This window comes from Podarcis vaucheri, assembly GCF_965113315.1.
Source record: "Podarcis vaucheri genome assembly, chromosome: 7".
NCBI lineage: Eukaryota > Metazoa > Chordata > Lepidosauria > Squamata > Lacertidae > Podarcis > Podarcis vaucheri.
The window spans coordinates 92080470-92202365 of record NC_138765.1 but is presented as its reverse complement, the minus strand read 5'-3'; the positions used below and the strand labels follow the sequence as shown (position 1 = coordinate 92202365).

Sequence of the window (121896 nt, the reverse complement as noted above, 5' to 3'; positions counted from 1 at the left end):
ACTCTTGTGATTTCCAGAAACTGGTATTCAGAGGCATACGGTTTCAAAATATGGCTGTAGAACATAGACCTATTTTCCAGGGTTAGTCCCAGATTTATAGAAGCCATCCCATTTCTGATTTGATCCCAGAATGTCCCACTTTTCCTTAAAGGTAAAGGTAAAGGTACCCCTGCCCGAACGGGCCAGTCTTGACAGACTCTGGGGTTTGTGCGCCCATCTCACATCTATTGGCCGGGGGCCAGCGCTGTCCGGAGACACTTCCGGGTCACGTGGCCAGTGTGACAACGCTGCTCTGGCGAGCCAGAGCCGCACACGGAACGCCGTTTACCTTCCCGCTGGTAAGCGGTACCTATTTATCTACTTGCCCCCGGGGGTGCTTTCGAACTGCTAGGTTGGCAGGCGCTGGGACCGAGCAGCGGGAGCGCACCCCGCCGCGGGGATTCGAACCGCCGACCTTTCGATCGGCAAGCCCTAGGCGCTGAGGCTTTAGCCCACAGCGCCACCCGCGTCCCTCACTTTTCCTTAGGACGTCCCTATTTTCATCAGAGAAATGTTGGAGGGTGTGGAGTTATGCGAACCCCGAACCAAGGAGATAAATAACTATACAACCAGGGCTTTTTTTCAGCTGGAACTCACTGGAACTCAGTTCTGACATCTCTCAGGTGGGCTCCATTGTCATTATAAGAGAATGAAGGAAGGGACCCCAAGGATCATCATGGCCAACCCCTTCTGAGGTAGCTCATTTCACCGTCAAACAGCTCCTACCCTTGGAAAGTTCTTGTAATTTGAGCCCATTGGCTTGGGTCCTTCCTATATATATAATATTCGATACACACAAAGACCAGGTCAGATCTGTGCTTAATAGATAACTACTTTCCACCCATTTGGTGGTTTGGGAGTGTGCAGCGTATTATTGCTGAGCTGAAACAGGGTCTTCGTTGCCAAGGCTGACACCCACTTTTTGCAACACTTTGTTGTAGTGAAATTGCCAGAGTGCCACGAGGAAATGCCCTCAATGTTTTTTGGCAGCACAGTGACACCAATTTACATGAAGACATGCTTGTTCCTCAGTGATGCCCACAAAGGCAGATCTGATGACTATACAGCTATGGCACCATCATTATCCCTGGCTGACTGGGTTTATGTAGCCTTTAAAATGGTGTGAAGTCAGAGCTGCAGATAAATACAGGGGATTTCAGGGGACCAGATGCATCTGGGTGAGAAAAGAGGAGCATTTTGGAATTTTACACGGGATGCAAACATGTGCGACTTTCATGTTGTACCTGCTCCTACATTCCAGGATGCTTTCAGTGGAAGATATTGGATAAAGGCAAGAACATATTTTATTTCCAAAAAAGACATACAAAAAAAGTGTGGAATCATAAAATAATACAAAATGCTATCTCAGGACACTCACCAAACCCAACTTAACCCATATTAACACCAACCAACCACACCCTTCTGAAGACTGTGTGGGATTTTAAAGGCATAGCACCCTTTGTCATACCTACTTCTCGCTTTGCTAAATGAAACAAATCACAATGCTACCCTGCATCTACGGATGCACTAAGCCTTGACCAGACTCTCTCAGAAGGTTGGTCTTGCAGACAGTCCCAAAATGCAATCAAACTTTACTCTGGAAGATGTCATCATTTACTGTGTCATCCTCTTTGTCAAGGACTGGTAAGTAGCCACCTTCACGGGGCAAACACCAGCACCAACCAGCACCAGTGAGGTCCAGAGAGGCAAAGTCGAAGTCAGTCATGTCTAGTGCCTTGAAATCCACAGTGTCCAGCCTGTAGTGAATCTCGTTGAGCTTTTGCCAGTATAACCAGGCCATCACCAAACCTACTGCCTGCAAGAAAAGATGGAGACAAAATTACTTGTTAACATGTGTGCTTTAAAATGCAATTATGACAGGGTACCGTATTTTTTGCTCCATTGGACGCACCGGACCATAGGAGGGGGAGAACAGGGAAATTTTTTTTTCTTGTTCTCCCCCTCTAAAACAAGGTGTGTTCAAGGTACATTCACCAGAGCTTGTGGGGCTGGCGGTGGGGGGGAAGCGCTGCTTTCCCCCACCGCCAGCCTCAAAGATCCCTGAAGCCTTTGGAGCGCAGCGCCCCGCTGCCCTGCAGAGGTTTGCGCACAGCCGTCCCCAAGCTAGTGCAGCGAGACGGAGCCCTCCCTCCCACTGTTCTGGCTTGGGAACAGCCTTGCTAGCTTCTGCAGGACAGCGGGGTGAAGGCACCGTCCCCAAGCTAGAGCAGCGAGACGGAGCGCTCCGCAGTGCTCCATCTTCCTGTTCTGGCTTTGGGCTTAGCGGCGCAGCCTGCATTCGCTCTATAGGACACACACACACATTTCCCCTTAATTTTTGGAGGGGGAAATGTGCGTCCTATAGAACGAAAAATACGGTATGTATGTGTACAGCTGGGGTTTCCCTAATACAACAGTGTGAGTATGCGTAACCCAAGCAAAGCTGCTTTGATAGAAGAACCTGCAGGGAAAGTTCACAGCAAGTAAGAATACTTGTGTTTACCTTCCATGGTCCAGCACAGCAGCCAACGTGCAAAAGGCAATGGGTCCATTTGGGCACTCTTGGAAGCTAACCTTATTAGCAGCAGAGGTACCTTTAGTCTGTCCTTGCAAAAAAGCTAATGCAATTCTACGCTGCATCAGCAGAAGTCAAATGTCCAGGTCAAGGGAAGTCATAAAGGTAAAGGACCCCTGACAGTTAAGTCCAGTCACAAACGACTGGGGTTGTGGAGCTCATCTTGCTTTACTGGCCGAGGGAGCTGACGTTTGTCCACAGACAGTTTTTCCAGGTCATGTGGCCAGCATGACTAAGCTGCTTCTGGTGAAACCAGAGCAGCGCACGGAAACAGCGTTTACCTTCCCGCTGGAGTGGTACCTATTTTTCTACTTGCATTTTGATGTGCTTTCGAACTGCTAGGTTGGCAGGAGCAGGGACCGAGCAATGGGAGCTCACCCCGTCGCGGGGATTCGAACCGCCGGCCTTCCGATCAGCAAGCCCTAGGCTCAGTGGTTTAGACCACAGTGCCACCTGTGTCCCTAGGGAAGTCATAGTCCCACTCTATTCTGCCTTGGTCAGACCGCACCTGGAATACTGTGTCCAATTCTGGGCACCACAATCTAAGAAGGATGTTGACAAGCTGGAACGTGTGCAGAGGAGGGCAACCAAGATGAGGAGGAACAGTTAAGGACTTTAAAAGTACAAACTTGAAGGCCTGGTACAAGGGAGTGTGGTGTGATGCCCTTACAGAAAAAATGACTCTCAAATTAAGAATGGCAAGAAGAACAAAGGAAGATACCTTTGTGGGAGAATTGTGGATCTTCATTTCGTTCACAATTTCTCCAGAAAACCAGAGATCAGTTTTGTTTATACTAGCTTGTAGATCCCTTAATACCATGTTTTATAGATGTGTAGTGTTATTAGTTGTGATGTATGTGTGGGAATGTAGGTTTTCATAATGTATTTTTTGGGGGGTCTTTGGTTTATTTTATTTAAATAAGGATCCTGCGCAGTGGAAGCTCGTTTTCAAAAAGATTGCTCATATTGCTTAATCACCCTAAAACTTAGAGAAGCCCGATATATAATATTAGATTGAGAAAGAACTCCCTTTATAGCCTCTGGCAAGAACAGCCCAGTTTATGATTCAGTCTGTTAACCGTCCCTCTGACGTGGTAGTGCACACATCCCAGCTCCCTGAGCAGTGAGAGGTCCAAAGGAAGCACCATGAAGGCTGTGCAGCACAAGCCTGCTTGTATTTACTCAGCAGTAAGTCCCAATGCATTTAATGTAAAACTAGGGGGTTGTGCAACTAGCACAAGCCGGAATGAGCCTGGTGGGTGGCATTCTGGCTTACACGTCAACTTTAAACCATTGGGTTATGAAGCTGGCTTGTTCAACTAAGTGCAGCTTGTAATAAATGAAAATCTCTGGTTTGTATGAAGTAACAAGCCCGATTCTATGAAAGCAAAACTAACTTCTGTTGAACACTTTCCCCAAGGAGTAGGGGTATGGAAGCTCAAGACTTGCTTGGGTTTGTAACAGCTAACAGACGTAGCATTTAACCATGGTTTACTATTACAGTGGTACCTCGGGATGCGAACGGGATCTGTTCTGGAGCCCCATTCGCATCCTGAAGCGAATGCAACCTGCATCCGCATGTTGCCCTTTCAGTGTGATGTCATTTTGAGTGTTTGCGCATGCACGTGCAGCGAAACCTGGAAGTAACGCGCTCCATTACTTCTGGGTCTCTGTAGAGCGCAACCTGAAAATACTTAACTTGAAGCACATTTATCCCCAGGTATGACTGTACATGCGAATGCAACTACTTGCTTCACTGGGATTTACTTCTATGACATCACATCAATGGGCTGCTGACATCACTTTGATGGACAGTTCTGCGGGCACAGTGGATCCCTGCACTCAGCAGAATTCAACACCCTCGCTTCCCATCAGCTAATGAGCAGAGAGAGCACAAATTCTGCTTGCTTCAGAGGTGCACACAGTCACTCCTGTGGGGAACTAGTGCCTATGGTCTATTCCTGCAGAAAGCTGTTCAAATCTGCTTGGTTTGGCTGTGAGCATCTGGCTGGACTGATCCCACCCGTCCATCAGCTAATCGATGAGGAGTTCAATCCTGCTTGGTCACTAGCTCCCTTCACCCCCGCTAGCCAACTTTGACAGGTAGGTGGACTCGCCCACCTCTCAAATCTTGCCCGCCTGTCAACGTTGGCCCAGGTGCAGGGGGCAGGTAATTAAATATCTGGCCCATTGGGGTCTAGAAGGTTTCCCATCCCTGTACTACAGTATACTGCCTGAATAACTGTAATAACTACACAAGGTATAATCCTGCCCAGCCTTCACCATGTGATCCCACGTTGAGTTGCAACAATTTAAAAATACAGTATTAAAATTAGGTAAAACTAAATGAGTAATCGTGCAATGCTATGCATAGGAGCCAACTCCTAGAGGCCAAGGAGTCTTTGCTCCCCCCCCATAAAATATTTGAGGGGGTCACTCTCCCCCCCCCAAAGTTGATGGGCACTGCCATTCAAATGGTGTGCATGCACTGCATCATGTGACTGATTATGCAGGGCGGGGCTTACCCCTCATGCTATGCATGTATAAAAAGGTAAAGGGACCCCTGACCATTAGGTCCAGTCATGGCCGACTCTGGGGTTGCAGCGCTCATCTTGTTTTATTGGCTGAGGGAGCCAGCGTACAGCTTCCAGGTCATGTGGCCAGCATGACTAAGCTTCTGGCGAACCAGAGCAGTTCCAAGCATAATAGGAGGATGCAGACTCCTGAAAACAGGTAGGTTCCTATTATGTGGGCCGCTATTCATAACGTAGACAACCGTCTGGAGAAGCGCTGACAGAGCCTGAGATTCCAGCAACTGCCAGATCACCCTAAAAAGCTATAAACTGGGCCTTTGTTATTTCAGATCAAGAGAGAGCTCAATATGGTATATTGTGAGCAGGAAAATGTATTCATTAGTGACAAGCGCTACTTCTTCATTCTCAAAGTGGGCTTATTTATAACTTTCCACCTGATATCTCCCTTGATAACAGTCCCAATGCAGCAATTGCAAGCAATATACTATAACAGAGAATGTGTTCTGTTCTTCAAAAAATAATCAGGTAGAAGCTGTTAGCTAGGAAACAGATGCTGATGATAAATAATGATTGTAAGAGCATTAATCAGCACCATCCTGTGTGCACTAGGAACAGCAGGCATTCAGGAAAAATCAGAGAAGTTGCTTGATTTGCATTAACTCCTTGATCACTCCAGTGACAGCTTATTTGCAGGAAAACAGCTTGAACCAAATTCAATGAAACTATGGCATACAGCAGACACGTCTCTTCTCCCTCCCCCAGATATATTGTTTAAGAGTCACTGCCACCCATTATATGTGTGCTCATAATTTTAGCCCATAAAAATTTAGCTCATAATTTTATGGTTCTGAGATCAGACAGGTTGTGTGCATGTCTGCATGTGCTTTAAAAATCTGCAGTGCCCCTTTGATTGGACAATCTTAGCCAGGGAAAAAATCAGTAAGTGTTTGCATCAGTCTATCATACTGCCCTCAAGTCTCTTAAAAGTCTCCTGTATCTCTAGGTAATGACGGTTTTTTGATGCCACCAGCTGTGCTGAAGAGCAGCTGTGATGAAGTTGTTTGGCTCAACTTCATTCAGCTTTTCAACCTAGTGAGGTTCACATAAAAGGCACCAACTATTTCTACTTGCAAAGGGTAGTTGGGGATTTTCTGGTAATTGTCCCTGGAAAATCACCCTGCCTGGTTTTCTTTTCTTTTCTTTTGCCTTAAAAACCTTTGAAAATTGCCCTAAGTTGCACTGCTGCCATAATAAACATACCCCAAACTAAAACCAATCCCTGCAGCCTCTCATTCTTATAAAATACTGCTATACTTATAAGCCGTTCCAACTCTAAACCTCCGTGGGTAGCACCAGCAATCTGGATATTATTGTTGGTTGTACTCTGTGTATGTTGCCTTGGCAGGATCTTTGTTTTGAAAGATGGGATATAAAGAAACAAGCATCTGCATGAAAACCTCTACTTGCAACATAATTTTGGAGTCATGGATGATGACATTGTATTGCTAGCACATCTATTTGCATACCTGCTGTTCTCCTAAGAAATTATTTCTGGTGTGGTAGGTCTTTGGAATCAGTAAGTTTGGTGCTGTGCTGAATTACCCAACAGGCAGACCACACATATTCTTAGGGATCCAGCAAAGCAAAAAAATGAGAAAATTGTGAAATAATTTGACATATTACAAATAAAGCAGCTAAGTATGAAGTAATCACCATGGGGAAAATCTGATTTTCTTCATTCTTTCTCTATCTTATAATCTTACTTTGATCTTTTTGTTTGTTATATGGTGATGGGATTTTATATGTTTGGTGGTTTGTTTGTTATTTAAAAATTGTAATAAATATCTTTAAAAAAAAAAAGAAAATCTGATTTTCTTATACTCCACACTCCTCCCACATTTTCGGTCCTCTTTTTATTACTAATATCCACCTAAACCAGGAGACATTAACAAAATAATGCAAGAAAAATGGATCCTATCATGTGCTGCACATGACATGCATGCATGCACATTTCAGCACACATGTAAACCTTTCATTTCAAAAAATAATTTTGTTGTTGTTTAGTATTGGTTTTATTTTTAATTACATACAGGGGTGGGGCACCACAATCTTTTCTGTGCTTTGGACCTCTAAAGGTCTTTATAGAGATTCAGGGCAGATAAAACAAAGTCCTCATGAAGTGCATAGCTAAATGATGGAACTTGCTTCCACAGAGAGCCGTGATGGCCACCAACCTCAATGTCTTTAAAAGATGATTAGACAAATTCACGGAGGAGGAGAGCTTTTGGTGGCTAATAGCAATGATGGCTCTGCTCTGCCTTCATAGCTGGAGGCAGCAATGTTCCTGAATACCAGCTGATTGAAACCGCAGGCAGGCAGGGAGAGAGAGAGAGAGAGAGAGCTCTTGCCTTCCAATCCTGCTTGGGGCATCTGGTTGGCTACTCTTGAGAACAGGACGTTGGGCTAGGTGGGCCTGATCCAGCAGGCCCTTCTTAAGTTCTTATTTCTCAATTTGGCCCTGGCTTGGCGAGATGCTTTCACGCAACAGTCAGTTTTCAGATTAATACCATAGACGGCTCCCAGACAGGATGGTCACTGGTGAAGACAGATTTGTGCAATGCATACAAGCTCAATTTGCTAGCTCAGAAGTACAGTGGTACCTTGGGTTACAGACGCCTCAGGTTACAGACTCCGCTAACCCAGAAATAGTACCTCAGGTTAAGAACTTTGCTTCAGGATGAGAACAGAAATCGCGTGGCGGCAGCGGGAGGCCCCATTAGCTAAAGTGGTGCTTCAGGTTAAGAACAGTTTCAGGTTAAGAAGGGACCTCCGGAACGAATTAAGTTCTTAACCCGAGGTACCACTGTATCTGCGTGTAACAGTGTTGGGTTTTTTGTTTTTTTAGCATAGCAATTCTCAAGGGTTTGAGTTGCCTAACTTTAGACTGAATAAAATAATTTGAATTAAATCAAATGAAGCTGTGACTGATGGACACACACCGACTGCTAATTTGCTCCAGGTGCTGTAAGTACAGCTAGAAATTAGCATTTGGCTAGAAAACACAACTGTGTCTATAATGTGACCACCCATCTACGTGGAGATGTCACAGCAGAGGAGAAACACCCACAGTGTGGTCTAAACAGGTGCATGCAAAATTGTAGTTTCTGCTTGAGGCATGTTATGTGCTCTCCATGAACAGCGAGAAAATTCTGCTTCCCTACTCAGGCTCTTCTTGAGTCGTAATCTGGCCCTGGGCTGGTGGGATACTTTCAAGCAACAGCCTGTTGACAGATTAATGCCATTGACTCTCATGGCTCAATTTAGCTACATTTGATTTCTAAAGGGCTCTCACTGATGTTTCTTCAGAGCTTCTGAACTGTCACTTTCTTGAAAATTAGATTTATACCAATGGCGATTAGTGTCAATATGAAGAGAACTAAGTGACAAGAGCAATATTTATTAAGTTAAGCTGAACAATTTCTGTTTTGTGTTGGCTTTGTTGTGTATAAACAATACTAATGACTTTCTTTAGTGCTAATCGATCTGGTAAACAGCCTTGTAAACTGAAATGGGTGAAGAGAAGAGTTTATATGAAGTGCTCTATCAATTAGACAACACTGTCTCTGTTAATTGCAAAGGAACATATAGAAGTCAGGAGATGGGCTGAACAATTAACTGCGGACAGGCATACCTACTTAACTATGAATTAACAGGTGAATGTTTTCACTGACAAATCCATTTACACCTGGGAGAAGCTGGGACGCACTCTTATGATAGTCACTGAATTCTTTGTGACAGTTCAAGTCAAAAAAATGGCATCTGGTTTTACATTACCCAGTTAAGAATAAACAATGGTGTGTCAAGATGAGAGCTCTTAAAGGTACCATGTGCTCCTCTGGTCCTATCTTGTAAAGTATATGTGTGAGACAAGTGCAGTAGTGCTGTGAACTGGGCTTGTGTGTTGCAGGACATAGCCATAAGGACAGAATCAGGATCAGGCCCATGACCCACCTAGTCCAGCATCCTGTTCTCACAGGGGCCAACCAGATGCCCGTGGAAGACCAGGGAGCAGAACGTGAGCAGAAGACCACTCTCCCCTCCTGCGGGTTTCAGCAACTGGCATTTGGAATCATTGCTGTCTCCAACTGTGGAGGCAGAGCAGAGCCATTGTGGCTGAATTTATCCTATCCTCTTTTAAAGCCATCCAAGTTGGTGGCCATCCCTGTGTCCTTGAGGAGCAAGTTTCATAGTCTGACTAAGTGCTGCATGAAGAAGTCCTTTTGTTTATATGTCCCAAATCTCCCAATTGTCCTAAATCTTCCAACATTCAGCTACACTGGATGTCCATGAGTTTGAGTGTTATGAGAGGGAGAAATAACTTCTCTCTGTCTACTTTCTCCATGCCAGACACCATTTTATAAACTTTTATCCTGTTGTATCCTTTCTATCAAAATGATACAAGGGAGCCATTATTGCCTGTGGTGTGCAATACATCACACTGCTGTCTCTGGTCAAACACTGGTGACAATGGTGATAAAAAATGTGGTTTGGTGGGCCCAATCCAGCCCATTGGCTGTAGGTTCACCACCACTATTTTAAGCTGTATGCAGTTGTGCACATCACAGCCTAGGACCCTCGTACCTATGGGACCGCCTCACCCAGTATGCCCCATGGAGGACCTTAAGGTCCATAAACAGCAACACCCTAGTGGTCCTGGGCCCTAAGGAAGTTAGATTAGCCTCAACCAGAGCCAGGGCCTTTTCAACACTGGCTCCGGCCTGGTGGAACGCTCTGCCTCATGAGACCAGGACCCTGCAGGATCTGATTTCTTTCCGCAGGGCCTGTAAGAGAGAGTTGTTCCACCTGGCCTTTTGGCTTGGAATCAATTTGATTCCCTACCCCTCTTTCTTTTTTCCTTTCTCCTCCTGTGAAGAGGCTGCATTTTAATGTTTTAATGTTGTATTTTAATCTTGCTTTTTAAGTTGTATTTTAATCAGCTTGCTTTTATTATTGGTTGTTAGCTGCCCTGAGCCCGGTCTTGGCTAATAATAATAAAATAATAAATAATACTGTAAATTAATTTTATTATTTTATTATTATTATTACCGAAGACATAAAACTGAAAATAAGGCAAGCTGCTGGTTTTTTTTTTTTAAATATAACTGTCTTCTCCCCTTCATCCCTCTGCTCCACTGGTGGTAGCACCATGGGAAGTGCACCAAGGGACTGGAGAAGGTTAGGGGGAAACTCGTAGGCAAGCTGTTTCTCTTCTCTTCTCTTCTCTCTCCTACACTGTCCCCCACGATGGGGAAGCTCCAGGGGCCATCATAAGGCTCAAATACTGGCTTGTAGCTGTGGATTCTTACCAAAAGAGAACCATCTCCCTTGCAAAAAATTATGAAGGATGCCAGCATAATGGATGGGATCAGTTTGAGAGCAACCAGTAGAGTAACACTTGCAATTCAACAGACCGCTGTGGGGAACAAACACTGTCCCCCTGGTTTTCACCTCCCTAAGCACCTACCCAGTCTGCCCAGTTTGGATGAATGTTACCCAGCAAGATGAACACTCTCCTTCACTTCCTCTAATTTTAGGGATGGATATTGATGACTTGGAGAGAACACAGAGAAAAGCTTTTAAAACATTTTCTTCTTTTTTTTTTGGTTTTGCTAACATTTATACAGTCAAAGTGCACCGAGTCTTGTGATGTGTGAAGACCAAAAGGCCAGAAATTGTTTTTACTGTCCTATAATATTAATAAAGCATCCAGAATATGCTTTTCTCTAAAGCCATGCAGATTCTGGCTAATGCAGTGAAGGTTATTATTACTGCATCTGAATCATCTACTTAACAAAACTATATTGACATTTGAAGGAGGAGAGCTCAAGTTTGTTTACCTTGGCAAAACCATCACTAACAATTTTTTTGCTTAGTGTGAATAATGTGTTTATTGAAGCAATGGACAGTTTTCGGTTTTATGGGGTGCTAAAGAGCATTCATTTCCTTCTTTTAAAACACTTTGTTTTTGTAAATGATATGCTAAGTGCCTCCCTGTCACTTAGCAACCTTCCCTGATTTTCAGAAAGTCTTCTTTGAGGATTATAAATGGATGTTAATCAGCTGGGGGGTTGGGGGGTTGCTATGGCTGGAGAGGACTTTGTGTGCTTCGAGGAAGAGAGACATTTCACCTGCTTACGTTAAAGGGAACAGAAGCAGTGAGTGGGAGGAGGATGGCATTCCCCTGCCTGGGCAGCCCCACAGGGGCCGAAAGACCCCCAACTCCTCTTCTCATTGAAACCTTTCTGCTCCAGCTGGTCTTTGAAAGAATTCTGTCACTATGAATCAGTGCCTGGATCTTCTTTCCCCCTCTGCTCTCGCAGTCCCTTTTCCTTTTGTGGAAGTCCGAGCAGGGACTGCCCAGCACTGGCATATGTACCCTGTCCTGGAGACTCCTTCTGGCTGAAGAGTGGGATAGAAATAATTCAAAAAGTAGTAATTAAGGGGCTTGTGTGGTACTGCCCTGCACTCCACCAACTAGGTTATGCTATCCAATGCGGCCAGGGAGTGGCCTCACTGATTAGCTTTCAGAAAAAAGCCAGCTAGTATTATGCCTTCCATTTCAAACCAGAGCTCAATGCCAGTGCAGTCCATGGCTCTGTTCCCGAACTGCTCAGTGCTTGGAGTTCCACCAGCTAGGCTGGAGCCCTGGCTTGCCTCAGCACTCTAGTCAGCCAACCTGCAAGCACCAATCCTGGTGCACCCAGCTGTGCCTTTTACCAACTGCAGTTGCTTCAACAGTTGTGGCCATTCCTGGACTGGAAAACCTGGCCACAGTAGTTCATTGGTTACTTCAAGCTTGGATTACTGCAATGCACTCTGTGGGGCTTCCCTTGTGCTTGGCTCGGAAGTTGCAGTTAGTGCAGAATGCTGCAGCATGATTGCAGCCCTGTTTAGGGAAGCTTTTAATGTTTAATAGGTTAATGTTTAATGTTTAATAGGAAGCCGCCCAGAGTGGCTGGGGAAACCCAGCCAGATGGGCGGGGTATAAATAATAAATTATTATTATTAAGCATAGAACAACTGTGCTCAGAAATCTCCGCTGGTTTCTGATTTGCTACTGGGCCAAGTTCAGGTCGTTACTGTTAGTATAAAGCCTTTAACAACTTGGGACCAGTTTACCTACAAGATCACCTTACTTCATATGCACCCATTCACTGCTTTGATCAGCAGAACTGTCTCTGTTCCTGGTGTCAATTTGTAAGAACTCCCTTCCTGATTATGTCAGCCAGGCACTTCACTGTACTACCAAAAACATTTTTGTTTAGACAAGCCTACCCAGAAGCTTAGAAAGTTCGTGCGAGTGTTAGTCAGTAATTTTAACTTTTTGAACATTTTAAATTATTGTTGTTAATTTTTCTTATTGACAATTTTATTGTTTTATCATTTTTTGTAAACTGCTTTGTGCTTGTGGTTGTTTTTAGTCATCAAGCGGTGTATAAATGGAGACCACTCCCCATGCTTGCTCTTCAACTTTTGCATGTGGAAACAGCCTAAGCTTCCACTCCCTTCTGATCCAACGATCTGCCTTGGATCCTGATCGCTGCCTGGCTTGGATTGTGCATCCCAAATGTGAGCTTCTGAATCTTCTCTCCTGCTAGAACATGAACCTGCCTTTGGCTCTGTTAGCATGAGGTTGACTCTGGCTATTCAGCCTAAGTCTCCAACCAGGCTACCTGAAGACTGAGCCCTTGGAAGGCTGGCATCCAATGAATTCACAACTGTAGATGCTCAAAAACAGCCTTCCACAAGCTGGTGCCCTCCAGATTAGGCTGCATCTCCCATCAGATCTACTCAGCACGGTGTGGACTGATGAGAATTCCCATCCAAGACAACTGAAGAAGTTAGAGAAAGCTGCTCAACAAACTCACGGAGTATTTGCAACACAATACAAACCTCTGCTCAACTGGCTTAATATTTATTCGGCACACTTATACCCCACTTTTCCCTTCAAGGAGCTCAAGATGGCACACACACTTCCCTCCTCTCAATTTTATCCTCATAACAACCCTGTGAAATAGATCAGGCTGAGAGACAGTGACTAGCTCAAGGTCATCCGGTGAGCTTCATGGCTGAGCAGGGATTTGAACCCTGGTCTCCCAGGTCCTATTCTGACACTCTAACCACTATGCCACAACTGGCTCTTTAGGATAGTTAACAACACACATTATGTGCCTGCTTGTCACCAACATCATCATTCTTCATCAGTGTGAAGAGCCTGCAGCCTCTGACTCTCGTGTCCCAGTCCCTGTTGGATACAAAGGTCATGGCACTAGAATCATAGAGTTGGAGGGAACTTCCGGTCGGTGCCAGCGCTTAATGGCGGTCCTACCTCCGAGCTCCGGAGAAGGACTGCTCCGCAAGTTCGGGTCTTACCCGCTACGGCGAGCGGGGGACCCTTAAAATCTCAGGCGCTGAAGCCTGAGAACAAGGAGATTCGGTGGGCACCTTTGCGCCCCCCGGTACTGCGAAAGAGCCTTTTTAAAGGCTACGGAGCGGCATCGGGAGTGAGCGCGGTGCTGAGAGTCGTCACCCAGCCTGCGGAGTGAAGCCGCGTCGCCATAAGCGGAGAGCGCCGATTCCTTCCTGAAAAGAAAATTTGGACTGAATTCCCGTGAGTAGGAATTGAATACAATTGGGACCCTTCTAATCTTGAAAATTGGACTAAAAGCGGGGAGGTTAAATCAAGGAAGTCTCCCTCCCCCCGACTGCATGAAAGTGAAAGCAACGGAACTTTTAATCTGCATCCGTTGAAACTTGCTTTTATATAACTAAACCGGACACTCAGACCTTAGATCTCCCCTCTAGCTAGCAGGGCAGAGGGGAGGTGAAGGAGACTTTAGTTACTGCACGACCTATCTACAGTAAAAATCCTCTGCTGTCTCAGCTAACAAAGTACGAAACGGTCTGCCTTTTGGGACAATAAGACACTGAACTGACTTTCTCCTGTAAAAAGGGATATTGTGATACAAAGTTTATACAGTGCCTGGCTACAGTATATCACAAGAGGAAACAGTATTTACGGGGAAACTGTGGCAATTTGCAGCTATAAGCCTCCAGTTATACTTGCTTTAACTGTGGTAAAAAACTTTTTTCCTCACATCCTTTGTTTTCGAACTTGGACATTTCATTCCTGGCCATTTTGATTTGCTCCCCCTAGAGGGTAAAGTAAAATTTGGCATAGCTTGGGACAGTGGAATTTTCCAACGGGGAACAGCTTCTGTGGGAAACGACCTTGACATGAGTGGCTCACAAGAAGAGATAGTTACAAGAGCCAAGACCAAGCAACAACAACAACAACAGCTGCAGCAACAGACAAAGAAAAGAGGCTCAATTTCAGGCGTAACTACCGGATCTGCAGGAACAACAGGACAAGAAAAAGGGACGGCTGTCTCTATGGATGCTGTGACAGAAGCCCTGCTTAAAATAAATCAATCTTTGGAGTCTCTGACAAAACAGACTTCAGAAAATTCACAAAAATTAACAGAAATATCAGTAAGACTAAACCAGAATACAGAATCAATAAATAAATTGGTGGAGGAAAATGCTACTACGCGTAAAATTGCTGAAGATGCCAAAGTTACTGCTGAAGGAACACAAGAGAAATTAGAGCCGATTGCTAAGAAGGTTTATGAACACGACGCAACTTTGGCCTTGTGGGAGCTACAGAGAAAAGAGAGAAACTTAAAATTAAGACTGATTCCAGAGAATGAAAGAGACAACCTCGCGGAATATCTGACACGGGAGTTTGTTGACTGCTGGGATCTTGAAGAAGACGAATTCAAGATTACAACAGCTTTCAGACTGGGCAAAAAGCAGGACAGAAAGACTCCGAGAGATTGCCTGATTACATTTAGATCCAAGGACGAAAGAGATAAAATATTAGGACTACACTTTGAAAAGGCCTTGCAAATTGGAAATTCGGCTATACAGATCTTTAAAGATATTCCAAAATATATTCTGGATTTAAGAAACTTCTACAAGGATTTGGCTCTTCTGCTGAAGAAAAACTGTATCCGTTTCAGGTGGGAATTCCCACAAGGACTGTCATTTGACTACAGGGGAAAGAAGGTGAAGATAAAGACTATTCAAGACAAGGACAAATTTCTGGCAAGAAATCAGGAGGACCTACAGAAGGGGACAGTGGACGTACTTGCAGAACAGAGGAGAGCACTAGACATTTTGAATCTCTCCTTTGGACAAAAACCACCACCATCAGAAGAAGAGCAACAACTTGGAGCTGTTGGAGGAGCCTTAGAAAAATAACAAGATGGCTCTGCAATTCCTTAGTTGGAATTGTAATGGACTTAATGGGCCTCTGAAGAGAAAACAAGTGTTTCATATTCTGAACAGAGAACAACTGGACTTGATATGTTTACAAGAAACTCACATAACTAGAGCCCATAGAAGACTACTTATAAATAAAAGACTAGGACAAGAATTTATCGCATCAGATAAAGTTAAGAAAAGAGGAGTTGTAATATATGTGAAAGAGAAATGGGCCCCAAAAATGATATTTAAAGATGAACAAGGGAGATATCTGGCAGTGGAGATACAAGTACAAGGAGAAAAACTTTTAGTTGTGGGAATCTATGCACCAAATGAAGGTAAATCTGACTTCTTTAAGAGACTTCATGAAACTTTGATGGACTATCTGGATTACAATATGATAATTATGGGAGACATGAATGGTGTGGTCTCCACTAACATGGACAAGGCACAAAGACTAACAGTTAGCAAGGAAGGAAGACTTCCTAAGACTTTTTTCGAAATGACGGAAAACATGGACTTGATAGATATATGGAGAACAAGGAACCCTCTGGAGAGAGAGGGAACCTTTTTCTCTCAAGCAATGATGACCTGGACCAGAATCGATCAAATTTGGATTACTAGTGGCATGGCTCCAAAGGTTAAGAAGGTGGAAATCTGCCCAAAAACTTGCTCCGACCATAATGCCGTGAAGATGGAGATGAAACTTACAACAACTGGTCAATTCAGATGGAGAATGAATGACACCCTCTTCCGAGACAAGGAGATCCTTATGAAGGCCCAAAAAACTTTAAAAGACTATTTTGAAATAAATTTGAGGACCGACGTGGAAAAGAGAGTGATCTGGGACGCAAGTAAAGCAGTGATGAGAGGCTTCTTGATTCAACAAAATTCAATAAAGAGTAAAAAACAAAATGAGAAAAAAGAAAAGATTTTGGAAAAGATAAAGGAAGGAGAGAAAAAATTAAGAACAAAACCAAAGTCCCAGGAAATTTTAAGAGAGATTAAGGTATATCAAATACAATACATGGAACTGATGAACCAAGAGATTGAATGGAAGATAAAACAAATGAAACAAAAGACATTTGAATCAGCAAATAAATGTGGCAAACTTCTGGCATGGCAATTGAAGAAAAGGCAGAAATTGAATACGGTTACAAGCCTAGAAGTGGATGGAAAGAATATATCCAAACCTAACGAAATTAGAAACTGTTTTTTGAGTTATTTTAAAAAGCTATATACTCAAGGTTCGCAAAATGAAGAAGATATAGATAAATTCCTTGATAAATATGGATTACAAAAAATCTCTCATCAAAGCAAGATGGATCTGAACCAGAGAATAACAGAACAAGAGATAGAGGCTGCCATTCAGAACATGCAACTGGGCAAATCTCCAGGACCAGATGGACTGACTTCTAGATATTACAAATCGTTGAAGGAATGGTTGACTCAACCATTAAAAGAAGTGTGTAATGAGATCCTTGAGGGAAAGAAGGCACCTGAATCGTGGAAAGAAGCATATATTTCACTCATACCAAAAACAGAGACTGAAAAGACTCAACTGAAGAACTACCGCCCAATATCATTACTTAATGTGGATTATAAAATTTTTGCAGACATTTTGGCAAAAAGATTTAAAAGAGTGTTGATGGAAAGGATTCATAAGAACCAAGCAGGCTTTCTCCCTAAAAGACACCTGGCAGACAATGTAAGGAATGTAATAGACATTTTGGAAAAACTAGAGGTGAACATAAACACTAAAGCAGTATTGATTTTTGTGGATGCGGAGAAAGCCTTTGATAACATTTCTTGGAGCTTTATGATGAAGAACCTTCATGGGATGGGGGTGGGTCAAGGTTTTGAGAATGGTATGGCTGCAGTATATTCTGAACAAAAGGCTAAATTGATTGTAAACAATGTAGTAACCGAGGAACTTAAGATAGAAAAAGGAACACGACAGGGGTGCCCAATTTCCCCATTACTCTTTATTTCTGTCCTGGAGGTGTTGCTGAATATGATAAGGAACGACCAGCAGGTTGAAGGAGTGCAGGTCGGAGCTAAACATTATAAGTTAAGAGCGTTTGCAGATGACTTAGTACTGACTTTACAAGAGCCAATCACTAGTACGAAAAGGGTTTTAGAAATAATACAACAGTTTGGCCAGGTAGCTGGATTCAAGTTGAATAAACAAAAAACCAAAGTTTTAGGAAAAAACTTAACAGATATGGAAAAGGAGAAATTCCAAGAAGAGACAGGGTTGACAGTGGTTAAGAAGGTGAAATACCTAGGGGTTTATTTGACATCTAAAAATGTGAATTTGTATAAGGACAATTATGAAAAATGTTGGTCAGAAATCAAAAAAGATCTAGATATATGGTCAAACTTGAAATTGTCAATGTTAGGCCGAATTGCTGTGATCAAAATGAATGTATTGCCTAGAATGCTATTTTTGTTTCAGACCTTGCAGATTCTTGACAAGATGGAATGTTTCAAGAGGTGGCAGAGAGATATTTCGAAATTTGTCTGGCAGGGCAAAAAGCCCAGAATTAAATTTAAAATATTGACAGATGTAAAAGAAAGAGGGGGGTTTGCCCTGCCGGACTTAAAATTGTACTATGAGGCAGCAGCTTTTTGCTGGCTGAAAGAATGGATGCTCCTCGAGAACACGGACATTTTGGATCTGGAGGGTTTTAACAATGCTTTTGGTTGGCATGCATATCTATGGTATGACAAAGCTAATAGTGCCTTTAAAAATCATATAGTCAGGAAAGCACTATATAATGTTTGGATAAGATATAAAGATCTGTTGGAAAACAAAACCCCTAGATGGGTGTCACCAGTGGAGGCTAAAGCAGTGAAGAAACTCAATATGGAGGTCGGATGGCCGAAGTATTGGGAAATTTTGGAACAGGATGGAGATAAGCTCAAACTACAAAGCCATGAGAAATTGAAACATAAAGTACAAAACTGGTTTCAATATCGTCAAATAATGGAGTTTTTTAAACAGGATAGGAAAATTGGCTTCCAGGTGGAAAAATCAAAACTAGAAACTGAGTTATTAGAACCCAATACTAAGATTTTATCTAGAATGTATAACTTGTTGCTGAAATGGAATACACAGGACGAAACAGTCAAATCGGTTATGATCAAGTGGGCACAGGATGTTGGGCACAATATCATGTCAGCTGACTGGGAATGGTTATGGAACACCGGTATTAAATTTACGGCATGTAATGCCCTAAAGGAAAATATTATGAAAATGGTCTATAGGTGGTACATGACCCCAGTCAAGCTGGCAAAAATTTATCATCTACCCGATAATAAATGTTGGAAATGTAGAGAGACTGAAGGTACCTTCTACCACCTTTGGTGGACGTGCCCGAAGATTAAGGCTTTCTGGGAAATGATCTATAATGAAATGAAAAAGGTACTTAAATGTACTTTCTCTAAAAAGCCAGAGGCCTTTCTCTTGGGCATTGTCGGCCAATTGGTGTCTAAAGGGGATAGAACTTTTTTCATGTATGCCACAACAGCAGCAAGAATACTCATCGCGAAGTATTGGAAGACACAGGATCTACCCACTCTGGAAGAATGGCAGATGAAAGTGATGGACTATATGACATTGGCTGAGATGACAGGCAGAATCCGCGACCAACGAAAGGAGACGGTGGAAGAAGAATGGAGAAAATTCAAAAGTTACCTTAAGGACTATTATAAACTTAATGAAAGTTAAAGTGTTGTGGTTTTCAGAGACAAAGGGATACAGTGATATAAGGTCAGAATATAGAGAAGACTAAGATGATAGAGGTTGGAAGTAACAATTGGGAGTTGCTAAAAATTATGGACATTGGGATGCAGAAAGGGGGGGGGGAGGGGAAGTCCAAGAAAAGAGGTTTATGAAAATATGTTATGAAACTATACGTGTATGTTTGTCTTTTTAAGCGTTTGTTTGTTATTTAAAAACTTTGTAAAACCAATAAAAATTTTATAAAAAAAATAGAATCATAGAGTTGGAAGAGACCACAAGGGCCATCGAGTCCAACCCCCTGCCAAGCACTAGCTGACTGGAAAGAGTCTGTGGACACATTAAAAAGTCTGTAGGGCTCCAACCACATACAGGATTTCCCAAGGCAGAATAAAGCAGTATTATGACTTCCCTTATGTTAGTTTCCTAGAGATGAAGAGACAGGGTTTTCTGATATGTGTAATAGATTGGAACCACAACTGAAAGCTAATGAAATATGCCATGGCTATTACAAATGGAGAATTAATCATAAGTGGCTGTTAAACAGTAACAAGAGCATTTTTGGGTACATGACTGAATAATTTTATGATATATGAACCAGAAGTATGATAAATTATCTGCACTGATCAACTATCTATGTATCTATGCCTTTAAAAGAAGTTTTATTAGATATGAAGGTTAGAATCTAGGACACTTGATGTCCATGAGCAATGAAACAGAAAGCAACAGCAGGAAGGTTTTGATTAAAGGTACAGGAGACCTGCAAAACCTCAGCTGTGCTTTGCCTACCCACTCTGGATAGATTGGAGTGTAATTGGGGTTTATTGCAACCCATTTTCAGTGCCACAAATCAAGTTGAAAAAACATGGAAGCAAACTCTGGCAATTTTTCCATGTTGCTATCTGGAGTCTCTGAAAAAACGAGGTAAGGATCAGAATTCCAGAGGAAGAAACGAGGGTCTGTCAGTTAATGGAAATAGCCATACTGAATAATTTTTGACAATAATTTTATCAATACCCCAACCATCTGGCTTAATTAATGCAGAATTTTGTCTCTAAAAAAAGTATTTGGAATGTAGTTTCATGGTGATCTATAGTAAAGAAGTAATGTCTTCACCTCTGTTTTGGGGGGAAACACACACCTATGAATAGTCATCCAGGAGCAACACATTTTTTACATACCTGTGGAAACAGCAGAGAGCAAACAATTCCAAAAGTGGCTTCAAAATTGTCTTTAAGCCACAAGCCGACTGCATGGATGCAGCCACGTACGTGGATGGTGGCCACCAGCTCCAGGCGCTACAAAGAGAACAAATCACATTAAAGGCAATATTTTGAGTCAGAGAGAGCTGCGGTTGAGCTCTGTTCCTGTTTGTGGGCTTCCCCTGGGGCACCTGGTTGGTCAGAAGAGGAGGCTGGACCAGAAGGGACTGGGGCCTGATCCAGCAGGGCTCTTCTTGCATTTTATTTTATTATAATTTTTAAACAATCCAACAACATTTCAAATTTAGCAATCAATCATTCTACCTACGACTTCCCCTCCCTTCCTCCATGGTTCCCTCAAAATTTCAATTTATGTTGCATATTATAGTTACTCTATACCTTCACCTTATCTCACAATAAAAACAAAAAGTTCGCCCCCACTGCTCTTCTTACTCAAATCCTATTTGCGTTCTAACTTTTTTACACTGAGTTTTTAAGTATTCTGCAAGCATTTTCCACAGCTCTCCTTACACTCTTATTCCAGAAGCCAGCCAGATGCCGCAATGGGAAGCTCACAAGTAAGACACAAGTTCCAGCTTATGATCCCTGGCACCTGGTACTCAGGACCTCCCACTGGAGGTAGCCCACAGGTGTTGGTAGCCTTGTTCCCCATGAATTTGTCTAGCTTGCATTTAATGCCAACCAAGATAGCTGCCCGTCTTGTGGAACCAAATTCCATACCTGAACTATGTGCTGTGTGAGGAAGCCTTGCCTGTCACCTTTCCTTAAGCTCTCACTATTCGGCTTCATTGGGTGAGGACCTCAGTTGGTTCTACCATTACACAAGGGAGGAACAAAATGCCTCTTTATCTGCTTTGCTCCATGCATATGTTTATAGCCTCCATGATGTCCTCTTCCCTTACTAAGTATCCCTTACTCCCCCCTTGTCTGCCCCACAAAGCACAACCTCCTCTCTCCACAAATGTCTGCTACCTAATGCCTGGCTCAGCCCTCAGGTACCTTAAAAATGTTTGTTACCTCTTTATTTAGTGCCTTGTATCCACACAGTGTGTTAATGACTTCTCCTGGGGCCTATTAAGAGAGGAGGAAGAAGATACAAGCTCAATAACAGTGCAGGTGGATGGTGGGAATTTGTTGTTTTTAAAAGTCACCAGAAAGGTAAAAGAGGGTAGGATTCTCTCTCTTCCTCTTAAGACTTTTCACCAGACCACAAAAACTGTTGACAAACCACACCACAAAGGAGTTTAATAGAGGCCACTCTCTGACCTTCTGAACACTTGCATTTGGAGAGTCAGAACTTTGCACTGAAAGCATCTCAGACTCTGCAGCAGCTTTTAAGATGTCTGGAAGTCTCCTTTACAGATATATTTGGGTATAACTGCCAAGCATTTTGCAAAATTCCAAACAGTGATGAGGGTGATGCAAGGGGGGTGGGGACAGCCTGAAGGCACATCAAGAGTACATGTGGAAAGGTGTCTTTTTTCAGCCTTTGCCCCATTTGCTATTCACTTCCAGTATGCCACCTCCATTCACAGAATCATCAAACTCCATCAACTCCAAACTTCTCCTATTCATTCAAGGAGAAGGCTGTCCTATGGCCCCGTCTGCATTAGAAATTTGAACTATTATAACAAAGAATCCTGGGAGCTGTAGTTTGTTAAGAGTGCTAGGAGCAGTTATTAGAGGTCTCCTAACAACTATTTGCATCCTTGATAAACAACAGCTCCCAGGATTCTTTGCGGGGAGCCCTTTAAATGTATAGTGTAGACCTAAGTAGCTGAGTAGGTGGTGAGTTGTGATTATCTCTTTTTTATTTAAACAATTTATATACCACTTAACTACAATAGTATCTAAGTGGGTTACAAAGATACTATACAAAAATATAAAGATCAGTTAAAAATACAAATTCCAACTTCAATTAAAATGCCTACTGGAATAAAAACAGTCTTCAGTAGGTGTCAGAACGTCTGTAGGGAGGGTTCTGCTGAACCTCAGCTCGAAAGGAGAGCCATAAAATTGGGCCCACAGTGCTAAACACACAGCTACTAGTGGATATGAGCCACACATCTGATCATCTAATTCCTTATATCCCAGCCCAAAGAAATGCAAATTGCATCTTTTGATCATTTTCTTTCTCCTCCATGCCTTCAAGGCAGACTTAATTTTCATTTTCAGACATTGTCATTCTGACAGAAAAGGTTTTCCATAAATAATGATGTGTGACATCTTTGCATAATCCTGTATTCCTTTTGACTCTTGCGGAACACAAGGCCCAGGAACTGAACACGCAAGTCATGGGCCTCCAGAAAGCAAAGGAATCCCTTTCCATTGATTTCCTTTGTCAGCCAAACACATTTGTAGTAGAGCCAAACAGAGCAGTAATATCAGTCCTCCTCATAGTAAAACTGAGGAGTTCTGAAGAACAAAGAAGTCTAGAAGTGATTTTTTTTCCCTTTTCCTTTTTACTAACCACCATAGAACATGATTGAAATGCTCTTGGGCCTAATGCATAAACGTGAAGTGACTGTGAATTCCTTTCTGGGTTACATTTCAGGCAATTGTCCCTTGTCAATGGCATTTAAGCTAGAGGCAAAGAAGGGAGGTTTGGATCCCAAGGCCAAAATGAAAGCAATTCCATTAAGGTTGTATCCTAGCAAGGGAAAGTTCAGGCATTGGTTCAGGGTAATTGTTACCCTGGCACTTCCAGTAACTGAAATGCTTTATTTACCACAGGCCACAGGTGATATTAAATATGAAAGGTAGCATTTGGTTGACTAAGAAGGTGGGAGACAGCAACACAACAGAGGTTTATAAAATTATGAAATGTGTGGAGAGATAAATAAATTATTTCCTCATGCTACAATCTGCCACAGATGAGAAGTGAGTGATGGGGGGCAGCCAGAGGGGCATAAGGAGGAGCTGAGCAAGCATTTAGGGCAGCAGTTCTCAACCTGTGAGTCCCCAGATGTTGTTGGACTACAACTCCCATCATCCCTGAGCTCTGGCCTTGCTAGCTAGGGATGGTGGGAGTTGTAGTTCAACAACATCTGGGGACCCCACAGGTTGAGAAAGGCTGATTTTGGGTTTAAGAGCTGTGTAAGGAGTATGGTGTCCCACACAGCTGGCTGTGCTGTCATGACGTTGCCCTTGTGGCAAGATGGTGAGGGAGGCACTCAAAACCAATGACTCATCTGGTGAGAAGCTTGGAGAAGGAGACTGAAACCCTATAAACCATAGTCAAAATAAAAAAATTCCTTCCAGTAGCACCTTAAAGACCAACTAAGTTAGACCAACACGGCTACCTATCTGTACCTATAAACCACAGTGGCTTCTCTTCTGCAACCCCCGAGTCTACGTCATTGCCATATGAGATACCCTGTGAGAAAACAACTCTGGGTTCTTTTTTTTTTTTTATATAAAATTTTTATTGGGTTTTCACATTTTATATAGTCAAAGACAAAAACATAAAAAACAAGCAAACACATAAGCAAAGAAAAAAAAGAAAAAACAACAACAAACATATATACTTTCCCGAAAATGTCATTTCCTAACCCTGGTCATTGACTTCCCCCTACCCCCTCCCTTGCATCCCCATTTCCAAATTTATGTCAGCAAATTAGCATTTCGCTGTCTTAGTATTAGTCCTTTTATGAAAACAAAACAAATTTAATTTTTTCTAAGTTGGACCTCAATTCCCTTCCATCGATTTCCCATCTTGTCTTGAATAATAATCTTTTTAACCAAATCCCATAATCATGAGTGTTGTTAAAACTTAATTTTTTCCCTCCCTCCCATCCCCGGTTTGCGTCCCTTCCCAAAGCATGTCCAAAATGACAGTTCCTAGCCCGGGTTCCTCACGTCCGAGGCCCTCCAGTCTCTTTCAGTCCCTCTCCGCCGGTCTTGTTGGTAATCCTTTATGCCAGTCGTCACATCTCGAAAGAGTTCTTTCACCATCAATCCAAAGTCTCTTCCCATATTTGCAAACAGCTGCTGAAGAGTTTCCATAAGGCATGAATCTTGAAGGTAATCAAAGTCAGAGTCTATGTGAAGGCCCCAATTATATTTCTTTATTTTAAATTCCTTAATTTCATAGACTCCCAGGGCCTCCACTTTCGTCTTCTGCATCTTTTGTAGATTTATAGTAGATTTGCTCCAATAATCTCCTTGTTTGTATTCCACAGGCGTCAGCTTCTGCTCTGTATTTTCCCACATCACTTCTCCTCTTTCTTGTTTTGTCTTCTCCTCTTCTTTGATTATCATTTCCGGCTCAGCTGTGGATTCTTTCTCAGCCAGGTTCTCATTACATTGAACAGAACTACTTGTTTCAGGATTCAAGGTCATCAATTGTTCACTCATAGCCGTAGTCTGTTCCTGTAAGATTCCTACCAAATAAAACATCCTTTCGATTTCTCTCAGTATCTTTCCATCCACAGCCATTGTAGTTCCACAGAATTCCCTCTAGAGGGAATCTGGTTACTTAGTATTCTTTTCCCCAACAATCCTTTATCTTGTTATTGTTTCTTTATTTCCAACAATTTTAGATCAATTGTAGCTCTTTTTAATCCAGAGGTAACTTAGGTAGCCATTTTCCACTATTAACAGTCCGTTTGACAGCTTTGACAGCTGTCAAACTCTGCACTTCTTAAACCAGCTCCAAAGCAGGACGCTCCCGGGCCCGGGAGGGGGGGTTGTTTACAACAGAACACAAAACATCCAACACTCCTCTCTCCTGCTCAAAATTTCCAAATCTTGGAAGTTACTATCTTTTTTTAAAACTCACCCTTTACAGGGTAGGCACTCCAGCTTAGTTCTTTTTTCGTTGCTCTAGATCGTCTGCGAGGTGGGGGGTGCGGACTTCCTTTTAGCACATCCCCCGATCGTCTCAAATTCAGTGGATAAATTTCTTAAAAGCCAAGTCCAAATTACTCACGGGTTGTTTTTTCAGCCGAATTTCAAGGAAGGAAGTCAGCGCTCTCCGGTCATGGCTCGCGGCTTCGCTCAGCAGAGGTAGCAATGGACTCTCAGTGCCACGCCACCCCCCGTATCCCCTCCGCAGCCTTTAAAAAGGCTCTTTGCGAATCAGGGGGGCGCTTAAGGCACCCGCCGAGTCTTCAGTCCGCAGGCACCGCGCCTGCGGTTTTAAGGGTCCCCGTGTCGCCGGCACGGCAAAGACCCGTCCCCTGCTGAGCCGATTCCCTCCGGAGCTCGGAGGGAATCCGCCATTCCCAGATCGCGTCAACCCCGGAAGTCAGAAAACAACTCTGGGTTCTTCACCCTCCAGACCAGCTCAGACTCCCTCACTCATGATCAAATTGTGGATGACTTGATTTCTGAGGCAAAGGACAAAATTCTCCACCCCCATTCAATGTACAAAAGCTGAGCAGACAGGCAACTGAACCTTGGTCACAGGCACAAGGCAGGGCCTCCAAAACAGGCCATATGCAGCTCTCTTCTCCAACATCTTGCTGTTCTCCACACACCCTGCCAACATCTGGCAACTGAGGTGTCCCCCCGACTAGTGGTAGGTCCTGAAAACTGATGCCTTGATATATACTGACCAGCACCAAGTGTGGTGTAGTGGGTAGAGTGTCGGGCTAGGACCTGGGGGCCCAGGGGTCAAATTCCTACTTGGCCAGTCTAACATACCTTGCAGGGATGTTGTGAGGATAAAATGGAGGGGAGGAGAACCATACACTCCACTGTATGTTCCTTGGAGGAAAGGTGGGATATAAATGCAAACAATAATTACATAGCCCCTTAAGACCTGAGGGTAGGTTGGTGTGACTGCTTAGAACACTGCGGTTGAGCAAGGGACTGGAAGGTGGCACAGGCCACCACATCCAGATGCTTATAGCCACTATAGGGATGGCCCTCCATGCTGCATTTCCCACATAGGATCTCAGGCACATAGTGCAAAACTAATCAAGCAGTTTGATTATATCTTTTTCTCTGTGTAAAATAATTAATGTGGTCTCCTCCCTAGGTCTCATATGTCAACATGGTGACTTGCTGTCTCCTTCGGCCTCCACACTGCACTCTCAAATATCTTGCAGTGCATGCAATGAATTGTTCAGAAAGTGCTCTAAGGAGCTGGTTTCTTGTCTGACATGACCAGCACATATACTTCTCCAACAATACACCCGCCCCAGGCTTTTCTGGTTTCATGCCAGATGACAGACCTTCCAACTCCATTATTTTAAGTATAGTCAAGATGGAGTGACAATCAAACTTGCTTTTCAATTCTATGGAAACCAGATGTCGCACCTCAACCCAGCTCAGAATAGCATGAATGGACCAAATGGTTTTTCTGCCAGACTTTTAACCAGTGCTATTTTTCTAGAAAAAGAAGTGCTGGAACTCACAATGAACACCTTCCTCATTCTCTTAGAATGGCAATGGTGTCCATCTGAAAGGTGTCAGAACTGAGTTCTGGTGAGTTCCAGCTGAAAAAAAACTCTGATTTGAACAATAGAGTCCTTGGGCCTTAGCACTACCAGGTAGCAATAGGGAGACCAGCAAGCCTGTACTGTTCCCTCATGGTGCATATCATGAGATATCTTTCCTTGGACACCAGATGCATAGGAAACTAAGATTAGTTCCATTCTAACAGCAGAAATGATGCTTCTTTGTTCTTTGTATTCCAAATGAGCATGTCTTTTTTCTTAATGAATCTCATTGCTCCAGAAAATTCAATAGTTCCAAACCTTTAGGCGAGCCAGAGTTATAGCCTCTGAAAACAAAAACCAAATCAAACTGCTTGTATATGCATCACATAAGGAGTTGTATACCAAATTTGCATATCATGTTTTCTTTTGCAGAAGCCAACCACCATCAGTCATGTATATGCATGAATGCAGACTGTGCTTAATGGTTGTTGGATCAGTAATCTTCTAAATTGCATCTTCTAATGATGCTTTGCTCACCTGGTAAAACACTTGGACTGGAACAAAGCTAGGCAACTAACTCACAAGCCACAATTTATTTGATCTCTGTGTGGGCATTCATTGCCAGTGATCACTGAAAAGTTCTGGAACAGATCTTGGACAACATGTGCTTCCTTGCCATCAATTTTCACTGCTTTCTCTGATCCCGGAGTCACAGCTCTATTCTTCTTTAAAAAGACACAAATATAGGCTAATTTCCCAGTCATGTTCCTCAGTATTCATGAATCAGTATCCTGGCTATATTCACACCCATGCCACCCAGTACTTACTCTCACTCAAGTTACAATGTTGTTCTGGTTTTAGCATTGCAAGGATGGTCTGTGTAGCTGATACATCTTCATCCATGCACAAACATGAGGTCTCAACCTGCAGTCCCCTTCATCTACAAGGGGGCTTGCCAGCAGCCACACCGCACCCAAAGCAGGGCTGGCCCAAGATCAGAGTCCAAGAAAGTGGAGCACACAACAAAGAGTCAGGTGAGAGGCAAAGTCAGGGCAGTTCCGTGGTCATTTTTTACACAGGCAAGAGATTCAAAAGCAGGCAGAAGCAGAGTTCTTCATAAGTTCCATAAGTTCTTCAAGCTCAGCACTGGGTTTTTTAAAGCTGGAGCTGCTGGACTGAGTCATGACAGTAGGGGAGGCCACTAAGATTTTGCACTGTCAATGACTAGATCAACCATAGAACCTTCTTCATACCACATCCTTATGCTAAGGCCCAGCTGTTCATCTCATGTTCCTCATGAAAGCCTGTGCTGGACTTCCAAGATTCTCCCCAAAGTGATAATTTCTTCTGTCGACAAAGGGCCCTCCTGAAACATTGAGTAGAGTTCAGGTTTCCTTTTTGGAGGTCAGTCATATTCCGGAGATGAACACATAACTGCTTTGGTGAACAGAGTTTCATTTGCTACGGCTGTGTGTAAATATAGTTAAACCTTTAGGTGTGTTTTTCTGCTCTGGAATGCAGAATTTGCAAAATTCAGCACTGTAAAGGACATCTTTCTCTTTCTCTTAGCCTCTTTCCTATCCAGGGATCCACTGGTCACCAATGGAGGTGGAAGCCAGACCGAAGTGGGGGAGACTCTTCACTGAGCAGCTGCAATTGCATATATCACCACATGGGTCAACAGTCAGCAATTCCTGATACCTGCTTCTTAATGGTACCACTTGCAAAGCAGTAAATTGGTGCAGTGGTACCTCTAGTTACAAACTTAATTCGTTCTGGAGGTCTGTTCTTGTATATGATACACTTCAGTTAATAACTGAATTATTTGCACACCCATTTTAAAATGGAACAACAAAAAGCAAATTAACCAGAAATGTACTTTTAGATTTTATTCCCCCCCCCAAACATAGTTGTAGTCATATTCCAAAACTAGCACCTTGGTATAATAATAATAATAATAATAATAATAATAATAATAATAAAATAATAATAAAATAATAATAATAATAATAATAATAATAATAATAATAATAATAATAATAATAATAATTTTTTAAAAAATCAATAAATATTTATACCCTGCCCATCTGGCTTGGTTTCCCCAGCCACTCTGGGTGGCTTCCAACAGAAGATTAAAAATAAATTAAAACACCAGTCATCAGTATTAAAAAATAAAACCAAAATATTATTTTAAAAATATATATAAATAAACCAAAGTTAGAATTTCTCATTTGATATTACCCAAGTATCTATATTTCAAAAAAACACGAGGCATAACATGCAGGCATAACAAATTAACCCCAAAGCCTCATTTGACCCCATAACCTGGTGTTCAGGAGGTCAGTGTTGAACAGCTCATTTTTCTGAACATTTTTGTACAAGACACATTTGCACTGTCATTTTGTCTTTTCTGCCCTGGACTATTGTGTTAAGGGATAGTTCTGCTGTAGGGGTCTGATCTAGAGACAACACACTTCCCAGCCAGCTGTTATTGCAAGCCCATCAATTTGTTGGAGATCTCAGAAGACAAACGCAAAAATGTTTGAATGCACTGCTGGTCTCAGGTGTTCTGTTTCCTCCAAAAAGATATTGCCTCTTATCCCCATTGTTAGAATGATGCCTTTAGGTGTGAGAGCCACATTAAGCAATGAAGTCCTTTACCAATAATTCTCCCTTCCTAAGTGCTTAGAGAAGAACACTCCAGAAAATAAGACTGAGCAGAACTAACACAGTTACAAATTCCCTCAGTGGTATTCTGCTGCCATTCAGAACATCAATGGGCACAGCTGAAAAACTCAGATTTGCCTTCCATGAACAGTTCCAATGCCTTTAAATATATAATGTATCAATGAGTTTTAGATGTTTTAATCTATGTGTTTAATTAATGAATACAAATACTAATAATGTGCAATGTAAAAAATTCTTAAAGGGCTAGCAGCAAGGTGACAGGCAGAATATTTTTATTCACTGATTTTCCAAGTGTGTGATTCCAGAAAGCTAGCCTTGGAGAAAGGCATATTTCATTTCAGGGGTTGGTGGTTGGTAGAAAGAATATTGGACTGTCAAACTGCTTTTATTGGATACCTAAGACTTGTGGCCAAATTATTCATTTAAAAAACCCCAATTGGTTGAGGTTCTCTAGATTATATATTTCCCATGTGACCAATGGCTTTGAACGTAATCCATCCCAGATCTCGTGAATACATTTCTGTTCCTAGGAAGTGACTATTGGATGTGCTTGAAATATATCATACTTCCTCACCTGACTAAAGCCAGATATCATAATCGTCTCCTGATTCTTTTGGGTGATTATTTATTCATGCATACCTCTGATGTTGTATGCACATTGATCTGCATGCAAAGGAGTTAGAAGGACTTGAGTTCCAGCACCTCCATTAAGAAATACTCAAGGATGGTTTGGAGCGGAGGGGGTGGGGAGCCTTCCACCATGTAAGCAACATTTACTTGCATGCCAAACACAGGCTGAACATCATTTCAGGGAGAGACAACTAGGGCATGAACTGTTCTTTTCTCGTTCTGAGACATTTTGAATGACTTTGGAATAGTGTGGTGCCCTTTAAGATGTTTTATGCATATTAATCAATTATATTTTAAAGATGTTTATATATGTTTGCTGAAATTTCAGAAGCTGGTATTGCTTTGTATTTTTGGTGTTGGATATGTATTTTTTTAGATTGTATCTTTATGCAGTTCACTGCTCTTAGCTCCTATTGGAGGAAGGGCAGTATAGAAATGGATTCAATTAACCAATCCATCAAATAAAGCTGGTAGAACTGGAGATGGATGGGCCACTCTTTTGGTCCAATTCAATTTATCGTGTGTTTATTCTCATTTTGTCCCATTTCCACATTAATCTGCAAATTTAAAAAATGTACAAAAATTAATCAGTATTTATTGAAGTAGTACTGAATAAAGTATTTTATCACAAAATATGTATTTAAATATGCATTGTATTTTTATGTATGCATTTCTGAATGAATTTTACCCTAAATATAAATTTTAAACGCATTTTGGTACCTTCTTGACCTGAGGACTTGTATTGTAAATTTCGGAGAAGAATGGAGTACAAATGATAATAATGTTCCAGTCCATAAGGCAGGTCTGAATTAGATCAGTTTGCTTAAAAATGCTGGACGAAACACAAGTTTGTTCCACCTCTAGTCAACACAGGAAAGATCCAGCAAGACTTTCAGGATGAGGCAGCACCCTTGCATCAATGAGCCCAGCAACTCTCCTGTTAACTCTGCCAAACTCATGCCTCTCTGGAACCTCACCTGGACCCACTTTGAATCCAGCACACAGCAACAGCACTGCCACTGCGATAGCTCCAGCATCAAAAGAGGGATTTATTTTCATCTCAACATTTAAATAAAATGATCCCACTTGTAACTCTAAGGGTGTGTCCACACCATACATTTAAAGCACGTCCCTTTGTGTGGCAGCAACCCCAAACAGGGGACAAGTTTGGTTTCTGGGTTGTACACTTTCATAATTCATAGAGCACCAACCTTATCATTTTTAACACTCCACTAAAATGACTCTCTTTCTCTGCTGGATAACCATCAAGCAGAAGTTGCTAACACGCGCGCGCACACACACACACACACACACACACACACACACACACCATCTTTCAGGCCACATCATTTCTTTTCCCAGCTCTCAGCCTAATTCAAAGCAACCACCTCTTGCTTAGGAAACAATAAAGCAGTTCTTCCAGGAAGCCAGTGGGACTTTCTATTCAGTTTTCAAGAACGATGCACTTAGCATTAGCACTGATTTGCGGCAAGGCTGGCAAGTGCCATTTCTGCACCAGAGAAAGTTTCCTGGCCCTGTGTGGCTTTATTGCGAATGGAGGATTTTCACATAGGCTCTCCCAGGAACTGGCTTCCAGCTTAACTCCCCCTTTTCCTGATGAAGTCTGTGGCATTTTGCGCCAGAAGAAATGTGGTAGCTATTAATGTGCCACAAGATTACCTGCTACTTTTGCTGCAGCAGACTAACATGTCTACTTGCTGTGTTCTGGTCCTCTGCCAGAACCTCCTGAGAAAGAGCCAGTGTGGTGTAGTGGTTAAGAGCGGTAGTCTCGTAATCTGGGGAACCGGGTTCGCGTCTCCGCTCCTCCACATGCAGCTGCTGGGTGACCTTGGGCCAGTCACACTTTTCTGAAGTCTCTCAGCCCCACTCACCTCACAGAGTGTTTGTTGTGGGGGAGGAAGGGAAAGGAGAATGTTAGCCGCTTTGAGACTCCTGAAGGGGAGTGAAAGGCGGGATATCAAATCCAAACTCTTCTTCTTCTTCTTCTTCTTCTTCTTCAAGGCTGGAGGCAAGGGGAGGCTGCTCAAAGCCTGCTGGTCCACGGAGAGTCCTGGGTGAGCCACTTGCTCTGATGAAGGTCAGGAGCAGACTGAGGCCTCTTATGCCACTATCCTCAGGCTTCCTCCTCCAGGCTCCAATCCCTTGAGGGAACTTCATAGCTCTAAGAGCCAACCCTCTGGCCTTTCCACAGCCTCCTTCCTGGGCACTTCCAGAGCTCCTGGACTGGTGATGTAATAGGCAGCAGGACTCACTTGGTTCTTCCAGCTCAGGAGGTGTCTGTGAGGGTCCCTATAGGCTGTGGTCATCTGGGAGCTCTTGCCTAGCCATCTCAGGTGCAATGGCCTCTCCATCTTCCTCAGTGAGCTCCGAGTCCCAGCCCATGCTCCCACCATCTGGTGCGCCTGCAGCCTCTGACTCTCATGTCCTGATCTCTGCTGGATACAAGGGTCATGGCAGTTCCCCACTGGAAAGACTCTGTGGACACATTCCAAAATGCTGTAGGCCTCCAACCACACATACATCATTTCCTAACATGTTTGCTGTGCCCCATATTTTTCTCTCCAAGTTGAAGTTATATGTAAAGAGAATCCCCCAACTTATAGAATGGGGCAGCCCTGTGGAGCTCTCTCGATGAATCATAGTCAGAATCAGCCACTGTAAACAATCTAGCAGGAGCAAGGCACTTCTAGAACTGGAGAACTGAAGCAAATCATGCTGGCATTATTCTCCTCACTTGTTTTGTGAGAAACTAGCCTGTTGGCTGTCCTTCAGGGTTTCATTCCACTGAACAAAGTCACATTAATAACTGATGTTTCCGGAAGCAGTCAACTGGTCAATAAGAAAAAGGAATGGTGAAGAGTGAAATATCCAGCATCTCTAGACTTCAGAGAAGACACTTCCCTTTTGCTCTTCCTTGGTGGAGAAGGGATCCAATTCAGGTGTCCAGGACTTTAGTGCACTGTGACTATGGATTAGTGGGACATCCCAGGAACAAGAAAAGTAGCAGCAAAGACTGGCGTTTATGAACTCTATAGATGAAGTCGTTTCAGCTAAAAATGTGACCTCCCCTTTCTTAGTTTGGAAGCTTCCTGAAATTTGTTCTGCCTGTGCCATTGCGGATATAGGTAATAATTGCCATACCCATATTTCAGGGAACAGGGCTGGTGTTTGTTTTATTTCTTTATTAGATTTATATAGCACCTTTACCTTCCAAGTTGCTCACTGTGGAGCATGCAGTCCTCCTCCTCCCCATTTCACCCTCACAACTGTTCTGTGAATCAGGTTAGGCTAAGAGATCACACTGACTGGCCCAAGGTCGCCCAGCGAGTGCCATGGCTAAGTGGGGATTCAAACCCTCGTCTCTCAGATCATGGTCCAACACCCTAACCATTATGCAACACTGTGTCTCTGGATTTGAGAGGGTGTGGGCAATGCCAGCCTCCCTAAAGTAGCCCAGTGCTGTTACACCAGATGGATGGGAGCTTAGAGTAGAATTGGGGGGGGGGGCAAAGACTGTGAAACTGAGTTGTCCTCCATATTCTGCCCCCTTCCAATATTGGGATAGACTAAATCACTGCACAAAACACAGAGAACATCAGAGGCAGTTAGTAAAGATGGTATTGAACCCTGCATTGCAAGGGCTTGGACTAAAACTCTCGGCGTCCCTCCCAACTCTAGTTCTATGATTCTGTTTTTCTTTTTTAAAATGGTTATATTTATCTGGAAGCACTGGAAAGAAAACCATCCAGGCCAGGTGAAGAATGCAGCTTCAGAAATCAATTTCCAGCCCAATTCACAAGCCGTTTAAACTAATGTGATTCAGTTTAAGTGCTATTTTTTGAATCAAATAAAAATAAGCACTCATTTCGCTTGACATCTTGCAAGTTTCCAAGAATGAGGAGACAGAAGCTCTGCCCCGGTGATAATGACAAGTTAAATATGACCCTGGTGGGATGCAATGCTTGTCATAATGAAAAAGCTAGTTCAATTCTTTCTGGCCCATCTAGTGGATCTCAGTGTGGAAATTAGTTCAGTCACCTTTGCAGTAAAGGCCAAGGCAGGATGCAGTGTAAAAGCTAAGTCCTCTCCTGCTCTGACAAGCCACTGACTTTGAAAAGTCACCAGTAAAAACAGCTGGTCATGTTCTGAGAACGGTCACACAAATTATCTTTTGGGTGTAAATTAATCCCATGCAGAATCCCATGGGATGTGAATTAATTACTTCTATTTCAAGGGAGATAGCATCCTATGCAGAATTTAGTTCACATGTTATTTTGATTGCTCCATTTCTTTTATGGATGCCATGAAGCTTGGCCATCAGTCCTGAGCCGAATCGGGAACCGCTCTTAAATCTATAAGAAAACTGCAAGTCTGGCTCAGCTGCTCCTTCCTGAAACACAGAGTGGAGTGAAAATGCAACACAGGAACGCTTGGTGTTCCAGAAGGCGCAGCTGAGCCACACTTTTGCAATTTCCCATCTAGCACAATATTGTAGTATTGTCAACATTGGCTGGCAATAGCTTCGCAGGATTTCAGACCCAAAAATCTTTTCCCAGCCCTACCTTGAGATGCCAGGGATTGAATCCAAGACCTTCTGCATGCAAAGCGCTTGCTCTATTTTATTCATTTTTTATATTTATTATTGCATATACACCCCACCTTTTTCTTCAAGGATCTCAAGGTGACATCATCATCAGTTATTATTATCTGTACCCCATCCATCTGATTGGCCTGCTCCAGCCACTCTGGGCAGCTTTCAGCATATATAAAAACATAGTAAAACATTAAATCTTAAAAAGATTCCCTATACAGGGCTGCCTTCAGATGCCTCCTAAAAGTGATATAATTACTTTTCTCCTTGACATTTGAAGGGACGTCATTCCACAAGGTGGGGGCCACTACTGAGAAGGTCCTCTGTCTGGTTCCCTGTAGCTTCACATCTTGCTGTGTGGGAACCACCAAAAAACCCTCAGTGCTGGTTCTCAGGCTGGAGACATGGTTTGCCCCCTCTTCTGTTAATCCCCCAAACAGCCCTATGAGGTAGACTGGGGCTAGGCTGAGAGGCAGCAACAGGCCTAAGGTCACTCAGTGAGCTTCATGGCTGAGTGGGGGATATGAACCCTGGTCTCCCAGGTCTGGGTGTGACACTCTAACCATCACAGCAGGCAGGCTCTCGAAAGGGAGCATCCAAGTTCTTCTGAGGCACATCTAAAAAAATCCACTCCCCACCATCGTGAATGGAGAAAGCTGCCTGTGGTCTCCCTTAGTATTGTATGCAATGACTGGCAGCAGCTCTCCAGGGTATCAGGCAGGGAATCTCTTCCAGGCATATCTGAGGCTGCCAGGGACTGACCTTGAGGCCATCTGCATGCAAAGCAGATGGCCTGTCACTGAGCTATAGTCGCAAGAGTGCCATTCACAGCCCACAAGGGTGGTCCAGTCCTGCAACTGCATTGAAGCTCAGTTTGGAAGCAGGATCCCACCCCCAAACCGAGAAGGAAGAGGCTCCCTCTGTCTCCCACTCTGTTACACCTCTCCCACCACTAGACTGCCTAATGTTTGGAAATCACGTGGTTCCTTGGACAAAAGGTCTTACTGAACTGTACACAGCCATTGTGTAGCAGGGATCACATGCACCCAGAGAACTGCGCACGGAGGGGACTGACAATGGGATTTAAAACCCCAGGAATACCTCCCCTCGTGTGCCTTTCATGCGTTAGCTTGGCACCCCGCAGCACTCTGAATCACAGAGGCTAAAACCCAAGGAAACTCAAAAGCAATGGCAGAGCTGTGCCGGCTCCCACAGAGAGGTGACAAACACAGCACTTTCTGAATCAGCCACATATTCAGAGCTCTTGCTACTGCTAACCTCCATGGGACGTGATCTTCATTAATGCTAAAAAAATTCCTTCCAGCAGCACCTTAAAGACCAACTAAGTTAGTTCTTGGTATGAGCTTTCGTGTGCATGCACACTTCTTCAGATACACTGAAACAGAAGTTGCCAGATCCTTCTATATAGTGAGAAGGTGGGGAGGGGTATTACTCAGAAGGGTGGTGGGAATGGGAGATTGGCAGATAGCTGAGATGAGCCTGTTGACGACTCTTGACGACTGTAATAGGTCTTACAGGAAAAGGCAAGGGGTGAGAAGGTGAGAAATGGCTTAGTCATGTATAATGAGATAAGAATCCAATGTCTTTGTTCAGACCAGGTCTCTCCATGGTTTTAAGTTTGGTAATGAGTTGCAATTCAGCAGCTTCTCTTTCCAGTCTATTTCTGAAATTCCTTTGTAGTAAAACAGCTACTTTGAGATCTTGTATAGAATGTCCTGGGAGATTGAAGTGTTCTCCTACTGGTTTCTCTGTTTTGTGATTCTTGATGTCAGATTTATGTCCGTTTATTCTTTGGCGTAAGGTTTGGCCTGTTTGTCCAATATAGAGAGCTGAAGGACACTGTTGGCATTTGATGGCATACACAATGTTAGACGATGAGCAATTAAATAGTCCCGAGATGGTATGTATGATGCTGTTGGGGCCAGTAATGGTGTTGTCCGGGTGTATGTGGCAGCAAAGGTGGCATCTGGGTTTGTTGCAGGCTCTGGTGCCAGTGTCCGTGTTAAGTCTGGTAGTAGTATTATTGTGGGTTAGGAGTTGTTTAAGATTGGGTGGCTGTCTGTACGCAATGAAAGGTCTTCCTCCCAGAGCTTGGGAAAGAGAACTGTCATTCATTAATGCTGTTAGCCGCTCTGAGCCCGGCTTTGGCTGGGGAGCACGGGATATAAATAAATAAATAAATAATTATTATTATTATCATTATTAAACCCATGGCGTTCTAGTGTGCACCAAAAATAACTTTATCTTGGAGGTAGAGTGACCAAGCGATTTACCGATCACTTCAACTAGGCTGCACTGGGTCAGAGAATCATAGGCTTGGAGGATACCTTAAGGGTCATCTAGTCCAACCCTCTGCAATGCTCAAGAATCCCTGACAGATGGCCATCCAACCTCGGGTTAAAATCTTCCAATGAAGGGGAGTCCACCACCTTCCCAGATAATCCATTCCACTGTCTAACAGCTTTTGCCCTCAAAAAGTTCTTCCTAATGCTTAGGTGGAATCTCCTTTCTTGTCATTTAAATCCATTGGTTCACTTCAAGCTTGCTCCATCTTCCATGTGGCAGCCTTCCAGTATTTGAAGATGGCTCTCAGTCTTCTCTTCTCTGGGTTAAACATACCCAACTCTCTCCAGCGCTCCATGTAAGACATGGCTCATCTTGGTTGCCCACCTCTGAACACATTCCAGCTTGTCATTGGATGCAATGAAGTTTACGTATTTTGGAGCATGGGGGTGGGGTGGGGGAAAATATTTGCAGCCACATAGAAGTGCCAAAGATAAATAAGCAGGATTCCTAATACACACAAAAAGTTAAGGAATAGAAAAAACCCACCAATAGAACATTATAGGGAGGGAAGTACAATGGTCATGTGCTTTGAATATCAACTTAAATCTATTTATGATGGGACTATAAACAGTCATTGACAAGTTTCCACCGTGTAGTTCTGGGCTGCTTCATCACCATTCTCCTGATCATTGCAACTCCACGAGATGAGATCTTGCATGGAGCCCCAGACCAAGGGAGGTTGACAGTTATTTTGTGTTTCTTCCATTTGCAAATTATTGCACTAGCCATTGTCACCATCTCACCAAGCTGCTTGGCACTAGTCTTGTAGCCCAGTCCAGCCTTGTGGAGGTCTACAGTCTTTCCCCTGACATCCTTGGACAGCTCTTTGGTCTTGGTCATGGTGGCTACTTTGGAATCTGCTGGATTGATTGCTTCTGTCGACAGGTGTCTTTTGTACAGGTACTGTAACGAGCTGAGATTACAGGTAAGACCTCTCCCTTACAGCAGGTGCTTCTAATCTCAGCTCCTTACATACAGTGAAGATACCAGGTAGCCTGACATCTGGCTGGTTGATAGGGGATTAAATACTTATTTCACTCATTCTAATGCACATCAATCTCTGACTTTTGTCTACTGGGGGGTTTTCCTGTTGTTATTCTGTCTCTCACAGCTACAATAAACCTACCATTAAAATTACGGACTGGCCATTTCTTCGTCAGAGGGCAAACGGGCAAATTTAGTGGGGGATCAAATACTCCCCCCCCCACTGTACAATACTGAGTGGATTTCAGAAAGTCAGTGGGGAATGAGTACCACATGGTCCAGAGGGCGCAATCTTAACTGGTTAATTTTGAAGGCATTTCTTGAAACAAAAACAAACAACTGAACTCTCTGTGACTGGAAGTTTTGTTTTGTTTTTTAAGACTCAACCAATTCATGAAAGGTAACGATATCTGCCAATATCTGGCAGGATGGTCTGAACTCCAATAACCCCTTTGGTAGAAACTCTGCAGCAACCCTCCCCTCCTCCAAGTATATCTTGCCTTGCCCTCAGGCGCCTAAGATCAGTCATTATATTAAAAACACAGTCTTATAAACAGCAGATAAAAGCAGCCAAGAATCAATAGTCATTCAAGGGGAAAGACTAAAACTATTAAAACAATGAAATGTCATTAAAAGCTTATGTGGATTGCATCAAGTTCATATATATCAGCTTAATGTGCTTTGTCCCCGCTTTGTCCCCCAAAGCTATCAGACGAAGGATTTGGAATTGTTTTCAGGAGGGTTTGGTGGCATGGTGTGACACAGAAGAAGGAAGCAATATTGAATACTGGATATAAAGGGGCAAAGTGGCAGGAATCAGGCGGCTGCAGAGGAAGGAAAATGCCTCAGACAATGTGAGCTAGGCTGAGAATGTGGGGATCTTGGAGTTACTGGTTTCAGTATCCAGAGCTGGACAATATAGGAGCAGCAGGACCCATCCCTTGTAAAAACCTATTTAATTCTGGAAGATCAATGTCACAGTTCATGGGGACAAATAAGTTATAAATACAGGTTAAGAGGGAAGAGAGGGGGAAGAAATGCACCTGAACTACAAAAATCTATCTAGATGCTAGTCTTTTGGGGGCAACTCACATTCACCAAACATGCTAAAACTTGACAAAGTTGCAGCATGTGATAATCACAGTCACTATGCCTGTTTAACTTCTCTCTCTCATGTATATATATTCTATATACTGTATATGCATTCTATATGCATAGAAATAAGGCTATTGTCATGCTGCAGTTCACATGGCTGCCAACAGGTGGCCACACCAACTGCAGCATGACAAATGGCAAGCAGACAAGCAAGGAAGCAGCATGGGGGGGCGCAGGAGGCTCAGGCGAGCTGTTTAATGGAGGGGGGGGTGCCCTTTGCACAGTGGTTTAGCAAGCTGCTATGTGAAGCCTATCTTCCCTCCATTAAATGCAGGTGCAGCAAGATTTAATGAAGAGGGTGGAGGCACCACATAAGGGCTAAGCAATTATGTGAAATGCCTCCTCTCTCCTTTAAAAGAATTGGGGTGAGCTGTGAGGACAGGAGCAGGGAATAGGCAAGAAGGTGGCTGGGGTGTAAAGGGAAAAGGGTTCGGCCAGTTGTGTGGGAAGGGCAAATGGCAAAGCTGTAGGCAGAGTTGGAAAGTGGAGCAAGACATTGTAGTGTATCTGTAGTACAATAATATACAGGCAACTCCCCCATCTGTGTGTGATCAACATGTGTGCGCCGTTTTTGGCACTGCCAGGGGGCGGAACAGGCTGGCACACATGGTGCCTTGGAATGCAACCTCTGCACAAATGGGGAGTTGCCTGTATTTATTAACCAACTGCCTCTCTCATCACCCCTATCAGACTGGAGATGCTTCAGGGGCTCTGCGGTTAGATGTGTATTGCTGGGGCTGTAACAGAACCTAGGGCTTCTGCCTGAAGTGAAGCAATGCAAGAAAGCCGCTGAGCCACACCACCACCACCAGGAGTCTTCAGCAGGAGTGTGGGGTGCTTGCAGGGGCGCCGACTTATAAAAAAAAAAATTGGGGGGGGGCCATACCAGGGTCCTGCCGCTGGTTCGCTCGGGTAGCCGGGAGAACGCAGTTCGAGGTGGCAGTGTTGGGGAGAGACCCTCGCTCAGGGCGCCACGAGACTTGGCGGCCGGCGGCCCTATCTGGGGGGTTTTGGAGCGTATTTTGGCGGAGCGATTGGGGAGGAGGGGGCTTGTTGTCGGATTCTTCAGCTGGGCCGGAGATCCGCTGCTGGGGGGTCCCTGGGCCGAGTTGTGAGCACGGCTTGCTGAAGGGAGATCCAGCCGATTGCGCGACGGGGACGGCCGGGGCTCTCCAGCTAGGGCGTGCGGCTGGCTGGCTGGCGAGGGAGCAGGTGGGGAGGAGGCGGGGGTCCTGATACAGTCGGGGGCGGAGGCAGACGGGGCCGAGGGGCGAAGAGGACAGGTGGGGCACGGGGCGCTTGCTCAGGAGCTCAGCTAACCTGTCCCAAGAGACATAGCCTAAGTACTCCTTCCTTCCTTCCTTCCTTCCTTCCTTCCTTCCTTCCTTCTTTCCTGTTTTTTCTTTCCTCCCTCTTTCCACTGCTCCCCTCTTTCCTTCCTTCCTTCCTTCCTTCCTTCCTTCCTTCCTTCCTTCGTCTCATTCCTTCTTATTTCATTCATTTTCTTCCTTTCCTCCAACCCTTCGATGCTCCTTCCTTCCTCCCTTCCTATTTCATTCCTTTCTTTCCTTTCCTGCAACCCTTCCCTGCTTTTTATTTCTTTCCTTCCTTCCTTCGTCTAATTGCTTCTTATTTCATTCATTTTCTTTCCTTCCTTCCTTCCTTCCTTCCTTCCTTCCTTCCTTCCTTCCTTCCTTCCTTCGTCTCATTGCTTATTTCCTTCCTTTCCCCCCTCTCTTTCTTTCCTTCCTTCCTTCCTTCCTTCCTTCCTTCCTTCCTTCCTTCCTTCCTTTTCCACCCCTCCCTCAATCTCACCCTCCCTCCCTCCCTTCCTTTTTCCTTCCTTTCTTCCTTTCTTTGCTCCAATCCTTTCCTTCCTTCCTTTCTTCTCATTGCTTCCTGTTTCATTCATTCCTTTCCTTTCCTCCAACCCTTCCCTGCTCTTTCCTTCTTTCCCTTCTTCCTTCCCTCTCTCTCTTTCCCTCCCTCCTTCCTTCCTTTTCCACCCCCTCCCTCAATCTCACCCCTCTCTCTCTTCCTTCCTTCCTTCCTTCCCTCCAACCCTTTCCATCCTTCCTTCTTCTCGTTGCTTCCTGTTTCATTCATTTCTTTCCTTTCCTCCAACCAGTGGCGTAGCGTGGGTTGTCAGCAGCCGGGGCAAGGCAAGTAATTTGCGCCCCCTAACCCGTGGATTTTAGTACTCGAGTGCGAGCGCGCCCTCGGATCTTTCCGGTAACACTTGACTTTATAGAATCATAGAATCGTAGAGTCGGAAGGGACCCGATGGTCATCTAGTCCAACCCCCTGTGGTGGTGATGATGATGATACATTTTATTTATACCCCGCCCTCCCCAGCCAGAGCCGGGCTCAGGGCGGCTAACACCGGTAAAATTACAATAGAAACATAATGGGGGGAGGGACCAATTTAAAATACAGGTTAAAATGCAATTTGAAAAGCAGCCTCATTTTAAAAGTAGCCCACAAATCAAAACTGTAAGGGGAGGGAAGACATAAGGGTCCCACTGAGTACAAACCAAAGGCCAGGTGGAACAGCTCTGTCTTGCAGGCCCTGAGGAAAGATGCAGGACCACGCAGCTGTCCCGTGCGGGGATCGAACCTGCAACCTTGACATCCCTATTTCCATAGGGTTCAGGTTTCCGAGTGGCTAGGGAAACCAAGCTGGATGGGGAGGGGAAGCCACAAACATGAGTCTGACCAAACTGCGGGAAGCAGTGGAAGACAGGAGTGCCTGGAGTGCTCTGGTCCAGGGGGTCACGAAGAGTCAGATACAACTAAATGACTAAACAACAACAACAACAACCACTGCAGGAAGCCCATGACGTTGGAGAGAGGTCCACCTAACAACTTCCTTTTTCTTTTAGAAACTCACAGTTTGCACTTCTTTCATCTCACCTTCTTGATACAGCATGTGTAGGGCACCCCACAGGAGAGAGGGCCGCTGCTGTTGCAGGAATGGTATGGATTCACATGCCAGTCTCTGAACTCATCGCCTCCGCAGCAGGAAAACTGGGGGGGGGGGGGGGGCGGAGAGAAAGGAGATAATTGATAAGATCACGTGAAGAGGTCTGGGTGGATCAGAACAAAAGCCCATCCTGCCCTTACAGTGGCCAACCAGGTGTCCACCTTCAGAAGTCCACAAGCAGGGTATGAACACAATGCTCTCCTGACTCACAGAATTTTAGAACTGTGGAGCTGGAAGGGACACCAAGGGTCATCTAGTCCAACCCCCTGCAATGCTGGAACGAAAGCTAAAGAATCCCTGACGGGTCACTATCCAACCTTTGTTTATAAACCTCCAATGAAGGGGAGCCCACCACCTCCTGAGGCAAACACCTCCACTGTCAAACAGCTCATGCTGTTAGAGAGTTATTTCTAATGTTTAATTCCTTCTTGCAATTTGAATCCATTGGTTTGGGTCCTCCCCTCTGGAGCAGCAGAAAACTAGCTGGCTCTCTCCCCCAAGTAACAGCCCTTTAGATATTTGAAGAAGGCTATCACATTACCTCTCAGCCTCCTCCTTTGCAGGCTAAACATCTTCAAATCCCTCAACCTTGTAAGGCCTGGTTTGTTTGCATGCTTCTTTTACATCTCAGGAACAGGAGGACCCAACAAGAAGCTTGGAGCCAGTGTTATTCCCTTGTATTCTACACCCATGTTCAGAGGTAGCTGGGGATTATGAGGAGAGCTTTGTTGCCCTCACCCCCTGCTTGGAGGCTTCCCACCTGCATCTGGTGAGCAACTGTGGGAATCAGGATGCTGCACTAGGTAAGCCTTTGCATCCTCAAGCATCCCATCTCAGCTAACCTTTGCCACTGCTTATTTTATCATCATGGAGACCACAGTGGAACGAAGGCGGCTTTCTTTCTCTTTAGCAAATAGCTGCAAAAATGTGCAGAACTGAATTTAAAATGGGGGGAAATGAGAAACTGAGAGAACTAAAACTACAAAATCCCTCTTCTCCAAAAGAAGTCTTCTCACCTGCCAAAAGAAGTGGGGAGCACATAACAGTATATTTCAAGTACCATGGGCATGAATGGTGTTCCCAAGAAGAAATCCACAGCACTTATTTGAATTGGCACTTTATCTGCACATCAATGAGCGTGGATTAGATCAATTATATTATGTACTGACTGTTTCCCCCTCCCTCCAGTCTTCATATGGCCTATCCCTTGATCTGGGACTCAGTTAAAGCCATTATCTCCTTGCCATGTTCAAAAAATTTGCAATGAGAAAGGATTTGCTGTGACAATTATTAATCAAGATACAAGAGATGGGAGGAGGAGGTGGTCATGGAAAGAAGGTAATGAATGTGGAGAATTTGAAAATGATGGTTTTCTTTTTTCTTTTTCTTTTTCTGTTTTTGTCTTTTTTCTTTGTACTTTTTTTTAAAAAAATCTTTTTTCAATAAATATCATTTAAAAAAAACACAAAAAAATTGCAATCAGGTACAAGGGACCCAGAACTAGGGTTGCCACCCTTGTTCTGGCAAAATATAGGACAGGGCAGGACGGGAGTTGGGGGTGATTTTTTTTTAAAATCTGATGCTGAAATTACTTCAAAGCAATCTATTACAATCTATTGCTGCCTAACAGGATGGCCTCTCTGGAATTTGTCACATGCACACACAAATTTGTAAATCTCTTTGTGCTTCGCCACCCAGAGCTTAAATGCACAATCTTTCACACACATACAGTGGTACCTCTGGTTACGAACGCTTCAGGTTACGAGCTCCACTAACCCAGAAGTAGCTGCTCCTGGTTGCGAACTTTGCCCCAGGATGCAAACGGAAATCACACAGCGGGAGGCCCCATTAGCGAAAGCGCGCCTCAAGTTAAGAACAGTTTCAGCTTAAGAACAGACCTCCAGAACGAATTAAGTTCATAACCAGAGGTACCACTGTACATTTGGAGAGGATCCCTAACTTGGCCTAGAAAGTGTGTGTGTGTGTGTGTGTGTGTGTGTGTGTGTGTGTGGAGAAGAAATACAGGACAAACTGCATCCTTTATTGAATCAATACAGGATGTAGCGTTTTACATTGAAACATGGACGATTGATCCTCTATTATACAGGACAGGTGGCAAGCCTAAATGGGCGATCATCATCTGAGGCCGTTCTCCGTGTTCCTGGCTCCACATGAGGTTCAGAGGGTGGCAACACAGGAACAGGCCTTTTCTGTGGTGCTTTAGACTGATTAAACAATCTATGGCCTTTTAAATGTGTTTGTGGGAGAGAGCTTATTGGTTTGTTTTTGGTATTTTGCTATGTATTTTGTGTTCTCCTTTTGTATTTGTATTTTGTAAACTGCCTTGTGATCTTTGGAAGAATGGTGGTATATGAATAAGGAATAATAACCCTAACTTCGTCCCCTCCAGACGGCTTGGACTACAACCTCCTTCAGGCTCAAGATCATATAGCTGTGCTGCTTGGGGCTGATGGGAGTCATAGTCCAAAGTAATCTGGAGGGCACCAGGTTGGGGAAGCTTGCCTTGCGCCCTAATTTCCTCTTGCCTCTCATCATTATGTCTTCACATCTGCAAAAAGAGGGAAATGTTTGCCTTCTCTCCTTTCCCCTCACCCCATGAAAATCCACACAAGCTAATAGCATGCAAAATCATTCATACTATATTGGTTCTCCGATTCACAGGGCTGAAATTCAATCTGCTTCATTTGCTTTGAGAATACATTATTTCTGCAGGCAATCAAGAAATTTCAATGCTGGATGCAGAGACTTATCGCCTTCCACCTGTCTCTGTTCTCATTGGCCAGCGCCTGGGTACATCCATCCTCCTTGTAACTCACCTGCTGGGCTGCATTTAAACACCAGCAGTTTTATGGAGCTCATGTGTTCTGGCTGCAGCATTTAGTTGGGAAATTAGACTGAACCAGAGGCCTCTAGGGAGTATGTGGGAGATCAGCCACAGCGGTCACAGAAAATGAACAAAATGAGCATCCCTTTCTCCAGGAATGGTTTGTGTGGCAGGCAGATCCCGTTACCTGTTTCAGTTCTCAAAGACAAACAGCTCACAACAGGCAGCAGACATCGGTGGAGACCAGCCAGTCTCCAAGGGATGTTTCCATGAGTGTATGAAGAAGTGAACCTCTGGGACTGGAACTGCCAGCCTCAACCCCCCAACTCTGTTTGAGGGTGGTGAATTGGGGCAGCTGCTTCAACTCCATTTGGGGGAGAAAGGTTCAACAGCTCTTGGGAAAGGACTAGCAGCTGTGGGCAGGTCTTCTCTATCCTCTTAAAAAGCTGCTACCTTCAGTGGTGCAACAGCATGAACAGTGCTATGGCCACAGCCTCCCTGCCTGCATGCCTGCCTTCCTTCCTGAGCAGCTAAAGCTTTGCTGCCACCGCCCCACCCTATCTCTGTGGCCAGTAAGCCCTGTCCTGTCTCCACTGACATTGTTCCAAGGATGGAATTGCAACCCCTGAAACAGCTACCCCTAATAGGAAAAATAGGGTGGCAAATTGGGAAATGGCTTTCTCAGTCCACTCTATCCTTGGGCTTACCATATTTTTTGCTCTATAAGACTCCCTTCTTCCCTCCTAAAAAGTAAGGGGAAATGTGTGTGCGTCTTATGGAGCGAATGCAGGCTGCGCAGCTATCCCAGAAGCCAGAACAGCAAGAGGGATTGCTGCTTTCACTGCGCAGCGATCCCTCTTGCTGTTCTGGCTTCTGAGATTCAGATTTTTTTCCCCCTTGTTTTCCTCCTCCAAAAACTAGGTGTGTCTTGTGGTCTGGTGCGTATTATAGAGTGAAAAACACGGTAATTCAAGGTGCCAGTACTAACCATTTCAAGCCATTGACAGCCTGGGTCCCACTTAGAGGCTGCCTTTCCCTTTGCTCTGATGCTCTTCTAACTTTGTGCAAGGTGGAAATTGTCCCAGAGAGAAGCTGGACCTTCATGCCAATTGCCCCAAGGCAGTGAACTGCTTCCTGGAGCACATAATTCTACTCTTTCTCATTGGGCTTCCACAGGTGTGTGTGTGTGCAAAGCACATCTCTTCTGCTTGGTTTTTGGTTTGACAGGATGGTTTGCTTAGGTTTTTGTCGGCGGCGATGCTGCTGCTGTTCTTTTGCTCCTTTTCACTAGTCTGTTGCATTTATTTTTAATTTTTTATTTATTTATTATGGTACCCCACCATCAGTGCTGAAAAAGTGGTTGATAAATGTTTTAAATAAATAAAATGGCTGCAGGCTGGTCATCAGGGGTCTGTTATATTGTCCTCTCCCTCGGACTGCACTGCCAAGGAGACATCCCCACAGCGCTCTGAAAGGGAGAATTATACAACACAAACGAGAAAAGTGTCACAAGATGGATTGGGGGTGGAATGAGGAGGGATGCGTTTGACACCCCAATCCTTGCCTCTCAATAAGACAAGACATTTCAAATTCAGCCTGCTATGGACATGCACCGTGGAGTCTGCCTGATATGCAGATAAGAAGTCAGTCATCAAGGGAGACATCTCCCAAAATTGTAGCCATTAAGCTGTCTGGATAAAATAAGCAGAAATCAAGAAGATTTATGGACTCAAGGCAACCACTCTCTCATTGGACTATAATTTGTACTATTTATTGCTTTTGAAATTGGTCTTTTCCTTTCATACTTGGCTCCTCAGTCAAAGGAACTGAAGATGTCCAAGATCCTTTGCAAAAGAATGATCTTAAGAACTGCAAGAACCTGAGAATTTTGGTTTCAGATCTGCACTTTATCTTCTTGGTTTTTCAAACACCCAAATAAACTTTGATCCCTGACCAGTTTTTCTCAATATTAAGTCTCAACAGGAAAGCAAATATCATTTTGTTGACATAAATCTGCTCACCCCAACCTGTAGCCTTTCAGATATTTTCAGCTACAACTCTCATCTTGGTATATTATTTGCACAAAGTCCTGCAAAAATTGATTGTATACCTATGAGACTTAGCTCCTGCATCTTGTGTTTCAAATCAGGGTATGTTTTCCCACTGATATAATAAGAATAATAATCTTGATTTATCTTACAAGTAAGCTTGTAAAATGATCTCTCTTCCATAGATGAAAGGATCTATTTAAGCAGAGTAAGCTGAAATGAATAGCAATTGTAAAGGTATTAGCCTTTTAACAGAAAACTAATCAAAGGCTTAAGCTGTTCCATATGCAATAAGCACAATTAAAAAGTTCCCAAATCTCCAGTTCTACCAAATGTTCATTTTCTAAGCTTAAATTAGGAAGCCTGCTCTGCACTGGAGTTTCTGAAGTACTCCTGTGATACACATATCTGGTACCAAAACCAATCTGGTGCCCTGTGATTAATTCCCAGTGTTCCCGGATGTGCTGAGTGACTGCTGCTAAACAACAGGAGGTCATCTTTTAAAAAGCGTATCATCCAGATCCAACTTGCAGCATTTCCTAGCCAACAGCAACTCACACACCTCTGAGAAGTAGCTGCCACTATGGGACTTTCTCACAATGTCCAAAAGATAAGAAGTGGTCTGAACAATATCCCAGAAAAACCAGCTAGCTGGGAAACTAAGAACACAAGAGCTATCCTGCTGGATAAGGCTGGGTGGGTATCCTTCATGTCCAACAAGGGCCTGCCAGATTCCTCTAGGGAGCTTATAATATGGACATAAAGGCAAGTACCCTTCTTGTTAGTTCTCTACAGCTTCTAATGCTCACTGCCTCTGAATGTGGGAGGCTGCCTTGAGTTATCAGTCCATACTATGAAGCCCATGAATTGTGGGGACCAAGGGAGAAAGATGCCCAAAGTAAATGAGACAGCTAGAGGCAACTTCTAGCCCAGTTCTCCAAGTCATCTCTCAGCAAGGAGATTCCCATGATGAACAATGCTATTCCAATTTCTGGTGCAGTCTTGGGGCAATAGCAGGGTCTTCTCCATCCAGGAGCAGCCGGGATTCATGGCAGTGGCATTGCTGCTGCTTCTTATCTGGATGGGGCAGGGCTGGGGTTGGGCGCCTCTGTGGGAGCACCAGATTGTCTCCACCATTGCTCCCACACAGTGTCCTGTCTCCCAGTTGCCGAAGAACAAAGACTAGACAAAAAGTTCTTTCCAAAAGCCTAAATGCTTATATTACTGTGGTACATGGGAACGGTTGGTTTAAAGCCCTTCAGAGGTAATCCTAAATACAGCTACAACAAAGGCAAGTTCTCTAGCTGGCAAGCTCTGAAAGTTGATATGACACTATCACAATCCTTGGCTTTCCTATAGATAGGAACAAGGAGGACTTTTCTTAAGGCTGTAAGCATTTCTGCAATCTCCTGCTACATTTGTGTTCCCTTCTCTTTTGACTCCTTCTCGACCTAGGTGACAGGACAAGTGTCTCTCTCCCCCCCCCCAGGTGGCTAGGACCATTGAAACACCCCCCTCTGGGCAGGCAGAGCTACTCCCAGGATAGGATGGTGCTGGAGCGGGCATGCCAGAGAGAGGCTCTGCCAAGGTTGGAGAGGGTGGCGGGAACACAGAGGGAGGTGACACTCATGGCTCCCATTGTGGGGATGTTGGATGCAAGAGAGCAGTTGAGGAAGGCTGCTCTCTGCCGCAGAATCTTAGCAGATTCTACTCTTGGCCAAACCTCTCTACTCTTGGCCAAACTTCCCTCTGCAGTATTCTGACTTGGCTAGCCCCTGTCGCGACTGCCAAGGTAAATACTGATGGTGCTGCTGTCACCAGCCCATCCCCCACTCCAGGCTGCCTCCAGCTCCTGTCTCCATTTACATGTGCATGTCCTGTTAAAATATCAAACTCTGCTCACTTCTGGATTCTGTCCCTTGGACATGCCAGAGTATGATGGGATGCTGGAGTTGGCTTTTATAAATAGGTTGTCACTGTCAAATTCCTGCACTGAGTTTTTAATGGCTGCCATGGCCGTGACCAGCTGTTTGGAAGATGGAGATGAAACAGAACGAGCCACAAAAGGAGACATGCATCCTGCTAGCTGGACCGTAAGAGAATCATCTGGGATGTGTGTTAAGGATGCATTTCAATTATATTCCTGAGGAAAATTCTCCTGTAAAATGCAGAGCTCCAGAGGTGAACCTATTGTCAAAGCAGTTTATATTTATGAGATACAGCAAAATAGTTTACTCAATTCAAAGGGTAGAACTGAATGCCGTTCTATTACCATCGTTCCATTACTGATAGAATGTCAGTTTGCCAGACTGAAACATCTCATTGCACTGGTTCCTGCTAGCACAACAGTTTACTTGAATCTGACCCAAAGTTTTTAAAATAATGGGTGGTATTCAATAGGTTTTACTCCAGGTAGACCCACTGAAATGAATATGACTAAATTAGGTCCATTCATTTCAATGGGTCTACTCTGAGTAAATCTTAGTTGACTACCACTCTTCTTCTTCTTCTTCTTTTTTTTTTTGCAACGAGGCATTCCCACTCCTTTGATTTGTTAAGAAATGAGTTTTGGAATGTAAAGTAATGAATAAGCATCATAAAGGGAAAATGTGTGTGTGAAATAAAATTTATTTCATTTCATTTATGAATCTCTTCCCATTAAATATCCTGAACTGATTGAACAGTAAAAACCATCAAAACCAAAACGATTTCAAATCCAATACAGATACAAACAGGAATAATAAAATCTCCCCTTAAAAAACCTCTCTTCAAGAGAGTCTGAAAAGAAAACAGAGACAGCATGATAGGGAGTTTCAAGATGGTGTATACATCCATTCAAGGAGGAACCTAGCCTGTCTCCACACCAAGACAAAACTGTGGCAGATCCTTATCTATCATTTGCAGATGACACAGCCATAACAGTGCACTGCGAGGAAGCTGTGCAGAGACTCATCAACCATTTTGCCCAAGCCTGCATGGAGTTCACTCTTACAATCTGCCTTATGTAGAGCAACATCCTGGGTCAGAACAGCGCCAGCACTCCATGCATCAGCATGATGACCACATGCTTGAGGTGGTAGCTCCACCACAAACAGCAACTCCTCCATCGATACTGAGCTGGACAAGCATATTAGCAAGGCTGCTATGGCAATGGCTTGCCTCTCCAAAAGGGAGAATCTGATGCTAATATCCCATACCAAGATGAAGGTCTTGCAGGCTTACCTGATGAGAATGCTGCTTTATGGAAGCGAGTCCTGGGCAACTTCCAACCCTCAGGAGTGACACCTCAATGCCTTCTACATGCGCTGTGTCAGGAGGAATTTGGGTATCACATGGCAGGACAGAGGTTCAAACAAAGATGTGCTCTCCCAAGCCCACATTCCCAGCACATTTGCACTCTCGTCTCAGTGATGTCTACTCTGGCTTGGTCATGTCTACAGAATGGAAGATGGCAGGATCCCCGAGGATGTGCTTTACAGGGAGATAGTTTCAGGCACGGACCAACTCTGAGTTATAAAGATGTCTGCAAATGTGACATGAAGGTTGGCAACATTAACCCCTTGCAGACAACTGCAGCACCTGGAGACAATCAGGTTGTGTATCCACAGCAGTGACCAGAGAAGGAATAACTGTTGGGAGGGGTGTGGAAAGAAGAAACGCCATGGTGCATCTGTAACAGCAAAACTGGATCCCTTCACCTACCCCAGGTGTGACAAAACACGTCTCTCTCATATCAGTCTTTACAGCCACAGCAGGTGCTGTTAACTCTCCAATGGTTTGACTTTACCCCCTAAGGCACATCCATAATATAGCATGACGGACTTCTTGATGAGATGTTAGAATCATAGAATCATAGAGTTGGAAGAGACCACAAGGGCCATCGAGTCCAACCCCCTGCCAAGCAGGAAACACCATCAGAGCACTCCTGACATATGGTTGTCAAGCCTCTGCTTAAAGACCTCTAAAGAAGGAGACCCCACCACACTCCTTGGCAGCAAATTCCACTGTCAAACAGCTCTTACTGTCAGGAAGTTCTTCCTAATGTTTAGGTGGAATCTTCTTTCTTGTAGTTTGGATCCATTGCTCCGTGTCCGCTTCTCTGGAGCAGCAGAAAACAACCTTTCTCCCTCCTCTATGTGACATCCTTTTATATATTTGAACATGGCTATCATATCACCCCTTAACCTCCTCTTCTCCAGGCTAAACATGCCCAGCTCCCTTAGCCGTTCCTCATAAGGCATCGTTTCCAGGCCTTTGTCCTGGAAATTTGCAGGACCTTTTCTTCTGCAGAGTACAGTGACCAGTTGGGTATATAAGGGGTTATTCCTACATTGCAGGGGTCAGCAAACTTTTCCAGCAGGGGGCCGGTCCACTGTCCCTCAGACCTTGTGGGGGGCTGGACTATATTTTGGAGAGCAAAAATGAACAAATTCCTATGCCCCACAAATAACCCAGAGATGCATTCTAAACAAAAGGACACATTCTACTCATGTACACGCTGATTCCCGGACCGTCTGTGGGCCGGATTTAGAAGGCGATTGGACCCTGGGCCTTAGTTTGCATACCCATGCCCTAGATGATCCTTTGGGTCTCTTCCAACTCTGCAATCCTATTATTCTATGAGAATCTTCTAGGTATCCAGGTAACAAGCTGGTAACAAGCTTTGTACACCAGCACCTTGGACCTAAGCCCAGTAGCTAACAGGTAGCCTGTGCGAGTCTTTCAGTAGTGGTGTGACACTTAAAGGATTACTGAGAAGCAAATTGAGACTTCTGGTAAACGGCCTTGTTTTAGGAAGGCAGATTACCTCATCATCATCATCACTTTTAATTTGTATACCATCTTTCTATTTCACAATACCCAAGGGGGTTTACAAGCTGAAGAAACAAAGAATGTAAACCTTATAACAATCTAATCCAATACAAAAAGGTGATAATAAAACATAACTTTAAAATAAGCAACTTACCGTATTTTTCGCCCTACAGGACGCACTTTTCCCCCTCCAAAAATGAAGGGGAAATCTGTGTGCGTCCTATGGGGCGAATACAGGCTTTCGCTGAAGCTTGGAGAGCGAGAGGGGTCGGTGCGCACTGACCCCTCTCGCTCTCCAGGCTTCAGGAAGCTATCAGCAAGCCTGGGGAGCTGGCAGGCGTTCCCGCAGGGCTCCCCAGGCTGCGGATAGCAGCCTGCGACCGGCGCGCGGGGCGCCTTGAAGCAGAGCGCCCCTTGTGCTGGGCAGACATCGGCCAGCCCCACAAGCTCGGGGGACAGCGGGGAGGCGCAGCGCCACCATCCCGCTGTTCCCCGACCTGGTTTTTTTTTTGGGGGGGGAAATAAAGGAAATTTCCCCCCCTTTATTTCCCCCCCTCAAAAAAAAACTAGGTGCGTCCTATGGGACGGAGCATCCTATGAGACGAAATTACGGTATATCAAATAAAGTAATATTCAACAATCCATTAGAGTAGTATAGAATAATATTAAATATCAGCATATAAAAATTAAACAGAAACCCACTCTTAACAATTCTAATAAACAATTTCTAAACTATAATCAATAAAACAATGGCAAGTCACAGTGCATAAAATAATACAATACAAACTGAGAAGCAGAGACTGGAGGGTGGGGCAAGGCAGGTGGAAGAATTCAAATTCTGCTCATTTGAAAAGCAGAAACTCCTCACACTGCCAGAAGATCAAACCCATCCATTCTGAAGGAAATCAGCCCTGAGTGCTCACTGGAAGGTCAGATCCTGAAGGCTCCAATACTTTGGCCACCTCATGAGAAGAGAAGACTCCCTGGAAATGACCCTGATGTTGGGAAAGATGGAGGACACAAGGAGAAGGGGACGACAGAGGACGAGATGGTTGGAGAGTGTTCTCAAAGCTACCAGCATGAGTTTGACCAAACTGCGGGAGGCAGTGGAAGACAGGAGTGCCTGGTGTGCTCTGGTCCAGGGGGTCACGAGGAGTCGGACACAACTAAACAACTAAACAACAACAACACGCGCGCGCGCGCGCACACACACACACTTGCACTGGCAATCACAGGACTTTGTTTTTCCACAATATTTGCTCTACTGATGAAAGATGAAGATGTCAAACTTTATCATGTACTCAAGTGGTAATTGATGATATACACAAGAGCAAAACAAAGCATAATGTTTGCTTAGTTTTGTTGGCCAGTTTTGAACACAGCAGCAATTTGCAGCTGCAAAAAAACATTGTTGCGAGTAATCTGGAACATTTCCTCCCAAAATGCTTGATTGGCTTATCTCTTTGTAAAAGAGTGAAGGAATAGTCATTGGGAGTTGGGATGGAGAAATCGGTCAATTTCAGTTTCTCTTGGTTTCTACTTTCCCCAGTTTTTAAGTCTCCTCCCTGAATTTCCATGTCAGCTTTCAATTTATGCTTTTGGAAATACCTGTCAGCATTCTAGTGCGCATCTTTCCTACTCTACCCATTTTTGTGGTCAATCTTGCAAGCAATTCCCCCAACAATGTTTTTGTATGTTATTTGGATGCGAAGAATAAGGCAAGGCTTAGTGTGGGCCCGGAGAAGTCCCCAGTTCACCTAATACACCCCGGTGTATGCACAGTTGACTACAACAACCTGGCACTGGGCTTAGAGACCTCTAAGTGTGAGTGGAAAACTGTGCACATCCCTGCCTCACCACACAACATTTGACGCCGCCCCTGTTATACATGTGCTGGATACTCTGCATGTGCAGAAACCATTGCAGAGCCCAGAATGGACCTCAGAATCCATCCTAGATTGTACAGTGGACTCTAGAGGAACTGGCAGGTCAACATCCATTTGTTCTGAGGTCAGTCAAAAAACCTTGTACACAGCCTGCTAACAACAGAATTGTTATTAGTTATCTATTCTAACCTCCTGTGATGCTGGAAACATAGCTAAAGTTGGTAGATGGCCTTCCAACATTTGTTTAAAAACTTCTAATGAAGGACAGTCCACCACCTTCCCAGGTCATCTGTTCCACTGCTGAAGTTATTGCCGTCAGAAAGTTTTTCCTAATGTTTATTTGGAATCTTTCTTGCAACTTAAATCCAGTTGTTCAGGTCCTACCCTCTGGGAACAGCAGAAAACAAGCTTGCTCCTTCAATGTGACAGCCCTTTAGAAATCAGAGGATGGCTCTCCTATCACCTCCCAGTCTCCTCTTTACCAGCTAAACATACCCAACTCCCTCACCAGCCTTGGTTCCCAGACCCCACCCTACCCAGACCCACCAATACTTTATGCTCATACTGAGAAAAACAAAAACTTACCTTTTGCTGGACAAAGTCCAAAATATTCTTGAAGTCCAAATCATCATAGTAGTGTCTTATCCCATCCTGCACAGTGGAATGGAAAACTGAATTCATCTGGAAAGAAGCAGAATCCCAAATGTGAGAGAAATGCTCTCCAACAACAGATAGGAGGTTAGCAAGGAAAGGCCTTCACACAACATTGCAAGGCTTGGTGCAATCTCCCTTGCAGGGACAACAAATGATGTGCTGTCAGAGCATCAGTTGCTAAACAACTCCCACCCTCAGAAAGCAGTAGTGCAGTGGTACCTTGGTTTAAGAACAGCCCTGTTTACGAACTATTCGGTATATGAACTCTTCAAAACCGGAAGTAGTGTTCCGGTTAGCAAACTCTATCTTGTCTATGAACAGAATCTGAACGGTGGAAGGGCCCTGGCGGTGGGAGGCCTCATTAGGGAAAGCGCACCTTAGTTTAAGAATGGCTTTGGTTTAAGAGCGGACCTCTGGAACGGATTAAGTTCGTAAACCATGGTACCACTGTACTGGCTATAGAAAGGCAGTGCTTTGAAATAATCACGGTCCTTTTCTCTTTGACCTTTTAGACAACAAGCATTTTCATAAACATGACAGGAAGAGATTTGGCACTTTCTACAGAGATGGGACACGGGTGGCGCTGTGGGTAAAACCACCGATCCTAGGGCTTGCCAATCAGAAGGTCAGCGGTTTGAATCCCCGCGACGGGGTGAGCTCCCGTTGCTCGGTCCCAGCTCCTGCCAACCTAGCAGTTTGAAAGCACGTCAAAGTGCAAGTAGATAAATAGGTACCACTCCGGCGGAAAGGTAAACGGCGTTTCCATGCACTGCTCTGGTTCGCCAAAAAGCGGCTTAGTCATGCTGGCCACATGACCCGGAAGCTGAACACCGGCTCCCTCGGCCAATAAAGCGAGATGAGCGCCGCAACCCCAGAGTCGGCCACGACTGGACCTAATGGTCAGGGGTCCCTTTACTTTTACCTTTACAGAGATGGTGCCCCGAAGCCATCAGGGTGTATTCTTGGACAATGTATTCTTGGCAATGGACAAGTGCTGGAGTTGCAAGTGCTCAGCACAGCTCCTCTTCTGACCAGGCAGAGACTTTGTTATGTGCCCAGTGAGATTTGTGGGGAACAAAGCCTGGAACCGAGGACAGACAACTAGAGGCAGGTAGACTTCTGCCATTCTGCCACTGACGAGGGTCAGCATCAGAGGACCTGGGAAAGGTCTCAGTACAGAGAGCTGGACTTGTTCCCATGAAGCCCAAAGCCCAGCTGAGCTCTTATATTCCAAAACATGCCAGAGCCCCACCCAAAGAACTTAAAGCAGGGAAAGCTCTTTGGCCTGGAGCAATATATTTGTGGTGCTGTTCCCTTCAAAAACGGAAACACCTGAAAGCTTTTCCTTTGTGAAGGGGTCTCCTTTGTGTTTGAAAAATGGGTCACAGGACACAGTGCCTCTGAAGAAAGCAAAGGGCCTCTCCTGTAACTAGGCACAACTAAGCAACCAAAACTCAGTCCCTCAAAGTTCTCATGTGAAGGACACCATCTTTTTTTTTAAAAAAGACACCCCCATTCTTTCAACAGCCTTGATTCTGCAAAAGAGCCCCCTCTTTCCATGACATCCATGAACACATTTGTAAAAATCCACACACTGTAGATCCTGTGCTGCATTTTGTGTCCTGAATCCAACCATGAAAATTAAGAAAAATATGCAAATGAATAAGCAAAATGATGGTTGGGGGGAAGGCTGCTCTGCATGGGGCACTGACATTGCTTTTCAATTTTTAAGCAGTTGCTTTTGATAAATTTAATTATGCACATAGCAAAGTTTACTAGAAAAAAGATACATATATAGAGAAAAACCCAAGATGGGTGCAATCAAAGATTCTTCCCATATATTCCTAGAGAACATACCCTTGGGGTTATTTTGACACGGCAGATGCTTCAAATTAAGCAGTAATTGAATCTAAAATGCATTTCACAAATACTTCAGAAGGTTCCTGCATCCCTCAAAGCTGAGCCCCTAATGCCTGAGGAGTTACCTTCTAAAGGAACATTTGCCACCTGACTTCTGACAAAGCCCCACCAGACACAAACCCCGAGAAATATTAATGAAAAGAAGCTGTTTGGGTTTTTTTTGCTTAAACACACAAACTCACCAACTTACTTGGCCTAATTAATTCTGACATGAAAATTACAGAGGTTGGGTGAGCTGGAGAATAAATGTGAATACAAAGAAGAGGAATCTGACAGAGCAAAGAAGGCAGAGCCAGGGAGAAGTGAAGGCATGTCAAGGTGGAAAACACAAAGAATATTTTTTTTTATGAACCCCCCCCCAAAAAAAACACCCCTGTATCCCAAACACAAAACACAAAATGTCAGTTTTAACACTTCCATACTTAAGATGAGGCTGACAGGTATTCCCCCCCCTTTAAATCCCCAACATTAACTTAAAGGAAAACCACGTACAAAAAAATTCAGTTGTCTCATAGCTGACAACCTTGCCAACCTTCTAAAAAGACAGTCAATCTCCTGCCCAAGCAGTTGACTCCCCCAGGGCAGTTCCTACATTCATCTGGAGAACAGAGCCATCACACATTTTGTTTCCTAGTCAGGCATGAACAGTGGGCAGCACAAAAGCTCAGCTGCAAATACAGGTTAGAAATCTGGATGGATGAGATTTAAAAACACAAGAACCTAAGTTGAGCCTGCTGAATCAGGACAGTGGCCAGTCTAGCCCAGCATCCTTTTCTCACAGCAGCCAACCAGATCTGAGCACAAGAGCAACTCTTCCCCTGTGGCTTCCAGCAACTGGTATTCAGAAGCACTGCTGCTTCCAGCCGCAGAGGCAGATCACAGCCATTGTGGCCAGTAGCTATCTGCATGGGGAAAACCCTGAAACCCTCCTTGCTGCCTTTCTAGATGTGTATTCCCAACAGGCCGGGGCTTCCGAACATGGGAAGAGGAGCTGGTGGGTGGGTGGGTGGGTGTCTGCGCATGCACATGAGCAGAGGAGAGAGCTGGCACCCTCCCACACTGCTTGCCTCACCTGAAGCAGAGCAGCTAGACTCTGGACTCCTGGACTTGTCTGCCACAAAATATGTCAGCTACCTAGAGCTATGAGGGGCTAGCTCTTAGTGCTGCTGCTTCCCCTCTCTGAGACTATGTTTGTCATTAAAAATAAATAAATGCTGGTTAGGTAAAGGTAAAGGGACCCCTGACCATTAGGTCCAGTCGTGAACGACTCTGGGGTTGCGGCGCTCATCTCGCTTTATTGGCCGAGGGAGCCGGTGTACAGCTTCCGGGTCATGTGGCCAGCATGACTAAGCCTCTTCTGGCGAACCAGAGCAGTGCACGGAAACGCCATTTATCTTCCCGCCAGAGCGGTACCTATTTATCTACTTGCACTTTGACGTGCTTTCAAACTGCTAGGTGGGCAGGAGCAGGGACCAAGCAATGGGAGCTCACCCCGTCGCAGGGATTTGAACCACTGACCTTCCGATCGGCAAGTCCTAGGTTCTGTGGTTTAACCCACAGCGCCACCCGCGTCCCAAATGCTGGTTAGATTTACATTATTTAATTCAGTTAGAAAGCTAGGGTCTGGAAGGCAAATTAAAAGGTGGGGGGAGAAGTACCACCTTTAAATAAATGATATTAATTGGAGAGAGTGTCAATGGGATGCTAACCAGTAAGACTGGTCTACCTGGCAAAATAGTGTGTGCCTTGCACCTCTGTTTCTACAAAGGCAAGATGCTTCTAAAAACAACGAAAACCATCTAATGCCCTAAACAGGCACCAGAGAGCATGTCCAGAATCTGACCAAATTAATCTAACAACCCTAACCTGCAGATTCTGCTATTCAGTGCTCACCTCTGCTCTAGGCAAATAGATATAAAACAAGCCATGTAATTTACAGAACTGTGAGGGGGGAGACTCCATCAGGCCAGGCCTCCTTCCACCTGCCTTGCCCCCCCCCCTCCGGCCCTGGGTCTCCTCATAAGGAAGCTGTGCCTGGAGGAAGAACTGTGAGGGGAGAGACTCCATCAGGCAAGGCCTCCTTCCAGCTGCCTTGCCCCACCCTCCAGTCTCTGCTTCTTATTTTGTATTGTATTATGTTGTGCACTGTGGTTTGCTGTTGTTTTATTGATTGGAGTTTAGAAATTACTTATTGTAATTGTTGAGTGGATTTCTGTTTAATTTTGAAATGCTGATATTTAATATTATTTTATATTATTTTACTGAATGTTGAATGTTATTTTATTTGCATATTGTATATTGTATTATGCATATTGTCTTATTTATATGATGTTAGCCGCTCTGAGCCTGGCTTTGGCTGGGGAGAGCGGGATACAAATAAAATTTATTATTATTATGTATTATTATTACAGAATTATTAAGGACTTGAGAGTGAAAAGCAGCCTGTGATTGTTGCGGTCTCAGAATTTGTTACACATCCATGAGAAGCTGAAGCTCCTTGAGAAGAACACAAGGAGAGTCTGGTGGATCAGGGCCATAGCTCATCTAGTCCAGCATCCGCTTCTCACAGCGGCTGACCAGATGCCTGGGGGAAACCAGCAAGAGCCCTCTCCCCTCCTGGGGTTTCCGGCAACTGGGGTTCAGAAGAACTGCTGCCTCTGAATGTGGAGGGCAGAGTGTAGCCATCATGGCTAGTAGCTACCAGTAGCCCTCTCCTCCATGAATTTGTCTTTTGAAGTCATTCAGATTGATGGTTCTCACTGTCTCCTGGGGAAGCCAGTTCCATGGTCTAACTCTGCATTGCATGAAGATGGAAAACAATGAGTGCAACTTATGGAGTCATTTTGAGCTTGGGAGTGATTTTGGGAGTCGCGGCATTTGTGACACACTTTGCACCCATGAGGACTTGGGGCTCATTGTTCCTTTTGTTGCTTTTAAGAAGGAAGATGGGTTTCCATGGGCAGGGCAGGTGCTGTGCTATGGAGCAGGATCTGTGCACCCCTGGTTGTGCAACACCTGCTGCTCCTGTCTACATCCTGGTGCCAGCCTGAAACAATGCAGAAATGATTTCTCCAAGTTCTGCAGTTTCATCGGGCAGAGATAAATTTCAGTCTGAAAGAAGAGGAGAATAAAGTGTGGAGAAAAGAGCTCAGCACTCAATCATACACCTAATTGCTCTGGCATGGCTGTTAAGTTATGCACACACAGAAAAATTACTTGGGTAAAAAAACAAACCTGCCAGTCCTTCTGAACATTCACAGTCCACTGAACAAGACGATCTCCAGTCTCTCCCAAAGGGGTCAAAACACACATTGTAATTACGCGTGTGGGAGGCTCACCTGCTTTTCAAAGATTATTTCGATACACAGCAGCAGCAGCTCAGTAATAAAGATGGCCAGCAGGACCCAGAAGAACTAGGCAGAAAAGAGAGAAGGGTGGGGGAGAGAAGGGGATTTTGTATTTCTTTAAAGGTAAAGGTACCCCTGACCGTTAGTCCAGTCGTGGACGCTTTAAGAGGTGACAAAAAACCATGAATAATTACCCCCCCACCGGCTTCTATAAGTCAGGCCAGCACCAAACTGGATGTCCATCAGTCCTAGCTGGCATGGCTGTGCTCTCCCACCTGGCATCCTGTGGCTGTGCTGAAATATGAACTAGACACAGAACATTCTTCCCCTCCCCCATCCCCCCTGGGCAGTTCAGCTCCACACATTTCCCCTCCTACCCACCCTTGGCTTTTAAATCAGGTGACAGCAGAATAGGATAATTCAGCACGCAGTGTCAAGCCTTCATCAATGTGAAATAGGAGAGAGAGGGACTCAGGCAGTGATGCCTGGTATGAAAACTGGGGCGAAGGTAGGTCCACTTTCACCTGTGCAATGTTGGAGGACAGGGTTGCATCATCATCGTCACCCACCCAACCTGTACCAGCAGGTACAAGGGCATCTTACAACAATTTAAAATTCAGGATTAAAAACCATTAAAACAGATTACAGTCATGGGAATATGATGGGCTGTGAAAGCTCTCATCGTGGGAGTCAAAGGCCAAGGAAAAGGGGTTCAGCACCCCTAAACTCCTCAAGAAGGAACTGGTTCCGCCTTCTTATTTCATCCTTGTCAACCCATCCCAAACATGTGGCTTCCCTGCGCCCCCCCCCCCAATCCTTCCTAGGCACAGGCGGGGACATCATTTTATTTGTGTCTCAGGCAATGCCTGGGGCTTCTATCCTCCCACTAGCAGAGGAGGATTTAGGAGAGCAGAACCATTTTGGTCCACTTGGCACAGAGCCTCAGGGGCACTGCAATTATGATGCAGATTGAAAGGCAAGAGGTGGAGGGGGCAAATTTTGGCACTGCACAGGGTGCCACTGAAATTTAAGACCCCAAGGTCTGCCCCTGCCATCAGCCTCAGCATTCTATGGTCATCCTGGTTGGGGTTGCTGGGAGTTGCAGTGCAAAAGATCCAGTAGGGATCCAGGATGGGTATAAACTGGATATAAACAGATTAAGACAAACCAAATTGGTCACATTTTTCTTCTGCTTACATCAGACTAACATTCCTAAGACAATGCAAACATTAGCACAAGCCAAAACACATAAATTAGGGCACTCCCAAGTTACCTTTCCATTACTGCAAATTCAGCATGCTGCGGAATGAAAAGAATGAGATGTTGAAGCACCAAATTGCCAGATGACACCAAACTGGGAGGGGCGGCTAATGCTGCTTAAGACAGAATCAGGATTCAAAATCACACTTTCTGACAGTGAGAGCTGATCGACAGTGGAACAGTTTCCTGCAGAAGGTGGTGGTCTCTCCTTTGTAGGTTTATAAACAGAGGCTGGATGGCTATCTGTCATGGATGCTTTAGTTGAGATTCCTCCCTTGCAGGGGGTTAGACTAGATCATGGGTAGGCAAACTAAGGCCCGGGGGGTAGATCCGGCCCAATGGCCTTCTAAATCCGGCCCACGGATGGTCCGGGAATCAGCATGTTTTTACATGAGTAGAATGTGTCCTTTTATTTTAAATGCATTTCTGGGTTTTTTGCGGGGCACAGGAATTCATTCTCCACCCCACCCCCCAAATATAGTCCAGCTCCCACATGGTCTGAGGGACAGTTGACTGGCCCCCTGCTGAAGACGTTTGCTGACCCCTGGACAAGATGATCATCAGGGTTCCTTCCAACTCTACAATTCTATGGTTCAAATGTTGTTTTAAACTGCATTGCATTTGCCTGAGGAAACCTTTTACTCTTCACTAGCTGAATTCTAGCATTATCATGGTCGGAACAGGGAGAGCTGAAAACATTCTTGTCTTCATAAGGCTATAGCTATAACTTGGGCTCCAGCTTCTTCCTGGACTTGACATAGTTTACTAACTGAGAACTAGTCTTGAAAGCAGATTCCCTCATCCTTTTCCTTCCCCTCCTCCGGCATTGAGTCACATTACATATGTGCACCAATCACAAATCACAGCTCCCCTCAAAGCCACAGATCCGAACCATGTTTTGAAGAGAGTTTGCAAACTATGGTTATGAGGAAACAAGGTATCTGTAACAAAATAGCTTGTTAACATGTACAGTTATACCTTGGTTTTTGAACAGCTTAGTTCTCGAACATTTTGACTCCTGAACGCCACAAGCCCGGAAGTGACTGTTCTGGTTTGCGAACTATTTTTGGAAGCTGAATGTCCGACAGGGCTTCAGCGGCTTCCAATTGGCTGCAGGAGCTTCTTGCAGCCAATCAGCAGCTGTGCTCTGGTTTCCAAATGTTTTGGAAGTCAAACAGACTTCCGGAACGGATTCCATTCAACTTCCGACTGTACTGGAAAGCTGTACTTAATGCTGGACCAAGAAAGAGGGTAAAGAGAGTACATGTTCATTAGGCTGAATCTTAATTGTTATTTGCTTCAACCCCACTTGACAGTGATCCTGGCATGACCTTCATATTTGGCTGGAACCCTCTAATCTTTGCATTCTTTTGTGACAAGAGACATCATCTTCTATTTGCTAAGGGGGCCAAATTCAACAGAGCTTCTTGGAGGATTAATTTGGCTCAAGTGCGTGGCAATAACGTCACCTGCTAAGTAAGGAAAAGAAATTTGGCTCAAGTTCAAAACAGACGAGATAGTTAATAAAGGGTTCAGCTACCAATTTATCACATTCTCAATGGGACAGGAGAACAGGAACAAATCCCTCATTCCATTAAACACAAACGGCCATCAGCCATCCTTAAGAAGCCCATCAGTTCCAGATTCGACAATAAATTACTGTTCCAGCACCGAGTTCGGGGCCAAAATTAATCACTTTGTGGTGCCTGCTTCCACAATAACCCAGAGAGTATTTAACTGCTTGCTTTTAATTTCATTTAACTTGGATGGGTTTACCACAGGAGAAAAGAATTCAGCAACAGGGAGAGAAGCTTGCTGTCAGTCAGAGATGCAACTGAACATGGCTCAAATAACATTTTGATATGAGAGTAGAAGCTGTTGCTTAGCCTTGGAAAAGCATTTGTGTAAAGAACAGCAGGGGACGGTCCCTTTACAGAACCTTCAGCTAGAAGCAAACTGGATGAAGGGGCTTGGAAGTCCCCAGTTCACCTCCAGCCTCCATTGGAGCAAGTTGCTCACTGTGGAGCTGCAAGCACCAGCCTGTCTTGCTGTGTAGGCACATGCAAAAGCCAAATCAGAACAGCACATTCCTTTGTGGGTGAAGTTTGATACCATGGAAGCAAAGGTGGTTGGGGGACACAGAGATATACAGGGGACTTCAAAGTCTTTCTGAAGATACATTTTATTAAAACAAGGAATAGATGTGAGTCTGGAGGAGGGCTTAGCTGTTGGCAACTCAATGCCTTTAGCGGTGTTGCATACAAGGTGCTCTACATCCGGCAGACACAATGTCACACTGTGTTGCAGCTGTTGGTGCTTGATTAGATTGGTGTTCTTTTAAAGTAAATATTGTAAGTTTTCTAGTTCAGTTTGTCCCATTAAACAGGCTGTGCTGTTTTGTTCTGTTTGGATCTTCATGAAGGCTTCTGACACTATCATTTAACGTGGTCTTTTCAACTTATTAAATGGATTCTGTAAATTTTTTACAGTGTCCCTGCAGAGTCTTCAACTCAGAATGTGTGCATCTGGGAACATTAAAAGCACCCATTCCACAGCCTTCCCCAAACCTGAAGCCCTTTGGCTGTTTTGTGCTATGACTGCCATTATCAGCACCAGCCAGCTAGAGATCTGCAGAGCAAACAGAAGGCAATAAGGGGAGGACAGCCAATGCAATGCTTTGGGATGCCTTTTCTAGCCCTCTCAAGTCAAGTCACAGGCAACAAAGGCTCTGTGCCAGCAAGGCAGACTCACAGCCATGGATTGCCCTCTTCAGTTCCACCCACTGCTTTCAAGAGGAGAGCTGGATTGCTCAGTCTTCATTCAGCTGGAGGGAATCAGACATGCTGCTGCCACTTTGGCTGTTGGAACTCATATACGAAGCTGCCATTGGTCCATCTTTCCGAGCACAGCCTCCACTGATGGAAAGAAATTCTCCAGGGTCTCAGGAAGGGATCACAGATACATCAACAAAGGGGAGCCTAACTCATTGGTCACCCGTGTGGCCCCTGCAAGCACAAATGCGCCCTCAGAGACCTGAACTGGTGTAAATGATATACAGCTTTTTTCAAGTCTGATTTGGTGGGACGGGTGTGTGAGAGATTGAGTGTGTGTGTGTGTGAGAGAGAGAGAGAGAGAGAGAGAGTGAGTGAGAGAGAGGGGTGGGGTGGGAGAGAGAGATTCTCTGTGCTTGTTGGTTGTACCTGTGTGCATGGTACCCACAACAGCTCCTTCAGTTTGCAAATGTGCCCCAGAAGGTTGACCTCTTAGATTGCAAACCTCACTCTGCACTGACTTCAGGCCCTTAACCTTGGCACGTCTCACTTATTACCGGTATTTGCCCCCTGCAACCACTTGTATGTTACATGATTATATGTGTACTCAATTTGAATTTGAAGCTTTATTCTAGCTTCTTTGCTAAACAGATACAGATCCTATCTTTTTTCAAAAGTGGTGGAGTACTTGTTTTGTACACAAAGGTGCCAGTCTCCAAAATCTCCAGATATGGGTCAAATTCAAGGGCAGGCTGTTTCACCCTGCTGAAAATTGGGGCATAATTTCAGGAGGGTTGACTCCATGGACTATTTCATGATGCCTCCTTGGAAAGAAGTGCTTATGGCAGTGACAGGGGCCACTCTTTCCCCACCTGGCATGTTCTCTGGCCTCAGAAGGGGGGGGGGAGGTTTTGCCTGGTGAGCCACCATCCCTCATCCCTGGACCATCCAGGTCAGAAGTTGGGCCTGGGCGATACCTGGTTTTCAACATAATGATTTTTCACCAGCTAACCATCATGATATACCAGCAGTATATCTTGATGTCTGAAATAAGGAGTGGTGGCTGGGCTGTCCTTCCCAGCAGCGTGCAGGATTGCGGTGCCTCAACTGAGGAGGGAGGGAGAGAAGGAGCAACCAGGAGAAGGAAGGAAGGAAGGAAGGCACAGACAGAGGGGCAGCACTCTTTCTTAAAGCACCAATACTGTGGTTAAGGGACGCAGGTGGCGCTGTGGGTTAAACCACAGAGCCTAGGACTTGCCGATCAGAAGGTTGGCGGTTCGAATCCCCGCAACGGGGTGAGCTCCCATTGCTTGGTCCCTGCTCCTGCCAACCTAGCAGTTCGAAAGCACATCAAAGTGCAAGTAGATAAACAGGTACCGCTGCGGCGGGAAGGTAAATGGCATTTCCGTGCACTGCTCTGGTTCTCCAGAAGTGGCTTAGTCATGCTGGCTACATGACCCAGAAGCTGTACGCCGGCTCCCTTGGCCAGTAAAGCGAGATGAGCACCGAAACCCCAGAGTCGGTCAAGACTGGACCTAATGGTCAGAGGTCCCTTTACCTTTACCTTTATTGTGGTTAAGGGGAGATGCTGAGGCTGGCACTGTTCTGCCACAGGAGGGATTGGGGAGGGGAAATGCAGCTGAAAGGGAAGGCAGCCAGCCAGCCAGCCAGCCAGCCAGAGGGAGCCAGCTGTGACAAAGCATGGTCCATCTCAGCACTTCCCGCTCTCCTCTCCTTCCTGCCGCTTGGAAGGAAGCAGCCAGCCAGTCTCACTTTGGGGGAGGCAAAATGGTTTTTGGAAGGCGGCAGCCAGGAATCAGCACACACAGGGACAGGACTTCTCAAATTGCTTGCAATTATACCACCCTGTGGCGTTTTGAAGGCTGTTCACAATTCATTGCCGGTTAAATATAATGAAACGGTTATCATGACATGGGCTTCAAACTGGTTTTGAATGATGCCTGCACAGGCCTAGCTGGGGCTTTGCTCAAGTCCTCTGCCCATACACTCCTCACTGCCCCCTGCCACAAGAATGAACGGCTGCAGACCTGAGCAATGTCCCTTGAAAAAACAGGCATCTTCTCCCCAGGGGAAGGTGTAACAACAGGTCCAGACCAGCCAGTCTTCAGAAGGCCTCAGGATGCCTCACGGTGCCCCTTGGGTGAGTACCAGCAGCATCTGCCAGAGTGCCCAGTGCCTGCTGTTATCTGGCATGACCTACACTGACTTAACGTATTAGGCTCAAGCTGAATTAAGGCCACATTCACACCATACATATATGGTACCACTTTAAATAGTCATGGCTTCACCCAAAGAGTTATGAGAGCTGTAGTTTAAAGGTGCTGAGAGTCATCAGGAGACCCCTATTTCCCTCCCAGAGCTATGGTTCCCAGAGTTTCCTTTGATGTACGGTTAGTTGTCAGACGCTGGGAACTGTAGCTTGGGGAGCAGAATTAGGAGTTTCCTAATAACTCTCAGCATTCTTAACTACAGCTCCCAGAATTCTTTGAGGGAAGCCATGACTGTTTAAAGCGGCATCATAGCAGGAGTGCTGGAATGGCTCTGCTGGTGTGTTTGCAGAGAGCCAGCCTCACCTTGCCTTAAGCAGGAGTTGCATTTCTTGTGGGAGACTATTGATGTGGCTCCATCACACCAGATGAGCCACTCCTGCCATTTCCACCAGCAACTTGGTAAGCACATCCTTATAGTTTGGGGCCAAAACAGTGGGCTGACTTGAAACATGCACACACACTTTCTCAATTCACCACTGAAGAACTGGGTAGCAATTTGGGTGGGTTCTTCTCTCAAACACACATCCCTTTCATGCCCTCTGTAGGAGCACATGGCAGCACTCACTTCATGAAAAAACAACTTCAATCCAAGGAAACTGAAGCTGAGTAATAATAATAATAATAATAATAATAATAATAATAATAATAATAATAATTTATTATTTGTACCCCGCCCATCTGGCTGGGCTTCCCCAGCCACTCTGGGCGGCTTCCATAGAAACCAAAATACAGTAAAATATCACAGATTAAAAACTTCCCTGAACAGGGCTGCCTTAAGATGTCTTCTAAATGTCAGGTAGTTATTTATCGCTTTGACATCTGATGGGAGGGCGTTCCACAGGGCAGGCGCCACTACCGAGAAGGCCCTCTGCCTGGTTCCCTGTAGCTTTGCTTCTCGCAATGAGGGAACCTCCAGAAGGCCCTCGGTGCTGGACCTCAGTGTCTGGGCTGAATGATGGGGGTGGAGACGCTCCTTCAGGTATACTGGGCCGAGGCCGTTTAGGGCTTTAAAGGTCAACACCAGCACTTTGAATTGTGCTCGGAAACGTCCTGGTAACCCCTGGAGTAAATTGGTAATGTACTGGAGTAAATTCCTGTAACCCCTGGAGTCTCTCGCCACTTGGAGGTTGGGGTGACGTGTAACAACACTAATATAAGAAGCCCAAGAGACATCATCTGAGACTGATGACAATAAGGTATAATTCAAATGTGGATGTGAAAAGGGCAGTGAGATCTTTCCACAACCAAGCAGAGAACGATGGGTGTTTATACTTTCAGCTGCCTTGAAGGATCAGAATCCTGTCTCCAAGATGTGCTTTAGGTTTGAAAAGGTGCCTATCACCAGCTCGTTTCTGTCAGGCTTGTCTGTTGCTACACTTGACTTGGCTGTTGCAGCCTTTAGAAGGAATATTTGAGAGCGAAGGGAGGGAGGCAGGCAGGCAGGCAGGCTGCTGCCCATTTGCATCTCACAGATCTCCACATTGAAATAACGAGTGAGGAACACTTTTCTCCTTCATTACACATTTGCAGCTGGAGGCCAGCTAGAATGAAGGAGGCGGGCCACACCAGACTGACACCAAGGACAAGCAATGGGACTCTAAAATCCATTATTTATGAACAAGACACTGTGCTGCTTGCAGAAGCCAGAATCTCACAAGGAAGGAATGTGATAGGAATTTTATGGTCTTAGATATATGGTAATGTTCATAACTGCACATCAACACAGGAAGACCAACCTGGAACCATTTTGATTCCTAAACTGACCAAATCCTTTCTCTGCAAGGTTAAACTGGAAAAGCCTCCCCATTGTCTCAAGGATATGTCTGTTTGAATAAGGTGTGAGCCTGTGACCTGGCCCAGGAAATAAGTATTTTACCACTATAAAAGAATGGCCAGGCTCCCCAGGAAATCCAATCAAGTAACCTGCTAGACAGGAGAAAAACAATATTAAAATTTCTGTGATGTAGGTGGGATGCATCTGAGGGGTGGTCTTAGGTTACACCCCTTCTGTGATGTATGCATAATGTTTCTGGGGGTGGTCTTGATCTAGAGAATGGGAATTTCAAAAGTCTTTATAAGCCCTTGCACGGCATTTGGGGGGGTCCTCTTCCTCTCCTGCGTGTGAGGGGAGCACCCTGTTGCAACAGATCACTAAAGATCAGGGTTACTAGCTGCTTTGCTTCTCAATATTCTCTGGTTGGCCTCTGTTATTTTCTCCTACCAATAGGTAACCTATGTAAGGACTCTATATGGGCTCTTGGATACCCCATAAGGGAAAAGGGCATATTTTTATTTACAACAGGAGCAATCCCATGACTTTACAAAGATCAGCCACCTCTGGGATTTAACTACAAGATCAGCTAAAAATCTAGAGACACATCTTGTGCTTTTTCACGCTGTCCTCCCGTGTGTTGGAAAGGATTCCTTCACACAAAGTTAGAGCCAACTCTAAAGAAGGAGTGGGAAAACTAGGGGCCCTCTGGGTATCGCTGGACTACAATTCCCATCATCTCTGAGCGCAGGCCATGCTGGCTGGGGCTGGTGGGAGCTGGAGTCAAAAATCTTCTGAAGGGCACCAACCTGGTTGGTGAAGGCTGTTGCCCTGCATCATAAATCAAGAGACCCGAGGAAGCTGAGGCCACCTTGACACGTACCCAGAGAGATGGAAGTTACGTAAGAACATAAGAAGAGCTTGTTGGTTTCGGCCATCTTGTTCAGCACCCTGTTCTCTCAGTAGCCAGTCAGATGCCTGTGGGAAACTCCCAAGCGCTTACCTCTCTTGTGGCTTCCAGTTACTGGTATTCAGACGCATTACTGCCTCTAACTGCAGGGGCAGAGCATAATAATCCTGGCTACCAGCCACCAAGAGCCCTCTCCTCCATGAATTTGTCTACAGTGGTGCCTCAGGTTACATACGCTTCAGGTTACATACTCTGCTAACCCAGAAATAGTACCTCGGGTTAAGAACTTTGCTTCAGGATGAGAACAGAAATTGCGCGGCGGCAGCAGAAGGCCCCATTAGCTAAAGTGGTGCTTCAGGTTAAGAACAGTTTCAGGTTAAGAATGGACCTCTGGAATGAATAAAGTATGTAACCAAAGGTACCACTCTAATCCTCTCTTAATTCCAAGCTGAAGGCCATCAGTGTCTCCTGTGGAAGTAGCACCTTAGAAACCAACTAGGTTTGTTCTTGGTATAAGCTTTCGTGTACATGCACACTTCTTCAGATACACTGAAACTGATTGGCTGCATGAAGAAGTACTTTATTTTATCTGTCCAGAATCTTCCAGCATTCAGTTTCATTGCATGTCCACGAGTTCTAGCATTATGAGAGAGGCAGAACAACTATCCACTTTTCTCATGTCATTGATAATTATCTAAATTTCTATCATGTAACCTCTTACTCACCTTTCCTCTAAACTAAAAAGTCTCAAACGCTGCACCCTTTCTTCGCAGGGGAGTTGCTCCACCCTCTTTATCATTATGGTTGCCCTTTTCTGAACACTTCCCCAACTCTACAACAGTGAGGTGACCAGAAGTGTCGTCCAAATGCAGCTACAGCACGGATTTGTATAATGGCATTATGATACTGGCAGTACCTTTCCTAATGATCCCTAGCACAGAATTTGCTCCCCTCACTTCTTCTCACTGACAAAATTTCCACCCAACCCCACACTGTCATCCTTTGTTACATTAAACTGCCCCTCCTGCTTGGCACACACCTCCTTCCTCCCAAATCTGGTTCACTCCAACTGGACCGCAAGAGGCACAAGAGAAAGCTCACCTGGAGGCAAGCAAGGCAGCTCCTGAAGCCTGCCAGCTGCTAGACAGCAAGAGCATCTTCCATCTCATCAGTTCTCCAGAAGAACACAGTGACAAAACATGTCACACACAGCTCTCCTGCGGCTGCCGGGAGACGCAGTCACATCATCTCCACAGCATGTCAACAAAACCAACTCAAGGAACCCAGTCCCCCCCCCCCACCCAGCACAACTGAAAGCAGAGATTTGCAGTGTATACAAACACAGCCCTGCTTGCAGTGGAGCAGGGATGCTAGGAGACAGGAGGTGAAACAACCTGTTAGTATTGCTTACAAAAAAAGGAAAAGCAACAGCACAGAAATTGAAAAGCACAAAACACATTTTCAGCATTTTTTTAAACCTGGGTTCTGGTGCTGGTCACTTTTCACTAGCATTGCTGAAAGTTTCTCCTGTGTTTCCTCCTCCCACCCCTGACCATTCTTCATCATTTAATGAGAACATAAATTTAATTCAAAAATAATCAAAGGGGGGAGAGATAATTAATTCATGTTCTCCTGGGCAGGTTGCAGTGTTTTTGTTTTGAGGTGGCCAAGAAGGGACCCCAAGGGTCATCTAGTCCAACCCCCTGCAATGCAGAAATCACAGCTAGATGTTCTTCTAGAAGTGAAGCAAGTCCCCAAAGTGTTATGTCTCCAATATTCTCCCCACCACCACCCCAGGCCTTCTCAAATCGGTCCATTTCAATGCTGCAGCTTTTAATTATTGTTGGCTTCATGTTTTTAACACCGTTTATTATTTGTAGTATGATTTATATCCAATTTTTGTACACTCAGTAGGTATTCTTTAAATGCAAAGTGATTCATACATTCTGAAATAAACAGACTCTCTCACACACTGGCTTTTTTTGTTGCTGCAGAGACTGGGCAGTCTGGAGGACTTCCTAAGGCAGAGCAAGGATGTTGCAAGTGGAGACATATAGCAGCTGTTTCCCAAATAATGCAAAATACTTCAAGTAGGTGGTGCTGCTGGGATTGGCAGGGGAGGGGAACTGCTGGTTGTTAATGATGTTTGTCTTAGACATGACAAAAATTCCAGGAGCTGGTCCTCGTTCTGCTCTTCAGCCGTGTTAGTCATATTCAACTGCTCAGCAGTGTGGGTACCAAACAAGATCTACATCAGTCATATGCTGGCTGTGGAGGTGACTGTGGTGATCTAAGGAGGAGGGCTATCTGGAAGCTTTTCAGAGACCCCACTCACGCATTTGGTATCCATGCATACTGAGTGGCTAAACAAGGCAACCATGTCCTCTGGATTCTAACAATAAATGCAATGGACAACCTCAGCTGGTGGTAGACTCTCTTTCACTGGAGGTTTTCAAAGAGAGACTGGATAGCCATTTGCCAGGGCTTCTTTAGCTGTGATTTCTGCATTGCAGGGGGTTGGATTAGATGACCTTTGAGTCTACAATTCCATGAAACTATCAGCATCAATATGTCACAAGGACTGATGTGGCTACTGGCATTTCGTTTGTCACCATATGCATATGTTTGCTTTCTATAATATTGCTGTAAGAAAACCCCAAAATAGTCCAAAAATTGAAATACCAGACACGGCAGTCTTAAGAGTTTTGTCAGATAGGCACAGAATATAATATTAAAGAGAACATGACAAATGCCAGTGTCATTCATAGAATTGCTCAGGCTGTTCCAGCAGCGCTGACAAAAGGAGAAACAGCAATACCCTAAAAAAAATTCAGTTTCGAAGTTCAATCTTATTTTGTAATGTCAGAACAGATCTTGTAAAAACACTGGACGAAATGGAAAGCCTGCCCTGGAAGACTGCATTTCAGCATTTCATTTGCGAGGTTTGGAACTGAGAGTGGAAGCAGCCCACGTTTGAGATGTGGCAGGTGTGGATCTAGCCTTAATCAAACACAACCTAGGTGGTGTGAGGGATGCCAGGCGTAACTTCACTCACCACTAATGGATCACTCACACCGCCACAGTATGGCTCACCAGTTTCAAAACTGCCGGAGGTGTGTGTGGACATGAGCAAGAGGATGTCACACATTTGTCACTGAACTGACAAAAACTTTCAGGTCTTTCTGACATGTTAGAAGATGTGACTCAGACCAGCCAAGAAAGATCACCATAAGAACATAAGGTGAGCCATCTGGATGAGGCCAATGACCCATCTAGTTCAGCATCCTGTTCTCAATAGCCAACCAGCCAGGACCCAAGCCCAAGAGCGCTCTCCCTTCCTGTGGTTTCCAGCAACTGGAATCCAGAAGCGCTGCTACTTCTGACACTGGTGGCACAGTACACCTGCAGTGGCTAGTATCCCTCAATAGCCCTCTCCTCCATGAATTTGCCCCATCGCCTTTTTAAGCCACCCAAGTTGGCGGCCACCACTGCCTCCTGTTGGAGTGAGTTCCATATTTTAACTACCTGCTGAGTGACAAGGAAAGCTTTCCAACTATTTTCCACACCAGCGTTTTCCTTGCAGCCTGTTTACTAAGTAGCACCCAGACAGCGCTCCGAATGCTGGAAACCCCAGAAGAGGAGAGGGCTGTTGCACTCAGGCCCTGCTTTCAGGCTTCCCATGGGCATCTGGTTGGCCGCCATGACAACTGGATGCTGGACCTGACGGGCCACTGACCTGACCCAGCAGATACTTGTGGAGTAACTCTCCATTATACCAGGAGTGGTAGGTATGAGACCCAGGGGCTGAAATCAGGGCAGGGTTTCAGAACTAGCCTGCTCCTCCTCCGCACAAATGGTCAAAAGAGGGGACATGGAAGAGGTTTATAAAATTATGCATGGCATGGAGAAAGTGGACACAGAAAAGCTTTTCTCCTTCTCTTGTAACACTAGAATTCGTGAACATGAAGCTGAAGGTTGGAAGATTCAGGTGACAGAGCTAATTTATGGAACTCACTCTCACAGGAGGCAGTAATGGCCACTAGCGTAAAGGTACCCCTGCCCGTACGGGCCAGTCGTGACCAACTCTGGGGTTGCGCGCTCATCTCGCTTAAGAGGCCGGGAGCCAGCGCTGTCCGCAGACACTTCCGGGTCACGTGGCCAGCGTGATGAAGCTGCTCTGGCGAACCTGCACCAGCGCAGCACACGGAAACGCCGTTTACCTTCCCACTATAAAGTGGTACCTATTTATCTACTTGCACTTAAGGGTGCTTTTGAACTGCTAGGTGGGCAGGAGCTGGGACCGAACAACGAGAGCTCACTCCGCCGCAGGGATTCAAACCGCCGACCATACGATTGGCAAGTCCTAGGCACTGAGGTTTTACCCACAGCGCCACCCGCGTCCCTGGCCACTAGCTTAGATGGCTTTAAAAGAGGATTAGGCAAATTGATGGAGGAGGAGAGGGCTATTGATGGGTATTAGCCAGGATGGCTCTGCCTCCACGGCTGGTGGAAGCACTGCTTCTGAATCCCAGTTGCTGGAAACCACAGAGGGAAGAGGGCTCATGGGCTCAAATCCTGCTTGCTGGTTTCTCACAGGCATCTGGTCAACTAATGTGAGAGCAGGATGCTAGACTAGATGGACCACTGGCCTGATCTAGAAGGCTCTTCTTTTGTTCTTATGAGAAAGATACAGTGGTACCTCGGGTTAAGTACCGTACTTAATTCATTCCAGAGGTCCGTTCTTAACCTGAAACTATTCTTAACCTGAAGCACCACTTTAGCTAATGGGGCCTCCCAGCTGCTGCTGCGCCACTGGAGCCCGATTTCTGTTCTTATCCTGAAGCAAAGTTCTTAACCTGAAGCACTATTTCTGGGTTAGCGGAGTCTGTAACCTGAAGCGCATGTAACCTGAAGTGTCTGTAACCCAAGGTACCACTGTACTGGGAAGAGAAGGACTCTGTTGTCCAGAGGAAGTTGTTCTAACTGGTGGAATCCACACCGACCACAGTAGCCAGAGCAAACAACTGGGGAAAGCCACCTCCCACTTGAGAAAGCCTTTAACCCCACAATTCCTGTGCGGCAAAAACAAAGGCCACCTATGAAGTCCCGAAGGATTTGCTGTTCCTGAATGAGTTCTGGACCTTGCCTCCGCCCAATAAACCTAAAATACAGAGGTGCTGAATATCCATTGGAGAGTGCCCTTTGCCTCTCTGCTCCGGGTTCACCTTCTTCCAGTCATAACATACGGGAGGGCAAGAGCTGAGGTCTCCATGACATGGCAAAAGAATCCTGCTCAGCAGAAGAACAATCAGACTTGTGTAATGAAGACAATAAATTGAGAACAGAAGGAATTTGAGAGGACCACATCTAGGGTTGAGCATCATCCACTGATGCCTCCATCAGATTTCGTTTTTTGAAAAAACAAGGCCTTGCTATTCCCTAAATATATCCATTTCATAACCTGGAACTATGAATACCCTGGTTCCCCACCTGCACCTAACCAAAGCATCCTGAAATTATAATTTGCCAGAGAGCTCCCAGAACTGCAGAGTAACAGTTTCAGGGATTGGGGGGAGGAAGAGGAGGGGAATAGCTATTAAACCCTTCATGTAAGTTTGAAATGCCAGAAAGGAAATGACAGAAAGGAAGCACTTCCTTTTCTCACAGCTATTGTAACGTGTGTGTGTGTGGGGGGGAATCTGCACCTGCCCACAAAAGAACATCAGGCTGCATCTATCTGTCTGATTTCGCTCACCAGTTCCCAAACTCTGTCAAAACAGCCCCGAATTCTGCCACTTAGCCCTGGAGCTATCTTGGTTATGAAACAGTTTTATTAAACTGAAGACCTCCCGCAAAGGCCACTGAGAAATGCTACCCTTCCATCCTCAGCCAGACAAATGCTTTTGTCCCTGTTGTTTAACTTCGAAGCATCTTCCAGCTGTTTCATTCAACATCCTATTACCCAGAGCAGACAGGAGCCAAACCAAAGGGGGGGGGGTGCCAGTTGTTCTGAAATGCCTGCATGCAGAACAAAGACACCATAAGAATGGGAAGAGGGAGGAAGCATATTTCTCCAGCTGCAATCTGAAGAAAGGCCAGCAAGAAGACTCCATTGCCTGGGCTTATACTTCTAGGGCTGAGGAAACAAGGCCCTCTCACCTCGTCTGCTGGTGGCAAAATGGAAGGAATTTGGGGGCAACATTTTCACTTTTTCACAATGTTTGGGGGTTGGGTGCTTCCTGGTAAATGTGGGGGCACCCTCCCACTTCTCACTTTAAAGCAAAATCCTCTCCCCCCCAGCTCAAGTGGGCAGGAGCCACCAAGTTCCCTCACAATGTCTCACCTGAACAGCATTTCAACATGGAACAGCCATGCTCCAGCTGAGACTTTGCAGGGGGAATATGGCAGCCTGCCTGGTTTCCAGTTGCAGCAGCCCCCAGCCCATTGAAGGGGGGGGGAAACTTTGCTGCAAAGCAAACAGGGCCAGAAAAGAGTTTGTAGGATGAGAAGGGAGAAGATGGAGCCACTACAGACTGGGGTTGTTGTTGTTGTTGTTTTTTTGGGGGGGAGTATTCTGCAAAATTTTATTGATGCAGTTATTGATGAAGTGCAATAGAGCTGGATGTATACTGAACAGTTCAGACATTATTCCACTGACTAATTGTTTTGTCCCTAATGCATTATTATTGCATCAACAAGAAGTTGCAGAATATACCGGCAACCCCCCCCCAACACTCTGGAGGGGCTTCTTGTTCTTCCTGAAAAATCATAAGAATAGAACAGTTGGAAGGGACTATGAGGGTCATCTAGTCTAACTCCATGCAATGCAGGAATTTTTTTGCCCAAAGTGGGGCTCGAACCCACACCCTGAGATTAAGTTTCTTGTTTTATCAACTTCAGTCTCTCTCTCTTCTCCACTTCAGACCCCGCCCTATCTTCCCGAGGAGTCAGAAAAAAGTTTTGAAGGATGAGAAGGGAGAAGATGGAGAAAGAAGCCCTCATTCTGTCCAATTCTTGAAATTAAATTTCTTTAAAATTAAAATATTTTTCTCTGCACTTCATATGCAAAAATCATTTAAGAAACCCCACAGATGTTTATCCAAGAGTCATCCCTTGCACCCAAAAAGCAATTTGGAGTGAAAATAAATTAAGATTCACATCAAATGATGCTTACGTGGGCAATGAAGCAACCCCTGTAGATGCTTCCCATCGTTTAGAGGTGCTCCTGTTGTGAGGCAATTTAGCAGCACATTTGGGGCTCTCAAAATAACTATCTGAAGCAAACAGAATAGGGTGGCATGCATATTCCACAGCAACTGGGGCAGCTTAGAGGTCCACCATATCGAATCAATCACACAAGTTACTTAAATCCACCCATTACAGTGGATCTACTTGGAGTATGACATGTCACCCCAAATCTTCCCATGTATAAAACCATATAAAATAGCAACCAACACAATAATAATAAATTAGCAACAGTGAAACATTTCACTTCCAAAACCCAGTTCTGTCTTTTCCCACACCTTTGCTAAAAGGAGTAATGAATAGAAACATTGTTAGAGCCCACCTAAACAACAGCACTCCTACCAACCTAGCAGTTCGAAAGCACGTCAAAGTGCAAGTAGATAGGTATCGCTCTGGCGGGAAGGTAAACGGCGTTTCCGTGCGCTGCTCTGGTTCGCCAGAAGCGGCTTAGTCCTGCTGGCCACATGACTTGGAAGCTGTACGCCGGCTCCCTCGGCCAGTAAAGCAAGATGAGCACCGCAACCCCAGAGTCGGCCACGACTGGACCTAATGGTCAGGGGTCCCTTTACCTTTACCTTTAAACAACAGCAAGGAGGAGGCAAGGCGCTCCACAGCCATGGGGCCACCACAGAGAAGGCTGAATCTCTCGTACCCGACAGCCTGACTTCTCCCTCCCTCCCTCCCTCCCCACATCACCCATCTTGGCAGGTTTAACATGGGTGAAGGTGGTCCTTCAAGTAACTTGACTCCAAACTGTTAGGGGCCATAAATGTAACCAGCAGAACTATGAATTGGACCTGGAAGGATACAGATAGCCTCTTATACAAGCAGAATTGATGCAATAATGTCTGAGTATTTGGCGCCTGTCGACACCTGGGCCATGCAGACCCTCTCTGTGCCCACAGAACTGTCATATATCAGAAGGAAGGAGTAGTAGTAAATTCTCAACACTTCGAGAACTACTAACTGTTGAGGGAGTTGGATATGTTTAGTCTGGAGCAGACTGAGATGACGGCCACCATGAAATATCTAAAGGGCTGTTACTTGGGAGAGAGCGCCAGCTAGTTTTCTGCTGCTCCAGAGGGGAGGACCCAAACCAATGGATTCAAATGACAAAAGAACTTCCTGACAGTGGGAGCTGTTCGACAGTGGAATTTGCTGCCAAGGAGTGTGGTGGAGTCTCCTACTTTGGAGGTCTTTAGGCAGAGGCTTGACAACCATATGTCAGGAGTGCTCTGATGGTGTTTCCTGCTTGGCAGGGGGTTGGACTCGATGGCCCTTGGGGTCTCTTCCAACTCTAGGATTCTATGATTCTACAAGAAGGCAGATTCTGACTGAATCTTAGGAAGACGCTTCTGATGGCAAGAGCCGTTTGGCAGTGGAACAGAATCCCATGGAAAGTGGTGGACTCTCCTTCATTGGAGGTTTTTAAGCAGAGGTTGGATGGCCATCAATAATTATTTAGCTGTGACTCCCGCACTGCAGGGGGTTGGACTGGATGACCCTTGGGGTCCCTTCCACCTCTGCAATTCTATGATTCTATGAATTTTGGAGCTGGGAGAGTTCCAGGAAGGGGGGAAGCAGCCTTACTGTTTTCAGCAGCGTCCGGTTGTCTCGGAGGGAGCCCACCATTCCAATGAAAGAAACAGCAAACATTGTTATGCCGAGGAGGAGGAGAATCAGCGCTGGTGCAAGGAAGAGGCCTTCCAGGGTCCGGTGCTTCTGCCTTTCCACTTCGGCATAGATGCCAATGCACAATATCACGAGGCCAATGATCTGCAAAGAAGAAGGAAGGGGAAACATCTGTCACAAGGTTGCAGGGCTTCGGGAGTGAATGCCATTAAGAACAGCAGAAGAGTCTGACTGTGGAGGCAGAGCAGAGCCACTGTGGCTAGTAGCCATCGATAGCTTTGCCCTCCATAGGTTTGTCTAATCCTCTTTTAAAGTCATCTAAGTTGGTGGTCATCACTGCCTCCTGTGGGAGTGAGTTCCATAGTTCAACAAGGTCTATTTTATCTGTCCCAAATCTTCCAACATTCACCTTCATTGGGTTTCCACAAGTTCTAGCATTATGAGAGAGGAAGAAGAACTTTGCTCTGTCTGCATCATTTTATAAACTTCTATCATGCTGCCTTATTCACCTTGTCTTTAAACCTAAAAACCCAAAAAGGCTGCAACCCTTCCTCATAGGGGAGACTTTCCACCCTCGATCATTTGGCTGCTCTTTTCCGAACCTTTTCCAACTCAGTGGCAGACCTTGGGGTCTCAGATTTCAGCGGCCGCCTGTGTGATGCCATACTTAGGTCCTCCCTGCATCTCACGCTCCATTCTGAATCATCGTTGTGACATCCCCTGTGGCGTCAGTGTGACCAAACCAGTCACGGTCCCCTAAATCTGCCTCTGTCCAACTCTACAACTTCCATTTTAAGGTGAGGAAGCCATAACGGTACATGTTCTGGGACCAAGACAAAATCGCCAAGTTTGCTGTTCTTGTTGCCCAGCACAGTTCCACTTCCTCTTACATCCTGACCTGCCTAAACAGAGCAAGAGAGGGAGGCAGAGAAAGGGTTCAGAACAGGGTGGATTTGATTTAAATCACTAGTCAGTCTTTTTCTTTTCTTTCTTTACAGAAAGACTCATTCTTACTGGTATATTCTTAATATTTACAACCAGATCAAGGTTTCATTTTTGGAATAATAAATTTTCAAAGTAGTTTTTACAGTTATATCAAAAATTACTGATTTGGTTATAATATTAGAAATACATAGACAGATAATTATGAAATTATTGTGAGGTTTAATAAGTTAACTGTTTGTATTTGGACAACTTTTCTGCTGTACAGTGGTACCTTGGGTTAAGTACTTAATTCCTTCTGGAGGTCTGTTCTTAACCTGAAACTGTTCTTAACCTGAAGCACCACTTTAGCTAATGGGGTCTCCTGCTGCTGCCGTGCTGCTGGAGCACGATTTCTGTTCTTATCCTGAAGCAAAGCTCTTAACCTGAAGCACTATTTCTGGGTTAGCGGAGTGTGTAACCTGAAGCGTATGTAACCTGAAGCGTATGTAACCCGAGGTACCACTGTACTTTATTGGAAGGAGAAAAATAATCAGTTCCTTAATAACAATTTAAACAATTTATTTAACTAAAACAATAACATTATAGCATATGTATCCATGTTTGTTAACTGATGTGGTTAAACAGTTTAAAAAACAACAATATACTTTGAGTTTTAGCACACATGAAAAACGTAAAACAAATCCTTATTTCCTGATGAATAGCCTTTGGACTATAATGTAACTTAAATAGAAAACTATCTTTAGAAAGATTTTCCCTCCAAAAGCATCTTATTTTAAAAATCCAATTTAAATGGGGAAAAATGGGGAAAAAATCTGATTTAAATTTTAAAAATCTGATTTTTTTTATTTTGATTTTTTAGAATCATTGATTTTTATCCACCCTGGTTCAGAAACATCATGAAGGGAGGAGGAGGCAGGTGCCCATGTGACCGACTAGGCATGCTGAACCCTGGTCCCACTGCGGAGACGCTGCAGGTTCCCTTGCACCCACCCTGCCAGGATGGCTGCTACAGGGGTACAAGATGACAGCTGCTTTGCCTTTTGCCTCAGCGCCACAAGCAGCTGGTGTTGCAGAAAGGGCCTGAAGTTCCACTGAGTTGCCTCGGCACTCTCAGTCTGTTTGGGAATCTCGGGGAGGTGTTGCCAAGCCTTTTCCCCTGCTAGGTTGAATGAATTAATATTTTAAATGCCAGAGACTGCGTGGCTGAAACTCAAAGCTACAGGGGCTGGCAGTGGAGATTTAGCTGGGATGGGCTATCGGGAACTATCTGGAATCAAAGTCATTTTTAGCTTGGCCACCTGGGGGGAAAAATAGAGGGGCAGAGGAGGAGGAAAGTGCCTCACTTGGGAATTTCTAGGTACCAAAGCATCTTTTGGGTCAAGCTGGATGCACAGTTCCATTAAATGCCTCTAGGCTTTGCCCCACTTCTAAACAGGGATACCCAACTAGGGCTGATGCCATTATGCATGGGAAAGGGGGTGTTAATCCTTTCCCCCACAGTCCTGATGAAGCCCCCTTCCCAATGGTATCGGCCCTGCAAGGGAGGCTCCAGAAAGCAGCTGTTTAAGGCAAGCAGCTGCAGGAGTATAGAATCATAGAATCATAGAATCATAGAACCATAGAGTTGGAAGAGACCCCAAGGGCCATCGAGTCCAACCCCCTGCCAAGCAGGAAACACCATCAGAGCACTCCTGACATATGGTTGTCAAGCCTCTGCTTAAAGACCTCCAAAGTAGGAGACTCCACCACACTCCTTGGCAGCAAATTCCACTGTCAAACAGCTCTTACTGTCAGGAAGTTCTTCCTAATGTTTAGGTGGAATCTTCTTTCTTGTAGTTTGGATCCATTGCTCCGTGTCCGCTTCTCTGGAGCAGCAGAAAACAACCTTTCTCCCTCCTCTATGTGACATCCTTTTATATATTTGAACATGGCTATCATATCACCCCTTAACCTCCTCTTCTCCAGGCTAAACATGCCCAGCTCCCTTAGCCGTTCCTCATAAGGCATCGTTTCCAGGCCTTTGACCATTTTGGTTGCCCTCCTCTGGACACGTTCCAGTTTGTCAGTGTCCTTCTTGAATTGTGGTGCCCAGAACTGGACACAGTACTCCAGGTGAGGTCTGACCAGAGCAGAATACAGTGGCACTATTACTTCCCTTGATCTAGATGCTATACTCCTATTGATGCGGCCCAGAATTGCATTGGCTTTTTTAGCTGCCAAAAAGGAGGAGGCTTTTTTTAGCTGCCAAAAAGAGGAGGCAGCAGAGAGGGAGAGACCCCATTCAACGCAGTTTGCACCGGGACTTTCTCCTGTAAAACCTGAGTCACACTGCACAGCAAGAACCTGCCCACCCGCCCAAAAACCCCTGCAGCCTTAATGCGCATCTGCACTAGCTTTTTGTTCAACACTTTGCATGACCTATTGGAGCTGCAACATTGAGCATGGAAGAGTTCCAGCAAGGTTGGAAACAAAATATTTTAAAAGGATGAACCAGAAGGTTAATGAAGCAATTGTGTTAATAATAAAAATGAGATGAACAAAGAACAGTTAATTAGCTACCAAAAGGCTACAGCCATTACTCTTATTGATGGCATATTCACAGCTCGCCTGCTGCCCAGTTCTCAAAAGCAAAGCAAAAATTATTGCCCAGTTTAAGAGATGGCAGGACATCCCCAGCTCCTGGATATTGCAACTGGCACTCAGGACAGTCATCAGCTTCATCAGCAATGCGTGACACATTTTTCATTCCGTCCCTTTTTCTGGCTTACTCTGTCTCCCTTGCCGAAACCCTCAAATTTGTAATGGTTTGGAGCCTTGAGTGCCAGAGTTGCAAAGGCAGTGCTGGGACACGCTCAGTCACTTACAGCAATGAGAGAACTTTTTGAATTTGGGAAATATTAAGTGGCGTGCAAACAATTTGAGGTGCTTGCAAAACACTCACACAGCCTGCTTGGGGATGGGCACCTTGGAGAGAGCTCTATGCTAAGCTCTGCATCGGGAGCACCAACATTATCCCATTTCAATTAAAGGCATGGAACTACAATTGTTCATTAGCAAGAATACCAAAGGAAGATTGTTTGAAAACTTGGAATGGATGGAACTGACTCCTCTGAGATCATACACATCAAGCTGGTCTTTGAGAAAATGTTATTTACAAGAATAATTCTACCATAGCCACCATTATTGGAATAACAGGCCTCTCTTGACTTGAATAAAGCATATTTTGAAGCAATTTGTTACAATCTGATGTGTTGCCTGCACATCTGTCAAGTCTGCTTAAATCTACCCCTGTATGTTGGCACCAACTGAAGCTGAAAAAATTGTCTCTCACATGCCTTATCCATTTGTCCTAGCCTGAATTATCAGGAAGATGCTCTAAAGCAGCCTTCCCTGGAGCCCTCCAGATGCTGGCTGGGGCAGATGGGAAGAGAGTCCAAAACCTCTGGGGGGCACCAGGTTGGGGAAGGCTATTCTAAAGCCTGGCACAGTCACCCACAAGGATGCATTTGATCCAACACTCTGCTTCCCACAGCAGTGAATCAGATGCACACTCAGGAAGTAGATGATGGCTTGCCTGGTTTGTACCCATCACCTGGCTCCCAGATGTTAGGGAAGTTGCATGTCATAGCTGCCAAGATGATTTTTTTGGCTTCATCATATCCCATGTTGAGTAGGATCTGCAAGGTGAAGCCTAGGGTTGTCATAATCTTTATCACTGTGCATTTACATGTCACTTGGAAACCGTCCTTAATAGTTAAGGGAGCAAGGCCACACGGGACGAAGCATAGTCTTAGCCAGTAATTTAGTGTGGTGATCCATACTCTGGCCTCAATTCTTACAAATCCAGTTTTGAGACACATGGTAGCATTGGAGACATGTTTAGGAACTTCAGATATTTGTCCACTTTTCTTAAAGGCATAGTAGATGGAAAGAATGCAAGTTCCACAAATTTCTGTTCAAGAATTAGTTCTCAAAGCAGTTCACATAGGAAAATTGAGCAACAATTAAAACCTCCTTAACAAATCAGTGTTTAGCACTGGGACTAGTAACTGCTCTACAAAACTTGGCTTTTGGATCTTTTTGTGGCTGGCTGTTGAAGCCCTGGGAGGAATGCTGGGATGCACAATACCCCCCTACCACCCTCCTGTTGCCCTGCTAGGCTCATAGTGCTCACAGAGGAGTAGCTCTGTAGGTACACTCATGAGCACCAAGCCCATATAAGAAGACTATGGTGCCATAAGAGGGCAAAGGGATTTTCTTCTGGTGGGCAGATACTATCAATTGATTTTGGCTCTCAGAAGGCAACATGTGGGGTGTTCTTGAGAGGGCCAGGAAGCTAGAAGAGCAACTGGGCTGGGGGTGTCTGGGGTGAATACCAGACCTTCATGGATAAGCGAGAACTCTCTTCCCAGTGCACCTGGATTGCACCACCTCTCTCTCTTCCTCATTGTACCTTCTGAAATGTCACTACTTCCTTGCTTTCTTTAGCTCAACCTTAACTACACTTTTCTTCTCATCTTCAGTTGAAATGAAGCTCAATTAGGTACAAATTGATTAATTCATCACACACACACACACACAGAGAGAGAGAGAGAGAGAGAGAGAGAGAGAAGTTTGGATAAAAAGATTTTCAAGGCAGGAACGTTGGAGGAAGACTTTTCTCCATTTGCTACATCTACAGCATTTGCTCTCGACTCTCATCCCAATAGCGATTAAGTTGATGGACGACAATTGGCCTCCTTCACTTGCATACATCTGCCTGAAACTGGCAATTTGCTCTGAAGTGCCGTGCACTGTCAAAAAACCATGTACTTTATGTCTATCATCTCTGAACTGTGGTAATGAAGAAGGGCAAATGGGTTGCCTTTCAGCCATCTTAATCCAGCAAAGAAACAAACAAAGCAATGGAGCTTGGACAAACAGCTTTCTAAGGCTTCCACAAGCACTGCAAGAAAGAACCTCAAAGTAAATTCCAACACTCCCTCAGCATCTTGTATACAATTTGGCTAGTATTTCTAACAAACCTGTTCAATTTCACAAGGCCTGGAACATCATCTGCTCCAGGAAGGTCAGCACCAATAAAGGCTTTGTGAACATGTGTCTGCCACCAGATTAGCTATCAGAGGCTCACAGGACCCTTGTAGGCTGTCAGTATTTGCAGAGGGGACCCACAAATGCACATTGTGCAATTGAAGTGGATTTTTTGAAATGGATTTTCAAAATGGAATTGAAATGGATTTTCTTGCACAACCAACCTGCTTCCAAAAGCAAACAAAACAAAACATTTTGCAGGAAGGAGAGTGACAGAAAAGCGCACTGGAAAGTGTGGGGTGATAATGGCTGGACACGAAGCTCACCATAAAACAAACCAGGATGTATACCCAATAAAACAGTGGATGTCCTTTAACCTCTTCAGACATTTTGTGCAAACAAAAGTGGATGAATCAGTTGTCTGGATGCAACCACAGAGGCAAGTAGCCAAGCAGGACTAGTCCCAGCTCACTATCAGTTCAGCCTCTCAAGAAGAAACAGTTTGACAATGGAGTTCTGGCCAGTGAAGAAATAAGAGGGTGTTTTTTTACAAGCTGTGTCTGCAGTGAGAGAGCATCTGTTCTGCTTATGAAAGGCCCTAGATTTAACCCCCAGCATCTTCAGGTGGGGCTGGGAGAAACCAGGAGAACTCCAGCTAGCCAGTACAGACCCGCCAGGTGTCCCTAACTTCCAGGAACAGTCCCAGATTTACAGAAGCCACCCCGGAATGTCCCACTTTTCCTTCGGATGTCCCTATTTTCATTGGAGAAATGTTGCAAGGTTTGCGCTGTGTAGACAATACTGAGATTGACTAAGGCAGCTTCCTGTATTTCTGAGAATAAGGGTGGGAGGCTCCTGACGGCAGGCTTACTCAACGCGTCTGCTGCTACATTAAAAGGGTAACACCACAAATATCTGGTATTCTCTGCTCACAAGAAACTGAACCAGCAGAGCAGCCTTTGCCAATGTGGTGCCCTCTAGACATTGTTGGACTACAACTCCGTCAGGCCCAGCCAGCTCATAACCCAGGCCTACTCCTAGCACCCCCTAAGGCAATCCCAATGCTCCCCAGAGGGCGCTACAGCCCATTTTCAGAACCCCTGCAATAAATGCAAACGGGATGTTTACCACAGGCGTAGCCAGGATTTTTGTTGGGGGGGGGACAGAACCTCAGTTGATATTTTGATTTATTTAGGGCGGCAACTGTTCCCTGCCCCCCCCCCCGGCTACACCCATGACGTTTACCCGCCTGGCTAGAAATGGCTTGCAAGGGGTGTAGAAAGACAGACCACCAGACGAGCTGGAATTCTGCAGAAGAATCTTTCAGAGACATTAGGTGCCAGAAAATGACAGCATTCCCTGCCATGATTGTACTCTAAGTCAGCCTTGCCAAGGCTAATACAGGAGCACGAGAACATCCCTGCGTGGTGCATTCTGAAGAGAGATGTGCCTTACACACTGCACTGCACACGTCTGCTGTGTTTTAATTCAAGTACAAGCCAGCTAAGTAAATCATAGTTAGCAATTAGCGACATAACATACCACAGGGAAGGATGAAATGGTCTTCTGCCCAGCAGATGCCAGATTAATTCCATTTTTAAAAGGTCAGTTATTTTGACCAAGCAGCAGCAATTAACTGGCCATGCCTAATTAAATGGGCAGCTTTCACTTTCTCTCTCTCTCTCTCTCTCTCTCTCTCTCTCTCTCTCTCATGTTGGCTACCAGAAACCCTGGTCTGCATCTCTCACAATGTTTTCTCTAGACTAAAACACCTTGGGATGTGGTATGTGACTCTTGTCTCTGCAATGACTGTGGCTGCACAGAAACTCCATCCCATTTCAGCCTTGCTGGTGCTCTGCCTTACATCTGTCCTGTGCAAGTTTTATTTTAAAGGACAAGAAAGAAAGAAAGTCCACATCTAACTTGTATGCATTTTGAATATACACACCCCCAGCCCATTTCACATTCCACATAAAAGTGTATGTGAAATATACATTTGTGTGCACCCTTTTTGCACACCAATAGTGCACGGCAAATCCAGCTAAGTGCACAATCTGGTTGGGAGCTGCATTCTAATCTGCAAGCAAGTTCAGAAGCATTGGATCGGCCTGGTCTGCTGAAAGAAGTAGGCCCAAAAATGTCTCCTTCAGAACTCTGAGCCCTCATCTATATAAACTGCAGCACAATACGCTCTAAAAAGTTGCACCAATTAAATCTGAAGGGGGAAGATGGGCATAGTTACATTTTTTTTACATTCCCCTTAAGAAGAACAAGATATGAACTACCTGCAAGTAGAGATCTAACACAGAATGGAAGAGACTGGGTTAAAAACTACATTTCTACCTGCAAGGCTTTAAAAAAACAAACATGTATGGCAAAAGTTTATTCTCCCTTCTCACCTGACACAGACCATCCTAGCACCCTAGTCGGCTGCATGTGTAAACCTGTTCTAAGCTCCTACAGAGGTTTTAGTTAGACCCGTAGCAGTTGCCAGGGCACTACCACATTCACCTCCACAAACGGTAGTTCCAGCCTTATTTCAAACATCATGATATATCGAAATATTGTGACATTTATCTGGTGATATATCGTGATATTGAAAACCAGGTATCGCCTAGCCCTATAACGTGACCATGTTGATGAAGGGTCTGGAAACCAAGCGAGTGAGGGAGTTAGGGATGTTCAGCCTGGAGAAGATGGAGTATGATAGCCCTCTTCAAATATCTAAAGGGCTGTCCCATGGAACATGGAGCAAGCTTGTTCTCTGCTGCTACAGATAGTAGGACCCGAACCAATGGATTCAAATTACAAGAAAGGAAATTCCTACCAGACATTAGGAAGAACTTTCTGATCATAAAAGCTTTTTGACAGTGGAACAGTCTCCCTTGAAAGGTGGGGGATTTCCCTTCATTGGAGGTTTTTAAGCAGAAATTGGATGGCCATCTGCCTGCAGGAGGTGGGACTAAATGGCCCTTGTGGTCTCCACAATTCTATGATTCAAATTCCCTTGTGCATGGAAATATCTCTTTACCTGTTCAGCACAAAATGAACCATGAAGCCTCCTCAACGTCAGGAACCACAGGGAAGCTTCTACATGCCAAATGTGCCTAGAAGCCCCTGCAGACTTCTGTGCTAAATATGCAAAGGTCTGAAGATGACTCTTGACATGCAGACGTGTTGGGGAGACATGGCCCCAAACCATCACCCCTCTTTAAACTGCAGGCAAACACCTGAACAAGGCCACAATGGCTGTAACTCGGACCCATGCTAGGCTTGAGGGTGGGTGCTGCTGCCAGATGGAGAAGCCACCTATCTGCCACATATCCACTAAGTGTCCAATCTGGTGGCTGCTTTGGGTTGGAGGAGGAAATTCCTAGGAGTTTATCTCAGTGAAGACCTTACTTGGAAAATCAATACAACCCAGGTGGTTAAGAAAGCCCAACAGAGACTCCATCTCATCAGAGTATTGCGGAAGAACAATGTCAATCAACATTTGATGATCTCCTTCTACCGGTCCACAATAGAAAGTGTCCTTTCATACTGCATCACGGTGTGGTACGCTGGTTTGACATCAATTGATAGGAAGTAGCCTACAGAGGGTGGTGAATACTGCACAGGATATTATGGGCTGTCCCATGAATCCGCTGGGTGAAATAGCGGAAGAACGTTGCCTCAGGAGAGTGAGGAAAATTCTCAGGGATGATTTACACCCTGGCCGGCACTTTTTTGATCTCCTGCCCTTGAGCAGAAGATATAGAAGAATGATTAGCCGCACCAACAGGGTAAAGAACAGCTTCTATCTGTGGGCTGTTAGGCTGCTGAATGAAAAGATAACAACAGGGCAACTGACTTTTGGGTTTGGTGGGTGTGCGTCAGTAAACGACGGGAATTAAGACTAAGAGAGCTGAGTTGGGGTGCTCGTGTAATCACACTGTATACAAGTTGTACAAGTGACAATAAAGTATTTCAATATCAATTTCAGTCTCCACTAAGCATTCAATCTGGTGGCTGCTTTGGGTTGGATGAGGAAAGGCAAATGGAAAAAGTTAATGGCTCAGTCCAGACCAAATAGCATGGGGCTCTGGTGACCTTGGGGCATGGCAGCCTCCACTTCTGATTGTGGATGTCTAGGCTGGGGTATGCAACGAGGGCCAGGGGGTCCAAGGATCACACCTCACCTCAGCCACGAAGCTCACTATGTGGCCTTGGGACAGATGGGCCCCCTCAGCCACGTTTCCTGCACAGGGTCACTGTGAAGGCAAGACTGACTGAGAGCCCCAACCCATCCACTCTGAAGGACCTTGGAGGGAGGGCCGAATGAAAACACAACGAGGAAGAAAATGACTCTGAGGCTCATAGCTGGGGCTGGCCTGCTTCGTTTCCCACAAACCTCCTCCCTGCCTTAGATTTTCTACAGCGGAACTTTTCTACGATGTGAATTTAATTAGTGCTCGGCTGTCAGAAGAACGATTTGGAAGATGTTGCTTCTCCCGGCACACACGCCATTATACTACTCCTCATAAAAGTTTGCCAGTAAACCCTCCATAATTGCCCAGCAGTTACACAGAGATCTTCTTTTATGTATTGCAAACAGAAGTTGCAGCAGCCTTCCAAGGCAGGAGATATATCACATTCATGACAAGATGCAGGCCTGCAGCAGGTTTCAATTTCCCTTGTCACAAAATGGCAACGTCTATGAAATTAACCAATCAACATCTACCTGGTTCTGGAAAGCCATCCTGTTGAGCAACCTGAGCTGTCGATGTTGCTGCTTGTCATTCTCAAGTTTTGATTGTATCTGTTGTGTTTCTACGATATTGACAGCCATCTTAGGAGGCCTATGCCCACCCAACGGTGGCACATAAATAATTTTATAAATAAAAATAAAACACAACTGTAAGGCTTATCCAAAAGCCCAGAATTCAGAATCATATGAACATTTTTTAAAAAACACTGTTAAAGTCACTAAAAAGTTGACTAACCCAAACTTCACAGTTGCTATTGAAAATCACTCAAGAAAAATTAAACTGTACATACAATTTTAAATGCATGATAACCAAGCATTGTGTGCCAGGGATGGAGAAGAGGAGTAAAGAAGAGAAGAGAAGATGGATTTTTTTTGCTGTCAGGGGTCCTTGCTCTTAGCTAGCTGCATGGGCAGGCAGCTGATTCAGCAGGTGAAGCTTTTCTGCCTCAAGGTGAGAAAAAAGAGCTGTATCTGCTGAACTTCTGCCTGCCCCATAGGTCAGTGGGGAAACAACAGCTTGATGGTTTCCAACCATTAATATCAACAGAGCTAACACAATGCGGTAGCTCATATGTAGCTGATACAGCTGTTAAGAGTAGAATTATGTTCAAACGGCTTTTGCTCCAGTTACCTTCCATTCCAAGCAACTTCCTGGTTCACAGTTCAATCTCTAGGCCACAACACAACACATATGCAGCCACTACAGATACTTTGCTGCATTCCTGAAGGAAATGCAAACCAACCTTGCAGAGCTCTGTACAGATGAGACCGGGGTTGGGGGTGGTGAAGTGAACTTTCCACGTTCTCAGCTTCCCAGTTTGATGGATTGCCTATATTTCTTTCTGAATACACATGTGCACACATGCATTCTCCCTCACCCTCAGTATTTAACTCTGGCAATCTCAAATGGTTTTTAAAAGCCTTTCCCGACAACTGCTCACAAGCTCTTTAGCCACCTTCCTTGCTTTCAAGCAGCAGCAATTAAGACCCAGGGCAGGAGGGTTTGCTCTCCAGGTACCTCCACTCATTGGAAATGCTGCAGCTTAAAGTTGCCAGCAAGCACAAGTGGATCCACTGCCTCACAGGAAAGTCCTCTTCTTGAATGCTACAGGCCTGCCCAAAGTTTTCCTTGAACGTCTTCCCCAAGAATTAAGCAGCATTGTACTATAATCAGCAGCAGTCATCTGTAAAGAGGAGAAAGCAAGCAAGTTCCTTCCCACAGCGCCTGCATGGGGCATTCATCTCCATAATAATAATAATAATAATAATAATAATAATAAAAAAAAAAAAACCAGGGTGGATTTGATTTAAATTGATTTAAATCACAATTTAAATCACTAGTCAGTAAGACTTGATTTAAATCATTTTTTTACAGAAAGACTCGTTCTTGCTGGTATAATCTTAATATTTACAACCAGATCAAGGTTTCATTTTTGGAATAATAAATTTCCAGAGTAGTTTCTACAGTTATATCAAAAATTACTGATTTGGCTATACTGTTAGAAATTCATAGACAAATAATTATGAAATTATTGTCAGGTTTAATAAGTTAACTGTTTGTATTTGGACAACTTTTCTGCTGTACTTTGTTGGAAGGAGAAAAATAATCATTTCCTTAATAACAATATAAACAATTTATTTCACTAAAACAAAAACATTATAGCATATGTATCCATATTTGTTAACTGATGTGATTAAACGGATTTTTTAAAAAACCAAACAAACCTTAAACTGAGTTTTAGCACACATGAAAAACGTAAAATAAATCCTTATTTCCTGATGAATAGCCTTTGGGGTATAATGTAACTTAAATAGAAAACTATCTTTAGAAAGATTTTCCCTCCAAAAGCATTTTATTTTAAAAATCCAATTTAAATTTTTAAAAAATCTGATTTAAATAAAAAATCTGATTTTTTTTTGTTTTTAATTTTCTAAAAAATCATTGATTTTTATCCACCCTGCATAAAACCTTATCCCTTCCTAGGGATGAGCAAACATGTCATTTTCAATTTCTCATTCTTCTAATCTTAAGTTCAGCCTTTCACATTGCCACAACAGTTAGCAATCATACAGCACAGTCACAACTTAGGCAACGGTTCTGTCCAAGAACCATATATGCCATATATGCAGAAACGCATATACATATACACAAACTGCCCCTGCACAAGCATCCCCAGCCTTACAGAGCCAGCGTGCTTAGTGGGACGGACACACACACACCAGCAAGGCAGACAGCTTTAAAGCATTTTTCACGCTGGGTTTGCTAGGATAGAGAATCAATATGAATCTGCTTGGGCAGTAGGCAGCGTTGCCTCTGGCACATCTGAACAGACATCAGCTGTAGTAGATAGCGGAACAGTAACTGCTGGCTTCTTCACAGGTGCACTTCCATGAACAAGCTGTGTGGGTTTTAGGTAATATCACAGCTACAGAGACTTGTTTGTTAAATATGGTGCACTTGACCAACTTTTGATTCTGCTTGATGTTCCCAATTCCTTATCTGTGGCTCCTGGTTACCTCCACAATGTAACCTGGACCCTGACAAACCACTTGCTATAACCAGAATCCTGCACCATCCACAGAAGCTGCTGAGCAGATCTTGCCCACCTTGGTTTGCCTATTGGAAAACCATGGCCGTGAAGTTTTGGCTAACACACACTTGGCTATTTCTTGGCTGGTGGTTTGAATGATGAAAGTGAAACAGAGGTAAAAACAGAGCTGGTGCCACAGCTAGGAAAGCTCCTGAGCTGTTGGGAAATTCCAATGGTGAGTTATATGAAACAAATGGACTCAGACTGTAATAGATTCTGGAGCACTTGCTATCTCCCCCGGCCTGCTTACTCACCACAAAAATACACAGGAAGGAAAAAACCAGCACAGGCCATGTCTAGCATCACTGTGGGCCCTGCAGCGCCAGTTCCAGAAGGCTGTAGAGCAGTGGTTTGTCCCATATCTTGAGCAGGCAGGGGCGGGGTTGGCGCGCGTCCTGGGGTGGGGCACGCTGCCTGCAGGGGCGTGGCGCCCAGTGCAGACAGGGGGGCAGCCGCAATGGCACCCCACCAGGATCATGCTGCTGGGGGCGGTGCGTTCCCCTTGCACTCCTCTTCCTCCGCCAGTGCTGGGAACTACTTTTGTACCTCGGGTTAAGAACTTAATTCATTCCGGAGGTCCGTTCTTAACCTGAAACTGTTCTTAACCTGAAGAACCACTTTAGCTAATGGGGCCTCCCGCTGCCGCCACTGCATGATTTCTGTTCTCATCCTGAAGCAAAGTTCTTAACCAGAGGTAATATTTCTGGGTTAGCGAAGTCTGTAACCTGAAGCGTATGTAACCCGAGGTACCACTGTAGTGACATCCTGGAAATATCCCAACATCTCAAATGAGTTCCTACCTTCGAGGATTTGCTTGGCTTTCAAGACAAAACCTTCAAACTGGTTTGAAAGAATACTTGTTCAAACTTAATAAACTAGTACCTAATTATAACCTAAAAACATTTTCAAATAAAATGTGCTAATGGCTACACACGCACACACACACACACACACACACACACACACACAGGTCCATTCACTGGTGGCCTCAAGCACAGCAAACCATCTCGGCCTCAACTCTACAGAGGGTGATGATATGCTGACCTACAGGTTTGCTGGATGGATAAGCATCTTAAGTACATAGAGCTCTTAGGGGGGAAAGCCATTACTGAGAGTACCTATGATAATTAGGGTGATTCTATGAGATGTAAACAATGTTAATTTCCGTTGGGATAGCTGGTCCACTTATGGGCATTATGGACTGAATGTTTCAGAATGCTAAATTAGATTTTGCCCAATATTCAGAATATAGATGCTTTACTAATTGATTAAATTTATATAGTGTAGATATTTGACTTTCTGCTGGTTGTGTTTATTATATTTAAACAGAAGACGGAAGCAAAAAACCCACTGCATCCGAAATGATCCTTTTCACTGTCCTGTCAACTGCACACACACACACACACACACACCATTCAATCACCAGGAAAATGAAGTTCCAAGGTAACAGAATGCAAATAAAGTTCTCTGTGCAACAGTGCCCCTCTGACCATGCTGAACTGCTCAAAACCACTGTGCAAACCACCTGCGGAACAGAGAGCATGTTTACATGATCAGAGGCTTATGTGGAACTTACTTCCCTTAATGCTATTCCATGCCAGTGTTTGATAATCTGCAGTAAAACAGATGTTTGTTCAATTGGCATCTGTTTTCTGTGAGAGCTAATACAGCATTCTGCCATTATGTGGTGAGCATGTGCACACACACGTGTGGGGTTTGTGCCTACATGTGTGGATGCAAGAGACAGTGGACACAGGGTGGACAAAGATGGTTTGGTGATGCCCACTTTTAGATTGTTGCTTTTTGAACACCGGCCAGCAGCAGTATGGAACAACTGATTGGTTCAAAATTGGTAAAGGAGTACAACAAGACTGTATATTGTCTCCCTGTTTATTTAACTTATATGCAGAATTCATCATGCGAAAGGTTGGGCTGGATGAACCCCAAACCGGAATTAAGATTGCCAGAAGAAATATCAGCAACCTCAGATATGCAGATGATACAACCTCGATGGCAGAAAGTGAGAAGGAATTAAAGAACCTTTTAATGAGGGTGAAAGAGGAGAGCACAAAATATGGTCTGAAGCTCAACATCAAAAAAACGAAGATCATGGCCACTGGTCCCATCACCTCCTGGCAAATAGAAGGGGAAGAAATGGAGGCAGTGAGAGATGTTACTTTCTTGGGCTCCATGATCACTGCAGACGGTGACAGCAGCCACAAAATTTAAAGATGCCTGCTTCTTGGGAGAAAAGCAATGACAAACCTAGACAGCATCTTAAAAAGCAGAGACATCACCTTGCCAACAAAGGTCCATATAGTTAAAGCCATGGTTTTCCCAGTAGTGATGTATGGAAGTGAGAGCTGGACCATAAAGAAGGCGGATCACCAAAGAATTGATGCTTTTGATTTCTGGTGCTGGAGGAAACTCTTGAGAGTCCCATGGACAGCAAGAAGATCAAACCTGTCCATTCTTCGGGAAATCAGCCCTGAGTGCTCACTGGAAGGACAGATCCTGAAGCTGAGGCTCCAATACTTTGGCCACCTCATGAGAAGAGAAGACTCCCTGGAAAAGACTCTGATGTTGGGAAAGATGGAGGGCACAAGGAGAAGGAGACGCCAGAGGACGAGATGGTGGGACAGTGTTCTCGAAGCTACCAGCATGAATTTGACCAAACCGCGGGAGGCAGTGGAAGACAGGAGTGCCTGGCGTGCTCTGGTCCATGGGGTCACGAAGAGCCGGACACGACTAAACAACAGCAACAGCAGCAGCAGCAGCAGCAGCAGCAGCAGCAGCAGCAGCAGCAGCAGCAGATAGCCACCTCGGCTCTAAATACTTCTCTGTTGCAGTTTCTCACCACACTGAATCCTCAGAATCACTTTGTCCAATAAAGCAGATCCATTCCATTATTCACGAAGTCACAGAATGTGAATGTTACAAAGCAAGCTGAGAGAGAAAAGGCACCTTGACACGTTCCGAAGTACAGATAGCTTCTGCAGGTAACCAATCAGGCAGTGAAGCAGGTCCATGTATCCGTGGTACAACATCATTCTCATTTACTAAAGGATTCAATAAGATTGAATGGGACCTGAATAGAATTTTCTCTTGGAGCAGATTTCAACATTCAACTACAGCTCAAGGTACAAGTAGAATTATTAGGAGCGATCACAAAGAAGTACAGCATTTACTCAAAGGCTTCTGTTCCACTCCTTACCCGCATCCTTTCATGAAGTTCATGCAGACAAGCCTGTCATACTATTAAGCTTTGTACTATTAACAAAAGCTTCTTTGTCACCCATCCATATCAAGCAGTGACATGAATAATGGCATACAGCTGGTTTTACTGAACAGCGAGCTTCCGAAGAATACCTCACTCTTGCAAGAAACAAGAGACTTGCAATTTACAGAGAAATGTTCAGAGGCAGCCTTCTTGACAATGAGGGCACGACACCAGTTACTCTACATACCACTACCAGCTCACCTCCAAAGTTTTTACAGTCTCAACCAGCAGTGGACTGATTTATAACTGAAGTTTGTGATCAGCCGGCAGGTTGGCGCACCCCCAGGAGGCTCACAGCGGTTGGCGTACCCCCCCCCGGGATGCGCCCCCCGCATCCCTGGGACGCTTGCCCCGCCTCCACCTCTGACCGGGGGTAAACCTTGGTAAAATTCGAGTCTGAACATACACAAAGTTAGGTATGATTTTCTCGGCCAGTCTGTCGTTCTTCCCCAACAACTGGTACTCAGGATACTGCCCCTGTACACAGTTCCTTTTAGCAAAAAGCCCCATGAATTTTAAAACTTTTTCAAGCTCTCTAAGCCAGTGGCCATCAACACAGCTTAAGGCGGCAAATTCCACAAGTTATTTATGTATTGTCTAAAGAGGAAGTGGTAGTTACACCATTGTTTTAATTAGTTCCCTAGGCAAGGTGGGGCTGTTCTCCCACAAGAGCACACATGTTCAGTCAGAGGCTCAACTGCCTAAGAATCAGTCTAAGCTTCTTCCTGCCAGCCTTGACTGGGGTTTTTTGTTTACCTGTCTGGGGACCTGGAGATCTGAGTCATGACCAAACTGCATTTTTACTGGAGATTACATTGGTGCATTTTATTATGGTACCCTCTCTGATATCACATGGTGATGAAAGGCGAATTAGAAAATACATTAAATAAATAAAAATAAAAATGAGCAGCTTTCCTTATAATGAGCTGGGAAAATGTGTTAGTGGAGGGGGTGAAACTGTGGCCAGCAGATCAAAGAGTAACTCATTTATTACAAAATTAAAAAATTCCTTCCAGTAGCACCTTAAAGACCAACTAAGTTAGTTCTTGGTATGAGCTTTCGTGTGCATGCACACTTCTACGAAAGCTCATACCAAGAACTAACTTAGTTGGTCTTTAAGGTGCTACTGGAAGGAATTTTTTTATTTTGACTATGGCAAACCAACACGGCTACCTATCTGTAACTGGAATCATTTATTACAAAATCCATTTTTTGTGGCCATGCAGGGTTATCCTGAGTTGCAGGAATATATGCACACACCAGTACAGTGGTACCTCTGGATGTGAATGAGATCCATTCCGGAGCCCCGTTTGCATCCTGAAGCGAACGTAACACACGACTGTGTGTCTGCATGTGCGGCATTTCACCGCTTCCGCGCATGACATCATTTTGAGTGTCTGCGCATGCACAAGCAGAGAAACCCGGAAGTAACGCACTCCGTTACTTCCGGGTCACCGCGGAGCACAACCCGAAAATGCTTAACTTGAAGCGTATTCATCCTGAGGTATGACTGTATATGTGTATAATAAAGGAAGGGTCAGAATGCAGAGGTAGAGCATGCGGAAGGTGCCTACACTTCACAGGGAGGGCTGGAATAGAAGTAGCGCCACTTCCAGCGAGTGTGGACAGTGCTGTGCTAAACACACCCAGTGGTCCACTTTGGGGTGTTCACATCAGCATCTTGGAATGCAGTGAGGTTATTTCCTCCTGCTGTGCTTCAAGCCACATCTGCATGGCACTGTTCACATCAGAGAAGGGGTGGGCAAGTATTCACTGGATGCACATGAGCTTTTGGGTTCCCCTGCCCTTGCAACGCCCCCCCCCAATCCTATTCAATAAGCTATCATCTGCATAAGCAGGACAGCTGTTAGGGTATGTTCAGATTACAGTGGTACCTCAGGTTACATACACTTCAGGTTACAGACTCCGCTAACCCAGAAATATTACTTCGGGTTAAGAACTTTGCTTCAGGATGAGAACAGAAATCATAGAATCATAGAATCATAGAGTTGGAAGAGACCACAAGGGCCATCGAGTCCAACCCCCTGCCAAGCAGGAAACACCATCAGAGCACTCCTGACATATGGTTGTCAAGCCTCTGCTTAAAGACCTCCAAAGTAGGAGACTCCACCACACTCCTTGGCAGCAAATTCCACTGTCAAACAGCTCTTACTGTCAGGAAGTTCTTCCTAATGTTTAGGTGGAATCTTCTTTCTTGTAGTTTGGATCCATTGCTCCGTGTCCGCTTCTCTGGAGCAGCAGAAAACAACCTTTCTCCCTCCTCTATGTGACATCCTTTTATATATTTGAACATGGCTATCATATCACCCCTTAACCTCCTCTTCTCCAGGCTAAACATGCCCAGCTCCCTTAGCCGTTCCTCATAAGGCATCGTTTCCAGGCCTTTGACCATTTTGGTTGCCCTCCTCTGTACACGTTCCAGTTTGTCAGTGTCCTTCTTGAATTGTGGTGCCCAGAACTGGACACAGTACTCCAGGTGAGGTCTGACCAGAGCAGAATACAGTGGCACTATTACTTCCCTTGATCTAGATGCTATACTCCTATTGATGCAGCCCAGAATTGCATTGGCTTTTTTAGCTGCCGCGTCACACTGTTGGCTCATGTCAAGTTTGTGGTCAACCAAGACTCCTAGATCCTTTTCACATGTACTGCTCTCAAGCCAGGTGTCCCCCATCTTGTATTTGTGCCTCTCATTTTTTTTGCCCAAGTGCAATACTTTACATTTCTCCCTGTTAAAATTCATCTTGTTTGTTTTGGCCCAGTTCTCTAATCTGTCAGGGTCGTTTTGAAGTGTGATCCTGTCCTCTGGGGTGTTAGCCACCCCTCCCAGTTTGGTGTCATCTGCAAATTTGATCAGGATGCCCTTGAGTCCATCATCCAAGTCGTTGATAAAGATGTTGAATAAGATCGGGCCCAAGACAGAACCCTGTGGCACCCCACTAGTCACTCTTCTCTGCCTTGTTTTGAAATACAACATTACTAGAGCTTTTCTTGCTCTGCTTCTGAAATTTCTGGAAAGTTGCAGAAATCTCCTTTGTGCAGGGGAAATGGGTTTCCTGCTCACCTCTCCCCAGAGGACCAAAACACCATCTCCCTACCAGAGCTGAACTCATGGGGTCTTTTTGCCGAAGGTAACTTCCACTCTTCCCTGCAGGTATCAGCTGATTCAAGTTCTTCCATGAACTCTGGTGTGATGCTTGTGCGCCCCTCACGGCTTTCCTCCAGTGGGATCCCAATGCTGGCAGGTGTCTCTGAATACGAGCTGCCAGAAGACCCCCGTTGGGAGCTTCCATCATGCAGTGGCGGCAGCGGAAGGCCCCATTAGCTAAAGTGGTTCTTCAGGTTAAGAACAGTTTCAGGTTAAGAACGGACCTCCGGAATGAATTAAGTTCTTAACCTGAGGTACCACTGTACTGCTTATTCCACATACAGTTTTCTAGTTAGATTGCACCTGGGTGTTTTTTTTTTTGGGGGGGGGGTTGAGGAGAAACCACATCAGGCAGCAGTATTTTCCAAGAAGCAACAGGATCCTTCTGGATTGTGGCTAATGTTGTGTAAATGCAGCTGCCCAAAAGATTCCTGTTTATATCTTTCTCATAAAGAGCTCAAACTGGTGATACTTAATTCTCCTCCTCCTAGGGGAGGTGGGCAGGGAGTGACTGGCCCAAAGTGAACTTCACGGCAGGAGGGGATTTCGCCAACAACACAGAACGTGGACATATTTCTGCTTCAGTTTATTGCTGATTTTGATCTTTTAAAAATGTTTCAAATGGCTGCTAACCGTTTCTACCAATAATGTTATCGTTTTATTCTTGTCTGCAAAACAATCCAACAGTATATAATTCTAAATAACAGAGAAAACCAACGCGGCTTCCAAGCCAGCCGTGGGAAGGCACTGGCTGCCAGCGGTCTAAGGCCGCTTCTTTTCTTCCGAGGGGGGAGCAGACACGATGCTGGAAGATGCAGAGTCCAGAAACCAAACCCCCGGGGGCTGAGAGGCGGCGGCGGCGGGGGGCGCACATACAGCAACAGCCCCCCCCCCGCCCGCTGCAGGCTGCAATGGAGGAGCGGCCTGCCCGAGACAAAGGGCTGGGTTTGGTCCCCGCCCGGCGCGGCGCTGAGCGGCCCTGGGGAGCCACGAGGCGGCGGAGGAGGAGGAGGAGGAGGGCGAGAGCCGCCCGGAGCCGAGTCACCTACCGAGAAGAGGGTGGCGTACGCCGAGAGCGCGAACTTGAGGCAGTAGTAGTAGACCAGCGAGTCTCGCCAGCCCTCGCCGCCCATGGCTCCGCCGGCGCGCCTTTCCGGGGGAGGCCGGCCAGCGGCGCGCCTCCATCCAGCCGGGAAAGGGACCTGGGTCGCCCTCGCCCCCGCCGGCAGCTGCCGCTCCACTTTCCCTTTCGCCTCGGCAGCGGCGCGCCCCTCCCACTTCCGCCCCGCAAAAGTGAAAGCAATTAAAGGGCCCGGCGAAACAGGCGCAGAGTGAGAAGGACTGGAAGCTTCTCTCCCCATGAAGCACACACAAAAATCTAGTTGTGTTTTGTGCCCTCTGGAACTTTCATGGGTTGCCTGCGTTTAGCATTTCAATTTTGATACCAAGGATCGTTGCGCGTGTTCTGTGTTGCTCCCACCACCTGAAGTGTAGCTTCAGCTACACTTTTATGCAAGGTCCTGCTGGCAGGCGCAAATTTGTGACCCGCTCTGCGCTTCACGTGTAGATGCTCAGAGAAAAATGTCTCAATGTGAATGGCTCCATAGGGCAAAGGGCCTTTATGTTGGAGGCTGTGAGGGATGGTATTGGCTATGTTCCTTCCTGATGGGAAAATTCCCACTAGAAGGCCACAGAATTATCTTCAAGCAGCAAGTGAATACAATGTATCAGTTGAAGATGGTTGCAAAAAGTCTGTGCTAGAACAGCCACATCTTCCCACATATTTCCTGGGTTCATAGTTACATAAGAAGCTGCCTTCCAGCAAGTCAGACCAGGATCCTTAAAGCTCAGTGTCATTTGCCGAGTGGCTAAATCAGCAAAATGCTAAAGCCCTGAGCTATGTCAGCTTTAAGGGGCCCCATAGCACTGCCCTCCCTAAAATGTGCAAGAAAGGACAATGAAAATAGCAACTGAATGGCAAGAATGATCTAGCTGCAGGAGAAAGATAAAAAGATAGATAGATAGAGGGAGGGAGAGATTTAAAAATGCAATATGACAAATGATTGTGAAGCCATTAGATATTTATTTCTCCTATCAGAGCAATAATGTCTGTTTTAGAGCCTATTTCCCCTGCTTTTTTACTTTTTATTTTTTAAATGAATCATGGTAAGGCTTTCAGGGAGGAGGTGTATTTAGATGCCCTTCATAGTCTGATGGCCTAAACAAGAGATTATTTCCCTTTCCCATAAATCTAGTACTACTGGCAGTAGCTGCAAAGGGTCCTGGGACAGAGGTCCTTCCGAGCCCAACTTGGAGATTCCACAGCTTGAACCTGGCACCTTCTGCATGCAAAGCAAGGCACCCTCCACCAAGCTTTGCCCCTGGACTTTTCCCCTACAGGAAACAAGGCACTGGAAGTACTGAGTATGCTGCAAAGGCATGGGAAACTCAGATTCCATTTTTTATGTGTATGTCATGTTCTCTAACAAATCAGAACTGGTTAAAGAACACAAAGCAGAAAGCAGTAACAAACATTTCTAATAATGCAGGTGTGTACCTTCAGCAGTCAGTATTGCAACCTGGGCTTTTCAACATAGAATCATAGAATCACAGAGTTGGAAGGGACTCCAAGGGTCATCTAGTCCAACCTCCTGCAGTGCAGGAAACTCAGCTAAAGGATCCATGGCAGATGGCCACCCAACCTCTGCTTAAAAATCTCCAAGAAAGGAGAGTCTACAACCTCCTGAGGGAGACCATTTCACTGTCGAACAGCTCTTACCAGTGGTGTAGCGTGGGGGGTGCAGGGGGGGCCCGGCCGCACCGGGTGCAACATCTGGGGGTTAGGGTTAGGGGGTGCAAATCCACGGGTTAGGGGGCGCAAATTACTTGCCTTGCCCCGGGTGCTGACAACCCACGCTACGCCACTGGCTCTTACTGTCAGAAAGTTTTTCTAAATGTTTAGTCAGAACCTCCTTTCTTGGAGCTTGAAGCCATTGGTTCAAGTCCTACCTTCCAGAGCAGGAGAAAACAAGCTTGCTCCATCTTCCATGTGACAGCCCTTTAGATCAGGCTTCCTCAAACTCGGCTCTCCAGGTGTTTTTGGGCTACAACTCCCATGATCCCTAGCTAGCAGGACCAGTGGTCAGGGATGATGGGAATTGTAGTCTCAAAAACATCTGGAGGGCTGAGTTTGAGGAAGCCTGCTTTAGATATTTGAAGATGGCTATCATATCTCCTCTCAGTCTCCTCTTTTCTTGGCTAAACATACACAGCTGCTTCAAGTGCTCCTCATAAGGCTTAGTTTCCAGACCCTTGATCTTCTTGGTTGCCCTCTCCTGCAGACATTCCAGTTTGTCAACATCCTTCTTAAATTGTGGTGTCCAGAACTGGACACAGTATTCCAGGTGTGGTCTGACCAAGGCAGAATAGAGTGGTACTATGACTTCCCTTGATCTGGGCACTAAACTTCTGTTGATGCAGCCTAGGATAGCATTCACTTTTTCCCCTGCTGTTGAATTACACAGTTGATTCATCTTAAGCTTGTGGTCCACCATGACCCCTAGATCCTTTTCACATGTAAGCCAGGTGTCCCCCATTCTATATTTGTGCATCTGGTTCTTCCTGCCTAAGTGCAGAAACTTACATTTGTCCCTGTTGAAATTCATTTTGTTAGTTTGCACCCAGTTCTCCAATCTGTTCATAAATGTACAGAAAAGAAAGGTTGATCCCATGGGGCCCCTCCAGGCAGGGTGTGTGTGTGTGTGTGTGTGTGTGTGTGTGTGGCAGGTGTATTCTGCAACATGGCATTGATACAACACACTAGCACTAGGTTTATACTGGACCATTTCCCTTTCCTGGTTGTTCTGTAATGCTTTCCCACTGTTATTACATTACAGTGGTACCTCGGGTTAAGTACTTAATTCATTCCAGAGGTCCATTCTTAACCTGAAACTGTTCTTAACCTGAAGCACCACTTTAGCTAATGGGGCCTCCTGCTGCCACTGCACCGCCGGAGCACGATTTATGTTCTCATCCTGAAGCAAAGTTCTTAACCCAAGGTACTATTTCTGGGTTAGCGGAGTCTGTAATCTGAAGCTAATGTAACCTGAAGTGTATGTAACCCGAGGTACCACTGTACTGCTTTCTGAAGGGGCACAACAAATGTGGGACAAAAAAGAAGTAAACTGGAAATTTGTGGATTTCAGCAGGAAGTTACAGGACATACATTGATTAGAAACAAAGCAGTGAATTGGGCTGGGGAAGAGTGTGGGTGTCTCCCCTCCTCCATGGTCTCTCAGAACCAGAATAGGCATGAAGCAGGAGGAGCAAAGACAGACATGCAGGCACAGTCTCCAATTGCTCAGGAAAAACCCTGGGGAGGAGGAGACATAGGAAGACATAGGGGAGGAGGGGAACATTAGGCTTAGCAACTGATCAATAAGGCAAGACCTACCAGGGATGAGTTCCTGTGTTCATTAGGCCTGTGCAGACCTTGTTCTTGCTAATAAAGAGTTAACTCCAAAGTGTGTGGTGTGAATTACTGCTGGCTTGCTCCTGCTGCAGGAGGTGTGGATGAGGTCTATTGTATTGGAATCTGCAAAGAGCAAATGCCTCAAGCAGGGGTACCAACTTGAATAAAATATGAGGTGGGCAGGTAATCCCTGCATTGTGTAATCGATCACAAGATGTGGTGTGCGCACACTATTTGAATGGCAATGCCCATAAACTGGGGGAGGGGGAGCCCTCTCAAATATTTTATTGGGGGGAGGCAAAGGGACCTTGACCCCTGTGAGTTGGTTCCTATGGCCTCAATCATTCTCACCTGGAGCAAATGGATTTGTATGGACTATGCATCTCTCTTTTTCAGGAGACAAAATTCACTCACATTACCTCCTCTTAGGCAACTAAGGACATCACCTGAGAGGGAAATGGAAATTTTCATCAAAATGAATTTGGACTGGATGAGCATATTAAGGGAATAACACCCACCTAGAAGATTTCACTGGAAATAGCAAGTTTGCCTTTTCCCCTTGTTGTCTAAGAGGAAGCTGGCATCATTGCAATGACGCAAGGATTATTTAGGGCTAGTTTCTTCTGCTTAAATGCTGCCTTTGGGGAGGGGGCAGGAGGGAGAAAAACAAGCTCAGCTAGATTTCCTTTAATCAAAATGTAATTGTAGCTTTCGGTCATGATTGGAGCCGGCGCAAGACTGTCCCTGGCATTCACAGGCAGAGTCTCAGGCGTTTCATCAGTAAGTGCCACCAAGCCTGGTATAGTATATGGAACAGGAGCTGTCAAGTGGTGGTTTGCTGTCTGCACCTGGCATCCAGGTTTAAAGGAGGAAACAATGGGGGACTGTGTTGCATTTGAAGGAAATGCTGCATCTGTGATGCCACCTGAATATGGATGGAGACAGTGATTCCTAACAGAAAAAACAGTGGTTGAAATGGGCAGCGGGTGGCACCTTGTCAGATCTGAATTCTGCTGAACCGTGAATGAACACACAGCCTTTGTCCCTCCTGGCTCAACACACGTGGAGGGAATGTCCTGTACAGTTTTGCTGAGATTTCTCTCTTCCCCTCTCTCCTTTGCTGTCCAGATTGGAAGGTCCCAGGGCCTTGGGAGGGACCAACAGCGCCAATTCCAGGCTAGCTGGAGTTGAGAACCAACAGTGACCATGGCTGCCAGTGGAAATCAGACTGCCTGGCACACTTGGGGAGGATGCATCCCCTTTCCTTCGGCCTCGGTCCAGTAGACCTGAAGGAGCGTCTCCACCCCCATCGTTCTGCCCGGACACTGAGGTCCAGCTCCGAGGGCCTTCTGGCGGTTCCCTCACTGCAAGAAGTGAGGTTACAGGGAACCAGGCAGAGGGCCTTCTCGGTAGTGGCGCCCGCCCTGTGGAACGCCCTCCCAGCAGATGTCAAAGAGAACAACAAAAACTACCAGACTTTTAGAAGACATCTAAAGGCAGCCCTGTTTAGGGAAGCTTTTAATATTTAATGCTGTATTGTTTTTAACACTTGTTTGGAAGCCGGCCAGAGTGGCTGGGGAAACTCAGCCAGATGGGCGGGGTATAAATAATAAATAAATAAATAATAATAATAATATAATAATAATAATAATAATTTTTTATTCCCTCTGCCACACTCTGCCACGTCACCCAGAGGGCTGTAGTGGTTTGAGTGCTGGGCTAGTGTAGCTGGGAGATGAGGGTTCCAGTCCCCACTGAGCCAGGCACTGCCTCGCTCTACCTCACAGGGTTGTTGTGGGGATTAAATGAGGGGGGGGAACCATGTACACCACCTTGAGTGGCTATAAATGCAATAATGAATAAATAAGGTGGATGGGTGAATGACTTGATCTTGCTTCTTGCCCCATCACTCACCTGCTAGCTTGGCAGGCATGGGAGAGGTGTGGGCGGGCCTGAACTCTGAGTAGCAGGTGGTCCCACCAAGGGCATGTCCCCAAAGAATCATGGAAGCAAAGCGGTAATTTGTTAAGGGCCTCCCAACAGCTTGGTGTAAGTCAAGGTGTGAACCTGACCCTAGAAAAAGCAGCTCCCCTGACTTTCTAAACGGTTAAATGCCATGCCAACATTCAAAATGAGAGGATTCCTGCCCACTCCAATGATTAAAAGTGCTCCCCTTACCTTACTCTTCATTGCAGAAAGCAGAAAGAGAAGAACCATAGCTTCAAATTTATTTTTAAATGACTTCCCATTAATTCCACTTTTATTGCTTTTAAACCTCAGATGGCAGAAACACAACCACTTTTGTTCTAACTGAGTTTGGTAAAGTTATTTCCAATCCAATGATCTTAAAAAATTAGTCATTCTAGGTATTTTTTTAATAAAAAAATATTGTTGAAGTCTGAGCTTTATTGGCTTGCACATTTTGGTCAGAGTAATATGAAGCTTTGGTAGATAAAATCTGAATACTTCTGATCCATTAAAGCTCAGTTATTATATTAAACTGTGAGACAGAGTAACTGTTGTCTGACTTGAATCGTGCATATTGAGTTTTCGTAAGCTCTCTAGTGGAATACAAACGCAAAACAGCTTCAAAGGTGTAATTCTATGCAAGTTTCCTCTTGTGTTCAGGCAGTGAGCCGTGTTCCCAGCATCTTCTTTGGACTTGCAAAAGGTTGAAGGTGCTTCTTGCTCAATGGTTGTGCTTCACCTATTAAAAAGGATGCCTGGTGATGAGTCATTGATAGGGAAATGAGGTGGACTTCCCTGGGGAGAAAGTTTCAGAGCCTCAGTGTGGCCATGGAGAATGGCCCCTCCAGAAAGGACTGGAGCCACTCATCGTGCCATGCCCCCCCAAGACCCATTTCCCTACAAGATGCTTCAAAAGCACACCATGATTTATGTATTGAAGCTGCTCAGAAATCCAGATGTTCCTGGCCTAGATCATCTACCAGAGTGACTACGGTGCTGGAGCCAGATTAAAATGGATATAATTTTAATTGATGGAGGAGAAGGCTATCAATGGCTACTAGCCATGATGGTGATATTCTGCCTCCACAGTTGGAGGCAGCAATGCTTCCTAATACCAACTGCTGGAAACCGCAGGAGGGGGGAGGGCTATTGTACCAAGTTCCTGCTTGCAAGTGTCTCTTCAGGGCCCCTGGTTCATAGAATCATAGAATCATAGAGTTGGAAGAGACCACAAGAGCCATCGAGTCCAACCCCCTGCCAAGCAGGAAACACCATCAGAGCACTCCTGACATATGGTTGTCAAGCCTCTGCTTAAAGACCTCCAAAGTAGGAGACTCCACCACACTCCTTGGCAGCAAATTCCACTGTCGAACAGCTCTTACTGTCAGGAAGTTCTTCCTAATGTTTAGATGGAATCTTCTTTCTTGTAGTTTGGATCCATTGCTCCGTGTCCGCTTCTCTGGAGCAGCAGAAAACAACCTTTCTCCCTCCTCTATGTGACATCCTTTTATATATTTGAATATGGCTATCATATCACCCCTTAACCTCCTCTTCTCCAGGCTAAACATGCCCAGCTCCCTTAGCCGTTCCTCATAAGGCATCGTTTCCAGGCCTTTGACCATTTTGGTTGCCCTCCTCTGGACACATTCCAGTTTGTCAGTGTCCTTCTTGAACTGTGGTGCCCAGAACTGGACACAGTACTCCAAGTGAGGTCTGACCAGAGCAGAATACAGTGGTTGGCCACTCTGAGAACAGCATGCTGAACTAGATGGGGCACAGGCCTGACTGAGCATAGTTCTTCTTATGTTATGAACCACTGATTCCTAGCACGCACCTTTCCCATTCTCTTCTCTAACACTCTTATGTGCATGTGCCCGCCCACCATCTCTCACAGTCTTCCAGTCACTGTCCCATCCACTCTGTGACTTTTCTCCATCTCTCCCCCCTACTGGCTTGCTCTCTCCGCAGCTTCCTAACTGCATTCCATCTTGATTTCTGACTCCTTGGCTTTCAAGTCAGGGATGGGTCACATGCTGCTGTCAGGTCTCCCAAAGGCATCTGATTGGCTGCTATGAAAATAGCATGCTGGATGAGATGGGTCTCTGGTCTGATCCAAAAGGCTTTTCCTACATTAATATGTTCAGTGATGAATAGGACCACCACCATTACAGCCTCACCCCAACTCCCCAGAAGGCTTCTAGTGCTTTCTCATTACAAGGAAAAATAAAACCCTGTAGTAGCTGTGCATTAGACCATTGTTGAAAAGAACATGAAACATGATGTTCCTATGGGTGAGAGGAGATATTTGCTCTTCTAGGTTCCTGAAAGGGGGGGGGGAGTGAGATGAGAAAAAGGGGTATTTTGGATCTAGGCAGGTTTGCTATTCTAATTAACAAGAGTGCTGAGCTAAAAGCATTTAGTGTTTCTAGCTGTCATCAGGAAGTATTTATGAGTAGGAAATATGAGGTTGCTTTTTTCCAGAAGATGCAAGTTACGAAAACCTAATGGCTCCTGCTGATACAGAGTGAACAACTGCAGAGAACAGGTTCAAGGGAATCACTCCATTTCCTTGACCATTTTGGTTGCTCTTTCTGAGATCTTGCATATATGATAGTGTTATGCTTTTCATAATTCTCTGAGTGGTGAAACAATCCAACAACCCTTACCCAGTTTTGGTTTCCTGTGGAATGGGGTATTTGGAGGTTTAGTGGCATTTTATAACAATGTATATACAGATGGGAGGCACACAGGTTAATCAGGCCTCCAAAATCCTTTGTCTCGGCATTAGAATGAGACCCTCGGGTTGTAAAGGACAGCTCAATGAAGATGCTGACCTACTGGGTAGCAGCTATGAAAAAGGCAGATTGCATGCCACAGATCATTAGGAAAGGAATTATAAAACTGCCTTCTAACTTTTGCAGAATAAGTTGCTTGCTAGGCGCTCTCCATGGTGCTGCAATGATCAACATGAACTTGCTGCCTTGCTCTGTGGATTCCTGTGCAGATCAGAGCAGCACAAACCCTAAGGCCCCTCAGCTGATATATCTTCATTAGAGGTTTGCACCCAAAACAACTTAAAATGCATAGATTCAGCTGTCAGCATTCTGAATCCCTATCCATTTAGCACAACATTTCTCAAGATGAGTCTCTGATTGGCTCAGTCCCTTCCTGCAAAGATCCCAGAGGTCCTTGCTACATGGACATAAAGATGGATGGTCTACTACTAGAATGGAATGTTTAGAAGATATTATACATCAAAAGTAAAACCACAGAGGACAACTTTAAGGATATATATTATTGGCCATACTTTGTTAATTCATCATCTAACAGCTATTAGTCATTCCCATAATTTCTGTGTCCCTTTATCACAAAAGTGGCATTTTACCTCTGGGCTGCCTCCTAAACCAAGCACACGCCACCAGCATCTGAAAGTGGTTTCCCCCCTCACACCACTTACAACAGAGCAGTCACAAAGCCCAAATGTCCTCAGTACATTCTCTTTCCTGCAGCATATTTTCTTCCATAACAAATATTGCTTTGACATGAGTGGTTGTGCTATCAAGAGGCCTTGACAAAGTCTTCCTGACATTCTAATTTAATTTCTAAAATTAAGAGTAACAATGTAACTGGTAAGCCATCAGCTAAGACAGCAGCTCAGGGATATATATACTGCTGCCAGACCTCTTTGTATGGATTTTGTTTCCAAATAACTAATTTCCCTTCCATTACATTTTTGGCACTTGATTGCTATATTCAAAGAGGCAGTGGGTGTTAGTAGTACATGCAAATACAACAGACAATTTGCTAGTAATTTCAACACCCGGGTCAGGCTACTGAGTCTACTCCTCCCTTTCCCTCCCCAGAGGAAAACAAAAATCACTGAAATATGAAACAAGCAAAGGAATTTAAAGCAAAAAACAAAAACCCAAGTAAAAAAACCCCATGTATGGCTGGTGGAGAAATTTGGTTCGGGTTGGATTTTAATGCAAACCCTTCAGATGACATCAAAACTATCTCCCCCAACTTGCAACAATGCATAATATGATGCTAATTTTTAACCCCTGCCCAGGTAGCTGCTGGGCAGATGCCCCCACCATCCCATTCTTGTTACTGCTTGGCCAATCTCAACCCCAGATGGGCAATGGATGCAAGGGCAATAACCTCTTGTCCATCATGTCTACAAGAAAGAAGATTCCACCTAAACATTAGGAAGAACTTCCTGCCAGTAAGAGCTGTTCGACAGTGGAATTTGCTGCCAAGGAGTGTGGTGGAGTCTCCTGCTTTGGAGGTCTTTAAGCAGAGGCTTGACAACCATATGTCAGGAGTGCTCTGATGGTGTTTCTTGCTTGGCAGGGGGTTGGACTCGATGGCCCTTGTGGTCTATTCCAACTCTATGATTCTATGATTCTATGATTCTATGTCATGTTACAAGCAATGTAACAAATGTGCTATGAGCCCACTGTAGTATCTGGCCTGGAGGCTGGATCAAAATAGATTGAATAACTTTTTTATTATTCCTTTCCAAAACATGATGTAAATAACAATTCTTTTAGAGGTCTGTACAATGAGGTGGACCTGAACTGAAGATGCACAGTGAAAATGGTTCTTCTGTGTATCAAAGGAGCCTGTCCAGGGCCTGAGCAGAAGCTGGCCAGCTCCCATCCCAAGACAGGAGGCCTCTGTGAAGAAAACCCCAGCCCGCTGTAGAAACATGTTCTGCCTAATGCTTCGATCATTTAGCTTTTATACACAATGGGGCAGGGTAGACATAAATCCTTTCAAAGAGCCGGAGGTCCTGGCTTCTCTTATCCACAAATCAATCTGGCCCAGTGTGGGGCCCTGCCTGTGTACTGACAACAGCTGAGTTAAATGACGTGATTAGGAAGAAGGAAGAGGCCCATCGGCCAGGCAGTTCTTCTGGCTGAATTTGAAATATTTCCACCTCCCTCTTGGATTATTTTCTGAGTGCTTTGCAGGCAGAATGAGTCACTTCAGGAGGGCTCCCCTCGTGCTGTGCTCAGGAAAGCACCAATACCAGTCATTCAGATGCTTAGAAGAGAAGCCACAGTGCCAAAAAGCTCTGTTATCTTGCAGAGGAAAAACAGTGGCATTACTGTGCAATGATCAGAGACGGGGTGCCAACATGAATAAAATTGGGGGGGCAGATAAGCTCCGCCCTGCGTAATCGATCACATGATGTGATGCACACATGATATTTGAATGGCAATACCCATCAACTTGGGGGGGCTGGCCCCCCTCAAATATTTTATGGGGGGGCTGGAGACCCCTCTGCCTTAGGAGTGGGGCACACCAAGGAAGGCTCCCTGCTGGAGGCCACCCCCTCCTTCCACAATGATCACACATTGCAGAAAGCACTTCATAGGCCACAATCACACCATACATTTAAAGCACTATCATACCACTTTAAACAGCCATGGCTTTTCCCAGTGAATTCTGGGAACTGTAGTTTGTTTAGGGTGCTGAGAGTTATATGGAAACCCCTGTTTCCTTCACAGAGCTACAATTCCCAGAATTCCCTGGGAAGAGGGATTGCTTGTTAAACCATTCTTTAATGGTTACACCAGAAGGGACACGGGCTCCACTGGCTTCCACACCATCCAGGTCAAGTGAATCATTTTCCTATACCTTGATCTTAATTACCAGGATAGTCATTTCATTACCAAGAGAGGTATTTCCTCTGCTCACCAAAGGAGCAGAAAAAGATGTGGGCTGCAGTTCTCTTTATTTTGCATATATGCACAAAATTTATATACCTTTACCCCACCCTTCATGAAGCCCACCCTCCAAGGAACTCAGGGCACCAGCTAGTGCCCTACCCTGTTTGCCCTCACAACAGCCTTGTGAGGTTGGCTATGCTGAGAGACAAGGACTGGCCCAAGGCCACCGGCTGGAGAACTTGCCCTTTGGGGGTTTACTCTAGGGGCATCAAAGCTGGACATCAAGGACCTGAATGCAAACCAGATCTAAATGGACTCGGTGGGGCTGGGGACTGCTGCTCTGGACCCAAACAATGCAGAAAAACACAATGATCCGTGATGGTTGGTTTCACCTGGCACTACATGGGAATGCATACTTCTGAACTCATCTGCCAAAAACGGGGAATTTTAGTAATTTCTGTAGGCACACAGAAAGCCACCAGTTCCTGCTTCTGCTTCCCTTACACCAAATTAATTGGGGGGGGGGCAGAAGAGATGGAGGACTGGAATGAAGGCAAGAGAGGCTTCTAGAAGCATCAGAACCAGGCTGAGTTAATAGAAGTCAGCCAAATGCGAGTGTAAGGTGACCAAAAGAATCTCTCCCAATTGTGTGGGGGGGCAATAAAATGGCAAATGGAAATCAATGCAAGCAAGTTATGCTCGTTGGGGCAAAAACATACCCCAATTTCACATATACACTTATGAGGTCTGAACTGAAGGGAGTGATGGCCTCCAACTCAGATGGCTTTGAAGCAGGATTTGACTAATTCATGGAGGAAAAAGCTATCCAGTGGCCACTGGGAAGCCAGTGTGGTGTAGTGGTTAAGAGCAGTGGACTCATATTCTGGGGAACCGGGTTCGCTTCCCCGCTCCTCCACATGCAGCTGCTGGGTGACCTTGGGCTAGTCACACTTCTCTGAAGTCTCTCAGCCCCACTCACCTCACAGAGTGTTTGTTGTGGGAAAGGAAGGGAAAGGAGAATGTTAGCCGCTTTGAGACTCCTTAGGGTAGTGATAAAGCAGGATATCAAATCCAAACTCTTCTTCTTCTTCTAGTCATAATGGCTGTGTACCATCTCCAGCATCAAAGGCAGTAGACCTCTGAATGCCAGTCACTGGAGGTCTCAAGTAGGAAGAGGGCTGTGGCACTCCTGTGTTGCTTATGGGCTTCCCATAAGTATCTAGTTAGCCACTGATTCAAAGATCCCTTTTGATAAAGAATGGCTTTGCTCACTTCTTGCTCACAAAACCACACTGAACATTTTTATAAAATTAATTTAGAATTCACAGCAGCGTGTGTGCCGTGGTTCTGCAGGGGGTGTGACAAAAAATGATTAGTGGTGGGGTTGTATCAAGGTAACACAATTGTAGGACAGTTTTTTCAGAGATTGCTAAAATCATGGGTCAAAAATTGGCCACGTCAGAGCAACTGGTGTTACTAAATTTATTTTGTAGAGAGAAAAAAAGAGACTTATACTTTAAATCTTTAACTGGACTTTTATTGGTGCCAGTGAGGTTGCTAATTGCTAGATTTCGGAGGGGATTTGTCATTGATGGTGTAGGGCTGGAAAATCTGGCTAATTGCCCTAAATTAAAAGCTTAATGAAAACTGTGAAAGGGTGTGTGTGTGAGATGTAAGGACACATTTGCCATGAATAGCTTTACAGTATTGCTTACATGATATCTACAGTAAATGAAGCAGGGAACCCCATCGCTTGCGGGATTTTTTTGTTGGTTCACATTTTATATTGTAATGTCTCCTTTTCCTTTTCTTTTTTTTGTATAATCTGGAAAGGAATTTAAGACATATATATTATTGTTTGCACCCTGTTGCATCCTGGGTTTTGTAGTGGAGGTGGGCTATTTGGTTGTAAATATTGAAAACTTCAATAAAAAGACACTAAAAAAAAATTCATAGTGTGGGTGTGTATCTTCATTCCAACTATAAAATGTTGCCTGATTTATTATACCATTTCATTAGCCCTGCTTGAAATGCAGCGCTGGGACTTGGAAGTCAGCATATGGACTTAAAAGTTTCATTTTATTAAAAGGGTTTAAAAACAAAATTGTAGTGACTTCTGCTGTTATGTTCACAAGGCACTAAATTTTATTTCAAAGAAAAGACTTAACTGCTGTGTCAGAGTATTGTATTAAGCTAAGCAGTTAACACAGCATACTGGTATATATTCATTTGCTCCTTATCATTTTTAGCAAAGGAGAAGTTATGCCCACATTCAGACAAAGAGCTGAAACTGAGACCCAACCTGCTCAGGGGCGCATTCTGCCCATGTAGCTAACACACCTTCCAAGGCAAAGGTCTTTGGGGGGTAGGTTGTCCAAGTGGGATGTTTGACTTGCTTCCCTTTGAACAGTAGACCCTCCACTACCACTCCACAAACTGCTCTGGAAAATCTCTAGAGTACCATGTGGTGATCTACAAGGGATTGCTGCTGAAAATGGCAACTGCGTGTTGAGGCCATCCCTCCTCTCCCTTCTGAACATGGGCGCCAACTCCACGGGGCCCTGGGGGTATGGGCACCCACAAAAAATTGTTGTGGGTGCTCAGTATCCATACCACAGGGCCTCCGATGTGACTTCTGGGTCTTCCAGGAGCTGCTGAGGCATGTGCGATGTAACGTCCCGTTATGACATCACATTATGTCACGCATGCCCCTGGGCACCCATAATCTGGGGCCCAAGTCGGCTCTGCTGCTTCTGAATGCCAATTGTTGGGGGTCACAAGTGAGGAGAGGGTTGTTGTGCTCAGATCCTGCTTGCATCTGGTTGGCCACTATGAGAACAGGATGCTGGACTAGATGGTCGGATCCAACAGGGTCCTTCCTATTTTCTTAACCCCTTGATGTGAACGGTTTCCTCAGTAGCTCTATATTAATGTATGTGAGAACTAATTGGTTTTAAAAATAAAAATTGATTTATAGCAGAGTTAAAAGTGTTTGGAATTTGGAGCTATCCAGTCTCACTACCACTCATTCTGTCTCATTTGCACACCACTAGCATTGCTTAAGGGCAGGTGGCGGGTGGCGGGTGGCGCTGTGGTCTAAACCACTGAGCCTAGGGCTTGCCGATCAGAAGGCTGCTGGTTCGAATCCCCGTGACGGGGTGAGCTCCCTTTGCTCGGTCCCTGCTCCTGCCCACCTAGCAGTTCCAAAGCACGTCAAAGTGCAAGTAGATAAATAGGTACCACTCCGGCGGGAAGGTAAACGGCATTTCCGTGCGCTGCTCTGGTTCGCCAGAAGCGGCTTAGTCATTCTGGCTACATGACCCAGAAGCTGTACGCTGGCTCCCTCGGCCAATAAAGCGAGATGAGCGCCGCAACCCCAGAGTCGGTCACGACTGGACCTAACGGTCAGGGGTCCCTTTCCCTTTCCCTAGCATTGCTTAAAAGAATAAATAAAATGCACAGAGGTCCCATTTGTTCTTACAGTTTCTTCATATTTCTAAGGATAACTTCAGATTCTAAGACTACATAGTACAAGCTAGTTTCATGGTTGCTTCATGCAGGAAGAGAGGCATTGGGGGGGCAAGATAAAATGCTGGAGGTTAGGATTTTGGAGGGAAACCACAAAGTTTATTCCCCCCGGACTATCTTTTAGTCCCAACACTGATGACTGCTCACTGGAGGTGTGCAAAGCTGCTTATACCCTAAAGAATCTTGGGGAGAAATTTTTGCCAGTCCCACTGAAACTGTTTTTGATTAAATTCTTTTTTTATATAATAATTTTTATTCAAATTTCCATTATACAAATTTAGCATATTACAAATTTTTCACAAATTTCAACTTTTTAGACTTCCATCAGCTTCTCTGCCAATCATCCATATTTTTACATACTTTACGCATTCCCAGTATATAATATTGCCTTTTAGCATACCCTTACTATCCTGTTTCTTTTTAACAATATTTCTCTGACTTTCACAAAACTTCTTTAAATCCCACTAGCGTTGTTTGTTCATCACATATACTTTTCAGATATTCTGTGAATTTTCCCCAGTCCTCAATGAACTTGTGATCCCGTTGGTATCTAATCTTCCCAGTTAGTTTGTCCAGCTCTGCATAGTCCATAAGCTTCATTCTCCACTCTTCAAGGGTCGGTAGTTCCTCCTGTTTCCATTTCTGAGCCATTAATATTTTTGCTGCTGTAACTGCGTATTGAAAAAGTTTAAAGTCCCTTCTATTTATCTCACATCCTGTTATTCCTAACAGAAAGGCTTCTGGTTTCTTTACAAATGTATATTTCAACATCTTTTTCAACTCATTATATATCATCTCCCAGAAACCCTTCACCTTTTTACATTCCCACCACATATGATAAAATGATCCTTCTTTTTCTTTACATTTCCAGCACTTGTTACACGTTTTAAACATTTTTGCTAACTTAACCGGTGTTATATACCATCTATATACCATTTTCATCATATTTTCCTTTAACACAGTACATGCTGTAAATTTTATATTTTCATTCCATACTTTTTCCCAATCCTCCAGTTGCATATTGTATCCAAAATCTCTGGCTCAGTGTATCATAACTGACTTTACTTCCTCATCCATCGTATACCATTCCAACAACATCTTATACATTTTTGACAGTATCTTGTAATCATTATTTATTATCTCCCTTTGAAATTTCGAATCCTTTTCTGCATATCCACTCTCTTTGAAATCCTTTTTAAACATTTCATTTACCTGGAAATAATGCAACCAATCAAATACATATTCTTTCACTTGTTCATATGGCTTCATTTTCCATTTTCCTCCTTCATTAATTATAAGTTTTCCATATGTAACCCAACTCCCTCTCATATTGATTTTCTTTACACTCATAACCTCTAGTGGAGACAACCAATGTGGAACTTTTGGTTCTAATAGGTTTTTTATACCTATCCCATATTTCTATTAAAGATCTTCTGAAGATATGGTTCTCAAAGCCTTTATGACTTTTCTTCTTTTCTGACCATAAATACGCATGCCATCCAAATCTGTTATCAAATCCTTCTAAATCCAACAATTTAGTATTTTTTAGTTTAATCCATTCTTTTAACCAACAGAGACACGAAGCCTTGTAATATAATTTCAAGTCTGGCAGGGCAAAGCCTCTTCTTTCCTTTGAGTCTGTTAATAACTTAAATTGTATCCTCGGCTTTTTGCCCTGCCATATATATCTTGAAATTGTTCTTTGCCACTTCTTAAAAATCGCTGTCCCTTTAATTATTGGAATCATCTGAAATAAGAATTCTTCAGGTGTTCTGTCTAGGAATGGACCTCCAAATTCCCTCAATATTTCATTTAAGGTCAAAGGTGATAGCAGCTCTAATAAAAACAGAATAGCAAAGAATTTCAAACAATGAGTAGATGGCTAGAGGATGAAATGGAAACTAGGAAGATGAAATACTGATGTCTTCTCTACTCAGTCCCACTAACATTCATCTAATTACAATACTACAACCCATCCTCCCCAAATCTTTGAGGTTGGCTTCTATTAAGATCTGTAGCTTTTTGAAGCCAGTGCAAATATTAGCAGAAAAAGCAATCTTCTCTGTGTTGCTCAGCTTGCTTTCCCACTTGCTCTGGATATTTAATAATCTTGATTGCTTCCTTCTAAATAGATTTGGTGCATTTAAACCTTGCCTCTTTAACCATTGCCAAGCTAAAACGATTAAGCAAAGTTAGTTAACAATCTCATTACTGGATACAAAGTTGATGATCTGCCGGTAATTAATGTGGGCAAATTAATGAGAAGAGGAAATGGCAAAGGTCAGAGAGAAGGATTTATTATTATTGTTGTTGTTTAAAGACCAGGCAGTGTCATATTGACAGTCCAGTGTGGTCAAATTAGGAAAGGGGAAAAATTAGCTTCAGTTCAATTTAGATGTGATTCTAACTCCCTTACACAATACATGAACCCAAATGCAGCTGTCTTTCAAAACACACATTTGTTCAAATTTTGAAGTGCAGTTCTCCCACTAAATAACACATTCATAGAATCGTAGAATCATAGAGTTGGAAGAGACCTCAAGGGCCATCGAGTCCAACCCCCTGCCAAGCAGGAAACACCATCAGAGCACTCCTGACATATGGTTGTCAAGCCTCTGCTTAAAGACCTCCAAAGTAGGAGACTCCACCACACTCCTTGGCAGCAAATTCCACTGTCAAACAGCTCTTACTGTCAGGAAGTTCTTCCTAATGTTTAGGTGGAATCTTCTTTCTTGTAGTTTGGATCCATTGCTCCGTGTCCGCTTCTCTGGAGCAGCAGAAAACAACCTTTCTCCCTCCTCTATGTGACATCCTTTTATATATTTGAACATGGCTATCATATCACCCCTTAACCTCCTCTTCTCCAGGCTAAACATGCCCAGCTCCCTTAGCTGTTCCTCATAAGGCATCGTTTCCAGGCCTTTGACCATTTTGGTTGCCCTCCTCTGCATACTTTAGGAGAAAGTAAGGTAATGCTTCAGAAGGCAATATGAGACTAGGGCATGAACCCCACCCTCCCCGTCTGGATTTGGGCCTGAAAGGCCAAGGAAAAACGTGGGTGCAAAGAGGGTAAGCCCTAAGCAAGTACAATTAGTGACATTGCGCATAATCCACAATGTTTCTTGCTTACAATCAGCCTTAACCTCCAGTTGCCAAATTTGTGGAATGCAAGTCAATGTGAGATAGCCTTAACTCTTATCTTGAACTAGGCTATTGAATAATAGTGAGGAGCGCCTAGGGCTGTCCAGAACTTTGTGGAAACCAAGAACTATTGCGATTTTTAAATGGATGCATGTTGTGAGTTTGCACCTGTCACACTAAAAATCAGGTGAAGTCAAATCAAGTCAGGTTTCAGCCTGCTATTTTGATTCAGAATGATGCCCTGCATCCCACTGTTGCCAAAGACTGCTTTCCCCACCTTGGGAACCTCCATGCTGAGTTTGAAATTGATGCAGTTGGAGCTGTCATGCCCAAAATCGGGTGAGGTTATACCAAAGTCACATTGGGGTCTGTCATATTCAAAATGGGAGCCAGCCTCCCAACGTTAACCAAAACAGCCAATCCCAGCTCAGGAATCCTCGTACCAAGCTTGGTGTTCCTAGTTTGAGAGGCAGTCAAGCTTTTCAAGTCCGAAGGGAGAGACTAACCACTTTCCAAAATGTACTGTAATAGATATGTGGATTTTAAATGTCTGGGTTCAGCAAACGTTAGAATTTAATTGGAGCTTGTGCGTTAAATACACCTGAGTCTAGTTATTTCCCAGTTCTAAGAGAGATCCAGGTGTGTATTTAAGTTGTTGGAGCATAATTCTCATGTGTGAAGGCTAATTAAGTCAGACCCGTGTGCTGGACTGTGTGCCAGATGTCCTTAATCCTGTGAAATCAACATGGGTTCAAAGGTAATGGAGTCAGCCTAATTTCCTTTGAGATGAAAGCCTGGGGGTAATGAGCCATTAGCACAACAAAACATCAAAGAACTAGATGTGAGGATGCAGTTGAATGAGGTCTCTCTCTGTGTTAGAAAAGGGCTTAGGTTAGCAAGGCTAGAACAGGTGGTATGTGACTGTGCTTGGGGAAAGGCAAGCTACAGGGGAAGGATGCTACTGCCTTTGAAAGAAGCTGGCATTGCTTTGGATGTAATACTCGGAAGCCCCTCCACAGCAGGCTCAGGCTGTAAATGTGTGTAAATAAACCATATATCATATGTCATAGAAATAAACCACATATCATAACCAGCCCTGAGTTCTCACTGGAAGGACAGATCCTGAAGCTGAGGCTCCAATACTTTGGCCACCTCATGAGAAGAGAAGACTCCCTGGAAAAGACCCTGATGTTGGGAAAGATGGAGGGCACAAGGAGAAGGGGACAACAGAGGACGAGATGGTGGGACAGTGTTCTCGAAGCTACCAGCATGAGTTTGACCAAACTGCGGGAGGCAGTGGAAGACAGGAGTGTCTGGCGTGCTCAGGTCCAGGGGGTCACGAAGAGGCGGACACGACTAAACAACAATCATAGATACACCACAGTCTTTGCTGTGCCTCATTTATCCAAAAGGCATGCCAGCAACTGCTGGAATCTCATAACACTCATGGAGATTGGAGAGGTGTGGAAGGGCTTTGTGTGCAACAAGATAGCAGGTTAATACTGATTTGAGACTTACCACCTGCCCAGTTTCATGGGAACTTGAAACTCATAGGGGAACAGGGTTGTGTGCAAGTCTAGGACCTTGGACAGTTCCAAGAGGGCCCTGTGGACTGAGGCCTTCTCCTAAGGCAGCTGCAGAATATGCTGTCTCCGGAGGGAACCAGAGTCAAGTGAAGCCTTAGTTAGGTGGACAAGACCTGGAGTAGGGTAGGCTCCACCATCCTGGGAGGCCGGCTCACAGGCTAGTTAAAGGTCCTCACCTTCTTTTCTAGTCTTTTTGTTCTGCAATGCTAGGGAAATCATTATTTCAGGGACACATCCTCTGGTGGCAAAGCTGTATCTTCTGGCTGGGAGGAGCTCAAATAAAATACAAATGGTTCTCCCCCCGAGGAAGCATTGGAGTCCTCATGGTACCACCTTATGCACACAAGAGAGGGGTACACTGAAGTGCAGAAATGTGCAAAGGAAAAGCCTATGGAGTGGAACTCTAAAATGGCCCCATAATATTTCAATAGCATGGAGTGTTAAACGAGTAAATGGGGAGCGTTTGTGACCCTGACGACTGGGTTGTGGAGGGGAATAGGATTGAGTGGTTGGAACTGGAGGACACGTGAATACATTTCAAAAGCAGAAAGAGCCATATGATTGTCTGGATACATCAATTTATGGTTCACATCAAGACACTATTTTTTAATGTTCCCACAGATGGAAGAGAGTGTTGTTCATAGACATATGTGCCAAATTAAAGAATTTTAAGCTAGCTAGGAATGGGCACAGGTAGATCCACCCCATCCTCACCCCCACAAAAACCCAACAACCCCAAAATGATAGAGGGAAAGCACTACAGCCAGCGGAGGACTGAGCATGCTCAGTGCATGCCACATGGAAGAATGTTCCAGGTACTGCTTGTAATTCTTTATTTTCATGTTATTCCCCTATACTGAGGTTGAAATGATGATAAAATGTGGGAGGTGTGGGAGCAATCTTCTGATTATTTTCCCCCCACCCAGAAAAACAGAACACAGAGAGCTGTGAATAGGACTGAATAAGTGGCAGCAATGCTGTGTGTGTGCTTAACCCTTACAAGCGTTACACATCAATCTTCTGGCCGCTTATCCCCCTGCAGGGTTTAAATTCAAGAGTATCTCATTTATTTCCACCTCTGTGAAAGCTTGGGAAGTGGCTTTGATCCAAGAAAAACTGCAGGAAAAGGTCAAGCACCCTCTCCCTGCTGCTGCTGTTACTGTGCCAATGAAATTTTCATCTTCTCCCTCCTGCGTCTTCACTCCAATTAAAAGGGGGGGGGACTCCCCAGTGGAGATGGATTGTGGTTCTCCTGAGCTTAGTCTGGCCCTGCGTCACTTGCTTTCCCTGTTGGAGGTGGAGGCAAGCGGATCCCATTTTTGACGATTATTCACAAGAGACTCTAAGATTTCTGGCTCCCATCTTACCTTTGCATTCAGTCTAATGAACTGAGGCACCAAAGCTGAAAAGGAGCTGCAGGTGCTGCGCTCGTTTTGTGCCTTTTGAAGAAGTGACTACCCAGGTGTGTGTTACAATGTCACTTGATTGAAGTATGGCAGCTGAATGGCCAGAAATCAATGTCTTGATTGGGATATAACTGCTTTTCAAGAGCAAAAACTTCCAAGCAACGGTAGAGGTAAGTGTTCAAAATATATTGCGGGAGATGCCCTGCTCTGTGTGAGGCCCAGGTAGTTTTGTGGACCTTTGCATGAATAAAGAGGATTGCTGCTCCATATGCTTGTGAGATGGGGGTGGCGGCTCATTCAGGTCTCATTGCCTGTGTAGCAAAGGCAGAGCAGAGGCAAAGGAAAGGGCAGGAAAGGTGGAAGCACCCTAGACATTGTGACCTGCCATGTGATCTTCGGATGAAGGGTGGTATACAAATTTTAATCATCATCATCATCATCAACAACAACCCAGGCACATGTCTTTATGTAGGAGATGGATTGAGGATTAAATCTGTAGATTAAAATTCAAGCCTCCTATCCCATGTATCGGGACACGGGTGGCGCTGTGGGTTAAACCACAGAGCCTAGGACTTGCCGATCAGAAGGTCGGCGGTTCGAATCCCCGTGACAGGGCGAGCTCGCTTTGCTCGGTCCCTGCTCCTGCCAACCTAGCAGTTTGAAAGCACCTCAAAGTGCAAGTAGATAAATAGGTACCGCTCCAGCGGGAAGGTAAACGGTGTTTCCGTGCGCTGCTCTGGTTCGCAAGAAGCGGCTTAGTCATGCTGGCCACATGACCCAGAAGCTGTATGCCGGCTCCCTCGGCCAATAAAGCGAGATGAGCGACGCAACCCCAGAGTCGGTCATGACTGGACCAAATGTCAGGGGTCCCTTTACCTTTATCCCATGTATGTGGAAGAAATACAAAAAGTAGTGCCGGAGCTATGGCGGTGGGTGGTGGGTGGGGTGGGGAGGACAGACTAGCCAGACCCAGATGAAGCCCACAGAGGGGCACCATTGAGGCTCCCAGCCTCTCTCTCTCTCTCTCTCTCTCTCTCTCTCTGTGTGTGTGTGTGTGTGTATGCAAATGTGTGGGGGTCTTTATGTGCCAAACTGAGACTTTGACCTGGGTGAAATAAAGCCTAGTTTCACCCCTGCGAAAAGGAAGTGGGCCGTGAAACCTTTTTAGGAGAATAAAACACTTATATGTTTTGCAGCTTACTAAAGCTTAGGAATATGGCAATTATACCTTTTTATCCTTTTTATTTGTGGTCTGCTGACTTCTCCTCTTCACACCCATTGCAGAGAATAAACCACAATTTTTAGTAAGCTAAAAAAAATAATATAGGTCTATTTACACTTCAATGCAGGCAGCAAATATAATACAGCTGAGAAAACTTCTGAGATACAAAATACGAAAGGTGGCTTCAGAGCAGGCTGCATGTGCCTGGAGAGGCAAGGTTCTGAGGGAGCTGGATTTCATGCCCCTGTCCTGTGCTTGCCTGCTTTTTCTTTAGGGGGATTGCCGTGGGATTGTAGAATCCACACAGACCATGCCCAGCCTAGAATTTGAACAGTCCTACTTCCTATACTGGCCAGGTCTGAACCTGTAAAATAGCATGATGCAGTGCATTACTAAAGAAAAAACTCATTCTAGCCTTTGATTCATTTACCTTCAGTTATTAAAATGTAATCTCCTATGGGTGTAACCTGGGTGGTCCTCAAACTTGAAAATTGCTCTCTTACCCACTGGCACTTTTAATCCTGCTCATAGCTTCCCAAACCCCACCCTCCACCAATTGCTGGTCTCCTACTGCAAAGTCTTCTCCCATCCATACTCATGTGGCCTTTGCAGCTACTGCATTTGCAAGCTGGTTGGTAACAGCTGTTCCATCGTTTGCACTATTGCAGGCAAACATTCAGAACTTTAATCAGTGCGTGTCTCTAAAGCTCCAGGCAGCCAACTCAGAACACCAGTATAATTGCCTCTCCAAAGTCTCTTTCATTCAGCTGTGTACTAAATGCCCTAATCCATTCATTAAACTTGCATGGCAAAGAATGTCAGGTTTGGAAAACATTGTGGAAGGGTCTGTGTTGGGGACCTACTTTAAAACACACAGAGTCATGATTTGCAGTATAAGAACCAGTTCATTCATTTGCTTCCATTCCAGTTTGGAATGACTTGGGCAACAAATGGAAGAACATGGCGCTTGGTCAAAGGGAAGATTAGGGGGTGTTAGGTACCAATGAGAAGAATGGCTTAAGGGAGAAAGTACCGTACTTTTCCATGCACAAGACTATGTTTTTTTACTCTAAAATAATGTTCAAAATCTGGGCTCGTCTTATACACGGATAGTATCTCCTCCCATTTTCTTAAATTGGAGTCCCCAAAAACAGGGGGCGTCTTATACATGCAGCCGTCTTATAGACGGAAAAATACGGTACTTCTTCACACAATACATAGTAAAACTGTGGAAATTGCTCCTACAGGAACACAGTGGTGGCCACCAACTTGGATGGCTTTAAAAGAGGATTAGACAAATTAATGGAGGAGAGGCAAAGTTTCCTTTTGTACACAAACATTCCAGGCACAGGGTAGAAGCCAGTCCTTATTTGCATCTGATCCCTAAGAACACAGAAGAAGAGCCTACTGGACCAAGATAATCGCCCCTCTTGTCCAGCATCCTGTTCTCACAGCAGACAACCATCTCTTGCGGGGGCTCAGTTAGTGCCAGCG

General features: G+C 44.8%; 1 protein-coding gene across 1 annotated transcript; it reads right to left on the bottom strand.

Annotated features, from left to right (window-relative positions):
* Positions 1–1325: 1325 nt before the first annotated feature.
* On the bottom strand, positions 1326–98639 carry LOC309536333 (tetraspanin-15-like). Its single transcript, XM_082230472.1, has 8 exons — positions 98452–98639; positions 77598–77783; positions 59751–59825; positions 54424–54519; positions 42178–42291; positions 21460–21513; positions 20401–20517; positions 1326–1855 (listed from the first exon to the last, which is right to left on the bottom strand). Exons 1-8 carry the CDS (start codon positions 98533–98535, stop codon positions 1625–1627), a joined length of 957 nt encoding a protein of 318 aa, XP_082086598.1. The 5' UTR covers positions 98536–98639; the 3' UTR covers positions 1326–1624.
* Positions 98640–121896: the final 23257 nt, after the last annotated feature.

Excerpts from the sequence above, each read along its gene's own strand:
- LOC309536333 (XM_082230472.1), bottom strand. The coding sequence starts at position 98,535 with ATGGGCGGCGAGGGCTGGCGAGACTCGCTGGTCTACTACTACTGCCTC. Across the intron at positions 54,520-59,750 it reads AAATAATCTTTGAAAAGCAG|ATGAATTCAGTTTTCCATTC; the intron begins GTGAGCCTCCCA and ends GCTTCTTTCCAG. Across the intron at positions 1,856-20,400 it reads GCTCTCTGCTGTTTCCACAG|GCAGTAGGTTTGGTGATGGC; the intron begins GTATGTAAAAAA and ends CTTTTCTTGCAG.